We start from the raw sequence: 141611 nt of genomic DNA, 5'->3' as shown, positions 1-141611 counted from the left end.
CTTAGACCCTCCCCTTTCGTCATGTTGTCCTGTGGGAGAGGTGTGTATTATTTATTTTGTATCTAAATACATCCAGTTTATTTATAGATTTATTAAGTTAATTTCTGTTATGTACTTTTGTTTATGTAGGGCTTGGAGCGGGCAGCCGGTAACACGGCTATTTCTATTTGTTATTCTTGTCAGAATAAACCCTTTTAAAGGTGAACCACGGCCTGATCATTTAAAACCAGCACAACGCAGATCGGATCCGGTTACACATCAAAAATTCGGAACAAACTTCCAGAAAACTGTAAAACAGCAGAAACCCTGACTTCTTTTAAATCTCAACTAAAAACTCACCTGTTTAGAACTTTATTTGAAATGTAATATGTAACAATGTACTTTTTTTTCCTGTTGTGGGCAACGGGGCCCGGCGAATACCCGTGGTTAAACGGACAGCGGAGTTCGGCGAAAACAGGCGCTTAGATTCCGTGACAAAAAAATAAAAATACCACTTGACATTTTATTCTATGCTGCATGACTTTGTGTTTTGTGTTTATGATGTAAAGAACTATGAAATGCCTTGTAGCTGAAATGTGCTATACAAATAAAATTTGATTTGATTTTGATTTGGTTGGTTGTTTTTTTGGTCGGATGACAGAAAAAAGAAGGAAAACTTCTCATTTCAAAAACGAATGGGAGGAGGAGTTCTTTTTTACAACTGTGTGTGAAGGGAACCTGTGTGTGTCTTATTTGCGGGGCGACTGTGGCGAAGCGGCACAATGTGGAGACACTTCACTACATGTCATAAAAGCTACAATGCTAACTACCCACCGGAAGCGCATTGCGGACAGAAAAACCCCGGGAGCTCAAGGCAGCTTTGGGGAGGCAACAGTCGTTGTTTTTTTCAAAAGACCAACAAAAAAGTCCCAAAAAACAACGGAAGCCTCGTTTAGAGCTACACATTTTCTGATAAAGAAGAAGAAGGCATTTTCAGACGGAGAAGTTGTCAAAGAAGCAGTGATTATTATTGCTAACACTGTTCTCAAGGATGAGAGAAATGGAGCCGATCTGATCTCCACTCTCTCTGACGTACAACTGGGGCCTCTACGATGCACGAGTGTCAGTTATGTCTGGTAACTTGGCTGATCAGCTGGATCAGGATCTGGCGAGGTGCAGGTGGTTTAGCATCCAGTGCGACGAGTCCGTGGACAGCAGCAGTACAGCGCAGCTATTGATTTTCGTCCGGATGGTCTTTGGAGATTTTTCCACCAGAGAGGAACTCCTGACGTTAATCCCCTTAAAGACAACCACAAGGGGAGCTGACATTGTTAAAACGGTGAAGGAGTTTTTCATACACAGAAAGGTGCCGATGGAAAAGCTGGTAGCGTTGACTACAGACGGGGGAACTGCTATGATCGGCCGACATACAGGTTTCATCGCTCACTGTCAAGGTGACCCAGACTTTCCCACATTTCTGCATCATCACTGTCATTCACCAGCAGCCATTATGTGCAAAAGTGATCGGCTTTGAGCGTGTGATGAGCCCCATTGTAAAAATGATAAATAGCATCCGATCCAAAGCAAAACAGCACCGAATTTTCAAGTTGCTATTGGAGGAGATGTCAGCTGAATATGGTGACTTGCTGCTACACACCGACATCAGATGGCTCAGCAGGGGGCGAGTTTTAATTGGTTTTTTGTCACTTTTGGATGAAATCAAAGAGTTCATGCAGTCCCGAGGTGAAGATGTCTCACTGCTGGAGGACACAGCGTGGAGACTTGAACTGGCATTTTTGACGGACATCACTGGGAAACTGAATCACTTGAACTACGAGCTGCAAGGCAAAGACAAGACTGTCATTGATATGATAAGTGCTTTAAATTCATTTAAAGGCAACATTTTCACATGTCATTTACAGAGAAAAAACGTGGTGCACTTTCCCTCTGTGCAGTCTGTGCTGAAAGACAACACTTCTGCATCTAAGACATTTGAAATAGTTGCAGAAAAGTTCTGTGAAGTCATAAACAGACTTGGGCAGGAGTTTGAGAATAGGTTTTATGCACTGGAAAAAGTGTGGCCTTGCTTAAAGTAAAAAATTTGATGTCCATTTGTTGCATCTAAAATATTTGACTTCACAGAATGTAAATAAAGTCAACATGGCTATTTAATTTTGATTCAAACCATATTATTGTACTTGAGGTAATATTAATTCTTCACCTTTATCCAAGTTAAATTATTTACATTTCAGTTTTGGAACCAAAGTAAAATATTTACATTGAACCAATCAAATATATATACATTGCACCAAAGTAATATTCAGGCATTAGCACGAGTTAATTCATTTTCACCATGAAAGTCTTTTTTTTTAATATTTTATAAATTTGGTTTAAAAAACTATTGCATCACTCACATCACACTTAAAACACTGCAGCAACATTTTTTCAGTCATTTATTCCTCACAAGTAAAAAAGGAGAAAAAAAGTGGCATGTTCAGACAAACACATATAAACATGTCATTGTTGCTCATGCAATAATAAAGGCTTACCAAGCTAAATTAAATGGATGGAAAGCATCCACTGTTGTACTGTTCAAACACATGAAGGAATGTTGCATCTCTAAACATCATCAAAGAAGTAAAGTTCCAACAAAAGCAGTCCATGAAAGTGACACCGTGAGCCTGTATAGCAAAGTGCTGCTGAGGTGGTCTACCTCTTAAATAGAAGCCAGTGGCAACTACATGCACACATTAAGCACACACAAATATACACCACTGTGCAGTTTTGAGTTCACCACTGAGTTTGCGAATCTTGGAAGTCATCTTGTTGGAACCAAGCTCCATCAGGATCTTCTGAAGGGCCTCAAAGGTGAACCTGAAACCCTGTGGATACTCCATGATAAGAGCATAGCAAAGTCCAAAGAGCATTACAACTCCGGCTGCAACAGAAGGCAACTCATGGAGGACTTCCACACCATCAATGACAATCCCAACGTCTTGGGGCTGCTGTAGAAGGCTTGAATTCTCTCTGAAGACGAAGTCTGCCATGATGGTCCTCTCCAGCTCCTGCTTGGCTTGATCTTTCTGGGAGACCTGAGGCAAAATATAGGAAATATGCAACTGAACAACTGCAGTCTGGCACACCTCATTAATCACTATACTGTATAATGGCATAGGTGGTCTCCTGTGATGAATAAAGTTGAATCATCATTGTGACAGAAAATATCTGGACATACCATGTATTCCTTTATAAGGTCCTCAACACGTTCTCCCAGGTAGATGATGAGAGCTTTGAGGATACACTCCCTTCTGAAATCTGCATCAGCACCCTTTAGGGACAATCAAAATGGTTATTTTGCGATTAATGTACTCATAGGTGGCACATGTTTTTCTTTTTTTAAATGGTTGGTATGAACACACTAGACGAACTAATTGCTAACATGGCTTAATATGCTGAGCTAGTCAAGTTCACGGTGTAGCCGAGCTAACCGTGGTGGAAGCGATTGATTGGTAACGAATTATGCCTACCTTGATTAATTCCAGCTACAACCGAACAATGTACACATAGTGATATTTCTCGTGAAATACGTGTAAGTTCAGAAATGACACCACATTTAACCCGACGAAAAAAGAAAGCGTTTACTGGGATACCCATATTTAGGCGGGACCTTCAGCTTGCTAACCAGGTGACATTAACTCAGTCTTTTGCATTAATACAACTGTAGGCTTGTTAAGACATCAGCTTAGGTTAGTACTTACCGCAGGTTTATTCTTCGATTAAATGCTAGGACGTTAATCATTCTTTCTTCCCCTTGCCGAAACGGACGATGCTCTCCAAGCACTTCTCCACAACTTCTTCTCACGTGACTCAGATTCACATTATTACATCATTTCCTGTCAGTATGTTTGAGAGGAATCAAAATATTTGCTTTCTTTCCTTCAGAAGTGTGATTCATTCAGTCTGAATCAAAATTGACACCTCAGAATGCAAAAAAAAGACTTTCACCATCAAGTCAATTATTTTACAATGTATTCAATGGTAGTTATTAGCTTGAATGAACAGCTCCGTGCATCACTTTTTACAGTGTGGGCTTGATCAGCTTGAGACGTGTGTGTCATTTATTTCCAATCCTTTCATGAATGTGAACACAACTTGCTTTGCTGAGCAACTTAGTGCAATGTTCAGCTTGGATGCTGGACAGGTGGAGACTGAAATCATAACATTGCAAAATGAGCTCCTCCTCAAAGCCCACAGGTCTGCACCAAACTTTTGGTGCCTTGTTGACACAGAGAAGTACAGCGGTGTTCGCACAGCAGCTTTGAAGGCTGCCAGCCGGTTTGGTTCAACCTTTCTCTGTGAATCAGCATTTTCTGATATGAACTTCATGAAGAACCAACACAGAACACGCCTCACTGATGCACATCTGGAAGACTCACAGCTGCAGAGTCAAGTTACCCACCAGAATACAGTGCACTGGTGAACAGCATGCAATGTCAGCCTTCTCACTAACAAGGACCAGATGTCAGTGGCCACAGTCAGTTGCAGAGCCATGGCAAATATAAATTAAAACATTTAACAATTTTGTTCAATTTAAACATGTGTTCATGATATGTCAGTTAATGTCTATAATTTTGTTAAAATGCAGCAGATTCAGTAATTGGTCCAAAATGTGACAAGATTTATTTAAAAGTATGTGATGTTTCTAAATATTTGATTGTCCTTTAACATGACGTGATTTATAACTTTTTGAAACAGTGCAGCATGGTGCATGGCTTGTTAAAAGGATTTGTTTTTGGCTTATGAAAATGGGACATTTTTCTATAAACATAGTGAAGTGTTAGAATGACCCTTAGCGGCAGGCTTTAAAAGAGGAGTCTTGAGGCAGAGAGATGCAGTGCAGACCAACCAGGTGTTTAATCACCAACATTGAAACAAACAATCCTGCATACAAAGGGGAAAATGCATTCCCACAGCAGCCACACCCACATGTGGGCAACCTGTCAGCTTTTATAGTCCCTGGCTGCACCAATTCACAGCCCCCAAAAGCAGGATAAAACAAAATACATATACACAAACAAGACAACATCTTCACATAATATTAAACACTTCATTTCATAGCAATCATTTCATTTCTAAAAATACTCTTATAAATATCAATCCAATTAATAAATTCTAAAAGTCACAGTGCTTTGCTCCCCCTCTATATTTGGTCTCTCCCAGAACCCTTATAAGGAAAGAACTGAGATAAGCCAATCTAAGTAAACAATTCAATACATTTAAAATGTTTTCACACACATAATGAACCTTCATTACATTTCCTCCCCACTCTCCATAAGCTCACAGTAGCTCAATTTGCTGCTCTAATGCATGCTAACACTTGTTTTAAATGGGACATGTGGTCTTTCCAGGTTTGACTGAACACAACCACATCATCCAAGTAAGCTGCTGAAAAACTAGACACATCCCTCAAAACATGATCCATAAGTCTTTGAAAGGTGGCAGGCGCTCCCTGCAGGCCAAATGGCATCACTTTAAAATGATACATACCAAATGGTGTTCTAAATGCAGTCAGCTTGCAGGCTTCTGGTGCCAGTGCCACCTGCCAGTATCCTTTACTTAAGTCCAGAGTAGTAATGTATCTGGCTCCTGCAACTCGTGTCTACAAGCAGAGAGGAAATGTAACAACATATCTTCAGGTAAATGGGGAAAAGAAGCCAAAATATGGATAACTGATGATGTTTGGTTAAATATATGCAATTCTGTGATTCACACCTCAAGTTCCAGCCTGGAAGGAATTTCCTGGAAATTCATGATGAGTTTTTGTTGCACCTGATATTAAAAGCAAACATTGTAACGACGCTGAAAAGGCAAAATGCTGGAGGAACTGTGGGAATGTGTCTGCAGGACATTTTCATGTTCCTGGGAATGTATTAAGATCGCCCCCTACTGGTCAGAAGTCATGAAAGAAATCCATATTAAAATGGGCTTAAATTGACGCTGTGGTTTCCTGTGGTTTTCCTGGTAATTTACCCAGGAACTGAAGACGTCTGATAGAAATCACCTGTTGATGCTATTAGCAGCTGCAAAGAAAGCTGTAACTCGCAGGTGGCTTGATGTGGAACCACCATCATGTTCGGACTGGAAGGACATAATTGAGGAAATTCACAGAATGGAGAGACTGACCTTTTCATTAAGACTTGCCACTTATAAATACAACAGATGCTGGAAGAAATGGATCATTCATCGGAGCCTGACACCAACTGTATAGTTAAAGTAATGACCTTTTCTTTTTTGTTTGGTATCAACTGCTTCTCGTCACATTAGTGGCTCTGTAACTTTAGTTAGAGGGAGTCAAACTGTTCACTGTATGTCTGTGTTCTTGGAAAACTATTAAAACGATAAAAATATCCTGGATAATGACGCCTCAATGTACTTCTGAGTTTAACATGAATACATTAGATTGATGAATTATTTTAAGGAATCCAAGATTTGAATCGCAGCTGTTGAATCTGAATACAGAATCAATTTTATTCAGTATTGATCAGCAAGGAAACTGATATTGATCATTAATATCCAGAAGTACAGTGAGGTTTTTATTATTGATAAAGAACTAAAAGCTTTACTGTGAATGTGTTTATGAATTAGTTCATTCAAAAATATATATATATTATTTTTGCCAGGAGAATTTCACTCAACACCAAAACTACCATCATCACCAGTATTGTTGTTTTTCTGAAACTGCAGATGCACAGAAAATCCTCCAGAGGGCGCCACATATCTGCCTCCACACTGGAATTCCAACAGGAAGTCTTGGAAAAAATGAACAGGAAACAGTTGAGAGAAAAACTGATTGAGTAAACACCCTGAGGAAGAACTCTGACACCTGCCTTTGTCTCCGACTGAAATCAAACTGAACAAGGAGAACAGAGAGAGAACTGAGCAACTAGACACTGGAACACAGACTGCTGCAGGAGGAACAACAAGCAGATCAAAGTGAAAGTAAGTTCAAAAAGTTTCTACAGGAGAGAAACTGACTTCCTGGTTTGACGTTCTGTCTGCTGTGGTTTCAGCTTCACTCTGAGACAAAATGGCTTCCAGATCAGACGATGATCTCTGCTGTCCGGTCTGTCTGGAGATATTTAAGGATCCGGTTCTTCTGTCATGCAGCCACAGCTTCTGCAAGGAGTGTCTGCAGAAATACTGGAGAAGAAACCAGGAAGAGAGTGTCCAGTTTGTAAAAGGAGATCTTCTAAAGAGATTTTACCTTTTAATCTGGCTCTGAAGAATCTGATTGAGACTTTCTTACAGCAGAGAGAGCAGAGAGCTTCAGAGGATCTCTGCAGTCTGCACTCTGAGAAACTCAAACTCTTCTGTCTGGACCATCAGCAGCCAGTGTGTGTCATCTGCAGAGATTCAGATTTTACACATTAGCCACAGATTTAAACCCATCAATGAAGCTGCTCAGCAACACAAGAAGAAGCTTCAGGAAACTCTGGAGCCTTTAAAGAAGAAGCTGGAGCTCAGGAAGAAAGTTCAGGAGGAGTTTGATCAGACAGCAGAACACCTGAAGGTCCAGGCCCGACACACAGAGAGGCAGATTAGGGAGCAGTTTAAGCAGCTTCATCAGTTTCTAGCAGAGGAAGAGGAGGCCAGGCTGGCTGCACTGAGGGAGGAAGAGGAGCAGAAGAGAGGATGATGAAGGAGAAGATGGAGGCTCTGAGCAGAGAGATAGCACTCTTTCAGACACAGTCAGAGCCACAGAGGAGGAGCTGAGAGCTGAAGACGTCTCATTCCTGCACAACTACAAGGCTGCAGTGGAAAGAGTCCAGCGCTGCCCCCTGCTGGAGGATCCACAGCTGCCCTCAGGAGCTCTGATAGACCAGGCCAAACATCTGGGCAACCTGGCCTTCAACATCTGGAGCAACATGCAGACCATGGTGACCTACACTCCTCTGGTTCTGGACCCAACACGGCTGGTAAAGCACTCCATCTGTCTGAAGATCTGACCAGTTTGACTGCAGGAGAGAAACAGCAGCTTCCTGACAATCCAGAGAGATTTGATGATTATTACTGTTCTGTTCTGAGTTCTGATGGTTTTACCTCAGGGAACCACAGCTGGGATGTTGATGTTGGAGACAGTTCATCCTGGAGACTCGGTGTGTTGGAAGAGTCTGTTCAGAGGAAGGGAATCATTTGGTCTGGATTGTTGGTTATAATGTTCAATGAAGGTGAATATTCAGCATATTCTCCATCAGCTCCTCCCACTTGTCTCTCAGTCCAGAAGAATCTCCAGAGGATCAGAGTGAATCTGGACTGGGACAGAGGAAAGCTGTCCTTCTCTGATCTGGATACTAACACACACATACACACCATCACACACACCTTCACTCACAAGATGTTTCCATATTTCTTCACTGATAAAACCTTAAAGATGGAACCGATGAAGATCTCAGTGATCAAGCAGCAGCTCTGATGATCCAAATCAAAACTTATTGATCAGATTGAAACTGTGAGTTTTAAAGAGGAAACTGGAGATGATCTGATCATCTGGAGACTCTTCATCTCTGACTTTCTAACTATTGATTCCATGACAGCAGAAATTAATGTCAACATGTTTAATTAATGCGTCTATTTTTAGCTGCTCAGTGATAAAACTGAACTACTGAATGAATCTGAAATGACCTTTTCACTTCCTGCTAAGTGTTTATTAGTGTTGCTTTGACTATTCCCCTGATCAATGCTGTGTTTATACTTTCTATCATCACTTTTATGATCCAGTAAATACCAGAAAATCCTGTGATAATAATCCAAGTCCATGTTGTCCATGGTTAATCCCAGCAGATTTTAATCTGGTCTAGAGACTTTCTGTTCAGTTCCAAACACTTTGGTTCATCAAGCTTCATAATCCAGATTATCATCCAGTTTGTTACCATAAGGTTTCAGAACAATGATAACTCTACATGTTTTGTGAAGCAGCAAAACTGAATCTTGTTGCAGAGGGCAGCGTTAATCTTTCATTTCTGTTCTTTAGTCTGACTTTAGTTTTTTTTTTGGAAACAAAACAGAGGAAGAAGTTTTGTACTTTTCATCTCTGTATAATTTGTTTTCCATTTTTAGGGAGAGATGTATGAAATGACTGCAGAACTGTAATAAATGTTATTTCCATTCATTTCTTCTCTGAGGTTTTTATTGTCAATCTTTCTGTAGATCCATGAAAACCCTGCAGATAATTTCTTACTATCTGTTGCATCAGTGATTTCTTCTATTAATTCAGTTTCAGATGGTGATGTTGATCGATTTGCTCTGAATCCATTGAAAAATTATTTCTGGTTCATTTTTTTATTTTTGCATTATTTTTGCACTTTGTGTTTGAGACATCAAAGTGATTTAATTAGCTGCTACTTTTATCCAGTGGCGGAGCTCGACTTTTTTCCAAGGGGAGCCAAAGGGTGAGCAAGGCTTTATCAGACGGGTCCATATAAATGATGAACGAAGGAAACACATATTTCTCTCACTCAAATTTAAAATGGTTTATTTAACAAAGATTTGCCATGACCAAACAGACGTTAAAACGGCTCTATGGAAACAGTGAACATGTAAATGTAAACTCAGAGCCCAGAATATGACCAAAAACAAATTCTCAACATAAATACATAAAACTGGCTCCAGATAGTAAACTGCAAGACAATACCACCAGAGCTGACCAGCATTACCCTGGTGGTATTTATAAAGTTTGAGAACACTGCTATGGTCAAATCAGCTTTGAATGGGAACAACATACTGCAACTCAAAGCCAGGATTCACTCAAGAGAGCATAATTCTCTGATTTTGGTGGGAAAAAGCTAAATGTTTTACAAAGTCATCCATGCTGAGGGTATGTTCCTTCCTTGACTCAACACTGAGAATGCCAAGATGACTTAACCTGTCATCAGCCACAGTTGTTCTGAGTGGATTTTGATCAGCTCCACTGTCTTCCTCCCCAGTCTGACTCTGAATCTGTATCAGCCTCATCTCTCTCTGGAGCTTCATTGTGAAATGCATAAACAGACACAATAAAAATGCAAAAAGCATCATGCTAACCTTTAGAATTAGGCTTATTGGATTTTACTACTTAATAACTCTCTGTCACAGCCTCTAACCTGCTGGTGATGTTTGGGCCTGGAGTCTCCTGGCTGGATTCTCCAGGTTGGTCACTGCTGCAGGGTTCTGTCTGGTCCTGGTCACTGCTGCAGGGTTCTGTCTGGTCCTGGTCTGGCCCAGGTCTGGTCCTGGTCTGGCCCTGGTCTGGCCCTGGTCTGCTCCTGGTCTGGTCTGACCCTGGTCTGGTCCTGGTCTGGCCCGGGTCTGGCCCTGCTCTGGTCTGATCCTGGTCTAGTCCTGGTCCTGGTCTGGTCCTGGTCTGCTCCTGGTCTGGTCCTGGTCCTGGTCTGGCCCTGGTCTGCTCCTGGTCCTGGTCTGACCCTGGTCTGGTCCTGGTCTGGCCCGGGTCTGGCCCTGCTCTGGTCTGATCCTGGTCTAGTCCTGGTCCTGGTCTGGTCCTGGTCTGGTCCTGGTCTGGCCCTGGTCTGGTACTGGTCTGGTCCTGGTCTGGTCCTGGTCTGGCCCTGGTTCTGGTCCAGTCCTGGTCTGGCCCTGATCTGGTCCTGGTCCTGGTCTGGCCCTGGTCTGCTCCTGGTCTGGCCCTGGTCTGGTCCTGGTCTGGCCCTGGTCCTGGTCTGGTCCTGGTCCTGGTCTGGCCCTGGTCTGCTCCTGGTCTGGCCCTGGTCTGGCCCTGGTCTAGTCCTGGTCTTCTCCTGGTCTGGTCCTGGTCCTGGTCTGGTCCTGGTCTGCTCCTGGTCTGGTCTGGTCCTGGTCTGGTCCTGGTCTGACCCTGGTCTGGTCCTGGTCTGGTCCTGGTCCTGGTCCTGGTCTGGCCCTGGTCTGCTCCTGGTCTGGCCCTGGTCTGGTCCTGGTCTGGTCCTGGTCCTGGTCTGGCTCTGATCTGCTCTGGTCCTGGTCATGTCCTGGTCTGGCTCTGGTCTGGTCGTGGTCCTGGTCTGGTCCTGGTCCTGGTCTGGCCCTGGTCTGCTCCTGGTCTGGCCCTGGTCTGGTCCTGGTATGGCCCTGGTCTGGCCCGGGTCTGGCCATGGTCTGGCCTGGTCCTGGTCTGGTCCTGGTCTGGCCCTGGTCTGGTCCTGGTCCTGGTCTGGTCCTGGTCTGGTCCTGGTCCTGGTCTGGCCCTGGTCTGGTCCTGGTCTGTCCCAGGTCTGGCCCTGGTCTGGTCCTGGTCCTGGTCTGCTCCTGGTCTGGTCCTGGTCTGGCCCTGGTCTGGTCCTGGTCCTGGTCTGGCCCTGGTCTGGTCCTGGTCTTGGTCTGGCCCGGGTCTGGCCCTGCTCGGTCTGGTCCTTGTCTGGTCCTGGTCTGGTCCTGGTCTGGCCCTGGTCTAGCCCGAGTCTGGCCCTGGTCTGTTCCTGGTCTGGTCCTGGTCCTGGTCTGGCCCTGGTCCTGGTCTGGTCCTGGTCTGGCCCTGGTCTGGTACTGGTCTGGTCCTGGTCTGGCCCTGGTCCTGGTCTGATCCTGGTCTGGCCTGGTCTGGTCCTGGTCCAGGTCTGGTCCTGGTCATGTCCTGGTCTGGCCCAGGTCTGGCCCTGCTCTGGTCTGATCCTGGTCTGGTCCTGGTCTGGCCCAGGTCTGGCCCTGGTCCTGGTCTGGTCCTGGCCCTGGTCCTGGTCTGGCCCTGGCCCTGGCCCTGGCCCTGGTCCTGGTCTGGTCTGGTCTGGTCCTGGTCCTGGTCGTGGTCCTGGTCTGGCCCTGGTCCTGGTCTGGTCCTGGTCTGGCCCAGGTCTGGCCCTGCTCTGGCCCTGGTCCTGGTCTGGTCCTGGCCCTGGTCCTGGTCTGGCCCTGGTCCTGGTCTGGTCCTGGTCCTGGTCCCTGGTCTGGCCCTGTTCCTGGTCTGGCCCTGGTCTGGCCCTGGTCCTGGTCTGGTCCTGGTCTGGCCCAGGTCTGGCCCTGGTCCTGGTCGTGGTCTGGCCCAGGTCTGGCCCTGCTCTGGCCCTGGTCCTGGTCTGGCCCTGGTCTGGCCCTGGTCCTGGTCATGGTCCTGGTCTGGCCCGGTCTGGCCCTGCTCTGGTCTGATCCTGGTCTGGTCCTTGTCTGGCCCAGGTCTGGCCCTGCTCTGGCCCTGGTTCTTGTCTGGTCCTGGCCCTGGTCCTGGTCTGGCCCTGGCCCTGGCCCTGGTCCTGGTCTGGTCCTGGCCCTGGTCCTGGTCTGGTCCTGGTCTGGTCCTGGTCTGGCCCAGGTCTGGCCCTGCTCTGGCCCTGGTCCTGGTCTGGTCCTGGTCTGGCCCAGGACTGGCCCTGCTCTGGCCCTGGTCCTGATCTGGTCCTGGTCTGGTTCTGGTCCTGGTCTGGTTCTGGTCCTGGTCTGGCCTTGGTCCTGGTCTGGTCCTGGTCTGGCCCGGGTCCTGGTCTGGTCCTGGTCTGGTCCTGCTCTGGTCTGGTCCTGGTCGTGGTCCTGGTCTGGCCTGGTCGTGGTCCGGTCCTGGTCTGGTCCTGGTCTGGCCCTGGTCTGGTCCTGGTCTGGCCCTGGTCCTGGTCTGGCCCTGGTCCTGGTCTGGTCCTGGTCTGGCCCTGGTCCTGGTCGTGGTCCTGGTCTGCTCCTGGTCCTGGTCTGGTCCTGGTCTGGCCCTGGTCTGGCCCTGGTCCTGGTCTTGCCCTGGTCCTGGTCTGGTCCTGGTCTGGTCTGGTCCTGGTCTGGTCCTCGTCCTGGTCTGGTCCTGGTCCTGGTCTGGTCCTGGTCTGGCCCAGGACTGGCCCTGCTCTGGCCCTGGTCCTGATCTGGTCCTGGTCTGGTTCTGGTCCTGGTCTGGTTCTGGTCCTGGTCTGGCCTTGGTCCTGGTCTGGTCCTGGTCTGGCCCGGGTCCTGGTCTGGTCCTGGTCTGGTCCTGCTCTGGTCTGGTCCTGGTCGTGGTCCTGGTCTGGCCCTGGTCGTGGTCCGGTCCTGGTCTGGTCCTGGTCTGGCCCTGGTCTGGTCCTGGTCTGGCCCTGGTCCTGGTCTGGCCCTGGTCCTGGTCATGGTCCTGTCTGGCCCTGGTCCTGGTCGTGGTCCTGGTCTGCTCCTGGTCCTGGTCTGGTCCTGGTCTGGCCCTGGTCCTGGTCTGGTCCTGGTCTGGTCTGGTCCTGGTCTGGTCCTGGTCCTGGTCTGGTCCTGGTCTGGTCCTGGTCCTGGTCTGGCCCTGGTCTGGTCTGGTCCTGGTCTGGTCTGGTCCTGGTCTGGTCCTGGTCCTGGTCTGGTCCTGGTCTGGTCCTGGTCCTGGTCTGGTCCTGGTCTGGTCCTGGCCCTGGTCTGGTCCTGGTCTGGCCCTGCTCTGGTCTGATCCTGGTCTGGCCCAGGTCTGGCCCTGCTCTGGCCCTGGTCCTGGTCCTGTCTGGCCCAGGTCTGGCCCTGCTCTGGCCCTGGTCTGGTCCTAGGTCTGGCCCTGCTCTGGTCTGGTCCTGGTCTGGCCCTGGTCTGGTCCTGGTCCTGATCCTCGTCTGGCCCTGGTCTGGTCCTGGTCTGTCCCAGGTCTGGCCCTGCTCTGGTCTGGTCCTGTCTGGCCTGGTCCTGGTCTGGTCCTGGTCCTGATCCTGGTCTGGCCCTGGTCCTGGTCTGGTCCTGGTCTGGCCTGATCCTGGTCTGGCCCTGGTCTGGTCCTGGTCCTGGTCTGGTCCTGGTCTGGTCCTGGTCCTGGTCTGGTCCTGGTTTTTGCCTCTTTAAGAAGAACTGGGAGATTTTCCCTTTTCTCTTCATTTGGGCTCTACACAAAATAAGATCCTGGTATTTAGACTCCATGACTGTTTGGCAGAGACACTATTTTAACTATTATTTAAACTAGTTTTAGTTTTCTGTAGCTAACTAAAATAATACTAAATTAAAAATAGAGTAATTAAATTAATAAATATAACTAGTTAGGTTTCATATGACATAGCCTACTTACATTTCAGTCATTATAAAACTTAATGGTTTTTCACATATTCTTTCCACACATTTCAAGCAAGAGCTGGGAGAAATAAAACATTAGAGGGCAGCATGTCACTAAAACATGTTAAAAGAATCTGTCTAAAACACGATCTACCAGCACTAGCATGGCTAATATAAACGAGGCACTATGCAGCGGTGCACAACCATTTTGTTTCTTTTAGAAATGTAGGACAAGTGCCGCCTCTCATTAGGAAGGTAACAGCGGTTACTGCTGAGCGGTAAAATGAAATACCTGCAAAACTCCTGGACGGTGTAACTCTAAAGCCGTTGATGTGTTTTGGATCAAGCAGGACCAACATGTCAGTTTAACCAATGAACAGCGTCGGGCATCGGGCTGCCTTCAGGGACAGTCGGAATTTACAGTTTTCCTGGCAAATCTTTGCCGATCTCATAAGTATTATATTTTAAAATGACCATTTCCAGTGGGGTGGCAGTGGGGGTGGCCAGGGCTCTGTTGGGGGTGGTAAGTGCCACCCCGGCCACCCCTCTGGCTCCGCCACTGCTCGGACGTCATCCTGCCTCCTCTTCTTTCCTTGCTTAACCTTCCTCTGGTGTTAGCTTTCTGCTGCCATCTGTGGTCTTAGCGGGTCATTTTGGACCCGTATATATATTCATCAAGAAAAGGGCAAAAACAAGTCTTTTTTTCCACACAATAGAACTTTGGGTTGAACATCAGTGGAAGGAGTTGCACCCATCTCTCCCAACATCCCTGATGGGAGAAAGCTTGTCAGATTTTGCTCTGGTGTCTCGATTGTCAAATCTGAGGACTCTTGAGATCATCTGAAAGGTCCGAATAGACATTGTTGCCCAGAAAATGTTTCTGCCCGTTGATGCATCCCAGAGACTTTTTTCCCCTCAAGGTTTGTCATAGCAATTCTGACTTTTTAGTGACAATGGCAAAAAAAGATCAAAGGACGTCTTCATGTCACTTACTGTTGTCACAGCAAACCTCGTGACCCCAGGGGTCATTTTGATGATGTTTGCAGCAGCTGTCCTTCAACGCACATCAGGAGGAACTGTGCTCCAACGGATGTTGCCACGTTTGGATTGGAATGATTCAGCAGGAGCAGCTTCAGCACCAGCGACCTCCTCTTCAGACTCATCAGTTGTGTCCGTGTTGAACAGGGAAAATGATTGTTTTCTTTTGGTTTATCATTGCTTTTTTTTTTTTTTTTTTTTTTTTGCTTTTTTTGTTTGCTTTGCATGTATATTGTTTTGGGTTGTTGCATTTCTTTTCCTTTTCCCTTTTGACAATCCAAACACCCTGGACTGAAGGTGGTTGTCTCGGGAGGCGGGGCGCACTAATTGCCACCCAGACAGGTGTCAGCAGAGGCTGATTAGAGCCAAAATAAAGGAGCTTGGCTGGGAAGAAGAGAGAGAACGAGGTCGAGGTCGGAGGAGACGGTTGGAGGAAGAAGGCGGAAAAACAAATTACAAATTGAAATTGTAAAAGGCAGATGAGCATAAACTGGTATGTGAATGGTTCGGTTGGTAATGGAGTTAGGAGATGAGGAAGATATGGATTTTGATGGGTGGACGCCAGTGGGGAGAGGAAGAGGGAGAGAACATGGAAGAAACAAAATAGATGAAAGAAAAGAAATTGGTGAAAGTCAAGGAAGTAAACGAGAACTGGAAGAAAGTAGCTCAGAGGAAGAAAGGATAGTTAGGAGGAAAGTTGTGCAGGAGGAATTTAAAATAATATTAAAACTTAAAAATGAGGAAGGACAAGATAACATTAGCCCCATTGTGGTGTCAAGAGAAATAAAAAAGAAAATTGGAGATGTTGAGAGATGGGAATCTGTTGGTGGTTTGTAAAAACGAAGAACAAAAGAACAAGGCTCTAAACGTGGAAAATATTTGTAAAAAGAATGTGTTGGAGAAAAGAATCATTGGAGAAAATAAAAAAACTAGAGGAGTGATTATGGGATCCCTCTAGATGAAGATCTTGATAAATCAAGAAAAGTGTAGTTGGTGCAAAAGTGAATAACTTAAAGAGATTGTCCAAAACAATAAACGGGGAGAGAGTGGGGAGTCTGTCAATACTCATGGAATTCGAAGAGAAAGAATTACCACTAAACATCAAAATAGGTTATCTCAGTTTTCAGGTCAGGCCTTATATCCCTCCACCGCTTCGTTGCTTTAAATGTCAAAGATATGGACACATAGCAGCAGTTTGCAAAGGAAAGCAGAGATGTCCAAAATGTGGAGAAGATCACAAATTAGAAGAATGTAAAGAAGAAGTACAAGAAAAATGTTGTAACTGTGGAGGGAATCATAGAGTTACATATGGAGGATGTGAAGTCAGGAAGAAAGCAAAAGAAGCCACACAGATTAAAATGACTAAAAATATAAGCTATGCAGAGGCAGTTAAAAATGTGAAAGAACAGAAAATAAGAGAGATTGAAAAAACGAGGCAAATTCCACTGCAAAGTGAGATACAGTCAGAGGAAAAGGTTGTGATATCAGTAGAAAAACTAATATTATTTATGGCATATGTTATCAACTGTACTGACCAAGCCAAGAATAAAACGGAGAAGATTAAAATTATAGTGAGAGGAGCTGAAAAGTTTCTGGGGTTTAAAGAGGGATCATGGGAGAACATAAAGAAAAAATTGGAGGTAGACGGGAAGCCAGGAACATCTGGTGGAAATAATTCATGTTAATATTACAATGGAATGCAAGAAGTTTGATTGGACAGGAACTTAAAGGATATATTGATAGTCTTGAGGAAAAACCAGAAATGATTTGTATTCAGGAAACATGGCTAAAAGCAACGTTAGATTTTGTGATTAACGGATATGGTAGTGTAAGAAGAGATAGACAGGAGGGAGGAGAAGGTGGATGTGGAATATTTGTAAAAAAAGGGAAACAATATCAGGTTTTAGGGAAAGGGAAAAAACTTGAATATATAATAATTGAAATTTGGGAACAAGGTGGTAAAGTTAAAATAATAAATTTTTATAATCCATGTAAATTATTATCAATTGAAATAATGGATGAATTAACTGAATATTTGGAAGGAAAAGTAATTTGGTGTGGGGATTTTAATGCTAATAGTACATTATGGGGTAAATGTAACGATAGAAATGGGAAAATAATAGAAGAATTAATAGAAAGTAAAAATCTTGTATGTATAATGATGGAACTAGACTTAATGTAAGAACAGGAATGGAATCAGTTATTGATTTAACAATAGTTTCAAATGATTTAGCGAGTATTTGTGAATGGATCATTGATAAAAATACAACAGTAGGTAGCGATCATTATCCCATTACAATAAAAGTAGGATTAAATATAAATAATAAAAATATAAAGGTCAATAAAAAATGGGATTTTAATAAAGCAGATTGGATTAAATTCAGATTTTTAAGTCAAATAAAATTAGAAAAAGTGGATATGGAAATGAATATAGATTAAATAATTTAAAAATTTGTGAGATAATCTTGGAAGCAGCAGATAAATCTATGAAGAAAATAGGGTGTAAAAATTAAAGAAAATAGCACCATGGTGGACAAATGTAAAGCAATAAAAGTAAGAAACAAAGCATTTAAGGTATTAAGAGGTAATTTAAAATATGAGAATTTAATTGATTATAAAGAAAGCAAGCAATAGTAAGGAGAATAATTAAGAATGCAAAAAGAGAATATTGGAAAAAATGTTGTAGCACAATAGGGAAGGAAACAAAAATAGAAAAAATTTGGAGAATGATTAGAAGAATGAATGGCATTAAAAGAGAATTTGAATATCCTATATTAAAAGTAGATAATATAAATATAATTAAAGATGAAGATAAAGCAAAAATATTGGCAAGAACATTCAGTAAAATCCACAGTTCAGATAATTTAGTGAGGAGGGAAGAAAAGGAAGAGAAAATACAAAACTCAAATATAAAGATGTGTTGCAGAATGAAGAAGAAGCAAATAACTTGTTAAATGTTGAATTTACAAAAGCTGAATTGAACTCTTCATTTACAAAACTTAAAAATACAGGTAAAGATAAAATATGGTATAGAATGATAAGTCAGCTCAGTGAAAAATCTAAAGAGATAATATTGAAATTATATAATAAAATTTGGGAGGAGGGGAAATTACCAATGGAATGGAAAGAATCAATTATAGTACCAATAGCTAAACCAGGGAAAGATCAATCCAGAAAATTATAGACCAATAGCTTTAACATCAAACTTATGTAAAATAATGGAAAAAATGATTAACAATAGACTAGTATATTATTTAAATAGTAAGGGGTATATAGTAAATTATCAAAGTGGATTTCGAAAAGGGAGGAGAACTAATGATCCAACAATATGTCTAGAGCAAGAAATTAGAAACAAGTAAATAAAGAAAATGTGGTGGCAATATTTTTTGATATAGAAAAAGCGTATGATATGATGTGGGTAGAGGGATTATTAATTAAATTATATAGGTTGGGCATTAAAGGAAAAATATATCAATGGATTAAAGACTTTTTACTAAGTAGGAAAATTCAAGTTAGAATCGGTGAAGTAACATCAGGAGTATATAGAGTAGAAAATGGAACACCACAGGGGAGTATAATAAGTCCCTTATTGTTCTCTATTATGATAAATGATATTTTTAAAGGTATTGATAAAGAAATGGGATGTTCACTCTTTGCGGATGATGGAGCGGTTTGGAAAAGAGGGAAAAATTTAGGTTTTATTGTTAAAAAATTACAAGATGTTATTAATGAGCTAGAGAGATGGGCATGGCAATGGGGATTTAAGTTTTCAGTTGAAAAAACAAAAGTAATGGTATTTACTAGGAAAAAAATAAACAGGGAAGTAAAATTAAAATTATATAGTCAAGAATTAGAGCAAGTAAAGTGTAACAATTTTTAGGAGTATGGTTTGATGATAAACTAAAATGGAATGTACATATTCAGAAAGTTGTCGATAAAAGTAAGAAAATCTTAAATATTTTGAGATGCTTGGCTGGCAGTGACTGGGGAGCAGATAGGCAATCTTTGAGACAGTTTTATACAGGTATGATAAGAGCTAACATAGATTTTGGTTGTATTGTTTACGGTTCAGCAGCGAAAGTACATTTGGTTAAATTAGATGTAATACAACATCAAGCATTAAGATTATGTTCTGGAGCATTTAAAACCACAGCAAGAGCAGCAATGGAAGTAGAGATGGGAGAAATGCCGTTAGATTTAAGAAGATTAAGGTTGGAATTAAATTATTGGTTAAATTTGCAAAGCAATAATATTGATCATCCGGCTAGGGAAATTTTAAAACCATGTTGGGAAAAAGAAACAAAAGAAATGGGAGTCTTGGATGGACAATTGAAAACAAAATAAAAGAATTTAACATGAGTAGTCTGGAAATTAGTCATAAAACCAACATCAGTAAAACCACCATGGATTCTACCAGAAGCAACAGTAGATATGACAATAATGGATAAGAAACAGGATAAATCTGTCATCATTGATAGTAGTTCAGTGCAGGTACTTTTAAACAATTACTATCAGTATATTCAAATCTATACAGATGCATCAAAAATAACTGGAAAAGTAGGTATAGCGTTTGTAGTACCAGAATTCAATATAAGAATAGGAAAACGAATTACAGACGGATTATCAGTGAACACAGGAGAAATGATGGCAATATTAATATCTTTACAATGGGTAGAAGAGATAAAACCATTACAAACAATAATCTGTTCAGATTCAAGATCTGCATTATTAAGTATTAAAAACAAGCAATCGGATAGTAGAATGGACATTTTATTAGAAATATTTCACACATTATATAGAATAAAAAATATGGGGGTGATAGTTAATTTTGTTTGGGTTCCAGCACATATTGGAATAGAAGGAAATGAGAGGGCAGATAAATTAGCAAAAGGGGCAATTCAAAATCCAATTAGCATTAAAGTTAAAACAAGTAAAGCTGAAGGAAAGAGTATAGTTAAGGAAAAACTGAGGGAAAAGTGGCAGGAAAGGTGGGATGAAGAAATAACAGGAAGATGGTTTATAAGATTCAGAAGATGGTAGGAGAAAGAAGAAAGGGAAGAAGAAATAGAAAAGAGGAAAGAGTGATAACAAGGATAAGATTTGGGCATACAGGACTTAACTACTCACTTTTTAGAATTCAAAAGCATGAAACTGGTAAATGTGAGTATTGTGGAGAATGGGAAACAGTAGAACATGTTATTCTAGAATGTGATAAATATGAAAGAGAGAGGAGATATATGAAAAAAGAGTTTGAAAGTATTAAGGAAAAATTTAATTTAATAGATATTTTGAGGAAGAGTTTTGAGAGCAAACATATACAAATAGTTATTGGATTTTTAAAGAAAACTAAGATATTCAGTAGAATTTGATAGAGTAGACATAAGAGTTAATGTATGGATGATAGTGATGAGTAGAATATAAATATGGATGTAAGTATGTATGTGTAGGTATAAATATACATATGTTTTTTCTTTTTTTTTTTGTGTAGGTGTATGTATGAATATATATAGGTATATATATACAGAGAGAGCGTTAGACCAACACGAGCCACACTCCATACCAGTAAGTGGCGGTAATGCTACTCTAAGTTTGTTGCCAACCGCCAATAAACACAACAAGAAGAAGAAGAAGAGAGAGAACTGGTTCTGCAGCCACGGGAACTGACACGCTGTGGGGAGCAGACGGAGCCGCTCATCCGGCACAAGCGATCGAGAGTTGGACAGACGGCCCAGTACAGAGGATCAGGGCAGAGGGTAACCTCTGCCCGCGCCTGTAAGTAAAGTTCCTTTCTGGTCGAGCTGATCCTGCAGAGTGCTGGCAAAAAGCACGTCTTCCGACGGAGTTCTGGTGCGGGGATGCTGGCGCTTTCCTGTTCTTTCCTTCTAGTTGGACCGAAACGTAAGGGGGCGTGGCACGCCGAGGAGTGGAGCGGTGGTGGAGCGCTGTGCGGCCGGCTGTAGTGCGCGCTACACATAGATCACCGCCACGAACAAGAAAATAAGCGGAGCCCAACCTGGGGCCTTCAACGGGTGACTTTTTTTATGGAACATTGGATTTTATAAAGAACAGTTTTTATTGTGCCACTACTTGTGACTCTTTTGATTAAAATACCTTTCACCTGACCGCAACGCTGTTTGGGTTTTTCGAGTTGTTTGCTCCCCCTTGTGTTGAAGACGGACTGTGGGCCAATTTGGCCTAACATCCGTTTCTTCCAATTGGTACTCCACATCATCTTCTCCTCAGAGGCCTGCTCATCTCCATCGCTAAAATCCTGTGTGTCCTCTGCCTCATTTGCAGCAAAGATGTGATCCAAAGCTTCATTTACAGTGAATCTTCTCCTCATTGTTGCATCCTGTGAATTGGAGATGTGTTCTCTGCAAGTCACCACCTCTACACTCAAATGGCTTGACATGCCTGGACACGTCTCCCTTTGTTTGTTCTCCAAAAGGCAAAGAGAAAAGCCCCTAAATGAAGCTCAAGTGGTTGGAGGAAGAGGCTGTTGGTTCATTGTGTGTTTATGATTTCATTTTTGGCATTTTGTCTTGTTTTATAATCAAATTTTAACCGGGTCTAAAATGACCCGAACACCACAAAAGTCTTTTTTTTTCACCAGAGCACTTTATAATTTAGTTAAAAAAAAACAAAAAAAAAAAAGATTTTATTTTGTTTAAATGGTAGTCCCTTACAAAGTGAAAAAGTTTCAAGGCAAAAAACAAATGTATGAAGTATTTTTATGCATGTCAAAACTCAAAACGGGTCCATATGGACCCTAACACCATAGGAAGGTCAAGACATTCGGCACTTACTCAAGGTATAAATCACATTTACAGAAAACACAAGTTCTCTCATTTAACTATCAACCGTCACCAAGAATTCAGAAAATGTCCCGGTTCAAGTGGCTCAATAAATCTATAAATATCTGGGAGTTAAAGTCCCTGTAGAGTTATGCAACCTGTTTGAATGCAACATCCACTGACAACAGAGATGAAGGCGGATCTACAGCCTTGGTCTTTGTTACCCATTAACTTACATCATGGAATAGATATAAAGATGAACCTTTGACCAAAGATCCTTTATCTTTTTCAGGCTCTGCCTATAAAGATACCTGACAAACAATTCCTCCAATGGGACAGAATAATCTCACATTTGATCTAAACAAAACCGAGAGTAAAACTCCAAACTTTACAACTATGAAGAGGAATTGGTGGATGGGCTTTTCCCATCTAGAGGATTATTATAGAGCAGCGCAGATGGGAGTGTTGGTTGGTTGGTTGGTTGGTTCTCACTAGAACCAGGAAGATAGAGACATAACAGCAGTTTTAAAGTCCCTCCACTGGCTCCCTGTAGCTCAAAGAATAGATTTTAAAATACTGTTGTTAGTTTATAAATCACTGAACGGTTTAGCACCACAATACATCAAAGATCTGCTGTTGTTGTATCAACCTTCCAGACTCTCAGGTTCTGGTTCTGGTTCTGCTTTGCATCCCCAGAACCAGAACCAAGAGAGGAGAAGCAGCTTTCAGCATCTATGCACCTGTAACCTGGTTGAATTTATATGTTGTTATAATTACTCAAAATGTTTTTCTTTGGTTATTTGTATGGGTTCCCCCAGCGTATTCACTCGGACCAAGGCACAAATTTTGAGTGAACTGCTTGCTGAGCTTTTGGAGTTGAGTGGTGTCAGCAAATCACACACCTCACCCTACCACCCAATGGGTAACAGGACTGCAGAGAGATTCAATCGCACCCTGGGCAACATGTTGAGATCTCTTCCTCCACGTTCGAAGCATAAATGGCCTCAGATGATCCAGTCTCTGACTTTTGTTTACAACTGCACAGTCCATAAGACCACTGGCTTTGCACCGTTCTATCTGATGTTTGGGAGGATTCCTAGGCTGCCTGTTGACCTCGTTTTTCGAAATGTTCTTCATGATGACACTATTTGTGACTACCACACTTATGTCAAATCACTGGTTGAAGATCTGCGCTCTGCCATGCTAATAGCTGAGAAGAGCACCAGTAAAGAGCAGAGACATCAACGTGACCAGTACAACAAGAGAGCCAAGGGTCACCCTCTGTCAGTTTGGAGATCAGGTCTTGGTGGCAAACAAGGGCCAGAGGGAAGCGGAAGCTTTCTGATAAATGGGAGCCTGTGATCTACACGGTGGTTGCATCTAAACCTGCTCTCCATATCTACCATATTAGGGACCGTCACGGCAATGAGCGTGTGGTGCATCGCAACCTCCTTCTTGATGTGACCTTTTTACCTGTGGGGATGACATTGGATGGAAATGTGAACCACCATACTGACAGTGTGGTTAGAGTCCCCCCAGTCCCTGATTTATACGGAACAGAATGTTCCAGTGAGGCGCCTGATGCTGGTCCTGCTGAGCCTTCCCTACCTGAATCTCTACCCTGCAGTGATGCGGATGACCGTACTGCTTCTTGGGTTCAGGATGTGTACTTGGCTCCATCAGGTGGGAATAGTGACCTGCCTCATGACCCTGAGAACTCCTCTATGGAAACTGGAGTACTAGCAACCGCTGGTTCCTTACCTCATCATCCTGATGATGCTGGTCCTGTTCATCCTCCAGACAGTGTGGAAGGGGATGTTGTTCGCCGCCTGACTTCACGCTTTGGGAGGGTTATTAAACCAGTTTGTCGACTGATAGAGTCCATGGCTGTTATTGAGGCGCTTTATGATAAGAGTAATGTTCAAAATGTTATTGATGTGTGATTTCCAAATTTTTGCTGAATGATTCCTGGCTAGGATTGTTCTTTTCTGGGTTGTATAAGCTTCAGTACCATCTATATGTTTACTCTGTATCGGGGGGGTGTAAAAGGCACCTCTTGTTGTCCATAGGATATTGTGAGATTTCGCTAGGCGTCAAGCAATCTCTAGTATCCTGACCCTACTGTAGGGTAGCTGTTTTGCTGATGTGTTACATTGTTGAAAAAAAGTATTTTGTCCTGGTATTAAGTTTTTTTTCCACTGCTTCCTTCATTTTGTGTAATTCTAGGGGGGTGAGTAACCTGGTTGAATTTATATGTTGTTATAATTACTCAAAATGTTTTTCTTTGGTTATTTGTATGGGTTCCTACCTGACTGAAAATCTCTGTTATTGTTTTAACTGTGTTACTTTAAGAACGGAAGCCCCTCCCCTTTTGTTTCTTCCTCTGTGGTATTGCCTTTAAAATGTTTGCGTCCCTTAGACCCTCCCCTTTCGTCATGTTGTCCTGTGGGAGAGGTGTGTATTATTTATTTTGTATCTAAATACATCCAGTTTATTTATAGATTTATAAGTTAATTTCTGTTATGTACTTTTGTTTATGTAGGGCTTGGAGCGGGCAGCCTGTAACACGGCTATTTCCTATTTGTTATTCTTGTCAGAATAAACCCTTTTAAAGGTGAACCACGGCCTGATCATTTAAAACCAGCACAACGCAGATCGGATCCGGTTACACACCAAAAATTTGGAACAAACTTCCAGAAAACTGTAAAACAGCAGAAACCCTGACTTCTTTTAAATCTCAACTAAAAACTCACCTGTTTAGAACTTTATTTGAAATGTAATATGTAAATGTACTTTTTTTTCCTGTTGTGGGCAACGGGGCCCGGCGAATACCCGTGGTTAAACGGACAGCGGAGTTCGGCGAAAACAGGCGCTTAGATTCCGTGACAAAAAAAAAAGAAATACCACTTGACATTTTATTCTATGCTGCATGACTTGTGTTTTGTGTTTATGATGTAAAGAACTATGAAATGCCTTGTAGCTGAAATGTGCTATACAAATAAATTTGATTTGATTTTGATTTGGTTGGTTGTTTTTTTGGTCGGATGGCAGAAAAAAGAAGGAAAACTTCTCATTTTAAAAACGAATGGGAGGAGGAGTTCTTTTTTACAACTGTGTGTGAAGGGAACCTGTGTGTGTCTTATTTGCGGGGCGACTGTGGCGAAGCGGCACAATGTGGAGACACTTCACTACATGTCATAAAAGCTACAATGCTAACTACCCACCGGAAGCGCATTGCGGACAGAAAAAAACCCCGGAGCTCAAGGCAGCTTTGGGGAGGCAACAGTCTTTGTTTTTTTCAAAAGACCAACAAAAAAGTCCCAAAAAACAACGGAAGCCTCGTTTAGAGCTACACATTTTCTGATAAAGAAGAAGAAGGCATTTTCAGACGGAGAAGTTGTCAAAGAAGCAGTGATTATTATTGCTAACTCTGTTCTCAAGGATGAGAGAAATGGAGCCGATCTGATCTCCACTCTCTCTGACGTACAACTGGGGCCTCTACGATGCTAGACGAGTGTCAGTTATGTCTGGTAACTTGGCTGATCAGCTGGATCAGGATCTGGCGAGGTGCAGGTGGTTTAGCATCCAGTGCGACGAGTCCGTGGACAGCAGCAGTACAGCGCAGCTATTGATTCTCGTCCGGATGGTCTTTGGAGATTTTTCCACCAGAGAGGAACTCCTGACGTTACTCCCCTTAAAGACAACCACAAGGGGAGCTGACATTGTTAAACGGTGAAGGAGTTTTCATACACAGAAAGGTGCCGATGGAAAAGCTGGTAGCGTTGACTACAGACGGGGGAACTGCTATGATCGGCCGACATACAGGTTTCATCGCTCACTGTCAAGGTGACCCAGACTTTCCCACATTTCTGCATCATCACTGTCATTCACCAGCAGCCATTATGTGCAAAAGTGATCGGCTTTGAGCGTGTGATGAGCCCCATTGTAAAAATGATAAATAGCATCCGATCCAAAGCAAAACAGCACCGAATTTTCAAGTTGCTATTGGAGGAGATGTCAGCTGAATATGGTGACTTGCTGCTACACACCGACATCAGATGGCTCAGCAGGGGGCGAGTTTTAATTGGTTTTTTTGTCACTTTTGGATGAAATCAAAGAGTTCATGCAGTCCCGAGGTGAAGATGTCTCACTGCTGGAGGACACAGCGTGGAGACTTGACCTGGCATTTTTGACGGACATTACTGGGAAACTGAATCACTTGAACTACGAGCTGCAAGGCAAAGACAAGACTGTCATTGATATGATAAGTGCTTTAAATTCATTTAAAGCCAACATTTTCACATGTCATTTACAGAGAAAAAACGTGGTGCACTTTCCCTCTGTGCAGTCTGTGCTGAAAGACAACACTTCTGCATCTAAGACATTTGAAATAGTTGCAGAAAAGTTCTGTGAAGTCATAAACAGACTTGGGCAGGAGTTTGAGAATAGGTTTTCTGCACTGGAAAAAGTGTGGCCTTGCTTAAAGTAAAAAATTTGATGTCCATTTGTTGCATCTAAAATATTTGACTTCACAGAATGTAAATAAAGTCAACATGGCTATTTAATATTGATTCAAACCATATTATTGTACTTGAGGCAATATTAATTCTTCACCTTTATCCAAGTTAAATTATTTACATTTCAGTTTTGGAACCAAAGTAAAATATTTACATTGAACCAATCAAATATATATACATTGCACCAAAGTAATATTCAGGCATTAGCACCAGTTAATTCATTTTCACCATGAAAGTCTTTTTTTTTTTTATTTTATAAATTTGGTTTAAAAAACTATTGCATCACTCACATCACACTTAAAATACTGCAGCAACATTTTTTCAATCATTTATTCCTCACAAGTAAAAAAGGAGAAAAAAAGTGGCATGTTCAGACAAACAAATATAAACATGTCATTGTTGCTCAGAGCAATGAAATAAAGACAATATGGCTTACCAAGCTAAATTAAATGGATGGAAAGCATCCACTGTTGTACTGTTCAAACACATGAAGGAATGTTGCATCTCTAAACATCATCAAAGAAGTAAAGTTCCAACAAAAGCAGTCCATGAAAGTGACATCGTGAGCCTGTATAACAAAGTGCTGCTGAGGTGGTCTACCTCTTAAATAGAAGCCAGTGGCAACTACATGCACACATTAAGCACACACAAATATACACCACTGTGCAGTTTTGAGTTCACCACTGAGTTTGTGAATCTTGGAAGTCATCTTGTTGGAACCAAGCTCCATCAGGATCTTCTGAAGGGCCTCAAAGGTGAACCTGAAACCCTGTGGATACTCCATGATAAGAGCATAGCAAAGTCCAAAGAGCATTACAACTCCGGCTGCAACAGAAGGCAACTCATTGAGGACTTCCACACCATCAATGACAATCCCAACGTCTTGGGGCTGCTGTAGAAGGCTTGAATTCTCTCTGAAGACGAAGTCTGCCATGATGGTCCTCTCCAGCTCCTGCTTGGCTTGATCTTTCTGGGAGACCTGAGGCAAAATATAGGAAATATGCAACTGAACAACTGCAGTCTGGCACACCTCATTAATCACTATATACTGTATAATGGCATAGGTGGTCTCCTGTGATGAATAAAGTTGAATCATCATTGTGACAGAAAATACCTGGACATACCATGTATTCCTTTATAAGGTCCTCAACACGTTCTCCCAGGTAGATGATGAGAGCTTGAGGATACACTCCCTTCTGAAATCTGCATCAGCACCCTTTAGGGACAATCAAAATGGTTATTATGCGATTAATGTACTCATAGGTGGCACATGTTTTTCTTTTTTAAATGGTTGGTATAAACACACTAGACGAACTAATTGCTAACAAGGCTTAATATGCTGAGCTAGTCAAGTTCACGGTGCAGCCGAGCGAACCGTGGTGGAAGCGATTGATTGGTAACGAGTTATGCTTACCTTGATTAATTCCAGCTACAACCGAACAATGTACACATAGTGATATTTCTCGTGAAATACGTGTAAGTTCAGAAATGACACCACATTTAACCCGGCAAAAAAAGAAAGCGTTTACTGGGATACCCATATTCAGGCGGGACCTTCAGCTTGCTAACCAGGTGACATTAACTCAGTCTTTTGCATTAATACAACTGTAGGCTTGTTAAGACATCAGCTTAGATTAGTACTTACCGCAGGTTTATTCTTCGATTAAATGCTAGGACGTTAATCATTCTTTCTTCCCCCTGCCGAAACGGACGATGCTCTCCAAGCACTTCTCCACAACTTCTTCTCACGTGACTCAGATTCACATTATTACATCATTTCCTGTCAGTATGTTTTGAGAGGAATCAAAATATTTGCTTTCTTTCCTTCAGAAGTGTGATTAATTCAGTCTGAATCAAAATTGACACCTCAGAATACAAAAAAATTGACTTTCACTATCAAGTCAATTATTTTACAATGTATTCAATGGTAGTTATTAGCTTGAATGAACAGCTCCGTGCATCACTTTTTACAGTGTGGGCTTGATCAGCTTGAGACGTGTGTGTCATTTATTTCCAATCCTTTCATGAATGTGAACACAACTTGCTTTGCTGAGCAACTTAGTGCAATGTTCAGCTTGGATGGACAGGTGGAGATTAAAATCATAACACTGCAAAATGAGCTCCTCCTCAAAGCCCACAGGTCTGCACCAAACTTTTGGTGCCTTGTTGACACAGAGAAGTACAGCGGTGTTCGCACAGCAGCTTTGAAGGCTGCCAGCCGGTTTGGTTCAACCTTTCTCTGTGAATCAGCATTTTCTGATATGAACTTCATGAAGAACCAAACACAGAACACGCCTCACTGATGCACATCTGGAAGACTCACAGCTGCAGAGTCAAGTTACCCACCAGAATACAGTGCACTGGTGAACAGCATGCAATGTCAGCCTTCTCACTAACAAGGACCAGATGTCAGTGGCCACAGTCAGTTGCAGAGCCATGGCAAATATAAATTAAAACATTTAACAATTTTGTTCAATTTAAACATGTGTTCATGATATGTCAGTTAATGTCTATAATTCTGTTAAAAATGCAGCAGATTCAGTAATTGGTCCAAATGTGACAAGATTTATTTAAAAGTATGTGATGTTTTCTAAATATTGGTTGTCCTTTAACATGACGTGATTTATAACTTTCTGAAACAGTGCAGCAGGTGCATGGTTTGTTAAAAGGATTTGTTTTTGGCTTATGAAAATGGGACATTTTTCTATAAAACATAGTGAAGTGTTAGAATGACCCTTAGCGGCAGGCTTTAAAATAGGAGTCTTGAGGCAGAGAGATGCAGTGCAGACCAACCAGGTGTTTAATCACCAACATTGAAACAAACAATCCTGCATACAAAGGGGAAAATGCATTCCCACAGCAGCCACACCCACATGTGGGCAACCTGTCAGCTTTTATAGTCCCTGGCTGCACCAATTCACAGCCCCCAAAAAGCAGGATAAAACAAAATACATATACACAAACAAGACAATACATCTTCACATAATATTAAACACTTCATTTCATAGCAATCATTTCATTTCTAAAAATACTCTTATAAATATCAATCCAATTAATAAATTCTAAAAGTCACAGTGCTTTGCTCCCCTCTATATTTGGTCTCTCCCAGAATCCTTATAAGGAAAGAACTGAGATAAGCCAATCTAAGTAAACAATTCAATACATTTAAAATGTTTTCACACACATAATGAAGACCTTCATTACATTTCCTCCCCACTCTCCATAAGTCACAGTAGCTCAATTTGCTGCTCTAATGCATGCTAACACTTGTTTTAAATGGGACATGTGGTCTTTCCAGGTTTGACTGAACACAACCACATCATCCAAGTAAGCTGCTGAAAAACTAGACACATCCCTCAAAACATGATCCATAAGTCTTTGAAAGGTGGCAGGCGCTCCTGCAGGCCAAATGGCATCACTTTAAAATGATACATACCAAATGGTGTTTCTGAATGCAGTCAGCTTGCGAGCTTCTGGTGCCAGTGCCACCTGCCAGTATCCTTACTTAAGTCCAGAGTAGTAATGTATCTGGCTCCTGCAACTCATGTCTACAAGCAGAGAGGAAATGTAACAACATATCTTCAGGTTAAATGGGAAAAAGAAGCCAAAATATGGATAACTGATGATGTTTGGTTAAATATATGCAATTCTGTGATTCACACCTCAAGTTCCAGCCTGGAAGGAATTTTCCTGGAAATTCATGATGAGTTTTTGTTGCACCTGATATTAAAAGCAAACATTGTAACGACGCTGAAAAGGCAAAATGCTGGAGGAACTGTGGGAATGTGTCTGCAGGACATTTTCATGTTTCTGGGAATGTATTAAGATCGCCCCCTACTGGTCAGAAGTCATGAAAGAAATCCATATTAAAATGGGCTTAAATTGACGCTGTGGGTTTCCTGTGGTTTTCCTGGTAATTTACCCAGGAACTGAAGACGTCTGATAGAAATCACCTGTTGATGCTATTAGCAGCTGCAAAGAAAGCTGTAACTCGCAGGTGGCTTGATGTGGAACCACCATCATGTTCGGACTGGAAGGACATAATTGAGGAAATTCACAGAATGGAGAGACTGACCTTTTCATTAAGACTTGCCACTTATAAATACAACAGATGCTGGAAGAAATGGATCATTCATCGGAGCCTGACACCAACTGTATAGTTAAAGTAATGACCTTTTCTTTTTTGTTTGGTATCAACTGCTTCTCGTCACATTAGTGGCTCTGTAACTTTAGTTAGAGGGAGTCAAACTGTTCACTGTATGTCTGTGTTCTTGGAAAACTATTAAAACGATAAAATATCCTGGATAATGACGCCTCAATGTACTTTCTGAGTTTAACATGAATACATTAGATTGATGAATTATTTTAAGGGATCCAAGATTTGAATCGCAGATGTTGAATCTGAATACAGCATCAATTTTATTCAGTATTGATCAGCAAGGAAATTGATATTGATCATTAATATCCAGAAGTACAGTGAGGTTTTTATTATTGATAAAGAACTAATGGCTTTACTGTGAATGTGTTTATTAATTCTGCAAACTGGTGGCTTTTGATGCAGATCCAGACTGATGTGCTTCTTAGAAAGGAAGGGAGCCATTTACTGTAGATGTCGATATTCTACCTGAACATCATGATGATTATTTTTGGATTTGGTTTTTAGCATCTTGAAGTAAAAATTATCTACTCAAATTTACCAGAAACACTATTTTGTCTCAATATATTAAAAGAAAAATAAAATCTAGAGAGAGTTTATCTACATACAGCAGTTAGCAAACACCTGGTGGAGCTTTGTATCCGCTGAGCTCATTATAGGAGCTAATTCTCATTTCAACGCTGGTAAAAATGTTGCTAAAGGGTTAATAGAGGAGCCATGTTGGGGTGATTTCCTGAAGGTGGAGTTGGAAAGAGCAGCAGGTTCATAAAGAGGGAAAAAAGGCACAATTTAAAGAACAAAATTACAAAAGCAAATTTATTTTTATTCATATCTAATGTAAAAAGCTTTTTAAAAACTAGCGATATGATTGAAAATGGCACCAAGAGACTGGAAATCTCATAACACAAATGTTATTGAATCAATCTATGGCAACAAAACAGAAATCGCCTGATCCAAACTATTAGAAGCCACTATATCAGTATGAAATAACTGAATCAACAGTTTGACTCTTTTTCTCAGATGTTCAACTAGCAACCAGTCAGTGGGCTTTAATGGAGAGTAATGTCTGTGTTGCTGTTTGCCAGCGTTGGTGGAGGAGAATCATCAGGTATCAATAGAGGATATTTCTTCTACTGCTGTGGATTTATTTTTATTTATTTTATTTATTATTATTATTATCTGATATATTTTATTTTGGTTTTCATTCACAGTATTTGGATTTAAAGTTTGAAATTAAAAAAGTCACAGAATGGATCAAATTTGTGTCAAAACATTTCTGAATAAAAAAAACTTTTTTTTTTTTCTTTTTGCCAGGAGAATTTCACTCAACACCAAAAACTACCATCATCACCAGTATTGTTGTTTTTGTGAAACTGCAGATGTACAGAAAATCCTCCAGAGGGCGCCACATCTCTGCCTCCAGACTGGAATTAAAACAGGAAGTCTTGAAAAAACTGAGCAGGAAACAGTTGAGAGAAAAACTGATTGAGTAAACACCCTGAGGATGAACTCTGACACCTGCCTTCGTCTCCGACTGAAATCAAACTGAACAAGGAGAACAGAGAGAGAACTGAGCAACTAGACACTGGAACACAGACTGCTGCAGGAGGAACAAAGCAGATCAAAGTGAAAGTAAGTTCAGAAAGTTTCTACAGGAGAGAAACTGACTTCCTGGTTTGACGTTCTGTCTGCTGTGGTTTCAGCTTCACTCTGAGACAAAATGGCTTCCAGATCAGACGATGATCTCTGCTGTCCGGTCTGTCTGGAGATATTTAAGGATCCGGTTATTCTGTCATGCAGCCACAGCTTCTGTAAGGAGTGTCTGCAGAAATACTGGGAGAGAAACCAGGAAGAGAGTGTCCAGTTTGTAAGACAATATCATTCATCAAAGATCCACCCTGTAATCTGGCACTAAAGAATCTGTGTGAGACTTTCTTACAGCGGAGAGAGAAGAGAGCTTCAGAGGATCTCTGCAGTCTGCACTCTGAGAAACTCAAACTCTTCTGTCTGGACCATCAGCAGCCAGTGTGTGTCGTCTGCAGAGATTCAGTAAAACACACCAATCACAGATTCAGACCCATCAATGAAGCTTCTCAGCAACACAAGAAGAAGCTTCAGGAAACTCTGGAGCCTTTAAAGAAGAAGCTGGAGCTCAGGAAGAAAGTTCAGGAGGAGTTTGATCAGACAGCAGAACACCTGAAGGTCCAGGCCCGACACACAGAGAGGCAGATTAGGGAGCAGTTTAAGCAGCTTCATCAGTTTCTAGCAGAGGAAGAGGAGGCCAGGCTGGCTGCACTGAGGGAGCAAGAGGTGCACAAGCGAGGGATGATGAAGGAGAAGATGGAGGCTCTGAACAGAGAGATAGCAGCTCTTTCGGACACAGTCAGAGCCACAGAGGAGGAGCTGAGAGCTGAAGACGTCTCATTCCTGCACAACTACCAGGCTGCAGTGGAAAGAGTCCAGCGCTGCCCCCTCCTGGAGGATCCACAGCTGCCCTCAGGAGCTCTGATAGACCAGGCCAAACATCTGGGCAACCTGGCCTTCAACATCTGGAGCAACATGCAGACCATGGTGACCTACACTCCTCTGGTTCTGGACCCAAACACGGCTTGGTCAGAACTCCATCTGTCTGAAGATCTGAACAGTTTGACTGTAGGAGAGGAACAGCAGCTTCCTGATAATCCAGAGAGATTTGTTAGTTTCTGTTCTGTTCTGAGTTCTGATGGTTTTAACTCAGGGAACCACAGCTGGGATGTTAATGTTGGAGACAGTTTATTTTGGGAACTTGGTGTGTTAGAAGAATCTGTTCAGAGGAAGGGAAGCATAGAGTCTGGATTGTTGGTTATATGGCTCTGTATAGGTAAATATTCAGCACGTTCTCCACCAGCTCCTTCCACTCGTCTCTCAGTCCAGAAGAATCTCCAGAGGATCAGAGTGAATCTGGACTGGGACAGAGGAAAGCTGTCCTTCTCTGATCTGGATACTAACACACACATACACACCTTCACACACACCTTCACTCACAAGATGTTTCCATTCTTTGCCACAAATAAAACCTTAAAGATTGAACCGATGAAGATCTCAGTGATCAAGCAGCAGCTCTGATGATCCAAATCAAAACTTATTGATCAGATTGAAACTGTGAGTTTTAAAGAGGAAACTGGAGATGATCTGATCATCTGGAGACTCTTCATCTCTGACTTTCCAACTATTGATTCCATGACAGCAGAAATTAATGTCAACATGTTTAATTAATGCGTCTATTTTTAGCTGCTGAGTGATAAAAAACTGAACTACTGAATGAATCTGAAATGACCTTTTCACTTCCTGCTAAGTGTTTATTAGTGTTGCTTTGACTATTCCCCTGATCAATGCTGTGTTTATACTTTCTATCATCACTTTTATGATCCAGTAAATACCAGAAAATCCTGTGATAATAATCCAAGTCCATGTTGTCCATGGTTAATCCCAGCAGATTTTAATCTGGTCTAGAGACTTTCTGTTCAGTTCAGTTCCAAACACTTTGGTTCATCAGAGCTTCATAATCCAGAGATTATCATCCAGTTTGTTACCATAAAGGTTTCAGAACAATGATAAACTCTACATGATGTTTGTGAAGCAGCAGAAACTGAATCTTGTTGCAGGAGGGCAGCGTTAATCTGTCATTTCTGATTCTTTAGTCTGACTTTAGTTTTTGTTTGGAAACAAAACAGAGGAAGAAGTTTTGTACTTTTCATCTCTGTATAATTTGTTTTCCATTTTTAGGGAGATGATGTATGAAATGATTGCAGAACTGTAATAAATGTTATTTCCATTCATTTTTCTGAACTCCATAACGTTCTGATATTTTAATTAAGAAATCTTGATTTATTGTCAAAATCTTTCTGTAGATCTATGAAACCCCTGCAGATAATTTCTTACTATCTGTTGCATCAGTTATTTCTTCTAAGTCAGTTTCAGTTGGTGATGTTGATCGATTTGCTCTTAATCCATTGAAAAATTATTCCTGGTTCCTTCTTTATTATTTTTTTATTTTTTGCATTATTGTTGCACCTTTGTGTTTCAGACATCAAAGTGATTTAATTAGCTTCTACTTTTATCGTCTGCTTCATTTCAAGCCTCCAGAAATCTGATTGTTGTTACCACACATCTCCACCAGGTGGAGCTGTTTCACATCTTATCAGGTCTCTGATGTTTAACTGTTATATTTTATGCTTATAAGTAGTTCTGGTTTTTAAAAAGCAACAGTGGTTACAGTTTCATGTATAAAACAAGTTCAAGTATTTTCTTAATGCAAGTTTTTAAAAAGTGTTAAAATTTTTTTTTTTTAATTTGGCTTTTAAAAAACTGTAGCCAGGATTAAATTACCACAATTTGACTAAATTTGTTATAGCAAAACTTAAGTGGAATTGATTTTGTTACACAAGGTCCAGTTTTCAAAATATTTCCATGTAACATTTATTAAATTGGATTTAAAGTTATGTTTTAATGTTTGACTCACAAGAGGCACAGGAGTTTGTATTTGTATTTAATTACTTTTTAAAGTAATTAAAAGAGTCAACTTCACACATAATTTTTAAATGTTTTATATATATTATTGATGAAAGTGTAAGAGTCAAAAATGTTTAACTTTTGGAAATTTTGAGATTCAAAGTCTAAAATTTGCAACTTGTAAACTAATATAATTTTGTTGTCTAAAAAATAGATTTTTGGTGGATAGTAACTGTTCTTCTTTATACAATGTCCTTCTCACACTATTGTATATAACTATTAATAATATGCATTACTTTTATAATAATATTCAGCCAATACATTAAGTCAATGTGTTTTTTTGTCAACTTAAAAGCATTTTTGACGTTACAAGTAAAGGCTGATAGAATCAATGAACCTGATTCAGTCTGAGTTGCTCCGTCACACTGAGCCGATGGAGGCTGGAAGAGACGCCGCGACATTCAGAGAGAAGAAAATGGAGAATTAACTGCTGAACAGATATGAAGCTGCTTCAGACCCAGATGATCCGGAAACTACATCTCAATTCAGCCCAATTACCTTCGTCTCCTGGAAGGTGCATAACCACTTTGATTTTTTTATTTATTTTTTTACAGGGATTTTCTTAGTCTGTTGAAATAAGATAAGTGAAACCAGAAAAGTAATACAAAGGGAAAAGTAAATCCTTTGAGTGAGACAGAAAAAGGGATGACATGAAACATCGGGACATTATCCCTGAATATTGAGACTTAGTCTCTGTCCTCAGTTTTAAATTTTATCTCCAATATTTAATGTTGACATATTATTTAATACTATTGACTGTTTAATGTATCTGGGATGTTTAACGGTGTCTCTGACATTTAATGCAAATGTTTCTGGAGATGATTGACATCAGGCCCGACGTTAAACATCCTAGACACGATAATCAGTCAATGTTTATTGCAGCATTAAATATCCTGGATGATACTTTAATGTCTTTCTGAGTTTAAAATTAATACGTCAGATTGATGACTTATTTTGAGGTATCCAAGATTTGAATCGCAGCTGTTGAATTTTAAGAGTCAATTTTATTCAGTATTGATCAGTAAGGAAATTGATCTTGAACATTACTATCCAGGAGTACAGTGAGGTTTTTATTATTGATGAAGAACTAATAGCTTTACTGTGAATGTGTTTATTAATTATACAACCTGGTGGCTTTTGATGCAGATCCAGACTGATGTGCTTCTTTGGTGTTAGAAAGGAAGGGAGCCATTTACTGTAGATGGTGATATACTACCTGCACACTCGTCTCACCCCCTGTTTTCAGTCCTTATCATTGTATAAAACTTACATGTTGTCTCTGCCTAGCAGAGCTTTGGGAGCCTTGCATCCAGACTGGCTTGATTATTGATTGTCTTCAAAGCTCTATGAATTCTGCACAATTCATGAATAAACCTGATTAAGTGATTCTACCAGAACAATTATTGGAAATGGTTTTTTCCATGACAATTTGGTGCCGTGACCCGGATCCTCTCTCACTGGACATGCGAGGACGTCAAGAAACAGCGTTTTAGTACCGACCTGGACTGAACTCCAGCCTCAAACCTAGAGTTGGATTTAAGATAGAAGATATAGATGTTTTTTTAGTCTCCCATAGGAGAAATTTATCTTTTAAGCAGGGGCAGATCTGCAATAAAACAATAAGAAACCCATCCAAAGGATCGTGACCATGAATAAATACATCATAACATTAAAAAAACCCTAAAAGCAAAGTGACCTATCAGCAGTACATCATCGCCCCATTTCCATTCACATTCAATACATCCTCTAAATACTCTTGGTCATCTTCTGCTCCTCTTGTTACTCTGTCCAGACCCCATTAGTCTGCCATTTATCAGGTTAAAGGAGAGTGTACAAATGAATGTTTCAAAAGGTTGTATTTGCACGGGGGATCCCTAAACATTCTCCTAGAGTTCATCAGAACATATTCTGATGCGAATAAATGTGACCCATCAGACAAGATATTGTGAGCTTGTCTGATGGTAGCCTGCTCAAGCAGGTGTTGTTGAGACAATAGATCCAGAGAGTTGATAATCTTACTTGCCACTTCACCAGACTTTGAATGTGAGTTTTTAATTTAACAGTAAGATTTCCAAAACAACCAGTAATGCTATATCTAAGAACAGACTCGACAAAATAAAAGATCCACATTATCATTTTAGAAATGCCACACAGTCGAAGTTGTCTAAGAAAATGGAGATGCTGCTGAACCTTTGCACATACCTTTGTCACTTGTGTTGGTTCTGGCTCTGGGGATGCAGAACAGACCAGAATCAACAAAATGTTAGCAGTGGAGTGCAAAAATAGTTTGGTGAAAAAATGGCTCTCTTATGGTTTATATTTCTTTTAATTCATGCATCACAAAATATATTAATTTCTGTATATTTTTAGGTGCCAGATACATTCCAAGATTGGTCAAAAGCTTGGGTTTAGGAATCCAACAAATTTTTATAAAATATTCAATTTTATAGCACAAAGTTATCATATTGCCAAATCATCCCCAGTGTAATGAGCGAACACATGAATTAGAAGGACATTGTAATAATTAGCAGGACATTCCAGCAGACAACCAATCAGAATCAGACCTTGCGTGAATATTCATGAGGTCTTGCTATTACACAAACCTGCCAAAGGGGGCACTGTGGTGATACACAGTTTATACACAAAATGAGGTTTATGTGAATTAAATGTTCATATTGTTTTTTTTTTTATTTTTGGGCTTAATGGACCAATAGAAATCTTTCTACGTTTTTAGAATGTAGTCAAAATTAGCTGGACATGGCTCAAGTCCTGTTAATTCAAAATGTCCTTCTATTGTGGTGTGTATTCTGACGAACTGTCCTTCTAAACCACATTTACCAACGCACACACACACACTCCTGTTTACATGCAACACACACACACTGGCACTGCAACGACGACTGCTTACTACTGACCCTGTTCACATTTAGAAATTCTTTAATGAGAAATGAATGACTTCAATAGACTTTTGTGGTCCTGTTATCTCTGTACTGTACAGCAGGAGTGACATTAATGATCCCTTAGGGGTCCGTGAGCCACAGATTGAGAAACCGTGAGGCGATATTGTAATAACTGTAGTTCTGCAATAAACTAATAAAATTAAGCCATTAAACTATAATGAGTAAAATGTTAGAGAACACTTTAAGCAAAACTAGGTTTTGGAAAAAAAGGTTTGAAATACAGAAATAATTAAAAGCTGAACTGTTGTAAACACAGACAGAAAATATAATATTATCAATGAGAATTGCAAAGAGGTTCTATATAAAATACCAGTTTCCCTGACTCTAAACACTTTTGAAGATTTTTTTCCTTCCTTCCTTAAAAATATTTTTAATTTTCTTGGTGTGTGTTAAGAATTAAATCCTTGATACTGCAGTGTTTATTATATTTTGGTGCACCAATAATATTTGGTTGCATTTAAATTGAACAGAGGAAAATTTCTATAAATACAGCTGTGATAAATTTAAATTTAGAGATTAAAAGACCTATTGTTGTCCTGGAGCTATTAGTTATAACAAACTATTTTGAATTGATGAATTCATGAAGCTCCTCAGTGAAACATGATAAATTAGTTGCTGTAATTCTAAATTATATTGAGATTTTTTGTATGTGTACACATAACTTAAAACTTAAAACTGAATCCTGTTCAATAGAGTTGAATCAAACTTTGTTTGTTGCTAAAGAATATTCTAACTATTTGAAGCTTCAGTAAATTTGGTCATTTCAATTTAAGACAATTTACACAAAATGACGACTGTAAATGTTTGGATACATTTTCACCGACACTAAACAATGTTGGCAATGTTTGTTTGTATGTTTTGTGTTTCTAAACATTGTTTACTAGACTATAAAAATGTGTAACTGATTGAGAAATTCAAGTTCTTAAAGGAGTTTTTGGCCTGGGATGATTTAAGGTCTTGAGGTTTTTTTGAAATGGTGATTTGAATGAGGATGTGAATGAGTCTCCTGTTTTCCCTGTTTCTACCAAAGATGATTAAACATTTTGTTTCATCTGGTTATATGTTACAGTTTTTTTTTTCTGTTTTCATTGTTATGAATTGTTGTTACGTGGGTTTTAGATTGAGTTATGCGATTAAATATTAGTTTCTCTTAAGCTTGACTCTTTTGACACTGATTTTTTTATATTTATTCTTTTAGTTGTTTTTACCTGTTTTAATTTTTTTCCTCCTTAAGTGGCTTTTGAATAATTTTTTTCTATTATTTCTTGGGATCCTCAATCATTCAAACACACTTTTCCTGAACAGCACCTATAGAGGACGGCCTCCCTGGCAGGAGGGGTTGCAAGATAAGTTTTCCTTCCTCACAAAGTGACATTGTTATGGGATAGACAAGGTTACTGCTGGTTGGTTTTTCATATCTTGCATATATGTTCATTTTATGTCTTTTAACTGTGAAGGGGAAGGTTGATTAATAATAAATATCTACATATTTATTTACCAGAAGATGGGATTGTCATGGGATTGTGTGTCATCTGCTGAAAAAAATGTCAAGAATTTATCAAATTTGATTCGAAACATTTCTGATTAAAAACTTTTTTTATTATTATTTTGCCAGGAGAATTTCACTCAACACCAAAAACTACCATCATCACCAGTATTGTTTTTTAACTGCAGATGTACAGATGATCCTCTAGAGGGCGCCACATCTCTGCCTCCAGAATGGAATTTTATCATTTTAAATTTATCATTTAAAATGATAAATATTTAAAATATAAATATTTAATATTTAAAATATCATTTTAAATATTTTAAATCATTTTAATATGAAATTATTTCTTAAACAGCTTTCAAATTGTGGCCCCATTAATTCAAAATCAGTGTGAAATTGTTCTACTGTATAGATGAAGCACATTCATCTTTATTACATTTGACCTCTATTTTATTTTTTAACTAAATAATTTTAAAAATGTTCATAAAATGTATTACCTCAGAGGATCATCACATTTGTTACCTGTAATGTTAAATTACATAAATTCAAAGCCAGGATCTGTTTCATTACATTTTCACTTCTGACCTGAAATATGTTAAATACAACAAATATTAAAGTGTGATCTATTTCATAACCTTTATTATTTACTCTGAACTGTTTAAATACACATTAAGTGTTTAAAGATGGCCTCTTTCATCTGGTTTGATTGTTTACATTAAATGTTTATTGCAACTGTTGGGAAAATAGCATTAAAATGATATAATGTTTGTATTTCTTTAAAAATGACAATAAAAACTTGTAACAAACAAACATCTCTTGTTTGTGGAAAAATACTTTGGTCTTTTCTGGTTTATAATCATTTTGTTCTACATATCCACCTAATAAACTACTGAGCTAAATTATTAAACAGTGCAGCATCAGTCATACTTTCACAGAAAATTAGCTGTATATCTTTCAATGCATGTAATTGTTTACTTTAATCATATAAAATGTTTATTTAAACATAGAATCTTTCATTACATTTATGTTTATTACCTGAAACATTTTCGACATCAAGTTTTTACCCAGAATGTGATTCATTTCATCTCCTGTTTACATGCAACTTGAAGAGCTTGAATCAAACGTTTCATGAATGTTTACCACGTTAAATCATGAAATGAGAGAAAACAGACACTTCCACATATTTCAGCACAAATGTTTCCTGTTCCTCTTCAGAGTGTGCAGCCTTGCTGAGCTCCTCTCCTAGGGTTTCCTCCTCTGCCTCTCCAACTCGCTCCTCTTCTATTGCCTCCGCTGCTGTTTTATTTACCTCTTCTGGGGCAAATAATGACTGTAACTTGTTGATCCTTCGTGGTTTTGCTGCATCGCCTCTTTAAGTGACGCGTGTGGGTCTGATGTTGTGGCGTTGACCTGGCAGTGACCCAGATTCAGCACCATTCTGGATTGAGCTCATCCATTTCATACGTCAGTTTGCCTTGAAGAGGACATATCAGGACATAAATCCGTATTAATACTGTGCATTTGATAACACTAGTTAAATAGTTTACTACACAATAATGCAATAACCTTGTTGTCCACTGACAAAACTCACTATGCTACATAAAATATCAGCCCGACCTAAACAAGGCTGACCCACTTAAATGACCTCAACATAAGAACATGAGTAACCCGGATAAAATCAGAGCAAAACATGATGACACAAAACCAACAAAGCAAATTTAGACACTCAGCATGTCTGGAGCAAACTAGTTGATAACTTGGGATGTTGGAGATGGTGATATCAGGACGTCTCACCGCTGATACCAGGACACTCGTGTTTCCAGGCAGGAAAACAGTGAAACCAAAGTCTGTTTTCCATCTTTTTACCGTTTCAGTCGTGTGATCAGACATTACATCCAATAACGCAGCAAGTTCCAACCATCGCTCAATAATTTGAACTAACCTGGATTCAAAAATGTAAAATGTCTGTGAGAGTCGTTTAATCGGTTATGCATGTGGCCCCACAAGATGGCGCTCACATCCCTGAGTCTCGATCAGTGACGTCACGTTCCAGAGCTCTGATAACAGTTTGACTCTCCTTCACTTAAAACTTCAACTAGCAACCAGTCAGTCGGCTTTAATAGAGAGTAATGTCTGTGTCGCTGTTTGCCAGCTTTGGTGGAGGAGAATCATCAGGTATCAATAGTGGGAATTTCTTCTACTGTAGGAGATTTTATTGTTATTTACCTTATTATGATTTATTTTGGTTTTCATTTACAGTATTTGGATATAAAGTTTCAGTTTGAAAAAAAGTCACAGAATTGATCAAATTTGTGTCGAAACATTCTGATTAAAAAACATTTTTGCCAGAATTTCACTCAACACCAAAACTACCATCATCAATGAAGGGAAAACACATTCTTACATCAGCAGCCAGTGTGAAACTGCAGATGTACAGAAAATCCTCCAGAGGGCGCCACATCTCTGCCTCCAGACTGGAATTCCAACAGGAAGTCTTGGAAAAAATGAGCAGTAAACAGTTGAGAGAAAAAACTGATTGAGTAAACACCCTGAGGATGAACTCTGACACCTGCCTTCGTCTCCGACTGAAATCAAACTGAACAAGGAGAACAGAGAGAGAACTGAGCAACTAGACACTGGAACACAGACTGCTGCAGGAGGAACAACAAGAAGATCAAAGTCAAAGTAAGTTCAGAAGTTTCTACAGGAGAGAAACTGACTTCCTGGTTTGACGTTCTGTCTGCTGTGGTTTCAGGTTCACTCTGAGACAAAATGGCTTCCAGATCAGACGATGATCTCTGCTGTCCGGTCTGTCTGGAGATATTTAAGGATCCAGTTATTCTGTCATGCAGCCACAGCTTCTGTAAGGAGTGTCTGCAGAAATACTGGAGAGAGAAACCAGCAAGAGAGTGTCCAGTTTGTAAAAGGAGATTTTCTAAAGAACGTCCACCTTTAAATCTGGCTCTGAAGAATCTGTGTGAGACTTTCTTACAGCAGAGAGAGCAGAGAGCTTCAGAGGATCTCTGCAGTCTGCACTCTGAGAAACTCAAACTCTTCTGTCTGGACCATCAGCAGCCAGTTTGTCTCGTCTGCAGAGATTCAGATTTACACATTAGCCACAGATTTAAACCCATTGATGAAGCTGCTCAGCAACACAAGAAGAAGCTTCAGGAAACTCTGGAGCCTTTAAAGAAGAAGCTGGAGCTCAGGAAGAAAGTTCAGGAGGAGTTTGATCAGACAGCAGAACACCTGAAGGTCCAGGCCCGACACAGAGAGGCAGATTAGGGAGCAGTTTAAGCAGCTTCATCAGTTTCTAGCAGAGGAAGAGGAGGCCAGGCTGGCTGCACTGAGGGAGGAAGAGGAGCAGAAGAGAGGGATGATGAAGGAGAAGATGGAGGCTCTGAGCAGAGAGATAGCAGCTCTTTCAGACACAGTCAGAGCCACAGAGGAGGAGCTGAGAGCTGAAGACGTCTCATTCCTGCACAACTACAAGGCTGCAGTGGAAAGAGTCCAGCTGCCCCCCTGCTGGAGGATCCACAGCTGCCCTCAGGAGCTCTGATAGACCAGGCCAAACATCTGGGCAACCTGGCCTTCAACATCTGGAGCAACATGGAGACCGTGGTGACCTACACTCCTCTGGTTCTGGACCCAAACACGGCTGGGTCAGGACTCCATCTGTCTGAAGATCTGACCAGTTTGACTAGAGGAGAGGATCAGCAGCTTCCTGATAATCCAGAGAGATTTGATAATTACTGGTCTGTTCTGAGTTCTGATGGTTTTAACTCAGGGAACCACAGCTGGGATGTTGATGTTGGAGACAGTTCATACTGGGGACTCGGTGTGTTAGAAGAATCTGTTCAGAGGAAGGGAATCATAAAGTCTGGATGGTTGTATATATGTTTCTATTATGGTGAATATTCAGCATGTTCTCCACCAGCTCCTCTCACTCGTCTCTCAGTCCAGAAGAATCTCCAGAGGATCAGAGTGAATCTGGACTGGGACAGAGGAAAGCTGTCCTTCTCTGATCTGGATACTAACACACACATACACACCTTCACACACACCTTCACTCACAAGATGTTTCCATATTTCCGCACTATTAAAACCTTAAAGATGGAACCGATGAAGATCTCAGTGATCAAGCAGCAGCTCTGATGATCCAAATCAAAACTTATTGATCAGATTGAAACTGTGAGTTTTAAAGAGGAAACTGGAGATGATCTGATCATCTGGAGACTCTTCATCTCTGACTTTCCAACTATTGATTCCATGACAGCAGAAATTAATGTCTAAATGTTTAATTAATGCGTCTATTTTTAGCTGCTGAGTGATAAAACTGAACTACTGAATGAATCTGAAATGACCTTTTCACTTCCTGCTAAGTGTTTATTAGTGTTGCTTTGACTATTCCCCTGATCAATGCTGTGTTTATACTTTCTATCATCACTTTTATGATGCAGTAAATACCAGAAAATCCTGTGATAATAATCCAAGTCCATGTTGTCCATGGTTAATCCCAGCAGATTTCAATCTGGTCTAGAGACTTTCTGTTCAGTTCAGTTCCAAACACTTTGGTTCATCAGAGCTTCATAATCCAGATTATCATCCAGTTTGTTACCATAAAGGTTTCAGAACAATGATAAACTCTACATGATGTTTGTGAAGCAGCAGAAACTGAATCTTGTTGCAGGAGGGCAGCGTTAATCTTTCATTTCTGATTCTTTAGTTTTTGTTTGGAAACAAAACAGAGGAAGAAGTTTTGTACTTTTCATCTCTGTATAATTTGTTTTCCATTTTTAGGGAGATGATGTATGAAATGACTGCAGAACTGTAATAAATGTTATTTCCATTCATTTCTTCTCAGGTTTTATTGTGGTTTACATTTACAGAACTTCCTTAGAGTCTCAGTTTGGATCCACAGTTTGAAAGTCAGAATGTGATGGAATCCATCAACTGAGCATCAAATCATTTCTTATTCATTCACTGTTGTGTCAAATAGCAGAACCTCCTCCAAACTCCACTTTGGTTCTTCTGGTCCAAGTTCTGACCCTTGAGGTTCCCCACATACAATCTGCAGACAATCAGATTCAATTTCTTCCATTTACACAAATAGTTTCTGCTCTTTAAATAACTCCTCATCCAGTTCAAAACTACTCCATGAACTCCATAATGTTCTGTTATTTTAATAAAGAAATCTTGATTTATTGTCAAAATCATTCTGTAGATCTATGAAACCCCTACAGATAATTTCTTACTATCTGTTGCTTCAGTAATTTCTTCTATTAAGTCAGTTTCAGCTGGTGATGTTGATCGATTTGCTCTGAATCCATTGAAAAATTATTCCTGGTTCCTTTTTTTATTTATTTTTTGCATTATTGTTGTGCCTTTGTGCTTCAGACTTCAAAGTGATTTAATTAGCTGCTACTTTTATCTTCTGCTTTATATCAAGCTTCCAGAAATCTGATTGTTGTTACCACACATCTCCACCAGGTGGAGCTGTTTCACATCTTATCAGGTCTGTGATGTTTAACTGTTATATTTTATGCTTATAAGTAGTTCTGGGTTTTAAAAAGTAACAGTGGTTACAGTTTTATGTATAAAACAAGTTTAAGCATTTTTTAATGCAAGTTTTTAAAAAGTGTGAAAAATGTTTAAAAAAAACATTTGTGGATTTTAAAAAATTGTAGCCAGGATTAAATTAGCATAGTTTGACTAAATTTATTATAGCAAAACTTAAGTGGAATTGATTTTCATCTGTGGACAACATTGACATCGACTGAGGGACGATCTGGACGACCCAAAGATCCAAGACCAGAACCAGTTGGACTGACAGAGAGCAGAAGGAGAGAGACGGGGAGGATTTCACTGCAGCAACGCGGACAGCAGGAGGGAGAGAAAAGACGTTCAAGATAAGTGACACACACACACACACACACACACACACACACTGCCACTGCATGAAGACTGCTGGTATATTAGCCCCGTTCATATTTATAAATTCTTTAGCGAGAAAAGAATGGAACTTTATGGAAGTTTATTCCAGATTTTGTGTGCATTGAAGCTAAATTCTGCTTAAAAATGCTTGGTTTTGGCTCTGGGGATGCAGAACAGACCAGAATCAACAAAATGTTAGCACTGGAGTGCAAAAATTGTTTGGTGAAAAAATGGCTCTCTTATGGTTTATATTTCTTTTAATCCATGCACATATTCCACACATTTAATATTTATTATATTTCACATTAACAATATTTGATCAAAATATATATCAATTTTTGTATATTTTTAGGTGCCACATACATTCCAAGGTTGGTCATAAGCTTGGGTTTAGGAGTCCAACTAACTTTTATAAAATATTCAGTTTTATAGCACAAAGTAATCATATTGCCAAATCATCCTCAGTGTAATGAGCAAACACATGAATTAGAAGGACATCTTAATAATTAGCAGGACATTCCAGCAGACAACCAATCAGAGTCAAACTTTGCGTGAATATTCCTGAGGTCTTGCTATTACATAAACCTGCCAAAGGGGGCACTGTGGTGATACACAATTTATACACAAAATCAGGTTTATGTGAATTAAACGTTCATCTTTTTTTTGTTTTTGTTTTCTTTTTTTTTTTGCATTTTTGGCCTTAAAGGACCAATAGAAACCTTCCTACGTTTTTACATTTAGTCAAAATTAGCAGGACACGGCTCAAGTCCTGTTAATTCAAAATGTCCTTCTAGTGTGGTTTATATTCTGACCAAATGTCCGTCTAAACCATATTTACCAACACTCGCACACACACACACACACACACACACACACACACACACACACACACACACACACACACACACACACACACACACACACACACTGCAACGACGACTGCTTTCTACTGACCCTGTTCATATTTAGAAATTCTTTAGTGAGAAATAAATTAGTTCAATAGAGTTTTGTGCTCCCGTTATCTCTGTCCTGTGCATCAAGACTGACACTAATGATCCTTTAGGGGTCCGTGAGCCACAGATTGAGAAACCGTGAAGGGAAATTGTAAAAACTGTTGTTCTGCAATAAACTAATAAAATTATGCCATTGAACTATAATGAGTAAAATGTTAGAGAACATTTTAAGAAAAACTACGGTTTTGAAATAAAAGTTTTAATATACATAAATAATTAAAAGCTGAACTGTTGTAAACACAGACAGTAAATACAATGTTATCAATGAGAATTACAAAGAGGTTCTATATAAAATACCAGTTTCCCTTGACTCTAAACACTTTTAAAGATTTTTTTCCTTCCTGATTCAGAAAAAGTTTCCTTTATGGTTCTTTAATTGTGAAAAAAGGAAATATGATATTTCATTGGTTTTGCTGATATGTGCCAGTAAATCTTAGAGGGTGAGATCTGATGTGCGATTAGGGATTGATCTGATCTAAACAAGGTGTAAAAGTTGCATCACATTCTGATTGGACTCACACAACTGTGCAATTTGGCTTGTCTGCTCTGAACTATGTGTATGAATGGAAGCTTCCAGGATTCGACTCTTTCACAACTTCTTGCAGAAGTGAAAAGTTTAATCTGTCCTTTCTCCAATGTTCAACAGCATTGACAAATGAAGCTGCATTGCAAATGTTTCCTTGGGAGCTGATTGTGATGATGAGAAGCGATGGTTCTGTGCCCCTCAGAAAATGTCAACATCTGCTTTGTTTTGGAAAATACACACAGCGGGTTGGGCTGTCTCTCTCTCAGCTGAGCAGAGGCAGTTTCTTCTTTTAGGTTCCTGACTTTTACCCACACTTTTCTTTGGCAAAGGAATGTGTTGGGACATTTCTTCATGCATGTAAAAATGAAACTGATTGGATCATTTCACCTGCTGACCAAAATGTAATGTTTTCTGAACTAATATCGGCATTCAAAGGAAAAGTTGTGTCGTTATGTAGTGCACTTTAAGAAAACCCGTGGAACTGGTTCTTACCACAGGCCTAAATGTTGAAGCATGTTTTTATCTCAAACAGATCTGTCTCCATTAATAATAGCGCCATCACGAAACAAATATGATGCAGGTCTAATTACATAAATAATTAAACTAATTAAATATTTTTGCTTTTGGATTTGAAGGACAATTATGGATGTTTACCTGTTTGTGTCAAGGATTTTATGACCCATTATTTTTAATGCTCTGACTGACCCTGATTTAGTGCTGTTAGTTTATGGCTCTGCATCATCTGATCCTCTTACTGTCTTTATTATGTTACTTATTGCCATCTCTGTGACTCAATGACCTTTTGAACTATTCTATGATGGATTTCATTGAACTTCCCTGCTAAGTGGAAGAAATGTTTGCTTTTTATTATTGGCATGTTTAGCAAATGTATGGAAGCTCTCAGGGACAGGTCCTCCCTTCCACTTCTGTCTGTGATGATGCGATGTTTTCCTGCTGTCCAAACCTGTCGAATTTGCTTCCTCGAGTTTCTCAGACAGTGAAACTCGTGTTTCCACGTCCTGCCGAGACGCCGCTCCATACCATCAACCCATTGATTGGATCGTGGTGACAGACTTCCACATTCGACCTCCACACGCTGGCGGGGATCATTTCCAGTGCTGCTCATCACATCAGAGAGGGCGACCTGGATTCCTGCCGACCACTATAAGAGTGTCAAGACAAGGCCCATCCTGGGGTCCAGCAATCAACAGAACATCAGACCGAGGAGGACGACGAGCAACTTGCTGGATGAGGACGACTTACTTTACTGCTGCTGGTGTTAAGTGCTAGTGACCTCTGACACCGCAGACAGCCACGGTTCATTTCCTGGGTCTCTAAAATACCTTTATTATAATTGATGTTAAGCGCTAGTGACCTCTGACATCAGAGAGCCACGGTTCATTTCCTGGGTCTCTGAAATACCTTCATTATAATTGATGTTAAGCGCTAGTGACCTCTGACACCCACTGTTCAGGAAGTTGAAAGAGACGACACAAGGTAATACGGAAGAGACGAACATAACAAACATTGGTTGCTTTTGTACGTCAAAAGTCTCCCCAACCAAAGAACTATTGCTGTCCACTGGCGAGTGGGCAAAGTGGGGAGTCAAGATTAAAATAAATATTAAAAGAGTTCCTGAGAGGACAAAAGGAAAGACAAGAGAATTCATCATGGCAGCGATCACGCCTTCATCTTGTTCCAATTACCGTATTTTCACGACCATGATTATAGGGCACAGGTTTTATATACAATCCACGGTCACACTTCCCCCTTTAACGTTCTCATGGTGTTCTCTACTACATCCGCTTTACAACAGCAACACAAACGCGCCGCACATTTTGAAGAAAGTCTAAGACTTCTATGTGCGCCTTATAGTGGTGAAAATACGGCACAGACATTTGCTATTTTTAATTTGTTGTGGTTTGTGTCACTCAGGTGGTGGGGTTTCTTTCTCTGGCTTTCAGTTAACAGTTGGAAACAACTAGTTAAACTTGTCACACCGGCGCTTATTGTATTGGGGAAACTATTAATCTTGTCTTGTTGTTTGATTCCACTACTTAAAAGGTTGGTAGAAAGTTTCATTAATGTTCATCTCTTGAACTAAACTTTCCTCACACAGAAACCTGATCATTTCCATGACTCTTCCTCCCTGATGATGATGATGATGATGATGTTGATGACTTGGATTTTTTGTCCTCCAGTGATGTTGAAGATAATGTGTCATGTTTTTTGTTTTAATTAGTGTTAATCATTGATATTTTCAGGTCAGAATCCTAGCTTAGCTTTCCTATACTGCTTTGCCAATCGCAGAAATAAAAACATTTTGTTTCATCTGGTTATATGTTACAGTTTTTTTTTTCTGTTTTCATTGTTATGAATTATTGTGACGTGGGTTTTAGACTGAGTGATGTTGCAGTATAACTCAATCTAAAACCCACGTTTTAGATTAAATATTAGTTTCTCTTAAGCTTGACTCTTTTGAAACTGATTTTTTTATATTTATTCTTTTGGTTGTTTTTACCTGTTTTAATTTTTTCCTCCTTAAATGACTTTTGAATAACTTTTTTCTATTATTTCTTGGGATCTTCAATCATTCAAACACACTTTTCCTGAACAGCACATATAGAGGAGCGCCTCCCTGGCAGGAGGGGTTGCAAGATAAGTTTTCCTTCCTCACAAAGTGACATTGTTATGGGATAGACAAGGTTACTGCTGGTTGGTTTTTCATATCTTGCATATATGTTCATTTTATGTCTTGACTGTCAAGAGGAAGGTTGATTAATAATAAATATCTACATATTTATTTACCAGAAGATGGGATTGTCATGGGATTGTGTGTCATCTGCTGAAAAAAATGTCAAGAATTGATCAAATTTGATTTGAAACATTTCTGATTAAAAAACTTTTCTTTCTTTTTTGCCAGGAGAATTTCACTCAACACCAAAATACCATCATCACCAGTATTGTTGTTTTTAAACTGCAGATGTACAGATGATCCTCTAGAGGGCGCCACATCTCTGCCTCCAGACTGGAATTTTATCATTTCAAATTTATCATTTAAAATGATAAATATTTAAAATATAAATGTTTAATATTTTAAATATCATTTTAAATATTTTAAATCATTTTAATATGAAATTATTTCTTAAACAGCTTCCACATTGTGGCCCCATTAATTCAAAATCAGTGTGAAATTGTTCTACTGTACAGATGAAGCACATTCATCTTTATTACATTTGACCCCTATTTTATTTTTTAACTCAAAATTTTTAAAAAATGTTTATAAAATGTATTACCTCAGAGGATCATCACATTTGTTACCTGTAATGTTAAATTACATAAATTCAAAGCCAGGATCTGTTTCATTTCATTTTCACTTCTGACCTGAAATATGTTAAATACAACAAATTAAAGTGTGATATTTCATAACCTTTATTATTTACTCTGAACTGTTTAAATACACATTAAGTGTTTAAAGATGGGCTCTTTCATCTGGTTTGATTGTTTACATTAAATGTTTATTGCAACTGTTGGGAAAATAGCATTAAAATGATATAATGTTTGTATTTCTTTAAAAATAAAAACTTGTAACAAACAAACATCTCTTGTTTGTGGAAAAATACTTTGGTCTTTTCTGGTTTATAATCATTTTGTTCTACATATCCACCTAATAAACTACTGAGCTAAATTATTAAACAGTGCTGAAGCATCAATCACACTTTCACAGAAAATTAGCTGTATATGTTTCAATGTATATAATTGTTTACTTTAATCATATAAAATGTTTATTTAAACATAGAATCTTTCATTACATTTATGTTTATTACCTGAAACATTTTAGACGTCAAGTTTTACCCAGAATGTGATTCATTTCATCTCCTGTTTACATGCAACTTGAAGAGCTTGAATCAAACGTTTCATGAATGTTTACCACGTTAAATCATGAAATGAGAGAAAACAGACACTTCCACATATTTCAGCACAAATGTTTCCTGTTCCTCTTCAGAGTGTGCAGCCTTGCTGAGCTCCTCTCCTGGGGTTTCCTCCTGTGCCTCTCCAACTCGCTCCTCTTCTATTGCCTCCGCTGCTGTTTTATTTACCTCTTCTGGGGCAAATAATGACTGTAACTTGTTGATCCTCCGTGGTTTTGCTGTATCGCCTCTTTAATTGACGCGTGTGGGTCTGATGTTGTGGCGTTGACCTGGCAGTGACCCAGACTCAGCACTGGAACCCAGTCTGGATTGAGCTCATCCATTTCATACGTCGGTTTGCCTTGAAGAGGAGAAACCAGAACACACATCCCTATTAATACTGTACATTTGATAACACTAGTAAAATAGTTTACTACACAATAATGCAATAACCTTGTTGTCCACTGACAAAACTCGCACTATGCTACATAAAATATCAGCCCGACCTAAACAAGGCCGACCCACTTAAATGACCTCAACATGAGTGAACATGAGTAACCCGGATAAAATCAGAGCAAAACATGATGACACAAAACCAACAAAGCAAATTTAGACACTCAGCATGTCTGGAGCGAATTATTATTATTTTTTACATTTTTATTAGTTTTGTGTTTCACAAACATAGGAAATAGAACATTGTACACTGTGTTGTCTATCATCTTACATAAGTATATTATAAGGAAGAGAAACGAAAACAATTCCTCCCTCCCCAACCTCCCAAAAAAATACATAAATAAAAAAATAATAATAATTATAAATAAAAATAAAATAAAAAATAATTTTATATTTTTTAAGGATGAGATTGATGTTTGCCAAATTAAGTGTTGGAGGCAAGTCTCCCCGCCCAAACGAGTGGATAAACATGTCAGTAAGTTGTCCTACCACCAGGTGGCGTCATTTCTTATCAAATTCTGGGCAGAAGCCATCGGGTCCAGGATCTTTTCCGCCCTTAAGGGAGGCGATGGCTTCTCTGACTTCTTCCTGAGAGATTGGAGGCTTCTTGTTGTTCCTCTGTTAGGCGAGGGAGAGTCACTCCATTTAAGAATTTTGTCATTTTAACGTTGGATGAATCGCATTCAGACGAGAACAACCTTTGATAGAATTCCCTCATAATCCTATTAATGTCTGTCGTTTTGTGATGTCTGTCTCGATTATTGTCCTGTAATGATGAAATTGTGTTTGCTTCCCTTCTGCCTTTCGTTAGCCTTGCTAGTAGCCGGCCCGGTTTATTCCCTGATTGATTTAGTCTATGCTTAGCAAAGAAAATGGTTGATTCTGCTTGTTTTGGTAGGAATTGATTTAAAGCTGAGTGATCTGCTTCTAATTTTTTAGAAAGTGGTCTGGAAGGTGTATTTTTGAATTGCAACTCCAGCTGTTGTTGTTAGGATTCAAGTTGGTGTGAGTGCTCCTTCGAATAGACAATCTTCGTGGGAGCGTTCCGGCAGGCTGACGCACCTGAAGCGGATTTCTGAAATCGGCTGCAGGATTCTTAAGAAGCGGTGGAGCAGCCATTCATCGCTCGATGGTCCCACTTGTTGGTCAGAGTCAATCCCAAGGTTTGCCAAGCTTCACGTTGACTAAGGACTAAGTTAATCTTTATTGTTTTTTCTCAGATTTTGGATGCTCTGCCTGGATCCAGCTAAGTTACCACGCCCACCCGAACACTGACACCGATCGCCCCGGACTAAACGCTCTCGTCTGCCGCCTGAGCCCGCAACCTTCTCGGAGCCTTTGCACCAACGGATCCTACCTCCTCCTCGGCAATCCTCCATCAGATGATCTGTAAGCCCTTCCCTCCACTTCCCTGTCAAGATCCTCTCACTCCCGCTCCTACTAACCTCTCCCCTCTCCAAGCAGTACCTGAGCCGCCCAGCCGCTCCCGAAACCAGAGGACAACCTTGGCTCAACATATTCTATAATAACTGTAAATAAATCTTTGAACCAAAAACCTTCCGATGTCTAAACCTGCATGAGGGTAAAGAAACTCAAATCCAGCATGACAGTTGTACTGTTTTTTCTAAGCACAATTGTTCTTTAATGGTGGATTTTTTCAGAGCTGTGGTTTATGATATGACACTTCCCCTAATAAAAGCTTTAGCCGACTCCCAGAGCAACGAGGGGTCAACATCTGGAGTCTTATTAGTATCATAAATAGATTCCACTGATCTGTAATATAGTCAATAAAAGATGGATAGCTCAGTAAAGAGGGATTCATCCTCCAGTGACGAGAAGCAGGATCAGCATAAGGGGGGCTAATACATAGGATAACAGGAGAGTGATCGGAGATCGTACATGTGCTAATTGAACATTTTCTAACTCCATCCAATATCATTCTCGAAGATAAGAAGAAATCAATCCGAGAGAACGTCTGATGGGGTTGAGAAAAGAAAGTGTAATCTCTCTCTCTGGGGTTAGTGACTCTCCAGGTGTCATACAGTTCTAAGTCTTGGCAAAACTCTCGCAATCTCAGAGTTTTTCTTGAGGTTGTAGTGAATCTAGGAGGAGACTGGTCAACACATGGGTCATGAATGCAATTAAAATCCCCCCAGAACAACATATGGTGTATGTACCAATGCAATATTCGACAAACGCTTTGGGAAGAAAGCAGCCTCATATATATTTGGACCATAAATACAACCTATTAAAATGTGTTCTCCATAAAGATAACCTGAGATAAGAACATATCGACCATCACTGTCGCTCATAGTTTTCTCCAATGTAAAGGGAAGACTGCGATGGATAAGTATGGCAACTCCTCTACTCTTAGAGTTATGTGATGAGGAAAACACCTGGCCTACCCAATTCCTCCTCAGTTTAAGGTGCTCATTGTCAGTTAGGTGGGTTTCTGATAATAACGCTATTTTTGTGTTCTCCTTTTTCAAGAATGTTAGGATCTTTTGTCTTTTTATTTAGTTGATAACTTGGGATGTTGGAGATGGTGATATCAGGACGTCTCACCGCTGATACCGGGACACTCGTGTTTCCAGGCAGGAAAACAGTGAAACCAAAGTCTGTTTTCCATCTTTTTACCGTTTCAGTCGTGTGATCAGACATTACATCCAATAACGCAGCAAGTTCCAACCATCGCTCAATAATTTGAACTAACCTGGATTCAAAAATGTAAAATGTCTGTGAGAGTGGTTTAATCGGTTATGCATGTGGCCCCACAAGATGGCGCTCACATCCCTGAGTCTCGATCAGTGACGTCACGTTCCAGAGCTCTAATAACAGTTTGACTCTCCTTCACTTAAAACTTCAACTAGCAACCAGTCAGTCGGCTTTAATAGAGAGTAATGTCTGTGTCGCTGTTTGCCAGCTTTGGTGGAGGAGAATCATCAGGTATCAATAGTGGGAATTTCTTCTACTGTAGGAGATTTTATTGTTATTCACCTTATTATGATTTATTTTATTGTTGTTTTCATTTACAGTATTTGGATTTAAAGTTTCAGTTTGGAAAAAAAATGTCACAGAATTGATCAAATTTTGTCGAAACATTTCTGATTAAAAAACTTTTTGCCAGGATTTCACTCAACACCAAAAACTACCATCATCAATGAAGGGAAAACACATTCTTACATCAGCAGCCAGTGTGAAACTGCAGATGTACAGAAAATCCTCTAGAGGGCGCCACATCTCTGCCTCCAGACTGGAATTCAAACAGGAAGTCTTGGAAAAAATGAGCAGGAAACAGTTGAGAGAAAAACTGATTGAGTAAACACCCTGAGGATGAACTCTGACACCTGCCTTCGTCTCCGACTGAAATCAAACTGAACAAGGAGAACAGAGAGAGAACTGAGCAACTAGACACTGGAACACACACTGCTGCAGGAGGAACAACAAGCAGATCAAAGTGAAAGTAAGTTCAGAAAGTTTCTACAGGAGAGAAACTGACTTCCTGGTTTGACGTTCTGTCTGCTGTGGTTTCAGCTTCACTCTGAGACAAAATGGCTTCCAGATCAGACAATGATCTCTGCTGTCCGGTCTGTCTGGAGATATTTAAGGATCCGGTTCTTCTGTCATGCAGCCACAGCTTCTGTAAGGAGTGTCTGCAGAAATACTGGAGAAGAGGAACTGGTCGCTCATGTCCAGTTTGTCGGAAAAGATCAGCATCAGATGCTCCACCCTGTAATCTGGCTCTGAAGAATCTGTGTGAGACTTTCTTACAGCAGAGAGAGCAGAGAGCTTCAGAGGATCTCTGCAGTCTGCACTCTGCGAAAGTCAAACTCTTCTGTCTGAACCATCAGCAGCCAGTGTGTCTCGTCTGCAGAGATTCAGAAAAACACACCAAGCACAGATTCAGACCCATTGATGAAGCTGCTCAGCAACACAAGAAGAAGCTTCAGGAAACTCTGGAGCCTTTAAAGAAGAAGCTGGAGCTCAGGAAGAAAGTTCAGGAGGAGTTTGATCAGACAGCAGAACACCTGAAGGTCCAGGCCCGACACACAGAGGCAGATTAGGGAGCAGTTTAAGCAGCTTCATCAGTTTCTAGCAGAGGAAGAGGAGGCCAGGCTGGCTGCACTGAGGGAGGAAGAGGAGCAGAGAGGGATGATGAAGGAGAAGATGGAGGCTCTGAGCAGAGAGATAGCAGCTCTTCAGACACAGTCAGAGCCACAGAGGAGGAGCTGAGAGCTGAAGACGTCTCATTCCTGCACAACTACAAGGCTGCAGTGGAAAGAGTCCAGCGCTGCCCCCTGCTGGAGGATCCACAGCTGCCCTCAGGAGCTCTGATAGACCAGGCCAAACATCTGGGCAACCTGGCCTTCAACATCTGGAGCAACATGGAGACCATGGTGACCTACACTCCTCTGGTTCTGGACCCAAACACGGCTGGTAAAGAACTCCATCTGTCTGAAGATCTGACCAGTTTGACTGCAGGAGGGAAACAGCAGCTTCCTGATAATCCAGAGAGATTTAATTATTACTGGTCTGTTCTGAGTTCTGATGTTTTAACTCAGGGAACCACAGCTGGGATGTTGATGTTGGAGACAGTAAATACTGGAGACTTGGAGTGTTAGAAGAATCTGTTCAGAGGAAGGGAATCATAGAGTCTGGATTGTTCTTAATAGAGTTCTATGAAGGTGAATATTCAGCATTTTCTCCATCAGCTCCTTCCACTCGTCTCTCAGTCCAGAAGAATCTCCAGAGGATCAGAGTGAATCTGGACTGGGACAGAGGAAAGCTGTCCTTCTCTGATCTGGATACTAACACACATACACACCTTCACACACACCTTCACTCACAAGATGTTTCCATATTTCCACACTAATGAAACCTTAAAGATGGAACCGATGAAGATCTCAGTGATCAAGCAGCAGCTCTGATGATCCAAATCAAAACTTATTGATCAGATTGAAACTGTGAGTTTTAAAGAGGAAACTGGAGATGATCTGATCATCTGGAGACTCTTCATCTCTGACTTTCCAACTATTGATTCCATGACAGCAGAAATTAATGTCAACATGTTTAATTAATGCGTCTATTTTTAGCTGCTGAGTGATAAAACTGAACTACTGAATGAATCTGAAATGACCTTTTCACTTCCTGCTAAGTGTTTATTAGTGTTGCTTTGACTATTCCCCTGATCAATGCTGTGTTTATACTTTCTATCATCACTTTTATGATGCAGTAAATACCAGAAAATCCTGTGATAATAATCCAAGTCCATGTTGTCCATGGTTAATCCCAGCAGATTTTAATCTGGTCTAGAGACTTTCTGTTCAGTTCAGTTCCAAACACTTTGGTTCATCAGAGCTTCATAATCCAGATTATCATCCAGTTTGTTACCATAAAGGTTTCAGATAAACTGTACATGATGTTTGTGAAGCAGCAGAAACTGAATCTTGTTGCAGTGTTGGAGCTATTCTCTGTTATTTTTAGTTAAAGTTTAGAGTGTAGATTATTTAGTGTATTTTGTTTGTTTTTCTAGTTGATTTATAATCAGAGTGTTCATTTTGTTTTCTAAATAATTCACTTAAGTAGTTAATTGATTTCAGTTTGGGAAGTGGGTGTGTTTCACAGTATAAATATGTAGGGTTTAGATAAGTCTTGAGTTACTTTGGTGGTCATATGGTTTTTTACCTGTCTGTCATCAGTCAGTTTTATCAATGAGAACAGGTGCAGGAGTTAGGGCAGGTTTATCTGTTGCTTCAGTGATTTCTTCTATGAAGTCAGTTTCAGCTGGTGATGTTGATCGATTTGCTATGAATCCATTGAAAAATTATTCCTGGTTCCTTCTTTATTATTTTTTTATTTTTTGCATTATTGTTGCACCTTTGTGTTTCAGACATCAAAGTGATTTAATTAGCTGCTACTTTTATCTTCTGCTTCATATCAGAAATCTGATTGTTGTTACCACACATCTCCACCAGGTGGAGCTGTTTCACATCTTATCAGGTCTCTGATGTTTAACTGTTATATTTTATGCTTATAAGTAGTTCTGTGTTGTTGTTTTTGTTGTTTTTTTTTTTGTTGTTTTTTTTTTTGTTTGTTTTTTTGTTTTTTTTTTAAATGGGGATTTCTAAAAAAAGAAATAAAAAAAAACATTTGTGGATTTAAAAAACTGTAGCCAGGATTAAATTATCAAGATCCAGTTTTCAAAATATTTCCATGTCACATTTATTAAACTGGAATTAAAGTTCTGTTTTAATGTTTGACTCACAAAAGGCGCAGGAGTTTGTATTTGTATTAAAGTACTTTTTTAAAAAGTCATTGAAAGATTCAACTTCACACATAATTTTAAAATGTTTTTTCTATATATATGTTTTGTGGGTTTAAAAATGTAAAAAATGTTTAACTTTTGGAAATTTTAAGTTTCAAATGTCTAAAGTTTGCAACTTGTAAACTAAGAAACATCATTTTGTTTTCTAGAAAAATAGATATTTGGTGGAAAGTAACTGTTCTTCTGTATACAATGTCCTTCACACACTATTGTATATAACTATTAATAATATGCGATACTTTTATAATAATATTCAGGCAATACATTAAGCCAATGTGATTTTTTTTTTTTTTTTTTTTTTTTTTTGTCAGCTTAAAAGCATTTTTTGACTTTACAAAACATTAAAAAAATAACTTTAGGATTGGTTTTATAAAGTCAGTTACATCTTCAGCATCAATCAGGCCAACCAGGAAGTGTCCCACCGCAGCAGCCAATCAGAATCCAGTTCTTGTTGCCGGGCAGAGCAGATGATCAGAGCTGAACTCTGATTGGCTGTTCTGTCTTCCTTTCAGTGCTTCCTGACCAGATGATGTCCCTGCGTCCATATGGTGGACCTTTGTGACTCCTGTCAACTTCTAAAGCTGCGATCCCTCCCCCCTCCCCCTCCTGTTGCTGAATGGGGAGTGAACGCCATGCTGTCCTGCCTAAGCGTGCCTTTTGTTGCGCCTCCTCCGCTCACTCTGGGCTCCAGACTTTGTTTTGGGTGAAAGGATCCGTCTCAAATGTCCTGGTCAGCCTGCAGCAGCAGCAGCTGCTCCAGGACGGCGCCATTATTCCCCACAAAGGAGAGGCGACGCGCCCCTCCCACACTGCTTTCTGCTCTTTGTGTCCATTCATGAGGCTGCCTGCAGCTTTTTCTGAGACTTTTATTTTTGGAGAGTTGCACAAACAAAGAATATCATAAAACTGCCTCAAAGCAGCTCTCCTGTTTGGAGTTATGGTGCAATTTATTCTCTGAAGAATTAGAAAAAAGTTAGGATTGGGGTGTTGGGGCCACTGAGGAAATAAACATGAAATTACGAGAATAAACTATTAAGAGAAAATAGTCGTATAACGTAACATAACTTCTGTTTTAGCATATCTTCCTCCATTGTAGCTTTTGTTGCAATTAAAATTTAAGCACAATAAATAAAACTTTTCCATCAATATTAAGGAATTTACTTAAAACAATTTATTTTCTTATTTCAACTTAATTCAAGATATTTGCACTAGAAACTGGACTAAAAGGTCTGTTTTTGCAGTGTACTATAAACTTCAAAGATACAAGTAAAAGTCCTAAAATTTGACTTCTGCTTTGAAAAAATGACATTTTTGCATGAATTGCTGGAGCAGTGAAAGTGCCAGTTGTTCCACTCTGACCCTCCCGGCTGAGTGCAGTCGGGTTTGTTAATGTAATTAGTGACCAGGTTCATTATGAGAGCCGGGAATCAGCAGCTGCTGGCGGAGGAGCCGGTTTGTGTCGACACACGTCTGGAATGAGAGCAGGAGACATTAGCATAGCTAGCAGACAGTAAATATCTGAAAGGCTGTTTTTCTGCACTGTAATTCATCTGAAACAGACGTGCAAAAGCATTCACATTCAAACTGTTACACAGGATGCATAGAGGTTTTTGTGTAAGTAAATCCATTCTACGGTAGCCCAGAAGTGTCAACAAAAAGCCACAACTGGAGGTATGCTAAAATAGTTCTGATGCTAAAACGGAAGCTATGCTAAGTTAACTTGCTAGCATAACTTCCATTGCTATGTTTGCTGTTGTGATGTTGCACAGAATTTCAGAAACATGCAATAGAAAACTTGTTTGGGCTGCAACACAGATGCATTTTGGTGTTTTTTTTTCTAAAATTGCTAATGATTTATGACATAAACAAAATGTTTGTGGATGAAGCATGATAAACATACGAATGCAAAGGAGAGTAAAGGTCAGATCCTGTCCAGTTTGAGTTTCTGTTTGGTGTTTTTTAGATGTTTCGGTCCAGCAGAGACTCCCGTAGCCCATCGTTTCCATCTGCTGCTGGTTCTTTGTGTTGAGCAGCAGCAGCTAAAGGCTAAAGGTCAAAGGCCATTACAGGTTGATCAGAGTTCAGGAGGAGCAGCTTTGTCTCGAGGTTAAACAGGAATCTGTAGCTGAACGCTAAGCGCTCCCTCCCAGATGTCAAGCTCCTGTTACACAATCAGATTAGAAAAGAGGAACTGTCCCTTTAAGTGTGCAGCTTAGTGAGGTGATGTAACGCTGACTTCATGTTTCTGCTGACTTGCTGTTAGCCAGGATTAGGCTCTGAATGCATGAACGGCAGCCGGCTGGTGCCCGGCACACGGCCGCCTCCACGCTTTTCACCGCGTCACGAAACTGGTCGATTTAAAGGACTCATTTAAAGGACTGTTTCCCCTTTTAAAATGAACAGATTCTCATTTATTTGCAACGTAGTTCTGATTAGTGCATTGGTGTCTTACAGCCGTAGTAGATCTGAAGCATGATGGGTAAAAAAACTAGAATCAACTAGAAAAAACAAAATGATAAAGAAAAAACACTTAAAATGTGAAACTAAAGCAGCAGGAAAAAGTTTATAACCACAAAAACAGATTAAAATAATTCAATTTAACTTAGTTGTAAAAAAAGAAGAGCCGGTGAGCAAATCAAAGTTTTATTGAATCACACAAAACAACAATAGAGAATAAACAACTTTAACACATTTTTGAGTAAAACTGAAGTTGCATTCTCCATTTTTCATGTCGTTTTGAATTCATGAGTTTTAGATCAAAAGTTTCATTTTCTTCAGAATTTTATTCACCAAATTTCTTTACTTCAAATGAATTTTAAACCATTTTGTGAACCTTTTTAAAGACAATATTTTAGAGAAACATTGTTTCTATCACAGTTTAAACATGAAACTTTTACAGAATTAAAAATATTCCGAACTGGATCAAAATAAGGCAGAATAACAAGTAATTGTCTCTAATTTGCAATCACCTAATATTTAATTTTTTCCTGGTTGAATTGTTTAAAATTAACATTTTATAATTTACATCAGAATTGCAGGAACTTTTTCGTACAAATTTTATTCAATGACTGTTTAAATGTTTTCATCAATAATTTAATTTAGTCATTTTCTAAAGTGAAACCTTTAGATTAGACTTCTCAAGATTAATTTTTGTCATCGTTAAACTTCTAAAGTGAAACCTTTAGAGAATTAAGACAATTCTGGAAAGTGGGAAACATTTGCGCCGACTGCAACTGCTGCCATGTTGCTCAGCCGAAGACGAACATCTGAAAAGTCTCTTTCCAAGATGGCCGCTTCTTCCTCTGCACCGCTTCTTCTCCTGCTGCGCGTGCTTCTCCGTGGCGACGTTCCGCTCCGCGGGAACCGCGGGTCGCAGAACTCGCCTCTTCTCCTCCCTCTCCAAACCTCATCCGCACAAAGAATGAGGGTCGACGGTGAGCCGCCCCCCGCCGCGTGCCCGGCCTCGTTCGCAGAAAGAACCAGGCTCATCTTGGCACGGGGGCCCAGGTGGGCCCGGGGGGCTGCGGCGCCCGGGCCTGCCGGCTCCTCAGGAGCGCCCGGGAATAGAACCGGAACCGTCCCGGTCGGGACGAGGATCTCCAGGTGTGAAGGGATCAGGCGGAGAGCCGGGTCAGCGCTCGGGGAGGCTGATCTCAGGAACCCAGTCGTTCAGCCGCCGGCTCTCCTCGCAGAACAGCTGCAGCTTCTCCAGAGCCGGGTCCTCCCAAGACCCGTCGGCCGGGTTCTGTTGGAGCCACAGGAGGAGCGTTAGCAGGGAAACTGAGCTGAGCAGGGCCGGAGCCACGACTCTCACAACGGGGCCAGAAATCAAGCAACAAATGGACTATAATGCCATGAGGATCATAATTTTACATGTTTGGAAAACAAACGTAAACAATCAAACATGGATAGAAATTTAAAAAAATATATTTTGGACTAATAATTTTTCTAAGTTGAAGACAAAAGGTAAGTTTATTAAAATGTCTCCAACCCAGTCTCTTTTTTCAGTGTAAAAATGAAACATATTCTGTAGTTGCAGCTCATTTTCTCCTGTGTTATTATGAGTCAGAGCATTGCAGCCCCCCGGAGCCCACCCCGTCGTTCCGCCCCTGCTCGTACCGTGATGAGGACGCAGTGCGCGTCTTCCTGCTTGTCTCCCACGATGGCGGCCAGACGCTGCGTGTCGCTGACTCTGACGATGCTGATGTCGTTGTCGAAGCAGAAGGACTGGATGAGGGTGAAGTGGATCTGCAGGGCCACGTCCCACTGGAACTGCTCGTCCGTGGCCAGGACGCAGAACGACACGCTGTCCGGGTCTCTGTGGACGCAAAACGCTCTTCCTGTTAGCAGCTGCTGAGACAAACTCACACATGAAAGCATGAAAAAGCAAAACGTTTTCTCACTCTGTCATGATCTTTGCACTTTCATAGACGCCAACAGTGAGGCGGTGTTCGCTCTGAGCGCAGACCAGAACTTCCTGCAAGGACTTTCCAGGAGACTTCATGGTTTGTTGAGCTCAGAACGTGAAGAGGAAATAATTTGTGCTTCCTAAAAGAGTCTGTGGGCTTTTATACGGCGGAGCCGGCACGCGTTCATCGCCTGATTGGTTCCCTTCAGGACAAAAGCAACAAGCTGCTGCGACCCCTCCCCGCCCTGAGGGACGCCTGCCTTTAGAAAACTCAGAAAATCACTTGCCTCGTGTCCAAAAGGGTTTAGATAAAAACGAAGTTATTCATGCAGCTGAAGCTCCGACATGATCAATCTAACAAGAAAAAAAACTTTCTCCAGCTTTTATGGAAACAAACTGAATATCTCTGGATCTAAAGAACAATCCAGTCAGTTATTACAGCCTGAACCTGCAGACACACATAGAGACGATTGTAAAGTCAGTCTTCTATCACCTGATTGTTGGAATACAAAACAAAATATTTAGTTTTCTCACTTCTTTTTAAATAACTTTTCATTCTTTTGTTTCTGACATTTAACAAAAAAGAGTGAAAAATGGTGAAAACTCTTCTTTTTATCAAAGTTGAGTTTGAAGCCATAACTTTTCTTAACTTTGACAAATATATATACTATATATATATATAAACTAGCGATCAGGCCTGAAACTTGTGCTGAACTCTGACCTGAACCTTCAGAGTCACATAAAGACATTTACAAAGTCGGCCTTCTATCTCCAGACTGATGTCTCGGTGAGATCCAGAGAAACTCGTCTGAGAGTTCATCTCCAGTCAATCCGTGTCTAACATCAATCCGGCTGCACCGGATCCAGAATGCAGCAGCTGCTGGCCTGACTAAAACCAGGAAGCTGGAGCCCAGAGACGACCCGAAACTGGTTCTGTTCAGTAATTTATAAACTAACTGCATATTAAAGATCTGCTGTTGGATCCAGACCTCCCAGATCTTCTGGTTCTGGTATAAAAGGAACCAGAACCGAACACGGAGAAGCAGCATTCAGCTTCTATGCACCACAAATCTGGAACAAACTAAATCTGGACTAAACCTGATATTGATCTGATATTGATACATAAGAACTGAATCAATGATCTGATGTGAAACATTTCTATTATATTTAGTGTTTATGATGTGAATCTATTTGAAATGTTTGACACAAATGAACTGATTTATTGTGGGTGTATCTCTATGATCAGCGCCCCCTGCTGGTGGAGGCGTTTTCAGCTTCAAATAAAGTGATGACAGTTTCCACGGTAACATCTCCGTGGGTCTTTCCACAGCGTGTTTTCTCCCTGTGAGGATCAGGAAGTGCCACGCGCCGCTGCTCAGTCCGGGCGCGTGGCATCTGTGGGCGGCTGGTCACGTGCTCTGACCTGCCTTTATCAGCGCCGTGGAGGGTCACCATCTGTCCACGAGTGGGGGGGCGGCGGACAAAGCAGCACCTGCTGGTCCAACAACCCGCAGCCGCAGCAAAAGCTGCGGCGCCGCAACTCCAGCAGATCAGAGGCGCAAACGGAACAAAAGCTGCGGTTGGATGTGCACGCGCCTCCAGAACCGATCAGCATATCACAAAGTTTATTCATATTTAGCAATAAAAACCTTTTCAGGAGAAAGTGAAGCAGTTTGGCTGAATATGGGCGCCACACTTGGGGCGCCAAGCAAAGGCGGAAAATAACATTTTATATCTTTTAGTTTCACAAAAATGCGAATAAACATGTTTATGCATGTTTGCATGTTGAGTTTTATGCCACTAAAGTGGCGACAATAATTAATTTTTGTTATATCTGTTGTACCTGCAGCAGATCTGACATGTTTCACCTCAGACTGAAGCGGATCCAGGCGGTTCGGTTCGTTTGGACTTTCAACTTCATCAGACAACAGGCTGCAGAATTTGCAGGATCGCAGACAAAGCGGGCCGAACCGCCGCAGGCTCTGCGGGTCAAACCGCGACCCCCTCCGCTCATAGCGACAGTTCTCCATCTGCCGCAGAACAATGGCGCTGAATCCATCAGCGCCAACCTGTGCGCCCCTCCGCAGCTATTCATGCGGCAGCAGGCGAGATGCGGGTTTCACTGAATGGATGCAAATTAGAAGAGGGGCAGAATTTGCGCTATTGGTGCCCAAACTGGCGTGAAAGTGAAATCAGGATAAAGTGCATCTTGAAATTCAGTTTATTGAGAAAATGGATCTTTACTCTGAAATCCTGAAGGATCCAGTTTCACTTGATTTTTTTTTTACTGAAGTTTGATTTAAAGTTTGGATCCTTAAAGCAAATTAAAACAAAACCTGATGATGTGGATTAACAGCTGATGAGCCACGCGCAGTTTGCTCAGTTCTGGCACGCGCTGCGCATTTCCATTTGTATGGAGGCGATAAGAGGAGGAGGGGGGTAATGGGGGTAATGAGGGGTAGGGGGGGGGGTAATAAAAGTTGGGGCTTCTGTGGAAACAATGCTGCTGGTTTTACGGTCCACAGATGGTCCGGTCCACCTGCGCCGCGGCGTGGGGGCGGGGCTTCCCACTTCCGGCTGCATCTGAGCAACAAACGCGTGAAACCAGGAGATGCTGCAACTGCAACCAGCAAAACAGCAACAGCTTAAAAGTGACAGAAAATGTTTTATTTTTGTGAATTTTATAAATGCATCACAAGATTTCTGCAAACACTAACACTTTAATCTGCTCACATTCTGCACAAACTTCATATTTTCCTTGTGTTTGACGTCATCGATGCAAAGATTTGGTTGGTTTTTCGGACAGCAGTTTTCACATGAATTGGTTTTATTTGTGGTTTTTTTCAGTGCATGAAGTGGGAAAGTGAAGCTGCTTTAAAACTTGAAACCTAAATATTTTCCTTTTGTTCCGCGCAGGAGGGGAGCGCGTGACCCCATCAATCTGCCACGAGCCAAAGTGTGACAAAAGCATTAGCACATCAATGCGCCTTTCAGCCGCAGCCAATCAGCTCGCGCCGCTTTCTCTGCGCCACGAGCTGCGGGTCTATAAGAGCCGCTGCGTGGAGCCGCTGCGCTCCAAACGCTCTTCCTCCTCCCGGAATATCCTCATCCTCACCGCCTGCAACATGACCTTTGAAGAGGTTCTGATCCAGAAGCCCGCAGAGCGCGCTCAGTGCGCAGGCGCAGCTGGAGGAAGTTCTGGTCTCGGCTAAAGAGAACCAGTGTCTCACCGTGGGAGTTTATGAAAGCGCAAAAGTCATGAACCTGTAAGTCTGGAGACCCGCTGAGGCTCGGTTCGGTTCGGTTCCCGACCCGGTCTGACCCGGTTTTTTCTTTGCGTCCACAGAGACCCGGACAGCGTGTCGTTCTGCGTCCTGGCCACGGACGAGCAGTTCCAGTGGGACGTGGCCCTGCAGATCCACTTCACCCTCATCCAGTCCTTCTGCTTCGACAACGACATCAGCATCGTCAGAGTCAGCGACACGCAGCGTCTGGCCGCCATCGTGGGAGACAAGCAGGAAGACGCGCACTGCGTCCTCATCACGGTACGAGCAGGGGCGGAACGACGGGGTGGGCTCCGGGGGGCTGCAATGCTCTGACTCATAATAAAACAGGAGAAAATGAGCTGCAACTACAGAATATGTTTCATTTTTACACTGAAAAAAGAGACTGGGTTGGAGACATTTTAATAAACTTACCTTTTGTCTTCAACTTAGAAAAATTATTAGTCCAAAATATATTTTTTAAATTTCTATCCATGTTTGATTGTTTACATTTGTTTTCCAAACATGTAAAATTATGATCCTCATGGCATTATAGTCCATTTGTTGCTTGATTTCTGGCCCCGTTGTGAGAGTCGTGGCTCTGGCCCTGCTCAGCTCAGTTTCCCTGCTAACGCTCCTCCTGTGGCTCCAACAGAACCCGGCCGACGGGTCTTGGGAGGACCCGGCTCTGGAGAAGCTGCAGCTGTTCTGCGAGGAGAGCCGGCGGCTGAACGACTGGGTTCCTGAGATCAGCCTCCCCGAGCGCTGACCCGGCTCTCCGCCTGATCCCTTCACACCTGGAGATCCTCGTCCCGACCGGGACGGTTCCGGTTCTATTCCCGGGCGCTCCTGAGGAGCCGGCAGGCCCGGGCGCCGCCGCCCCCTGTGGCCCCCCGCGGGTCCCCGTGCCAAGATGAGCCTGGTTCTTTCTGCGAACGAGGCCGGGCACGCGGCGGGGGGCGGCTCACCGTCGACCCTCATTCTTTGTGCGGATGAGGTTTGGAGAGGGAGGAGAAGAGGCGAGTTCTGCGACCCGCGGTTCCCGCGGAGCGGAACGTCGCCACGGAGAAGCACGCGCAGCAGGAGAAGAAGCGGTGCTGAGGAAGAAGCGGCCATCTTGGAAAGAGACTTTTCAGATGTTCGTCTTCGGCTGAGCAACATGGCAGCAGTTGCAGTCGGCGCAAATGTTTCCCACTTTCCAGAATTGTCTTAATTCTCTAAAGGTTTCACTTTAGAAGTTTAACGATGACAAAAATTAATTGAGAAGTCTAATCTAAAGGTTTCACTTTAGAAAATGACAAATTAAATTATTGATGAAAACATTAATAAAAAAATAATGAATTCTGATGTAAATGAAAATATAATTTGAAACAATTTAACCAGGATAAAATGAGATTGTAGCTGTTTTTGATTAGTTTAATGTTTTTAGTTAATTTCATTCTGAAGACTAGAAAAGAAATATTTGGAACAAAATGTTTTTATACCTGCAATTCTGATGTAAATTAATTAATCTGAAGTTATTTAAGCTGCATTTTTGCTTATTTTGACTTAAAATGCAAAGCTTATAAATTTTTTTTTTTGCGTAGTTAAACCTTTAAAGCTTCTGATTTCACTTATTGGACAATTAGCTTGACTACACTGTAAAAATACCTGACATGTTTTAAACTTGTTAGAAATGATAGTTCTGTCAGTGAAAATACTGAATAAAATCCTTGAAGCTGAATTTCTGGTTTTCATTTTCGCTGCTGGATGAATGAAGCTTCGTTCTTCACGGATCAGCGCCTTCATCTGCATCTCTATGCGGCTCCACACAATAGCCGCTCCGCACAGAGGGCCCTTTGTCTGGGCCGCAGATGTCTCCGGGCCGCGCCGCGCCATCTGCCGCTCGGGGTCGGCGGGGTCAGGTGGGCGGACCCAGAGGGGAGAAAGCCACACCAGGAGGGAGGGTCGGCCAGCTGCTGGCGTTTACCAAACTTTCACCAACTGTGTGACAGTAAACAGCTCAGACGCTTGGGGCCCTCAGGGGCCCCTGCTCCCACCAGTCAGGCTGGAAAAACACAGAATGAAGCTTCAAGTTTTGCTGGATATTCCTCATTTTCATGACGCCACATTATAAAAGAAAATTCCCAAGTTTGATAAGTTGATTTGGAAATTATCAACCTGTTTTTTTTTTCTAGAAATAAACTTTTGCATCATATCAAAAGGTCCATAGGAGGGAAAAAAATCCTCTCAGTTTGGAAACATTTGCAAGATACTCAGGAGTTTTATAGGAAATAAAAAGTTAAGGTTTCACAAATTTCCAAACGTTTATTTCTTGAAACCAATTGAAATGTTTGAAACTTAGAAATGTTCAGATAGATCTCAGAAATTGACTTTTTTTTTTTTTTACACAACCTCACAGCTGGTCAGCATTTTAGCCGAACTGCTACTTTCTGATGGTACGATTAGACAACAGATTAAATGCGGAGCAGCAATAGCAAAGGAGGCAGATTAGCAAAGCGCGCTAACAACTGACGATGTCCTTCAAGCTGTTTTTATGGGAACGTCAGGAAATTCAAGCAAAACAAAAAAAACACCTTTCACCTCAGTCATTTTATTTCTCGTTTTTCAGGCACTTTCATATGAATAACAGAAAAGTTTCCAGCGCTGAACTCGGAGTGTAAAACGTGAGTCTGTGAAGTTGAAGCTGCTAAAGGGGAGATGATGAAAGTTTCCTTCGTCCATTTGGGTCTCAAATAAAAACAAACCAGAACAATAAAACACTCAGCCGTTTTTTGGCAATTCTTTTCTTGGCGTCTAGAAAGACATGATTGGTCCAGGCAATGGGCTGTGCAGGAGGCTCCACTTCTGCTTTTCAAAGCTGTGCTGTTGTGCATCTGTTTGCAGACATATCCAGGTAAACGTTGAGGTGGGGCTGAGTCTGGATTTAAAGACTAAACTCTGGTTTTTCAGAATGATGTGATTGGGCCACAGGCCGACCCGTCGCGGTCCGTTATGACAGCACACAGAACTTGGAGGTGTGCCTGAGGCCCCTGTAGGCCCGCAGCCCCTCCCTCTTGGGGTCCCTCACCATGCCGCGGACCACAGGCGGCGAGTCGCAGCCCCACCTCTTCTGCGTGCGGTGCAGCAGGATGCGGTAGACGCCGGTGACGGGGCTGCGGCTGTCCGTCAGCTGGTGGTTTCTCAGGTGTTCGGCGGTGAAGCCCAGTTCCTCCAGGGCGCTGCGCACCTCCTCCTCCACCTCCTCGTCCTCCGGGTTCCCGCGCTCCGACTCCAGCAGGCTCTGCAGCGGGCCGGGCGGCTCCGGCGGCGCCAGCGCCCAGGGGAACTCCACGGGCAGCAGCCAATCGCAGCCCAGCATCTGGTCGACGGCGTAGCGCTCGGCGGCGACCGGCTTCAGGATGCCCCTGATGAGCCGCTGGCAGGGGCCCGGCACCCAGGGCGGGACGGCGTAGCTGGCCTCCATGATGCAGCGCCGCAGCTTGCCCATGGTGTCGGCCCGGAACGGCATGCTGCCGGTGACCATGAAGAACAGCAGGACCCCCATGGCCCAGACGTCCACCGGCGGGCCCAGGTAGCTGTCGTCCCGGAACAGCTCCGGGGCGGCGTACGGCGGCGAGCCGCAGAACGTGTCCAGCGCGCTGCCGCGGCTCGCCACGCGCGTGCTGAAGCCGAAGTCGGCCACTTTGACGCAGCCGGCGGAGGTGAACAGAACGTTCTCGGCTTTCAGGTCGCGGTGGATGATGTTCAAGTTGTGCTGGAGGGGAAAAGACCGACGGGTCAGAACTGGTTGGACGATAAAATCTCCAGAATAAACAATAATCACTGCTTTTATGTTTTGCTCTGAAGATTCGGCCACCATGTATTTGACGGCAGAGAGGATCTGGGCGAAGGTGATCTTGCTGGCGTTGTCGCTCAGCTTCCCCTCGGTGCAGATCCGGTTGTGCAGATCCCCTCCTCCGGCGTACTCCAGCACCAGGAAGAGGCGGCTGGGCGTCTCCACCACCTCGTACAGCCGGATCACGTTGGGGTGCTGCAGGCTCTCCATGCTGCTGATCTCCCTGGACAGCAGCCGCTGGGCCTGGGCGTCCAGCCGCGTCCGGTCCAGGATCTTCAGAGCCACTTTGTCTGTGAGCAGAAATGTAAACTTTCAAGATGGCCGCCATGGTTGTCATTAAAAATTACTTTTCTGCTCTAAAATTGATAAATAGATGAATGTGTTTCGTAAGCTACATGTTTTCAACAATAAAATCAGAAATTTTTTCTTCATCTTGTTTTGTTTACTGGTGGACATTTTTCAAAATGGCTGCCATGGTTTTAATGCACAACATGGTTTTAATGCACAACACAGTAGCTATCGCCAGTGGTGAACACAGCTAACCGGAGAGGTAGCTTCACTAACTAACTGTTTAACCCTATACTCTGAGCTAGCTAGCTAATGCTAACCACATACAAAATCTTTGTGAAAGCTAACGCTAAACAGCTGCGCACATAAAAGTTAGCAGAAGCTAATTCTAACCATTAAGTCGACTGTCACATGATGTTTAAACTTATTCCCAAAGTTGAAAATTATTAATATGCAGCAAAATCAGAAAAACTGATTATGAAGAAAGAAACAAACTGACAAAATTCATCTAAAATATTCAATCTGGGAACATTTCAAGGGAAGAATTGGTTAGAAATGGCAGCCATCTTGAAGTTCAAGAGGCTAACGTACAATATGAAGATGCTAATAGCTAATGTATCCAAGCTCTGCAGTGATGAGTGGGATCACCAGGTGAGGTTCTGATGGTACCTTTGGTCAGGGCGTGGAACGCCAGCTTGACCCTGGAGAACGTCCCGTAGCCGATCTCCCCTCTGACCTTGTAGAAGCCCACCCTGCGGCCGATGATCAGCTCCTTGACGGTCTTCTCGTCTTTGCACATGGCCGCCGTTAGCTTCTGCAGCGGCGTGAGGCGCAGCGAGTCGTCGGGCCGCTCGTCCTCATGGCCGCCGTCAGAGCTGTCCGTCAGGCTGTACAGGCTGTGGCTCAGCCTGGTGCGGGTCAGCTGGTACTGGCTTCCAGGCATCGCTGCCAAACACACACACAGGAGGAGTCAACGACCCCAGAGCCGTGCAAAAGTCTTAAACCACACATTTATTTTACTTCAAAACAGCCTGAAAGTTTTATTAAAACATAAAATGACTTGTGTTTTCCTGTCAATCAGATCTTAATTGACTAAAAAATGATTTGAACATCCCATCCACCAATGGTGATGAGCTCATCACCAATGAGCTCAGCTTTTTGGTCCTTAGTTGCCGATTGTTGCTAAAATGCATCAAACCCAAAATTAGAAATAACTTTTGGAATATTGATGTTGTTTATTTTAATATAGAATATGTGGAAGAAAGCAATAAAATATATATTTTATTGCACCATCTAGTTCTCATTTACTGATTTTAATCAGAACTCTATGTAATTCACTCTCCGACCACTAGGTGGCATCAACGCACTTCTAATATAATCCCAGAGGAAAATGTATCAACCACTAAAGAGAGTATTTACACACCATCTTGGATGTATTCATAACAGAATGGGTATGATGCCAATTAGCATCACCAGTCCATAAAGGAACAGTTTGTAGCGTCTTTATTTCTGGATTCAGATCCATTAATAATCTCACACTGGCTTCTATTAGGACAAGTTTCTGCAACCAGATTAAAAATAAAGATCTCACCAGCTGTCCAAAACGCCCGTCTTCTTCAGAACATGGCCGCGGACGTAGTCCTCTCCCAACAGTCCGTTCCAGACGGACCCAGAGAACCAGAACCTGCCGACATGCTGAGGTCAGAGCATCGCCGCCTCCACCTGCTTCCTCTGCAACAGAGAGCTGCAGACTGTTGACTCAACACGCGGCAGACAGGTGAGGAGGAGGAGGCTGAGACGACCCACAGGCCACGCCTCCTCACCGCTCCAGAACAGGACGGCGGCCAAGATGGTGTCCATGATCGCTAATCCTGTTTGAGCTCAACTCTGACCCGCCACATTTGAACCGAAACACACAAAAGCTTCTGGTTCTGCCTGAGTTTCATGTTTTTAAATCATCATAAGGTGGGATATTCATCCAGTCGGAGGTCAGGCGTGTGGCAGGAAACGGTTTCACTCCCTGGAAGCTCGGGAAGATGAACCGTTATGCAACGGCATTAGCCGATGTTCTGGTGGAGATTAGACCAGAGTCCAGTTTGGAGCGCGGCTGCAGAGCAGAGATAAACAGATTAGAAGATCAGAACCTCAATCCAGGTGAGAACACCTGAGCAGCAACGTGGCTCATCGTTCAGCTGGTCAGATTGAAAAATGGACACATTCTGCATATTTACATTCAAATGCTGAAAGAAAAGATACAATTACAGATTAATTGCTACGCAGCAAAAGGTGATAAATAATTTCTTTCTTTTTTTAATCAAATTTGAACCAGGTGAAGCCAAACAGCCACTGCAGGAGTTTTAATTAAAACATTTTTACACACAACTTCTTCTGTAAAAATTGTTTTTTTATCTTAAATGCATAATGTGTAATTTGTGTATTTTTAAGAGTTTTGACTGAATTATTGTGTTGAATTTGCTGGTTTCCAGTAAATTATTCTTTTCAGAGCCTGATTCTCTAATTTATTAAACGATTAATCATTAACTAGTTGATTAAGATGATATTTCTCCTGATTGACACCATCAGCTCTGCTGATCCACCTCATTTGCTTTTGCAGCTCCTCTTTAAATCTCTACCACGGTTGGGCAGTGTTGGAGTCGGGGGTCATAGTTCAGATATTATTAGTAAAAACAATACATGGTTGCCACTGTAACATGTCTAAACAACCAGCTCACATTAGACCCAAACTAATTTCTGCTCCAGTAGTTTTCATATCGCTAAATACTGAGGAAGTTTTTCCTGCTGCAGGTGGGTGCACTTAGTGTTCCCAGATATAAAGGGTATTAATCAGGAAGCCTTTCTCAGCTTTCCAACATGAAACCAAAACCAAACTCTGACATATTGAAGCTGAGTTAATGAATTTACAGAAAGCAGTCAACTGATTTATTTCTCTGAATGGAAACAGGTTCAAGCTGCAGGAACAGATTAGCGTTTCATTCACTGCTGCAGCCTGATGGGATTAGAGCCTGAGACGCCGGGCAGCGTGGGCCTCAACGTGCTTCCAGATGGAGGAAAAGGCCAAGAAAATGCAGCAACGGCAACCAGAACACGAATTTAAACTTTCTGAATACAAATTTAAACTTTCTGAACACAACGAGTCAAACTAGAACTTCCTCCTCTTCACATAGCTGCTGCTGGCGCCGCCGCTAACGGCGCGCTGGCTCTCCTCCAGCTGCTTGATTCTCTGACGTAGAGCCGCAATCTCTTTATTCTTCTCCTCCTGGAAAAACTGCAGCTTCTGATCAAACACGCACACACACACACACACACACACACACACACACACACACACACACACACACACACTGCTAAGATCTGGGTCGATCCATCAGAACCGGTTTATTTCTGCACCTGAGGTTCTGGCTCACCCGCTTGAAGACGCTCTGGGGAAGAAGGTTGGATCCCTGAAGCTGCTGCTGCTGCTGGCTCCTCTGAGCTGAACTTTGAACCCGAGCTAACTTCGCACCAAACTGTTGGAAAACACGAGCAGTTTGAGCTCAAAACTGTTTCAGCTCCTCCATGAATCGATCAGTTCAGTTTAACAATCTACTTCAAACTGGCACTGAAACGGTTAAATCAACTAAATCAATTAATCACCATTATTGGATTAACCAGGATTCAATAAACTGAGCTCACGTTTGCTGGAGGAACAGCTCACAAAGAGCTGCAATTAAGACAAAACTCTACAAAAAAAATAAACTTTCTGCATTTAAAATATTTTTAATTCTTTGTCTGCAACCTGAGGAGTTATGAGAGGAAAATATTTAGTTTTATCTTCACCTGGTTCAACGATGGTTTAAACAAAATCTCCTCTAAAGCATCTTTTGCTGTCATTATTATTACTATTTCCCAGTTTTCCTCAGCATAATATAAATAAACAAAAGAATACGATAAAATAAAAAAAACAATAACAGGGCGGTGTAAATGTTTCATGTATGCGACTAAAATTATAATTTATAGAAAGTCACAAATTCAGTTCATCATTTAACTCAGATCTTTTCAAATTATTAATTTGAAAATAAAATGTTTATTTTCTGATTTACAGAGATTCAGTTATTTATTATAATGCATTTATAACAGAATAAAAAAAACTTGAGTGATTAAATGAAAAATCTGCAAAATACGCCTATTTTTTTATCCAATTAATTGATTAATTGATTAGTGAATCATGTTTCTAAACACGAGCCTCCTGCAGTCCCTGTGGGTGTCAGCAGGGGGCGCAACGAACCATAAACCTGACCATAAACTCTGAATATGAGGAACTATAAACAATTACATTTGTTTCAGTTCAGAGAAAATAAATACTCTTTAAATTAAATGATAATCAGCAGCTGTACCACAGGAACCGTTAAAGCGATGGTTTGTAGAAGCATCATTTCTTTTCCTGACCTCCATCTGGATCTTGAGCAGCTCGCTCTGCCGCTCCCTCTCTTGCTCCTTCATCCTCATCTTCATCTCCTCCAGCTCCAGATGTTTCTCCTCCAGCTGCCGCCGAACATCAGCGTCTTTAGCTTCCACTGGAAACAAACCAGACAGAAACCTGAAAACTGACAGCAAGAACAAACTGACGGGTTTCTGCATGGCAGACGAAACACAAACAACAAAAACTAAAATAAACTGCAATAAAAAACAGAATAAAACCTATAAACAGTGAAAGTTAATGAGTAAGTCTTCAGCCTTACTCTGCCTCTTCGCCTGTTTCTGCGCCTCCTCTACCTCTCTGCTGCTCTGCTGTCGGACGGCCTCTAGCGCCCTCTGGTGTCCGTCCTCATCTGCTGCCATCTGGCGGAGCAGCTGCTGGACGTCGGAGCGGCCGGCCTGCAGGGCAGCACAACAAACCACACAAACTGAGATTAACGTATCATTTACATGGAAAAGCTGCATTAGTTAAAATGAGGATCATTTATATTCAGGCTTTTATTTAAATCAGATGCTGAACACCAGAGAATCCGTCTGTTTCTGTTTTCACCTGGGCTGTTCTTTCATTCTCTTCCTTCAGATTCTCCACCTCCTTCCTCAGCTTCTCGTTTTCCACTGAAACGTCAAGAAAAACTCAATTAAATGACAAAAAGTTTGTCCCCTGAAACTTTAAAAAGACTCACATTCACAGATTATTTAATAAAAATAAAATCCCATCAGACACACTCAGATATTTCCTTTCATATTTCAGGCTTTTAATTATATTTTTTCAATGAAGATAAAAATAATCAACTTTAAGGATGTTTAAAAAATGTTTGTTTTTCGTGGATTTCCACTGATCCACACATGGAAACTTAAACTGTTTCATTTGAATTATATCAGGTCATTCAAACTGGTAGTTACAGAAAGCTTGAACTTTGACCTTTTTCTCAGTTTGGTGCTAAAGATGTTTCATCTTTAACAAGATCGACTCTTTTTTTGAAAAGCTAAAATTAAGGAAGTTATTTGGAGTTTTGCAATTTTAATCAAATGTTGACAGAAAGACGGCTGATGATGGAAAAACTCCCACTAATATTAGTTAAATGTTTCTTATGAAGCTTCTTGTATAAGACAGAAGTGCAGCAAATGTCAAACACGGTGGTGGCAGCATTATGTCGAGGGCTTTTTTTGTATTAACTTTACTACTGCACAAACTGGAAGTGTTGAAATAAATCATTAAATCACGTCCAGGAGACTGAACATCTTTTCTTGAAGCGTCTGTTGGGTTTTCTGGTGTTGTAACTCTGCCCACCAGCAGGTGGCGCCGTTACCTCTGAGGTCACATTGCTCCTGCAGCGTCTGATGCAGCCGGTCCACCGACACCAGGAGGCTCTGCTTCTCTGCAAGCAGCATTAGAGGTCAACCTGCTGCAAACATTTACCTCACAGAATCACTTCAGTAAGAAAATTCCACCTGACAATTATTTTTAAGATAATAAAAACAGCAAACTGATATAATGGAGTAAAAAAAGGAAAATAAAAAGCTAAAATACAGTATAAATATGCTATTACTACCAAAGTAAGATTTTAAAAAATCATGAGAATGAGTTGATGTTATTACTCAAGAAGAGTTGTAATAATATGAGAATAAAGTTTAAATAATGAGAATAAAGTCCTAGTATTTTCAGAAAAATGTGGACTATTAGCAGAATGAAGTCCTACATGAAAAATGGCAAATTATTAAAATGGGGATTGTTGAGCAATTTGTGCAGTTACACTGATATTAGTTTTACAAATTAGATAATATTTTAACACATCAGCATCAAATTATTATAGAAGGACCTTTAAATGATTCTGCAAAATGATTTTTTTTAATTAACAGTCTAAACAAGCTGATCATGGCATATTCTAATTTGATCAGTACTCTCATTACTGATCATATTAATGAGAGTAAAGCCATTTTATGACATATTCATTATTATTATTATCGTCATAAAATTATGACATGGTTCTCATAATTTAAAGAAAACCTCTAATTCAGCCCTAATATGGAAACAGTGAACTGTTATGACTGCAAAGCGCCACTAGAGGGAGACAAAATCACCACTTCGACCACAAACAAACAAATAAGTAAACTAAAATACTCACCATCTATTAGGCTCCGCTCCTTATTTATGTAAAAATTCACCAGCCTGTTGGAGTCCTCCAACCTGAGCTCCAGAAGGTTTTTTGCACCATTCAGCTCTGTAATTTTCTGTCAGAGACAATAAAGAGGAAATGCTGCGTTCAATTTCAAACAAACGATCCTGGAAAACAGATTCAGTTTCAGTTCAAAAGTTGCAGTTTGTAATGCTTCTTGTAATTTGATCAGACAAATGCTAAATTGATCATTTATATTCATGTATAACTCAAATTGGATTATCTTTTTAAAAAAACTAACATTAAGAAAAGTCCAATATGGATTCAACTATTTTACACTGAACAGAAAAACTGAGTAAACTTTTACTCAACTTGCTAAGTTATACTATGATTAGTAAGATGCAGTTTTTATTTGTATTTTCATACATATCACAGCCAAAGTAGATAGAAATAAATAAAAGGAGTTGTTTTCTGCAACAAAAAAAATTTGTTTGAAAAATCAAAAATTTGTCAAAAAATTAAAAATTTGTTTTAATCTCAGAATTTTTTTAAGGGGGAGAGAAATTTCAGTTTTAAAAGTCACACATTTGCTAGAAAAATCTGAATATTTCCGAGAAAACCTTTTCCACAAGAATGTCAGTACAAGTTTAATAAATTCTAAACCGAACTGGACCGCAGACCCAGTTCGCCCAGTCCGAGTAAATATAGTGTCGAATATTATGGTGGCTTTAAAGTGTAACTAAAACGATACATTTTCAAATTAAAGCATGACAAGGCACAATATCAAACCTAAAACTGAAAAAGTGGTTTTATTCAACGTTAAAAGCGAGGAAAAGCTATTTTTGAGTCCAACGTCATCACTCGGTTAGCTAGTTCGGACTAACCAAGCAAAGCTAAGCTAAGCTAACATCACGTACCTGTTCCAATCGACCGAATTCCGCATAAATCCCTCCAGTTTCACACAGTTTAACTTTGTCATCCCGTTGGTCTAAAAAGAAACCAAAACAAACGTTTAAATTGTGGTTTTGGTTTTATGGTTTCTGTCTGTATTTGTCACCGACCCTAAGCTAGCTAGCTAACAGCTGACGGAACGAGCTGCCGCCATTTTGAAAACGGCGAGAACTTCAGTAGTAGAGAGTCAATATTACCAGGCCATATTTATAAATAAAAAAATATATTATTGACCTCCTCTATCACCAGGTTCCTTTATTGACAGTCCAAGAAAAGTATAAAGAAGTCAGTTTTAGTTTTAATTGTTTAAAGTCTAAAATATTCCTGACCATGTTCAGTGTTACCATGTAAACCAAACTGTGATCATTTGTTCTAAGATCATATTACATTATTACCACTAAAATTAATACAAATACATTTAAATTATAAAACTGTTTTTAAATTGCTCATATTGAATCTTAATTTAAAAATTACTCTTTGAGGAGTTTTAACCCTGACCTCAAAATCCAAAATGGCCACCTTGCTGAAGCCAGTATCAGATTAAGACAAGAAGACAGCAACTTCAGTTGTTGAAATGTTGTTTAATGTGTAACTTTATAAAATTGCATATGATTTTTACATTTATTATGACCCATATTATTGGAGGAAAAGAATCTATTTACCTTTATAGATGCTGACAAAGAGACGGATCCACAAATGTCTGGAAAGTTTTCCAGTGACTATCCAAGCATTCACTTCAGGAAAAAAAACAGCATGCAAGGAAAATTACAATTAAATTCATTTTATCAGTCCACTTCCTTGAACATGTGCTAAATGTTTCCTCCAGTTTTCCAGTAATTGCTCATCATTCAGGTAACTTCTTACAGAAAACTAAACAGACTTAATACATGTAGCTGAATTATTGTTAAAAGAAATACAACCTTCTATTTCTGACATTAAATGAAACTAACTTTATATTTTTAAAGGGCCAGTTGTGAAAGAATGTGCTAACAAAACTAACAAACTGTTAAAATATGAAGTATCTTTTCACTCAATGAGAACGTCTTAAAGTTAAATATAAAATATATTTTCACCTTGACTTAATTTGGCTGAATACTGAGAAACTTGCTGATTTGACTGATAAAATAATAGTTAAGGACACTTGAATATAAAAGGGCCACATTAAAACTTCTGACGGGCCGGATTTGGCCCCTGAGCCTCGAGTTTGACACCTGGAAGAATTCTCAAACCACAAACGACTTAAAACAGGAAGTTTAGTTAATGTCAGACAGCGCGAAGAAAAAATACAAGTGCACTTTTACAAAAGATGTAAACATTTGGTTTACAACTCTGAAGTCATTTATGAATACAAATTACTCAAATACAAAGGCAAAAAATACACCAAAAATTAAAAACTTTAAAAAGTATTTCACAGTTTTAAATGACAAGAGAAAATTTAATGAAAATAAAAGGATAACAATTTACAGTCCAGCTGATGTTGTAATCCAGAAAAGCAGATTTATTTACCTCTTCTGTGGACTTCATATATGAAACAACATCAATATTATCAAAATATGTGACAGTGAAACATGATAAAAATATTAAACACATAAAAAAGTAAATGCATGACCCTTTTGTTTATCATTTCACAGATTATGAAAAAAAAAAAAAAAAGACAGTTGAATAAGTGAGGATGAGCTCGACGAGATTAAGAATCTGGGTGATTAATACTGGAAAAAGACTGAATTATGACAAGAGAGTCGAGTTATTTCTATTATTACAGAGCACCTGGATTTTCAGAACTTGATACAATATTGACCTTTTTTGACTGGATTCTTTCACAATCTAGATTATTTATGAGATTCCAAACCTGCTTTTTAAGACAGTGAAGCTTCACAGCGATGAATATAGAGGGTGTGCTAACGTTATTCCACCAGAACAGACGAATCTCATCATTTCAGGCTCACTTCATTTGTTCTAAATCATCTATTAATGAGGCAAAAATGGCATTTTTCAGTGGTGGGCATGCTAATGCTAAACTGCTAACCCGCTAATAGCAAAGCTAATTTTGTCAGTTAGCACTTTTGTAAATTTGAAAACATTTAGCGCACTCAGCTTCCATTAAATACATTTTCCTCAATCAAGTCTAAAGAGCTAATTTGGCTGTTTAAAAACCGAAACGTCTAACTACTTCACCGCTTGAACTATTTAGATGATTATATTCATGCTCTTATTTTGAAAGGGGTAAAAACTTAACATTTGAAGTTAGCGTCTTAGCACTTTAGCATTAGCACCACTTAGCTTAAAAAAGCTAAGTGTTGCAGCAGTTTACTGTTAGTTATTCTAAAAAACTAAATTTACTGTTGGCTTCTGCTAAATGAGATAGCGCTTTAGCATTAGCAGAACTAATGTTTGTGATTAGCGCTTTAAAGTTAATCATACCTTTCTAACTACCTTGTTAGCTAGCTAACAATTGCCCACCACTGGTAGTTGTTCCCTTTGATTTCCCATCTGCAGAATTGATTTCCGGATCTTCCCTGTAGCATCTTCGTTAGTTTTAGCTAACGCGCTGACATGAACTGATAGGTGCAGCTTAGCAGAGATATTTAGCAGTGCTGGTTTACGGTGTAGCAGTGTCACTGGATCCAGGTTTCTCCGAACGCCTCTGGCTCCTGCTGTCGCCTCCTAGCTATTTTAAGCTAGCTGAAACCGAGCCAGGGTCACCTCCAGGAATTGACCTCCCTTAGATTAACAAGTTCTGGGTGATTCGATCCCCGGCTGATTTACGGTGTGACACTACCCAGCAGGTCGGGGGTCAGGTAGCCGTCGGGCGTAGCTGGGATTTTGGGGCCCATCGGGTTGGGGGCCGGCGTTGATGTCAGCAGGAGGCTGTTCTGAATGTCCACACCTTCCACCACAGTGTAGACAGGAGCAGCGGGCAGCTGGGCCACGCACTCAGGAAGCTCTGCTAACCGCTTCGTTTCAGGGCTGCAGTCTCTCTGATCTGCGTTCACCAAGACGCCATCTTGTTTCTTACCCTTCTCCTCCTCCATGCTTGTCTCTTTAATGGTGGTTTTCTCCAGCAGAACGCTCCCAGACAACCCGACCTCGCCGACCTGCGTATACGCCGCCGCCTCCCTGCCCTCCGCAGCTACAAACGCAGAGCTTTGCTCCACGGCGGGTGCCTCCTGATGGACGGGCAACGTGCCGGCCTCGTTCAGCAGATCAGGTTCGCAGCAGCTGGAGCGGCCCGAGTCGTCGTCCCTGAAGCCAGTGGAGTGCGGAGACGACAGGGAGTGGTCCATCAGGCAGGCCGTGTCCACGTCCTGCAGCTTGTCGTTGGTCTCCTCAATGTCCAGGTCGATGAACTCCACCCAGGGGTCGTTGTTGTAGAGCTCTGGCCTGAGGTCCGGCGGGCCGGTGAGGATGGATGTGAGCTCTCGCAGTTTCCCTTTCTGGAACAAACACGGTTCAGACGCCCATGACTTCAAACAAAACCCAAAATAGACGTTTATATTTAAATTTCAACCTTGAATAGAAAGTAAAAAATTCCCATTTTAAATGTTTTTATGATTCCATTTGGGTCTTCCTGGCTTCTAAAAATCCAAAATGCTTAAAATAAACACTGAGATGTTTGTAGGTTCTGGGAAATGAGCTGTTTCAAAAACTTCCAGAATATAACGTCACAATATCAGGAAGCACTGCCCATCACCTAGCAACCCCATCACCTAGCAACCCCATCACCTAGCAACCACAGCAAAGTTCCGCCCATCACCTAGCAACCACAGCAGAGTTCCGCCCATCACCTAGCAACCCAACAATGGGTTATACAAAATATATTCATACATTTTTTTAACATAATCCTTCTTGAGTAACAAGATTTTTTTCCTGTCATTATAACATGATGAAATGTGGAAGTCATGTGGAAACTTGCCTTCAGTAGATTTGGGTCGATTCCTTGTATTTTCGGTCCAGGAACAGGAGGCAAGAGGATAAACATCAACCTGGAGCAGAAAACACCAGAAATCATTTCTTCTTCATTCTCTTGGTTCAAACTCAAATATTCTAATTCCGACAATCAGCTACTAACTTTTCCTGCTGTGAAACGATGACCAGCAGCAGGACGGCCACTAAAAACAACGATCCAAAGATGAGCAAAGCCATAACTGGGAATCTGGAAACTGAGGGACAAACAGTGTTAAATGAATGAATTGAAAAGGTTTTAGCACAGCTTCGTAAGCGTTTACCTTTAGATGGGATGTGGATGAACACAGAGTCGCTGAAGTCTCCATACTCCTTCCCTGCCAGCATTTTGCAGCGAACTCTGACCTCATACTTGACGTTGGTTTCAAGGCCGAACAGAGAGCGGTGCGTCGTTTTCACCGGGCGGTCTGAGGAGCACAAGGGGTTAAAAACTCAAGAGCAACGATTTAGTCGCTTCAGTTACTACGCCTACAAACCGGAAATCAAATCTGAGCTTCCAGAGTCACATAAAGACAGTTACAAAGTCAGCCTTCTGTCAGCTGAGGAACAATAATTGGATTTCACAACAAAATCTTTAGTTTTCTCTGTTTATTCATTTGTTGTTTTTATTAACAGCAGTTTGAATTATCAGCTTAACTTTGAGACAAACAGATTTGACTGATTGTTGGGTAACTGGCCTCTGCACACTAACGCAGTCGCCATGGCCACCCACCTGTTCCCAGCACTCGGCGCCGGCCTGGCGGTACTGGGCATCGTACTGCAGCGCTATCCATCCCGTCTCCACGTCGGCCGTCGCCGGAGGCCTCCAGCTCAGCATGGCGTCGAAGTGCGACCCGGTTAGGCTGACGTTCAACAGAGTCCAGTTGAGGCCGAACGGAGGGTCCGGTTGCACTGCAGAGCAGAAACACAGGGAAACTCAAACACGTTTCTCTGATTGATCCTAATTAATCAATACAGTGTAGATCAGTTTGCTATCCTAGTGCTGCGCTGTCAATCATAAGTTGGGTTTTTGAGGATTTCAGATATGAAATATTTCAGGTTTTCCACTTTATTAAATAACAGAAAAAAATGTAAAAAAATTTCATAGATTAGATAAAAAAATAAATATAAAGAGTGAAAACGGTCTTTAAAAGTTCAAATGAATGGATGGATGAACAGATTAATGAATGATTGAAGGAATGGGCCGGCGCAGTCTAAAGTCCGTCCCTAGCGGATGTGACCTTCATGTTTTAGATGTTTCCTGAATGAACTGCAACAGTTCTCTGGAGAACTGAAACAAACCCAGAAACACTTTCCAGAATTAAAACCAGTTGGACGTCATGTCTTCTGCAGAAGAATCTGCGTTCTGTCCCGCTAACAGGAGGAAGGTTTCTCCCCAGTGGAGTCCAGAAACCAATCTGGACCTTCCTACGTTTCTCTGCATCGCTGAACTCACAGATGTCTTCCAGGGAGAAGGAGATCTCGTCGTACAGGACGGCCCGGTCCCTGGAGCGCAGCTGGACCGTGTAGGACGTCCAGACTGTGGTGTGGTTCTCGTTGAAGAAGCACTCGTCTGGTCTCTCCGCGCTGTACTGGGGACATTCGCTCCAGTTTTTCTCTGAGGAGCCGAGAAGCCTGAAAGGGAAGGCAGAATTGTTTCATAAGAATTGTTGAGTTTTTCTTTATAAAATTGGAACTGCTCTGTCATTGTCAATCAACTTACATACTGTTGGAAGCTAATACTAAACATTATATACAGCGGAAGCTAATCGTAAAGCGCTAACATTACTTCTTCTGTAAAAAAAAGTCTAGATTTTTAGGTCTCCATTTAATTTCAAAATAAGAGCATGATAAACCAAAACTTCAGCAGTGATATCAAACTATATTAAACTGAAAGTTTACAAAACAGCCAAGTAAATTAGCGCTTTAGAATTAATATGAAAAAATTAATTAAGGGGAAGCTAAATGTGCGAAACGTTAGATAAAGCGCTAACTAACAATTAGCTCTGCTATTAGCGCAATAGCATCCCCACCACTGGATTTTTGTCTATAATTGATCTTCTGGTTTCAGTTGAAGTCACTTTACCATTATTCCAGCTGAAATAAATAATTATAAGCTAAACATTAACTTGTGTCTGTTTGGCTGATTTAAAGCAGCATCACTTTGACCCGCTGGTGGACTTTGCCTGATCAAAAGAGATAACTCTGCTCCGAATTTATCACAGTCAACCCTGAGTTAATAAATCTGAAGCACGTTTCCATGTTTTTAAAAAACCTTCCTGCATCTTTAAAGTGGAGGAAAATACAGGTTTATGGATTAGTGAAGACAATGTTTTCCTTACACTCTGTTGAAGAAGAAGAGACGTAAATCTTTTGGTTCTGAGAGGTTCTGGAAGGACCCGGCGCTCCACCTGCACAGGAAAGTCTCCATGTTGTGCGAGACGCAGCCGGTGAAATGCGGCCGCACTGAAGAGGAAAAGAAAATATGATTTACACATTTTATTAAAAACAATAGGAACTTCTTTTTCCTCTTTTTATTCCTGCATTTGAAGCAGTTTGAGCTGCGAAACAAAAAGGCCTTGGATATTTTTCATAACTCACTGATTGTTTCAGATCTGACATACTGTGTGGAAGCGTGGGCTAAACGTTATAAACATCAATAAATTCTTTTTTTTACTACAGGAGAGAGCAAAGAGTCATAAGATTTGATCAGTTAAACTTATTGAACCTCACGGAGTATATATGTTAAAATATATGCATAGAGCACAAACACAACCAAACAATATTAAAAACAAAACTGGAAAGATAAAAAAAATAGTTCTGACTTTAATCTTCAAAATTCTGAGAAACAAAAATCTGAATTCTGACAAAAATCTCAGTTCTTAGGAATAATTTGATAAAGTCAGGCTTATGAGAAAAATTATTAAATATCAGAATTATATTTCTATTATAAGCTCATACTTCTTTCATTCACTGTTTTGGTTTTTACATGAACTCCTGATACTTATGACTGAGTGAGTATAATAGATATAATAGATAAAATGGCGGTGAGCACTGAGCCGGCGGCGTTTTCCTGGAAATCCTGTTCCGTCTCACTGCAGGAGGAGTTTGCTCCTCCGCTGTCGTGGAATAATCTGTTTGTTCTTGCCGTACCGAGAAACGCGCTCACACAGAAACAGGCTCGGGTTTTACTGCCGCCACAAATTGAGAGCATGTGTGCCTGGAGCAGCTCTCTGTGGAGCAGCTACAGGCTGCAGGCCCAGCAAACGCCACATCTGGCAGAAAATGCAGAAATCACAACTTCCTGCTGTCTGTTCCGCAAAAGTAAATCATTCATATTCACTAAATGCACTTTGTTCATATAATACTGAAAAATTCAGCTGTTTTGTGTCTTTGCAGCTTCAGAATCCAAGCAAAAAAGATTTTAGAATAACGAGCAAAGAGCTTTGTTTGCATCAAAGTTGTGTATCTGCTGGTTGAAGCAGCCGAACAAAATAATTCAGTAAAAAAAAAAAAAATTCTTTTAAAATTCAAAATTATTCAGTTACTATAGGTGGTGAAAAATGCTAGCTTTGTATATCATTTTGTATAATTTTTACTGTCAACTGCTGTCAATCAATCACATGTACTTGCTGCTAAATTGCTGCTGGTGGAGAAACAATTACAGAAAAACTCTTTATCTGCTATCATCAGTGGCTATGCTAATTTATAACAAGTGCAGCAGAGAGCAGAGAAAGGAGGGTGATTGACAGCGCTAAGTCCCTCCTCCTGCCTCTGATTGGTTGATTCTAGTTAACACTAGGTGAAAACAGAGGAGTTACATTTTTACAGATTATACTGTCACAATATAGTGGCAGCTTCAACAAATATGTAACAAATATTTTCATAAAAGTTACACACTACAGATTTAAGGTCACATTTTGCTTTGTTTCATTTTAATGTTACATGTTTTGCTGACAAGGTAAGAAAATCAAGAATTTGCTAGTTTTTTTTTTCTCTCTTTTGACTCTATGATTTTGGACAAAAAGTTTGGACGCCCCAGCTTGAACCGCAGCATTCCTCACTCTGCTGGTGAAAACAGAGAAAATCACCTGCAGGCCATCAGCAGCTCAATGGCTCACAAGTCCAGACTGGCTGAGCGCCGTTTCCCTGTGACAATAATGATGATGATGATGATGGTGGCGATGCATGCTGTACTTTTGGCCCACTTCAGAGAACAAGAGTCAGGGGTTAAAAATAACCTGTTTACCAGATAACCGGCTCCTCCTCCTGTTCAGGGCCGAGCTTCGTCAGGATTAGGAGAAAAATGTGACACCCAGCTATGTGGTCAGAAAAACTCAGTGGGGGAGGAGAGAAGATGTGGGTTAGACCGGGCCGACCCACTAACCTGCGACTGCAGGTTCCACCAACTGAAACTTAACACCTTGACATCCAAGATGAATGAAATATAATAACTTTATCTCCACAAATATGCATAAATGGCGTCCAGCAAACTGCTTATAAATTTACACTTACTCAAGCTAGCTCACTAACTAGCTAGCTAGTATGTTAGCAGCTAGTTAGTGGTATTATCAGTTATGATGGGTTACTGCAGATAGAAAAGTGTCTACCAAAATGAATTAATAAAAAGAAAAACATTTTTAGCTCTATAAGTTGAAAATCTGGAGTGTGGGTTTTCTTTTCAGCAAACAACCCGAGGCTCCTATACTTTGCTAGTTTTTTGGATGGAGGGTGATTTGTTGGATGGACGAACAGACAGATAAACAAGCGAATAAATGGATGAAGAAAATTACCAAAGTCGAAAATGTTTTACTTCTGAAAGTCTGAAATATCCAAGTCTAGCAAACTTGAGCTTAATATTATTCAGGGATGTGTTACCAGCTAGTTAGCGGTAGCCTGAACCGTCTCCAAACAGAATGAAGACGAATGAGTCTCAAACTTTTGGCTGGCAGAAAACCCCCGCGAGAAAAAAAACAAACAAAAAAAAAAACATAGATTACTTTAAATAGACCTGTAAAAACTGAGTTTCAGAAATTGACTAAACATTCTAAAGGCTAACTTACTTTTTTCCATTAAGACTTATTTTTTATATCAGGAACAAGCTAGCGGTAGCCTCAACCGGCCGGAGTCACATAACATAAAGAGCGCGACTGACAATTTAAACTGACAGAAAATTCCCACAAAAAACAAATATAGAATAAATACGATTATAAATATTATTATCGAAACATAATTTAAGAAAATGTATTAACATATTAAAGGCCAACTTAATGTTATTTCTTCATTAATAACTCTTTTGTATGTTAGCAACATGTTAGCGGTAGCCTCAGCCGTCTGGAGTCAGGACGTCAAGATGTGTTGAGTGTGTCTGAAAATTTCGCCTGAAAGAAAATCCCCGCGAGAAAAAAAAAATATATATATATTATAGTCTTTTCAAAACAGAATTTAAGAAATTGTCTTAATTTAAGGGGTGTTTCTTTTATCTATTTATTTGTTTAATGAGACTTATAAAGAAGTGGTCGGACATTTCAGGATGCGCCGCGGACACCCGACTCTCCCCCGCCTTTCAGGACCGTCAACTTGAGCGTGTCTGTGTTTGCTCAGCGGCTATCAGGCACAGTTCACCCAGCTGAGGGTAAACACCACGGAGCGGCACGTCCCCTGCTCCTCACGCTGGGATTACCTCCCGGATGGGAACGTCACCTCAGGCCGTGTTCCCGTCACACACAAAAAGCCGATGGCGGAGCCGTCACCAGATCTGCAGTAAACATGTTTACGCCTTGATTTATTCCCTTAAAGCTGTCAGCGATCTATTTCAGGGCGCAGCATAACATCCTGCATGCTTTCCATAAATCCAGATGAGCTTCCTGTCCACTGAGGCGCAGGAAACATTCTGCTGTTGGACAAAGTCATTCATTAATTATCAGGCGGGACGCGGCGTACTGGCCGGCCGCTCCGTGTTAATTAAGGCCCGTGGGAAGCCGCCATTATGCTTTCCACGGGGCCAACAGGTCATTCAGTCAGTGCGCTCCTGCAGGGTTGGACGGGTTGTTTGCTGTCAAAATTGGGTCTGGTTCTGGTCAGAATACCAACATTGTTTTAAATCAGTGGGGCCCAAAGTGGAGGGCCACATGCTGCGTGTTTTAGTTTAATACACCTGGATCAAATGATGGCTCATTAGAGGAGAACATGGACTTGCTGAAATAGTTATTACCACCATGGAGAGGCGCGGGGTACTGTTTTAAATCGTCACTAGTTTATAAATGCAGTCGATGACCTAAAGCATAAATTACATTTTTTATATCCGAGTATTAGAGTCACTCAAAGAAAATAACAAAACATGGAATCATAAGAAAAAAAGTGGAAATAATACAAGATTAAAGGCATAAAATTAAAATAGTAAAATATTATTATTGGAATGAAGCCACGTGATAATAGAGTTTAAATAATACAAGAATAAAGTCATAAAATTACCAAAATAAATTATTCTGTTATAATGTTACTTTTTATTTATTATTATTATGTTTCTAATACTCCAACGTAAATATAAATCCAGGGCTGTTGATGTGAGTTTCCTTAAAGGCTGAGATTTGTTGGGTTTGGTCTGGAAACTGTCGGTCCGATCTGGCAACCCTGCGTCGCCCTCCAGGGAGAAAACCTGGACCTGATGAGCTGCAGAATCTGCTTCCTGCGCCGGATCGACTCAGCAGAACAAACCTCATAAATATCTGGAAATCCTTGTTTTTCCTGGCAGCCTGGACCCCTCTGTCCTTTTCCCCTCCATTTCAAATCAATCCTGCTGATGTTTGTCCCCCAAACGGAGTTAAATCGAAGCCGTTCTAATGAGGTGAAAGTGTCAGGCAGGAAGCCATGAGGGACGCCAACAAAACGGGACTGAGGAAAGGAAAACAGCAGGAGCAGACGGGCCTACAAGTCCAAACAAAGCCTGAATCTGACCGCCGTGCTGGGAAAACTCGGTCGGAGCAGAACCTCTGAGGGCTTTGACATGGCTGGAAAAGTGGAGCTATTTTAGTCGACTCATTACTTAAAAATGTCCTGCAGTGAACTCTGCAGCATGGAAAACTGGAGTCTGCTCCAAAAAACCTCACTTTCCTATTTTTATTCATTTCTTTTCTGTTTTTAATCTCATTTTGTGGCTTTTATGTGTCTGAGCTTTTAGTTTATTTTCATGTTTTTGGCTTTGAAGGCAAGAAAAAAGCTCAAATTAAAAACATTTCTTCCAATATATATGTTTTGAAAATACACAAAATACATTTTATTAACCCTTTAACTCTCAGCCCTAAATCACTATAAGAGTTGAAAATGTTTCTAAATGAATCAGCTGCTGCTGTTGAACTGTTTTGCATCCAGGCAGAAGCCTGGTCTCTTTCTGAACATCACAAGATAAATTTTCTATTTTTGGACAACATCTGATACACAAACTTCAAATGACAGTAACTGCTCAGACATGCAGTCGTCAATGCGTTGCGGATGGATCAGTTATTAGTGGTTATAGATCACCTGCTGACCAGTCAGTGGTGATGGGGGACGTTTTGCTGTCGGCTTTAAGCTTCAATGTTTTTGTCTCTGATCGCTGTTTAAACAGGTTAATCTGGTTTTATGCTGATTTTGGACACAAATATCTGTTATCCACTGATGTTCTGGATTTTTGATGATATTGAGGAAAATAAAAACGTTTTAACTGCAGCTTGGATTTAAGTTTTGATCAGCATCAATAATGATTCCCTATTGATCAGCGACTTTGTTTGAGTCGCTAATCATTTGGTAAACAAAACATTACTGATATCAATAAATATTATATCTGGGGTTAGCGTACTAGCGTAATATTTAGACTTTGATGAATGTGTGAATACTGAACGTTTTAATTGGTCCAACATGCCTGAATCAGCCGTTCATCAAACATGTCTGACTTTTTGCTTCTCCAACCAACAATCTGCTGGATCTCGATTTGCTGTCGTAGAAAAGTCATTTCAGTTTCAACCAAAAGTAACAAACCATAAAAACCGAACCCAGCGGGACAGCGCTACGCCGTTACGCAACCAAACCCGCTTCCAGATGTCCAACCCGGCGCTGAACACTCACTGCAGACCTCAGCTGAAATGTGAGTCATGTGTGAAGCGTCTTTCTGCTGGACCCAAACCGGACCCTTCACACTAAACAGCTTCCCATTGTTTTCCCTCTCTGCAGAATTCCTGGTAAGCCACTTCACCAGAAACCCGCCGGCTCTCTGCGGAGGTTGTGCAACACGCATTGTGCTGCGAGGCTGCACAGTTCTGACTGACCTCAACAGACGATTTGTCCCGAAAACCCATGGAATAATCAGAAACCGTTGGGACCCGGAACACGGGAGCCGTACCTGCATCAGGCTCCGACTGGAGGCCGAAGACGTGGAGGAAGAGGAGCAGCAGCGCGAGCGCTACAGACGTCATGTTGAGCTGCGATGGAAACATTAACACAAAATTAGTCGGTTCCACCCAGAAAAGCCGCAGAGATCCAACCCTGAAGAACCACCAGGCTCCCGCCCAGAGTTCTGCACATAAATAACGTTTAATCAATCCCTGATGTGTTCGGGGATTTCAGGATTTATTGGCAACATTCTGTCTCCAACACAACAAACAACAGAGTTTAGCATTTTGGTGGATTAACAAGCGACTCAGTGAAGCTTCAATAGACCTTAGATTAAAACACCACAGACCGTCAGGTACGGTGGTGGCAGCGTCATGCTGGGGGACAGCAACCAAAATTTGAGATGATATGAAATAGGTCAAAACTATTCAACCGTTTCTGATGTTTTTCCATTTGATTGTTTTTACAATTCACTTATAATTAAATTAGTTTTTTTTCTCTAATGTCAAAATAAAAACTGACTTCTGCAGAATAATCCAAATGAAATTAAAATGTTTTATATAGAACAAGTGAGTCTTTTGTCATTTTTTAGAAATTATTTTAAACATAGACGTTAAAGTTGTTTGTTTTTTTTGTCAAATTATTTTGCCCCCCCAAAGAAATACTTTTGCATTTTATCCTCTTTGACAGAAAAGCTTCCAGTTGATTTTTTTGGAAGGTGAATGAATCGATTCTCTCATTTGCTTTATATTTTCTGTATTTAGCAACATTCTATAAATTAATTAAAAGCAGAAAAGTTTGTTTTTGAGTGTAAATCATATCTAATAAGAAATTAGTGAGAATGTAAAATTTCTGCTTATTAAAAAAGACGAATAGTTGTCTGTGTAGTTCGGGCCGCACACAAACAGTCTGGGGGCCACAGTTGGCCCCTGCGCCGCACTATGAACACCCCTGGCTCAGTGTAAATATTTATTTTTCTGGCAGCTTCCATTCTTACAGTCAAAAATATTGTAATGAAACAGTTTGTTGATAGTAGTCGGCTTTAAACACAAGAGGTTTCACTTTTATTTCCAGAAGTTTGGTCACGGAGGATTGAAAGTCAACCAGGAGCGACGGGAACGCCGAGCCGCTCCCATTGGCTCCCTGCCCGGCAGCTAATTGGTTTCTCAGAAATAACGACATCTAATCTTTGAGTAAAGACGACTAACAGGCGGGTTTAGTCACCAGCTTCAGTCCTAGAAAGAGACATTTATCTGTCTTTCCAGGAAGACGCAGCTGAGTTATGGCTGGGATCAGAACGGCCTAGTCCAAACAACAGTTCAGGGTCACGCCACTCCCCAAAAGTTGCAAAATCCATCAGCGCTCATTTCTGAGTTTTTTTTTTTCCTTTTCTGGAACATTTCTGAATGATTTGCTTTTCAAACCGAGGTTCTGATTTCGCCTCAAAGTCAGGAATTAATCTCTTAAATCCTCTTTAATGATCACATGGAGCCTTTAATGAAGCTTCACGTTCAGCATGGTTCAGTCATGCTGCACTTGCATTGGCGTATTTCAACTGTTTTATCCCCAGGGAGAAATTATTAAATATCACTTCAGTTAGAACCAAACAAACCATAAAGTCGATCTGTGAAGCAAAACTCACATTTTGCACATTGTTGTCATTTTGTTTTGTGTCTTGAAAACGAGCGGTTTCAAAAACCTCTTGAATTAACATCCCAACCCAAATTGAGCTCCAGCTCATTTATACAGCTGGTTTTACTGCTGCATACGCTGAACAACGGCTGCTGGAAAAGACAAGTGTTCTGCTGTTGACTTGCCATCCAGAAACCACTTGCTGCATTCTTTCTGGTTGTGCAGGAGGCTCTCTTAATGCTTTTCAAAGATGTTCAGTTGTGCATCTAGCCATTTTCATGTAGGTGTAAATGTTGAGTTCATGGCAGATTATTTAGATTTCAGCTGACTCGACGGCCTAAATGAGCTAAAATCTCATCTAAGAATGATTTTGTGCAAAAACTGTACCGACATGTTTTGTATAGACCACATATCCAAACCTGTTCAAGAAAGCAAGATAAGTCACATTTAATTCTCATTATCTGACATTAGATCAACTTTTTCAGGACATTAAGCAGCAAACAATTCCACTAATCTGATCTGCTAATAGCGACGCAAATTTTTTGTTTTGCTAGCTTTGAAAACGTGCTTCCATCTGTGAAACAATGTGATGGTTTCTCATCGCCACGCCACACATTCCTTGATTGAAATGATTATTTCTAACTGTTATCTATTCATTTTGCAACTTATTTAATAAAATGCCAGTTTTCTTGGGAAAAACATGACATTTTGGGTGTTGGTCTGCAGTTTCTTGGGATTTTCTGCCCCTCCTGTTCTGAGTATTAATCGGCTCAGTAGCTATTTGGAAAGGCATACCTCGTCTTCATGCCTGGAGGTCCATTTCCAGTTTGTTCATTACGTCAACCAGTTGGAAGCTCCATTTTATCAATGTTCAGAGCAAAGTGCTGGCATATCCATGTTCTCTCTTATCTCCCAGACCGCGACCATGTAAGGAGTTCAGGGTCTTATTGCCTCCTTTCTTATTGTCTCCTTTCACAGAAACGCTGCGTTTTCAGCTACAAGGTGCAAACTGTGCTGGGGGAAAACAGCAACATGATCCCAGTGGAGCCTTCATTGCAAATGCTGACAGCATCGCGGAGTCGCGAGAAACATGTTTGTTTTTGCACGATATCCAGAGCTCTGTCTGTGAAATGTTTCATTTTGTGCTACTTCTTAAAATCTAGATGTGTTTTCTGGTTAAATAAGGTCAAGTAACCAAAATAATTCACTAAAACAAAGATAGATTTGCCTTAATGTTGTTAAATTAAAACAATAATCCAGATTTTCCACTTATTAAGGTGGATGCATTTACCTGTATGTTTAATTTTCATCCTCATATTTGATTTAAGGTTTTTAAAGAATGAAATAAATGTGAGTTTGTGCTTCCATCTCTTGCTTTAAGTTAATTTATGTTTGTTAAACGTTTATTTTCCCCTGTAGTTAACCAGGCAAAGCACATATATAACATAATATGCTGTAAATATTAGGAATAAAATCACTGATGCTTGACAGAATGTCACTTTCTAGTAAGATGTGAATTCAAAAGGAAAACTGTGGAAATGTGGAAGGAATAAAACAGAAAATAACAACCAATCAGTGCATTTAGCAGTTAAATCTGCCCACTTGTTTACAGTTTTAATGTCCAACTTTTTCCCTGTTTTCAGCCTGATTTCTAGGAAATGTGGAAATAAATCAGCATGAAGCTGCAGCATAAAGCGCGTTGAGAAACTTAAAGGTTGTTTTGAGGGGCGCAGAGGAAGATCCTGCTGCTTACCTTGCGCACCAGCCTGCAGGTCTGACCCCAGAAAAGCGCCCCGTTCCGCGGCTCCGCTGCTCCGCGCCCGGTCCCGGAGCTCCCGCGGGTTCCTCGGGACACAAACCGACACAACGGCGACACAAACACGGACTTCAACTCCCGAGTCGATGCGTTGAGAGCAGCAGGAGGAGGAGGTTCAGACAGCAGCTGCGCTCCCGCTGAGCGACGGAGACAGAGTGTCGATCTGCGGCGCTGCAGCCGCGATAAATACAGAGTGGCGCCATCTGCTGGTGGAGTCTGGGGACAGCAGGGGAAACAAGGACAAGAGGACTACATTGCTGCCAAAAACTCAGAAATTTAGAGACTAATCTCATACATTTTCTGACAAAAAAAGAATAAATAAAGCTAGAAAATGTATGATTTTGAAAAGTAAAAAACAAAATTGCTAAAAAAAAATAAAAAAAAGACTGCTGGAAAAGACAAGTGATGACTTACCATCAAGTCATCTCAAAGGTATTTTTTTAACTCATGGGAAAAAATAATTCTAGCAAATTTTCGAATTTTCAAATTCTAAATTTCTGAGTTGTCAGAAATGAACCTACAGAGGCCCTGCTATCTATTTTTCACACATTTCAAAACACCAAAACAAAATAGTCGAAACCGAAGAAACATTTTGAAGTTAAATGTAAAATCTTCATTTTGAATCAGAGAAAAACGTGAAAAAGTTTAATTCACTTTAATTGTTTTTTTTTATTCGAGTATCAGATTTTTTTTTTTAATTTTCAGTTATTTTCTTTAAGTTTCATGTTACTATTTTTTATGAATGGAAGTTTATTACCACCATGAATGAAAATAAGTTTTATTTACAATAAAATCCCAAGAATGAAAGTCTTAATTATAAAAATAAGTCATTGTTTTCAGTTTTAAAGTCATTTTTACAAACCGAAGTACATTTTGAGTTTTACAGTCATAATAATGAGAATAAATGTAATAAAGTAAAACCATTTTTGACCGTTTCCACGATGATGATTCCCTGTTATTCTCTAGATCAGGAGATGCTGTGTTTGTTTCTGAGACCTTAACCTACTTCATGCTGTCAGTCAGTATCTGTCCAAGTCATTTCTTCATACTGCTGTCTGGAAGCATTCAGACCTGGTTGGTGACATTGAATAACAAAATATAACTAATCCCAGAAAATTCATTATCAATCCCACCTTTAATTACTTTTTCACATACAACCAAGTTGATTTGAAAAGATCTGAGCCTTAATAAATACTATTTTAATTAGAAAACACTGAAAAACCTTTTGGATGTGAAAAATTCAGCCTTGTGTTTCCTTCAAGCTGAGGAAGTTCTTAGTCCAACCACCAGGTGGCGAGCTCAGTAAGATTGTTTATTACAGTTTATTCATTTTAAAACAACCAATAAAACTAATCGCCTCTTCTCTCAGTCGATTCCTTCATGTATTTTACGATCAGAGCAAACAGAATAAATAAACTGCAGTACTGGACATAAATTTGTCCCAAATAAAACCTCCTGCAGATTAAATAAATCCAGATTATGAGTCATTTGAGAAGCAATGAAAAATGCAGGTCAGTTTGGTCCTGGTTGTTCAGGCCAAACGTTTCTTCACTCAGGAAACTCCTGAACTCAGGGGAGTGTTGAGAAATGCAGCTCCAGTAAATAACCCTGATCGTTACAGAGCTGGAGCAGAAAGGAGAAACTCTGAGCAGAACAGCATGAAGGTAAAACCAGAAAATCCACCATTTAAAATACGATCCAACACTAAGAAATCACATTTCAACCCAAACGAACCTTCTGTTTACAGCTGTTTCTACGTTAGCGCTGTCTCTGACTCTGCTGCCACCAGTTTGGTAAGAGTGACGCGTTTTACTATTGTTTTAATAACTGCTGTATATTTTAGAGCTGTATTTTTATTAATTATCATTTCTTCAGTTGTCAGCAGAGAGTAAACTGCAGATGGGGTCCATATGGAGGCTGGTCTGAGTGCGACGGCTGCTCCCGTACAAAGGTAACCAAACCACACTTTGAGCCATGAAGGTTTTACTGATTTACAGAGGGGAGAAATACATTTATTCATTCTATAGGGTTTGCGTAAATAAAGTAGAAAATAGTGTTAGTTTAATTTCTTTTATATTATGTTGTTCTGCACAGTTTTAATTTTATTTTATCCACTATATTTATCTCACCTTCCCAGTTATTTATTGTCCTTTAGCTCATTACATCCTCTTTTAACTTAGTTTATATTTTAGATTTCCAAATCCTATTTTTTAACATTTTATTGAAATTTAACCTATTTATTTTATCCCAAGTTATTTTTGCTTTCCCCATCTCATCTTATTTTAGCTAACTTTGGTGTATTTTTACTTTACCTTAGCTTACCAGGTGTTAGCATGTCTGATTTTAATAGCCAATTTTATTGAATCTTGATTTCATTCCCTTTAGTTTAGCAAAGGTTTTACTAATGTTCAATACAGAAACTATGAGAATTATATTTATTTTAGCTTAATTGATCTTATCTTTGATATTACATAGATGGCAAATGTTTTATTTTACATCTCTGTGTTGACCCAGATCATTAATCTCATTGGTTGTGTAATCTTTTGATCATATTTGACCAGGAACAGCAACACCGCTGACTTTTGGCACCGTTTTCAGGCCGTACTCTAAAGCCAAACAGGGCAGAGTTCGAATGAAGCAACATTTCTTTTCTCTACAGTCTGTCAATATTTCAGGGAGTTTGATATTTATTTCTCCAGTCAAGTGCAAGCAAGTTCAATTCATGCGAGATGGAGTTAAACTCTTTATTATTATCATTATTATTATCATTATTATTATTATTATTATCATTATTATTATTGTCAACTGGAACATGTAAACATTCAAATAGTTTTATATTTACATTTGGTTCTCAACTGTTTCTAAAAACAGAGTTTAAAAGCAGAACATCTCGACGTTTTTTTGTAATTATTTTTTTTCAAAACTTTCCGAATGTAACGTCACAAAACAGCAGGTTGCCTAGCAACCCCAGCCCGTCACCTAGCAACCCCCTGGAGCTCCACCCGTCACCTAGCAACCGAACTGACAGACTACAGTCGCATCATCCAAGAATAAAAATAAAGTAATGAACATGTTTCAGTCAACAGGGGCGACCACACTTTCATCACACGGGAAAAAATAATCAATTCAAAAGTAAGAGAGAGAAAAAGATTAAAGAAAAATACTCAACAATAAACTAAGTTACAATACTTTCATTAAATGAGTAAAATAGTCTTTGATTGGAAAGAGGAGTGTCAATTATTATGACTTTCATTATCAATAAAAGAAGAAGTCCTCTTTGTGAATTTTTAAATGTATCCACTGAAATTGATGCAAGTTTTGTTAATTGAGCAATAAAAATAAGATTTATTGAAAACTATGTAACAATGTTTTCATTAAAAGTCAATGTGGGTCCGTCAAAGCTTGGATAGATGCTGTCAGTCTGAGTATTGAATACTTTGTGATATACACACATTTTTTCCTGTCATAATTTTTAAAAAGTCTAATTAAACTGGTATAATCTTAAATTAACGAATTCAGTCCAAACTTTAAACTTTAAGGTTTTCAGAAACCTCTTCAAGTAGTAAAATACGTCCCCTTTAGTTTATCAATTCTCTGTATTTAACATCTTTCCTCTGTTTTCCAGGTGCGGACGCGTCGTGTGGAGGTGTTCGCTCAGTTTGGAGGGGCGCCATGTTCAGGAGGAGCCGCAGAAACGCAGACATGCGTCCCACAGAAGACGTGTCCCCTGGAAACAGGGTGTGGCAGCAGGTTCCGCTGCGCCTCTGGTACGCCAAGATCCAAAGTCAATAACCTAACGTATCGACCAAAGTTATTATAATAACTAAAACTAACAAAATAACAAAAACTGTAACTGAAAAAACATTTTTGTTAACAGGATTAAATTAAAACCGTAAGTAATCAAAACTAAACAATATTGAGGTGATAAAAAGTGGAAAAAACTAAGAATTAGCAAAAAACAAAAAAAGAAACAATGAAATAAGCCTAGAGAATAATGTGCAGTTGGTGTTCTGATGCAGGCCAGTGTATCAGCCAATCTCTGGTTTGCAACGGAGACCAGGACTGTGAGGACGGTCTGGACGAGCGAAGCTGCCAAGACAACAGCCAATACTCATGTGATCTTATGAAAACGCCACCGAACGCCGACCTCACAGGCAAAGGGTGGGAACCTCGATGTTTCTGAATAATGTGGCCACAGGTTAGGTCACTGAAAGCATTTCTTTCTCAGATTCGACGTTCTGACGGGGAAGCTGAAAGCCGGTGTGATCAACACGTTGAGTTTCGGAGGACAGTGCCGGAAGGTTTTCAGCGGGAGCCACAAAGTGATGTACAGGCTCTGCCACAGAACATCCTCAGGTTCAACTTTGAGGTGAGTAACTGAAAAAACTGGTGGGAGTTGAACAGCTTGATCTGGTCCAAACTGGAAACAGCACAGCCAACAGGTTACATCCAATCTGTGTGCCGAGAAAATCCAGTTGGTTTGGGGAGATGAGAATATGTAATCGAACCAAAAGGGTCAACTCTGTCTCGGTTTGGTTGAAGTGAACTCCGGTGAGGTCCGTATGTGAATATGAACGGCGAACCGAAAATGTAACAAATGTTGGAGTTTTGGTTCCTAATCAATCTTCGTCTGCTGAACTATCAAAACATCGTTAATGGAGTTGAGAATATCCGTTTGTGTTGCAGGTCCATGTAGACAACGAGGAAAGTGACGAGTCCTATGAGAGCGCCTGGTCCTACGCTCAGCACATCCAGTCCAACGCCTGGGTCGGACATGACCGTCGGACGTTCCACAAAGAAGTCACAGACAATAAGGTGACTGATGGCCATACCTGATGCATGGTGAACCCTTGAATCTTTGGGTTTGTGTGTCCTACAGAATCCCTTCCCGATGTTTCCTGGTGTGTTTCAGGCTTACCGACTTCTAATCCTGAAGAACAGAGTGGAGTTGGCCCAGTTTCAGAACTCTGCCCCAGTATCTGACTCTCTCTGCAGATTTCTGGAAGGCCTTGTCTTCGCTGCCCCTGACCTACGACTACTCCGCCTACCGCCAACTGCTACAGACCTACGGCACACACTACATGTCTGAGGGGTCACTTGGTGGCGAATACCAAGGCTTGTTGGAGTTTGACTTTCAGGCCCACACATCCCACAGTAAGGATGTAATGAGTGAATATTGCTACAGGATAACAAATCTAAAAGGAGAACATGGACAATGCCAGGGCGTTTTAACCCACTGTTCAAAACTCAAACACTCCAAAGGGATTAAGGTCACCAATCAGTGGTACAGTCCAATAAATCACAACAATGATTTGACTGTGGCTTAATCATAGACCATAATATATTTGAAAAGGCTATCACTAAAGACAGACTTTCAAACCAACCATCAATGTATTGTCTCGTTCCAGGAGACAAAAGTCCAATCAACATATTTTTATTCAAGTATTCAAGGATACTACCAAATACCAAAGTATTTTTGGCAAAATACTTTGATATCTTAAGTATTTTACCAAACTTTGGTAAAATACTTTGATAGGACACTAAATATACTTTGGTATTTTACCCAAATACTTTGACATATGGTATTAGCCTTTTTACCGAATAATGAAATAGTTCAGTAAAAAGCCTACGAATGTACGGTTACTGATCAAACGTCTCATTTAATATTTGAAATTTGCATAATCAGATGGACAAAAATAGAAAGTTATGTTTTGATATTCTAGTAACCAAAATGAAAATAACTAATAAATAACTACAAAATTAGACAAAAGAAATATTTTTGCAAATCAGTTTATTTCAGTATAAAATTTATTAAATGTTAACAAAAACTGCAGGTGTGCGTCTATGATGAATTTTTTTGGTTAGAAAAAGTTTGTTCTTCTTTCATTGCAGTTACTCACAGTGGGTAAAATATCCCACTCAACAAAGAGTATTGATGAAATGTACATCATATTTCTGTCCTTTTTTTTAAAGGTGTGACAGACATTGAATATCAAAGATGTTGGAGAAAAGTGAAGCGCTTCCTGTTCTTCAAGAAAACCAAAATCACCTGCGAAACATTGCAGAAACATCTGGAATCCAAAGCTGGTGAGTTAAAGTCACACAAACCCAAATATTTCATCCACAGTTCTGTCTGAGCTGAATTATTCCCACTATCTGCAGGAAGCCATTCAAACAAGATGCCCATTAAGGTGAACGTGATTGGGGGAGATCCGCAGTTCATAGGCGCTCTATCTGTTCTGGATCTACAGAAACCCGAAGCCAACGGAGAAATCTACAGTAACTGGGCCTCATCTGTCAAAGATTTCCCTAATGTCATAAACCAGAAGGTAAAAAGACACAAGCCCACATGTATTAAAAATATTAAATATGGAGTACTGTAGCGCAAGGATTATTCAATAATCTGCCAGGAAATAGTATTAGTACAGTTTTAGACCACATTCAGGAAATGTTGTTTTGCTGAACCATCCTTCACTGTTTATCACCCCAAAGGAAATGTATAAATATTTTGTTTGATACGGTGGCCCAGAAGAGTCAACAAAACCCAAAAGCACCAATAAAATAACAAAAAGCCACGACGTAGCAACAAAAAGTCAGATGCTATGCTAACACACAATTTATGCTAGGACATTTGTCTTAACTTTCGTTTCAGCATAAAAGCTTTATGAATCACAACAGATTTAAACAAATACATTTTAGTATTCATCGGCTCTTAAAGAGCTTTATTGTTGATAACCAGAAAACATAGTTAAGAAATGAACAAAAATAACAACATTGTTCAGGCTAGCAAGTTTAATTAGCATGTGCTAATCCTAGCTCGCTAGCGCTAACTTAGGATGTTACCAGCCCACCAACAAAATGATCCGATTTCTCCCCTAAATAATAGCAACCGGTATTAATTCCCATTGATTAATATACACAGTGAGCTAATCTCTTGCAGCTTCGCCCTCTGTATGAGCTGGTGAAGGAGGTGGACTGCGCCGGGCTGAAAAAGCTTCACCTGAGGCGGGCGATGGAGGAGTTCCTGTCCGAGGAGCATCCCTGCCGCTGCAGGCCGTGCCAGAATAACGGCCAGCCGCTGCTGACCGGCACCGAGTGCCGCTGCGTCTGCAGACCCGGAACATCAGGCCCGGCCTGCGAGAAGGGAGCCGCGACCGGGGAACAGCCCGGTAAACAACAGGCAGCGGCGCGGCCAATGAGGAGCCCGGGAGGCGGGGTTTCGGCTAACCTCGACATCTGATTGGTCGCTCCAAGCACAGCGGCCAATCAGATTATCGTTTATCAAAATTAGGTCATAAGGAGAATAAGTTTCTGCCAAAAAAACAAAAAATTTTTTAATCATTGTCAGAAATTTTCTAGAGAAAAACCAAAGAAGTTTTTGAGCTGCCAAAGTCAATAAAATTCTAGAAAAAGATACATTTTTATATTGATCTGGAAAAAAAATCTAGAGAAAACAAGCTTGTAGCTTAGGTCAAAACATTTTCTGTAAAAATTGGGAAATTTCTGTGTTCAAAAAGTTATAAATATGCTACAAAAACTGGGAAAGTTTTAGATTAGTCAGAGAAAATTAAAAAATAAAAATGACAAAGGAAATTTCTGAGCACCAAAATGGAAAAAAAAAAAAAAAGCTCATGTTTTTATGCTCAAATGTAAAGTTTAACAAAAGTTCCAGTGGAGAACAGGAAATGAACGTGATCACTGGGTCTGTTTCCCAGGAGTGATCCATGGCAGCTGGAGCTGCTGGTCCTCCTGGGGATCCTGCTCTAGAGGTCAAAGGTCAAGAACCAGAAGCTGCAACAACCCTGCCCCTAGAGGAAGGGGCCGGAACTGCATCGGGGAGCAAAGCGAACAAAAACCCTGTGAAGAGCCAGATATACAATATTTACAGTATGTTTTCTGGTTATGATTAAACTTTAATAGCTTTGAATTGTGCTACCAGTCATTATTGGATTTTCATTCCTTTTTGCCCTCAGGACGATGGAGCCTCAATGCTTTGGGCTTTCTATAACGCCACCGAAAATGTGTGGACCTCCTCCAGTCCTGAAGAACGGATTCGTTGAGGTGAATTTTTAACCTGAAGTCCTGTTTTGATCTTATGATTATTACAAGAGTAAAGTCAAAGTCACATGACTTTATTCTTGTATTATTTAGATTTTATTTTCATAATTACATTTTAATTGTTTTTTTTCATAGCATGGCTTTAATACTCTGTTGTAAATTCTTATTTGATAAGACAAAGATTTTATTTTTGTACCATAGAAAAAAAAACTATTGGACTTACAAAATTAATGAATATAAAGAGAAATTGTAGATATTTTTTTTAATATTTTTGGTCATTTCAGGGCATGAACAACAAATCTGACCAGACAATTAGATTGATTTAAATTGATGTGAAATATGGTCATCAGGATGATAAATTGTGATATCAAGCTTTTTAAAATCAACCATGACTAATTAGAAGAGTAAGGGGCTGAGTAAGGGGCCTTGAGGAACACCACTGTCAACAGGGAATAGTTGCAACACTTTTCTGGTAACATGAAGGTCTTATTAAAAATCATTTGTTCATACTCTGATAGTTTCTGAATTCTTCTTGTTTAAATAGGATCTTAAGGACTTTTACCCAGTGGGAACCAGAGTGCAGTATTCCTGCATTGAGGATTTTTATCTGGTTGGAAACGCTGCAGCCACATGTGGTGAAAACCAACAATGGAGCTCAGGAGCAATGGTTTGTAAAAGTAAGTATTAAACTAAAGAAAACTTTAAACGCCATAAAGTTTATTAGTGAAGCTTTCATTGTCAAGTAGATGAAAATGAGGAAATTTTTTAGAAATGTTCAGGATTTGTTCCATGCTTATTGTGAATATTTTAGTTATTACAGTTTCAACACTTATTACATATTTATTTTTTCATGTTTAGTTTCATAAATCAGTGATTCTTGAGAAGATGGACACAACAGGTCATATGGATAAAGCACAAATTTTAATAAAATACACACAAATTATCAGTAATCTGACCATGTGTTTTCCTGGTGTTTGCTGAATATTTTTTATTTTAAACACTGTAGAAGGTGGATGGTGTAAAATCGCTTGTCCTGGAGCAGAACTCAATACATTGTAGTAATTTAAATCAATTAAAGGAATACTAAGATAATATATTATGGCTACATTTCCAACATATTATTTGTCATATTTGAATACATAAGCTTGAGAAGTAATAAAATTTTTTGGGAAAAATTTAAACCCATTTCGTCCCACTTCTCAGGAATCACTAAAATGTGATGTAAAAGTAGAAATAAATAAATTTCTTCCAGGTTCCACGTGTGGGTTTCCTGAAATCAGCGGTCTAGTTGAAGTCACGCCCAATAAAAATGTCTACCAGATCGGAGACACCGTGTCCCTGTCGTGTCCCGCGGGGTTAGAGCTGGTTGGTCAGGGGTCAGAGGTCAGGTGCAGCTCCAGTCTGCAGTGGTCGCCGTCTCCTGATGATGTTCAGTGTCAAACAGGTGAATCTTCAGAAGCAGTTTAGCTTTAAAACAGATGAATTTAAAGCTGGTTTATTTGGACACAAAGTGATTCAAATTCTAAAGGTTTTGTCTATTATGGGCCAAATGAAAATTTTATAGATAAATAGTAACATATGAGAGTTTTTGGCAGAAATTTAAACCTTCTTTTAATATAATAAATATAGCTATAAGCTGTGTGTTGCACTTAGTGTTGGTCTATCATATAAATGAGAATAAATCCCATTAGATTCAGTCACTTCTCATTAAATTTGCCTTCCTGTTCCTCCGCAGTCCTCACCTCTCCGGCGCCACCTGCTGGTCTGAACTGTAAACCCTGGGAGAAGATCAGGAAAACCGGCTGTGTCTGTAAAATGCCATCTGAGTGCCAGTTAGTCTCATCCTCCAGAACAAAAACCAAACCCAAACCCAGTCAGCCGTTTGGTTCTGACATGTTCTCGCTTCAGGTCGTCGGTGGAGTTCTGCTCCCGGGTCGGGCCCAGGAGTCTCTGGTTGGGCGTCTGCCAGCTGGGGGCGCTGCGCTGTGTGGGGCGCAGCTTTACGCTGGCGGCCGATAAGGACTGCAGCAAACCGGAAGAGGAAACGTTCACTTCCTGCAGCGACTGCAAACCAGGGACGACGTGCCGAGGTGAAACTGAACGTCCTGATCAATAAAAACACCTCAAGAGTTTTTCTTTATTATTTTCCATCCAAATGTGTTGACTATGATTTCCTTTTCAATCGTAGAATCCCAGCGGAAATGCACATGTCTGAGTCCGTCAGCGTGCCCTGCAGGCTCCGCCCCCCTGTGCGCCTCTTCCGGTGATGATGGCGGCGCTGCGAACATGACGGAGTGCGAGGCGGGATCCAGGAGATGCGCGGGCGAAACGATCCGTCTGATCAGTCTGGAGCCATGTCCGCCGTAAACAGACACTTTTCTTCATTTAAGTCTGTAAATATCTTATCGTGGTAGCAGCTGAATGTAAATAGAACAGAAGGTTCCAAATAAATTGATAAATGTCTTTGTTTTTGTACAACTGTCCAAACGGTGTTGGATGGCTGGATTGTTTTTGTTATAAAATGAATAAAGCTTTTGTCATCAACAATTCCCTTGATTTATTTTATATTCATTCATCCAGTTTATTACCGTTAACAGCAACAGAATGGTTTCTATGGTCCATTTAAACTATGCTAGCTCATGCCAGAGCTAGCTTAGCAAGGCTAGCATGAAATAGCTAGATAAACTTGACTGGAAACCAATCAGAAAAATGAACAATGCAAATAACATTTCAATTAGTCATTTCAACTTATATTTTACAATTATGGTTCAAAGATTATGGAAACCTGTTGATGTGATAAAGAACAACATAGAAGCTCAGCAGGAAGTCACAATTTTGATATAAACCTCACAAACATCGCTAAAGGAGACAAAATGTAAACAAATATGGAGTAGTGATAAAGTTTTTGCGGGTGTAGGATTTTTTTTTTTTGGCTTTGGCTAAAAACCAGGAGTCATTTCTCCAGCTAGCGCTAGGCTAACGTGGTTGTTTTGTTTGTATTTACCCAGAATTTCCTGCGGTGTCGTCCACTTCCTGCTGTCTGCTTGGCTTTCATATTAGGGATTTGAACTTTACCCAGACCTCAGTTTGCAGGTAAACCAGAGTTCGACTAGCATTCACACCTGCACAAAGGAACCAGAGTTTCTAGAAACTGGTGTGAATCCACTTTGTCAAAAAACCAAATGTCCACATTGTGTTAAATATAAAGTTTTATTGCATTACAAAGTAAAATAGAACTTTAAATGCCAGCCAGGATAACATCCATCCACTGACTGGATCCATAACATACAGACAATTGGACCATTCATGGTTAGCATTAGCTAGCTTCAAAAAGCTGCTATTCCATTTCTAATCACCATTGTAGCTGCAGGGAGGTTCACTCCATCATCTGCTCTGACAAACGCCCTCGTTCAGAATGTCATGCTCCCTGCCGCTGCAGGTGATAGCCGCCAAAGTGCAAAGACTCATGCTTCGGGTCATCTGCATCGGCTTCAGCTTCACGCAGAACATCTGGTCTGAGGTTCTGGGGCAGTCCAGAGCAGCTTTGCACTGGCACTTCTTAGAGGCTGGAACCCATAAATAAGCATCAGACATGATGTTTGCTCACTTCCCAGACTTCCCAGACTTCCCAGTACACGAGTCGCCACACGAACTCACCGGAGCAGGTCTCCCAGTCGTAGCAGGTGTCCATGTCGCACGGGACGTGCAACGAACTCCTGGGCGACATCTTGGCCCTGAACCTGGCCCACTCCAGTTTGGTTGGCTCGACCGAGTCGCACACGCGTCACTGATGAAGAAGAGTGGGTCGCCGTGGCAACGGCCGGCGTGGAAGGAGCAGAGCGACATCGACACGGCGACATCCAGGTTTACGTTCAGGACGCAGAGACTCGCCGACTGTGAACTGAAGAAACTTCATTCTCCTTCCAGCAAGGCTGTTTATCAACTTATGAATACTTAGCAGATTTATCCAGTGGTGGACACACTTACGCTAACATGCTAACATGCTTCAGGATTAGCCTAGCTACATTTTTAGTCAGCAGTGTCCAACACTGAATTTAACTGAAAACGGTAAAACAATGAGCCCAAGAGGCCTTAAAATGATGAGAACGCAGCAGGTTAAGATGTGAAAATGCCCTACAGACAGCTTTCCCGTTCAATGCAGACACAGCCAGATCTCTGTCGCTTCTGTCCTGGACCACACTGACCATCAGGAACAAATGGCTCCTCTAAGCACACAACAAGAGAAATTCATTTCACGAATGGCTTTACAGCCAGCAAACAAGACGTCTTTATTACAGAAGTTTGTCAAATTTCAAGAGGCTCTTCAGAGTTTCCAACCCACCATCTGTGCAGCGGAGGTCTGCAGGCAGCGGAGGCTCCCAGGTCAGTTTGCTGCTGCACCTGTAGAGGCCTCTTGGCATCGGCATCAGGCCCGACTCCTTGCAGTTGAATCCAATCAATTCGCCCACCCTGAACGTGGCTTTGGAGGGAAACAGCTCCATGTTGTCTGGGAACTCTGGAGCAACGCAGAGCCTCCCTAAAGACAAGAAGGTTTCAGGAACTTCCTGTGGAGAAACATCTCAAAGACTTCCAATGGATTTGATCATTTATGATCTTTGGATCGTTACTGCTAAATAATGTCTGGATTTAGCAGTAAAAGTTTGTGACGGTCTGATTTCTCTACATTGACTTTTTCCCTAACATTGTGGTATAAAAACACAAACTTACTGATGCATCTTCCACTTGGTTGACTCCAGGTTCCATCTGGTTGACAGTTAATGAACTGGAAACCTTCCAGTTCAAATCCAGTGAAGCACTGGAACTCCTCATCCTCACCAAAGCTGTAATACTGCTTAGATTTCTACAAGAACAAAGCCAAAAAAAGTTTTAAACTCAGAAATTTCCTAACTTTTTTCTAGTACATTTAGAAGATTAACCTCAAATTTTCAGATTTATTTATTTTTCTGCCTAGAATGGCTTTAACATGTAAAAGCCTATTGGCTTTTACAACATGTTAAATTGCCCATTGAAGTTGCTTCTACCCTGAGGAAGCTGTGGTTTGGTCTCTGCGGCCTCAAACATCCCTGCACCCCTGGCGGCAGCTCATCCCTCCATCCCACTGTGAACTCATCATCGTTGTCACATGACTCTTTTCTGCACAGGAAACCCAAACAACAAGCAACTCTATAAAACCCAAACATGCTGGTTGAAATGGCTCATTTCACTTGAGTCCTACTTTTCAAACAGAGACAGAGGACACGGTTCCTCTTGTTTGTTTGGACCGCTGCAGGATTGGCCGCCTCCGAGGGGAGCAGGGTTGTCACACTTCCTGGTTCGGTGTCTCCTCATGGAGGCGCTGCAGCTGCTCCACGGCCCCCAGCAGCTCCAGTAACCATCCACTGCCTCTGTGGAAAACAAGCAATGCTCCAGTAGAAACAAGACCACATTTTTGTTCCTTTTTAGCATTTCAAGCTAACAGGCCTATCGAACAGTAGCCAATATTTAGAATAACAATGAAACACACAGGATCTAACTGAATGAGCTTGGTACTCAAAATGTTGGGTACCTGAAGTGTAGTCAGGCGCCCGTATCTCACAGTTGGTACCGAAAGTTCCTGTCTGGCAAACACACTTGCACTGGGTCCCAGACAGAACTGGCTTGGCGTTGTTGGGACACGGGGCGCACTTACAGGTATCAAACTCCTCCAGGTACTGCAGCAGAGCCTTCCTCAGGTGTCGCCTCTTGGTGACAGCACAGGGAATTCCCCGAACTAGATCTATGATTGGACGCAACTGAACAAACACACGCATGGAGTCTTTAATATCGTTACTGAGCGAAGGCAGAGGGATGTCAGTTTGGTGAATTGGGTGGAAACGTTTGTGAAAATGTTAAGCTAGCAGATACAGAGATGACCAGCTATGAGTGATTTGTTGCAAAGCTAAAAGTAAATAGACCATATCAATGTGGATGCAAGAGCTGGAGTACCCAGTGAAAATAGGCAAACTACCTTCAGAATGACTTTTTTGGGAATTGGGCTACCAACCTCGAGTACAACAAACCCTTTGTTGGCTATTATCTTCTCTACTAAGCAGATGACAGCTCAGTGTTCATCACTGAACCCATAAGCATCAATGATGACTGGGATGTTTCTATGCTGACCTTGTAGTCCACCAACACCGGGCTGTCAATCACAGACTTGGCCCAGTTCTTGTAGGATGTCTTGTCCGGAGCAGCACCTTGCCTTTCCCAGGCCAGAGCTCCAGCTTCCCTGGCTCTACCACCTTTCACCAGGGAGAAGGATTTCTCAGAGGCCTGGATGAAAGAGCCTGGACAAGAGAAAAGAGGAGAAAATGAACAAAGACACAAACCAAAGCATAGAAATAAGAGAAAGTCTTCCTCTGCTACACTTCAGAAGTGACCTTGGTATTTCTCAGTCATGCGGTTGTTGGTGCATCTCTGTACGCTGCTGGATTCAGAGTAGAGGATTACAGTCCAGGAGACATCTCGGTTCAGGCAACCATTGACGGTCTCTTCTGTTTCACCTGCCACACAAACGGTACAGATGAAAGCTGAGTTTGAATCCACTTAATTCTGTTGGTTCATTGGAAAGATGTTATCCAGCGAGGTCACATGAGGCAGTGTCTGTCTCTTCTTGTTAAAGGATACAGGAACTTTGATGACTAATATGAAATCTTAAGCCAAGGCTTTTAAGAACGCCTTGGGTACAACATCCATCCATTGGTTTCCAAAGCAACAGATTGGGCAGTAGGGCCCAAACGTCCCAGTCCTCAGTCACTCGGGTCATCTCCTCCGGGGGAATCCCAATGTGTTGGACGAAAAGTGAAACACTCGATTTACTGATCTGTGTACACGGTGATTCTCATCCAAGACTTTCAGACAAAGACTCGGACCATTAGAATGAGATCCTGGCTATAGATATGGGGAATGAGCTTCCATCTTTGTGACAGGGCAGTTGATGGGGTGAGGAATCTGATTGTGATGTCTCTGGGACGTGTCCCTCTAAGAGGAGACCCGGGACAGACCCACAGGGGCTACAGGAAGGGCTTGGAGTCCATCAGAATGAGCGGGACGGTTTCTGCTGGGCAGAGAGATGTCTGACCTTCTCTCTTGGAGAGGATGATGATGGTGAGGTTCTATTGGTACCGTCAGCCATGGCCTTTATTGGCAGATGATTGTGAAGATATTTCCCTTGTGGCCTGAAAAACGCCCCTTCCAGAGTGAGCTAGAAGTATTTCCTAGGTTTTCCTGAGCAGCCATTTTGACCTCTGTTAACAAATCTCTAGAAGACAAAGGGAGGAGATCAACCTTTGTCTTCTGGATCTAGATAATAACCCGGGTGGACACAAGGTGAACTTATCCGATCATTTCCACGTTGGAGACGTTCCTCTGGTTTATGCTGTGGTTCTACTCTAAATGCTGGGTGTGATGTTTAACCTGAGCTTTTCATCTCCTCCCGGCTGTACTGGTAGAGCACATCATAGTGGCCTCCCAGTTTTCCAGCGCTGTAGTAGTGCGTGCCAAAGTGCTTGAAGATTTCCCTGTAGAGGGCGTAGTTGTAATCGAGTGGCAGAGCGTGAAGGACTTGGAATGGCAGCGAAAGCACAAGATCCTGTGGATCCTTCACTGCAAAGTTTGAAATCGGTAGAAGTTGCTGCACTCGGAAAAACTTGGAGTCCTAGAAAATGGTGGGATAGAGGCTGATTTTAGTGCTTTATAAAACATTGAGTGAGACATTTTGCTCTTGTGTTAGCAGTGGGTCGTGTAGATCTACCATTTAAATCACCTTTTTCTTTGAAGCCTCAAATGCTTCCTTACTCGCGGTCAGACTGGAGCTGGAAGAACTGTGCCCATAAAAGAACAAAAAGTGAAAGTTGTCTTGATCTCTCGTGTTTTGTTCACTCTGACCCGATGTCTTTATCACAACCGGCTCAGAAACCACCGGCTGCGGGTCGGTGCTGAAGTCTTCCAACACCCCAACCTAAACATCCACAACTCAGTTAGGAAATAATTAAAAAGAGAAGCAATGGAGAAGAACATTTCCATAAAGCATCACTTGTTTGGTTTGGCAGATGATCAATGGCTACCTTAATGTCAAAGGTCTTAAAGTTGTATGGCACGCGATGGTAGAGTAAAGTGCTTGGCGGCCGCCTGACGATGCAGCTTCCTCCCATAAACATGTTGTCCAGAACTCCTCCCCTCGGCTCCGCCGCCAGAAAATCAAAACTAGACGCAAAGCCAGAACCAGAAGGAGGAAATACTTTGCTAAATATCAGAAACTATTTTAATTTTCCACTGCTTTGGGCATGTCATCGCTCTGTAAAGTAGCACAGAAGACACTTGGAGGACTGAAACTCCAAAATAACCAAGAGAATTAGAGCTTTAAAGTTTAGCTGAAGAGATTTATCCAGGGAAAGCTCAGTGCACTAAACGACTTTAAGGTTAGCAAAATGCTAAAGCGCTAAATGAAACATTAGTTTTGCTATTAGTGCGTTAGTAGAGCCCACTACTGATAATGAAAGCACACCTCTATAAATGCCCTCAGGGGCAGTTTGGGGTGAGAATCAGACAGTTTACCCGTTTCCAGCCAGATCAACCCCCGGGGCGGGATCCTTCTTAAGAGGACAGACGACTGTGAAGGCTCTGCAGTCCCTCTCATCTGAGTTATCTCCACAGTCGTTCTGTCTGTTGCATGTCAGCGTTGAGTTGATGCAGCGCCCTGCAGCATAAAAGGTTATTAATTATTTCTCACAGCTGAAGTTCAGGAGCTTCATAATTCCAGGTGAAGTCACCATTGTCACACTTGAAGTCGCCTCCGCAGTCCACAGGCGGTAAGAGACACTCTGTGGAGGGGAAGCAGGTCCTTTCCTCTGTCAGCTCCACACTGCATTCAGACCCACCGAACTGGGAAGGTCTCACCACAGACCGGGTCCGAAACTGAAGCAGAGCACAGCAGAAACCTGAGCTGGGTTTAATAAATTATTTTCAAATACTGTAGCTTGTCATGTAAATGTAAAGGGAACAGTGTGTCGGTGCAGCAGTGTGTCGGTGCAGCAGTGCTTTGGTGTGACGTTTCCTGCCTGCTTCCTGGCGCAGGGCGAACAGTCGGACCATTGGCTGAACTCGGACAGGACGCAGCTGATCGGACAGGCCTGCTGGTTGCAACCTCTGGTGTCACTGCTGGCACACATCTGCTGGCAGCTGTTCTTCCAGTAATACTCATCGTACTGAACGTTCCTGAAGATCAGGGATGGAAAGGCTCAGCTCTGGGTTTGCTTTCGCAACAACCTTGTGACGTTCAACTCCTGTTTTTTTCTTACCTGCTTCTGGTCTGAGTGCCGTAGTTGCAGGTTCTGGTGCAGGCGGACCAGGGGGTCCAGGGGTACCGGTCACAGTGACAGGCCAGGCTGCCGGACATGAAGCCGAGGAGCAGCAGCAGCGGCAGTGGCAGCATCATGCTGCGGGATGGATACAACCTGAAAATTGTCTCCACCCAGAAGGAAAATAAGTACGTAACAATTTCAGTTTTTGAGGTTTTTTCAAAAATTTACTATTTACTATTTAGTAAAATGACCCAGTATGACTCATTTAGTTTCTAGAGGAGAAACTAAAATAACTAATCCAAAATTTTCAACTTTTTTGACAAAATTCTGACTTTTTTCTGAAAATTCAGATTTTGTTTTTCAGAATTTATTTATTTTTGTTGCAGAAGTCGGATTGTGTTTCAGTGGCTCTGATTCTCTTTTTGAGAAATTGCTTTAAATGCATCTGTAGATTTCCTGTAAATTTATTGCATTTTCCTCCTGAATTAAATATCTAGACATTTTTTTGCAGCAGGTTTTGCTCCAGCCTGAATAAAATTTTTAAAAAAGAGATGAAACCATACCTCACCAGAAGAACTGCTGTCGTCTGCAGGAGGGATTTCAATCAGGTTCCTGCAGAAATTTGAATCGGTTGGTAATAAAAGCAGAACTGCAGGCTGATCTGAGGCTGAGCTTCCTGTCTGCGTGGTTATAAACCCCAGCGATCCTCTGGGATCCACTTGTTTATGAGTTCATGTTGACCAATCGGTGTCTGAAAACAAATCAGGTTCCTGGTTCTGGTTGTTCCGGGAAGCGAAGCAGCTCAGGAATTTCCAGGCTGCTCGATGCAAACCAGATGTTCACTGCGGGGAATGTTTCTGCTCATTTATGACTTTCTTAAGTTTTCCAAACATTTTCACAATCAGCAGCTTTGCACAATCGATGCTTTGTTTTGGTATGAAGAAAATCTGAGCCCAGTTCATTTCAGCAAAACAAAACCAGGTGATGGAAGGAAAACAGGCCAGATTTTTATTCAAACTGAACACAACATGAAACTAAAATACTGTTTGTGTAGCAACCAATAACAAGAAACATCTAAAGTTTCTTGATATGTTGGTTTATGTAAACCAAAGCGACATTGCTTTAAAAACTAATATGCACAGGAGTTTTTCCTTCACATAAACTCACAAATCCATCACTGATTGTTGTTTTAATTCTGCCAAACCAATAGGGGGCAGTGAAGCACAGAGCTACAACCTGTCAGCCAATCAGATTGCTTCAAAACAACCACCACTTCCTGTTAGGAATCAAACATGGCGCCAGAAATTTCATTTGTAGGTTGAACTAATTTTAAATATACTTTAAAATATAAAGTTATACTTTACTTATTCAGAACTGCTCTGAGGAAACATTTATATTGGTTTACAACTTAAAATATTTCTGAATTTAATTCGTGATTTTAGTATTTAGCAAGTGCTAATGCTACTTTCTGATGACTATGATCCATTGAACTGATAGAAAAACAACAAAATGATCTAAATTCTTGTATATAAAACTTTATTTTGTTATAAAATGTCCTAAGCTGTACATCAAGTTCAGCATTTTCCTTCTACTCTGCAGGAGACATCAACACAGAGGCCTAATCTGAGTCACACACATGCCAAAACAAGACGGCCTAGTTAAAACATCAGCACAGCGACACAGAAAACAAAACACAATCGTTTACAGGTCACGTTACATTCAGTTGCAAAATCAGGAGATTATTTCTGTTTTCATTTTAAAAGTGGTGCTTTATCAAAGTAATGCGAAAACGGAACAATAAAAGCATTCTTCTGTATGGAGCTACATTGGGGCCATAAAGTTTGTTCAAACGAAAAAAATTAAACTATTAGACAAAGATTTGAAACTGAAAAATAAGTCTTAGAACTAAAAAAGTTCAAAAATACATTTCAGGCTCGAGGTTTATTTTCTAGTTTCAGAAATCTTTTCAATTTCATAGATTTTTTTTCAATTTGAAACTTTTTTTGCGGTTCCCCCAAAAAACAAATGTTTTTTCTTTTGGGAAAAAACTATAAAATACTTTTTGATTTTTTCTTTTAAATATTTTTGTAAATTAAAAAAACAACTAAATTTATGGCTAAATTGGTGCCATATTGTTGAACACACTTAATGTCCCATTCATTTTTTTGTTTAAGGAAAAACGACTGAAGGAAATAAAATCACCAATTTGAAAATTAAACAGAAGAAGAAAACATCAGTGCCATAAATCGGAGCGCTTCGGTTCGCTAGTCATCTGTTTGCAATACGACTTCAACTAGACTCAGAACAAATATGGCGAGAGATTTGGCAGAAACAGTTGATGTCATCAGGCCAGAGCTCCGCCCACATGGTGAGGAACGCGCCGCCAGTTTAAACATCCAACTTGCTAAAACCCGACCAGATATTAGAGATCTGACAACGGACAAGGAGCGCTGGAGATCTTTAAGTCCTTTGAACACTACAACTGCAAACTGCTGTTTTTATTAGGATTTTATGTGACTGACCTGAACAGCAGAGGTCAGACATGATGAAGAGGAAGGAAAATGAAAAGCGAAGAAGAACGAACCCATCAAGACGTGGAGGCCAGATCTTTTCACACCAGATCGAACCGTAAACTCAGTTCGATTTGGGAGCAAAACTGCAACATTTGTTGCATTTTCAGCTGCTGCTGTTATCTCCAAGCCGTTTCTGCAACCTGTTCCCCTCCTCACCTGTGGGGGCGCTGCACTAAAAACCACTGAAGGAAAACACTGAGTGCAACTCCCATCTCCGTGAAATCTAAATTAAAAATGGATCAGCGTCAGATTTTAGCAGTTGGAGGATTTCTCGGGTCATCCTTCCCGCTAGCACTACCTAGCATATTTGTTTTGGTTGCATTTACCCAGAATGCCCTGCACTGCAGTCCACTTCCTGCTTTTGGAGCGGTCTCCAGTCCAGTTGGCATTCACATATGCATTAATGCACCAGATTTCTAGTGAAACGGACTGGAGTTTATCAAATTACAAAGCTAACTGTACAGATGTTATTTCCTTCCTTTTCACGGCTATAAAATCCTGATCTTCTCCACGGTGGTTTAGGGTGAGCGATGTGATTCCACCTCCAAGGCACCGTTAGCGTCAGATACTTCTTAACACTTTTATGACATTTCATGCATGTTTCAGTTTCTGCACCGGCTGGTTCAGGCAGAAAAAAAGCAGATTTTCCCGTCACACAGGTAAAGTTTATCACCGACGACATCGAAGCGATAAAAATATGCTTTAAAAACGCAGATGATTAAGATTCAGAAGCAGCTTTTCTTCTTTTCCTCTCTTCTCTCTGTACATGAACGCGGCGCAACATGGAGGACTTGCTTTGTCACGTCACACAGATCAGAAGACGAATGAGACTTGGAGACGATGTGGAGCCGTGAGAGAAGCACAGCGAAGCAGCTGCATAGCCTGGACATTTACACGCTTCAGGGTCCGAAACCCGACAAATCTGACGTCTCAAAGACCCGCTTCTAATAAAACACCAAGTTTAAACATTCTGGAGCTCTTGAGGAAACCCAAGATTACAATTTTAGTTTGAAGAAATGAAGTGAGTGAGAGCTGGAGTAAAGGTTGCTGTGGACCGTCAGCCCGACACCACGCAGCAGAGTCCGGGGAAGCGCCTCTTCCTCTGCCGGACCAGCGGTTGGGGAGTCAGGTTCAACAAGCTGCTGTCGTCTGGAACGGGTCAGAACATCCAGAATTCACATGATGAGCAGAACACTTCATCTGAGCTCATAGCTAAATGTTTCTGGTTTTAGGGTTGGGGTTCGGTTCGGTTTTTACAGCTTCAGGTCCGATTACTGTCAGGTCTGCAGAATCAGACAATCAGCTGAACTGAATCTGTCTGACAGGATGAAGTAGGCAGTGGAGGGCACTGCTAGCTGAAAGGGTAGCTGCGCTAGCCCTACAGTACAAACCCACAATGGTAGTTTCACTAAAGCTAAGGCAGTACAACAAATGGGAGCTAATATAAAGTGCTATAGCAACACGGTATTTAGCAGAAGCTAATGGCAAAGCGCTACATTAGCATAGTACTTAGTAAAAGCTAATGCTAAAGCACTACAGCAACATAACAAATGCTAATGCTAAAGTGTTACAACAACCTGGTATTTAATAAAAGCTAATGCTTGTCAAGTCAGGAGTTCTATAACTGGTTAGTTTAGGAGTTTTGTCTTTGGGACAGAAACATTTCCACCAAAATGTCGGCCTCATCAAGATCACTGAGTCCAGAAACTAAATATATTAAATCCATGATATCATAACTTGTTATTCCAAGCAGTATTTTCATTGATCCTACATTGGATGTACCTTGATTTTTCAGTGGCAGCGGCATCGTCTCCCTGAGTTTGCTGAGTAAGTTTCTCATCTCTTTCATGTCTCTGCCAACAGAAACACGTCGGGTTGAGTCACATGGCGGAACAGAAAACAGAAGAAGAACAGAGCAGCACCTCTCTATGTTGTCGATGTCCGTCCCCACCAGCCACGTCTCCTGAGGGTAATCGATGGGAGACGACGACCGTTCCTCCAGGATGGGAACGTCCGAGCTCTCGTCCATCCGGAAGTCGACTCTGGGCTCCGATTCGGTTCCTGCGGGGAGGAAAACCCACGAATAGAGTGACAACAACCCACACCTGCTCACTGCCTCCAGGAGGATTAGAGTTTCACTTAAATCTCCAGTTTTATTCAGACCAAACAAAGATTTCCTTGGAAAAAATATCTTATAATTCAATCAACTCTCTGCTGCCATCTGGTGGTCAGAGAAAGATCTCAACCATGTTTGATGAACATTTTAGTTGCTAATATTTTGCTTAATTCCAATGCTAATAATAGAGCTAATTTTTTCCTTTTAGCGCATTAGCATGTTTGCTCATTTTGAAAATGTTTAGCGCACTTAGCTTCACATAAATTCATATCCTGTTTAGGATGATGTACCGTTTTGAATAGAGTTGAGTAGTAACTACTTACATTGACTTAGTAACTTTTGAAAAATATATATATACTTTTAGGAGTATTTTTACTACGCTGTACTTTTTACTTCTACTAGAGTAATTTTATTGTGAAATATTTCTGCTCTTACTTGAGTAAAAAAATCTGAATGTTTGATTTTCACTGAATGAAAAACAAACATGTTTTAACCAAAAATCCAGTTCAAGTTTATAAGTTTTTTTATTAAAGGAAACTATTTTTTTTTTAAATTAGTCTTTAAAATGCCAAAATTTTCACATAACTTTATATTTAAACTAATGTTTATTATTAGTGTTTTCTAACTGAGTCTGGTTATGAAACCATGTAGAGGTGGAGATCAGTAATAAAACGGGTTTCTGTTGGCGTGTTGGTACCTCTCCTGTGCAGCTGCAGAACCCCCAGCAGGCACATGGACTTGAGCATCTCGGTGATGAACATCTCCAGGCAGCACTGCAGCTGGATGAAGAGCCGGCAGATTTCAGGATGGATCTGTCCGTCCTCCGGCCTGCAGCAGGAAAGATGGATGAGGAGATTCACAGACGGAGATCCATATTTAGACTCACTAATGCGTCCGGGGAAAAAGGGATGAAAAAACCCAAAAACTGTGGAACTGAAATTGTTACATACTCTATCAGTTTGTGGTATAATTTTCTAATCTAATACTTTAATGTTTTTCTTTTATTCAGTGATGATGCATAAAATATTCTGCTGCTTTGTTTTTAATAAGGTTTTATGGGCAAAGTTATTCTACCTTCACTGGAATTTAATTATTTATTTTTGTTCATCTTGTTTTATTCTGTATTTTTTCCTTATATTTTGACTTGTGCATGTAGAAGGAAAAACAAAATGACAGATAATAAATCATTTTCACTCTGATTCTCATTTAGTCTTGAAGATTATTTCAAAACAACATCTGATACTTTATCGCAATAATTACAGGAATAATGTATCGTCCAGGACAATGTGTTGCTGCAACGGTAACAAATCAGTAACATGCTGATCCATACTGATCCAAGCTGCTGCGGTTCGTGTTTACCCGGATCCAGAGATGACGGCCAGGTCCTGGTGCGCGGCCCGGGCCATGCAGCATCCTTTGGACCGGGTCTGGTGCATCTGAGCCCGCAGAGCCGGACAGTCCACCGAGATCTCCCCGACAGAGATGACCTGCTCCCGGTACAGAGCCACCAGCGTGTTGAACTCCTGCACCGTCTGCAACAGGACAGGAGGGCAGTCAGCACCGGTCCGGGTTGGATCCATGTCATGTGTCTCTACCCACCATCCTGCTGCCGTCCACCGCCGCCTCCGCGCTCTCCCGCCGCTCCGGATCCGCCTGCGGCCTTGCTGCTGGGGAAGATGCTCCCTGCGGATCTTGGGCGCTTTTTCCGCCCGTACGGTGCGGAACACATGCATGCACCCCCTGCGCCGGAGCCCGCCCAGACAGAGGCACCCCGAAATAAAAATACCCAGAGAAGATCCGGCAGAAGGAGTCGGCTCAGTCGGCTCGCTGGGCCTCCCTTCCCCGGCTGTAAGCGCTGGTTTCCCGGGGAAACAGGAGCTGGAGTCCGGCCGATGGGAGCCGCAGCAGCCGCGTCCGCATCCCAGCCGAGATGGAGTCACCTTCAGCCGCCTGTGAAGGCCGACAGGAGGGGGCGCTGCTGGGCTTCCGCCCTGCCTCACTGTGCAGGAGCAACAGCAAAACCAGTCGTCACCAGATTAACTGTTTGAGGACGAGAGGAAAAACCCACCGGGTTTAACCGCATCAAACTGGGTTCATTTAAATGATGACGGGTTTAGTTTCAGACTGCAGCCCGTCAATAATACAATAAGAGACAAAATGAGTTTGTCTTATTTTCACCAAGTAATTAATTCATTCTTCAGTTTCAAACTAAATATCTAATTAGCAAGCCAAATATTTAGTTACCAGTAATATATATTCAAACTAAATATTTCATTTAAAGTTGATTTTTTTAGTTAAATGTTTAGTCTAAACTCTTAACAGGTTAAACATTTAAATACATTTAAATATTCAGCTTTTTAGGTAGAAAGTAAATTAAGTTTTAAGCCACATATTTAGTTAGCAAGGTAAATATTTAGTCTACCAACTAAATTTAGACTTCAAACCAACTCAACCCTTTGAGCAGCCTGTTCCCCTCCTGGCCTGTGGGGGCGCTGCACCAAGAACCACTGAAGGAAACGACACTGAGGCAACTTCCTTCTTCATGAAACCTAAATAAAAATGGAGTAGTGTAAGATTTTTTCTCTTTGGTAAAACGACGCAGCGTTTCTCCTGCTAGCGCTAAGCTAACGTGTCTGTTGTGGTTGGATTTATTGTCTGAGTCATGGTCAGGAACAATGACTCAGCATAACAAAAGGCTCAGAAACCATCGACACCTTTAACGTCTCAGTCCTTGAAAAGTCAAGAAATTTATTTGGCAAGCAGTTGGAACCGTTTTGTTCAGCAGGTTTCTGAGGTTCTGCAGGATTTAAAGAGTCTCTGAAGTTCATCGGATTAAAACGAGACCATGTGCAGAAACTCATGAGAATAATGTGAAGAAGAAGCCGGCGAGGTAGAGGAGCAGCGCGAAGGACACGATGAAGAGGATGATGAGCGTGGCAAAGGGCAGCTGAGGAAGGCCCGGCACGCCCGGGTCAAAGGGTCGTGGAGTTAGACGCCAGCGTCGCCACGCGGCCTCCGCGCTTCGCCCATGACCTGGAGCACAACAGAGCAGAGGTCAGAGGTCACCACACATCCCAGAATACGAGAACTACAAAAACAGAGTTTTTATTCAAATGATTAATATTTTAGTTGCTCTAAATACTAACACTCAGTTTATGACTCTTTTCTATTCAGCTGTATCATTATAACCAGATACAGAAAATATTTTAAAACTAAAATGATGGTTTTACCTGCGCAGAAATAAACTAAACACACAAATAATCACTGTCTCATAATCATGTTATTGTAAGCAGTAAAGATAAATACTTTTAATGTGGGGCGTCTTCAGGGAAGACAGGTGTGAAGTGTAATGATGCACCTGAGCCACCAGGGGCAGCTAATCCTCATGTATTGAGTTTAAATGGAGGCCATTTTGTTTCACCTCACAGGCCTGGTGTTTGATGGCGTTAATATTTATGTTTTGGACAAATCAGAGTCAGAATGTTTGAAAATATCAGAATTTAGACATTTTGTGTTTTTCTTGTGTTGTTTGCAGATGATCTGATAAAATCTCCTCACTTGGCCAGAAGAAGAGATTCTGACTCCTGTGGCTTTAATTTTATATTTTCCCCACAAATTGATCCAACATGGGGCCCAGTCATTCAGAGCCAATTTATTGGAAAAATACACATTTTTATGGGAACAGAAAAAACTAAAATAAGTTACTGATTATTGACCCAGTCAAGGCTCAGTGGGTTTTTAAGCATCTGGACTCAAATAAAAATACAAAAAGATGCTAAATATAATTTTTACATGGTAGCTTCCCTTTAAAAGTGTAAAAGTGAAAATGTCCTGACAGCATACGAAGCGTGTTTGCTCCCGGGAGCTGGGCAGCGGCCAGCGAGCGCTCAGCGAGTTCTGGAAGTTCTGCCTGCGTGTGGCCCAGACCTTGGGGAACAGAGTCCTGGCCCGGTGGTCCAGCTCTGAGGGAGGAAGAGGAGCAGAGTCAGACACCGGAGCGGATTCGGACTCCGGAGCGGAGTCAGACGCCGGAGCGGATTGATCTCAGGTCGTGACCCGGGAGCAGGCCGACCTCTGTGGAAGCCGGTGTTGCAGATGAGGCGGCGGCAGAGCGGGCACGGCGTGTGGGCGGCGCGGTTCCGGGCCAGGCGCCGGAGACACGGCTCACAGAACACGTGAGCGCAGGGCAGGCAGCTGCGAGGCCGGAAGAACACGTCCAGACACACAGCGCAGGTCAGACCGTCCCGGTCCGCGTCCTCACAGGCCGGAGGACAGGCTGGGGACGACTGGGCCTGAGGTCAGAGGTCACACAGAGGAGGAGGGTAGAAACTGACTCCAAACTTTCTTTACTCATCAATTCTCTACATTCATCTCAGCAAATCAGATTAAAACGAACATTAAATTATAAACATTAATCAGAAGTTAAACAGTTTTTATTATTTCTGAATTAAAACAGATTTTTATTGGTCTGGTGAAATATTATAATCCAGTCTGTTCTTCCTCACCGGCTCGTCCTCCTCTTCCTCCTGCAGCTGACTCTGCAGCCATCTCTCTCTCCTCCTCTGCTTCCTCCTCCGACTCTTCAGTCGGTTCTGGTCCGTTTTGCTCAGTCTGGTCCGGGCCAAGGAGCTCAGAACCCCGGGGCCCTGAGCGGACGACACCTGGCCAGGAGAAAACCAGAACCGGATCAGAACCAGCAGCTCAACCAAAGTCTCCCCTGGTTTTGGTTCTGACCCGTTTAGTTTGTTCCTGGTTTCATTTTGTAAAGAAAATCGAGGAACCTGCGTCTCTGTGTTGCTTCCTGCTTATGAAACAACACAGAAAATCCACTGACACAGAAATTTCTGAGCTCCAAAAGTAAAAAAATCTCAGAAATTTACTAGAAAAAACTTGGACATTTCTGAGTTTTAAGAGTCGAACGTTTCAGAAATTTGGTGAACTGGTGAAACTTTCAGTAAAACACTTTGAATTGTAATTTCTGGAGTTGAATCCTGAGTTATTCTTCTGTTTATTTTCTTTATGCTGTTTTTAACTTTGCAGCTTCGTCTCCAGGTTTCAGTTTGGCAACAGATTCTACTGGAAAGTAAAACAATAATGGTTTTTCCGTCCTGCGTTGTGAATTTTCCAGATGTAAATAAAAACATTTGACGTTAAAACGTTTCCTGTCTGACTCCTGATCCAGTCAGAAAGGTAAACGTACCACTTCCTCCTGCTGCTCTGCTTCTCCCTCAGAGGTGAAACAAACTTCATCTGATTTCTGCGGCGCTGCAGATGGCGATCCTAACGATGCTAACGATGCTAATCCTGCTGGAGCGCCAGACTCCCAGGGGACGGCGTCGCTCCAAACCTCATGATCCGCTTCAGCCTTAAGTTCTGTTGTTCTCCGGACAGACGGGTCCAGCTGCGGCGCGTCCATGTCTCCGGCGGCACCGTGCTGTGGGGTCCCGCCGGCACAGACCGGGTCCGGAGCACAGACCGGGTCCGGAGCACAGACCGGCTCCTCCTGCTGGGCCTGCGCCGACCCGCGGCCCGGCCTGTGCGGCGGGACGATGAGGAGGCGGGGCTTCTGGTCCAGATCCACGCGGCTGCGGCTGAAGTGGACGGTGGCGTCGCGGCCGCAGGGGCAGCGGTACCGGTTCAGGAAGCTGAAGCCGCCCAGCCGAGCCCCACAGTGGAAGCAGTTCAGCTTCCCGGACGTCCAGATGGCCTGAGGACGAGACGGCAGGTTCTGGAAAACTCTAGAAACGGTTCTGATCACAGCTGGCCTGAAGCAACACAAAACTCATGTTTCTGCCTCAGGACCTGGACGACCGTCTGAACCACACGGGCAGGTTTGGGTCACTTCAGGCTGCAGTGACCCAAACCAAAGAGGAAAAGAACCAGAAATCACATTAAATTATGATAAAAACAAACAGGAAGAGGAGAAAACCGACCTGCTGAACCGAGGTCCAGATCCACTCTGGTAGATGATCAACATCCATGTGCCAAATGCAGCAGGTGGCCGGAGAGGAGTCTGCTGCCTGGAGACACAAACTGGACCTCAGAGAGACACAAACTTAGGACCAGTTTGTGACCTCAGAGAGACACAAACTGGAACAACTCAAATAAATTTACACTGGGATGAGGTGGTTTTATAAATGTATTTTGTAAAGCTGTACTGAAACATGAGTCACACGATCAACAGCCGGGTGTTACTACTGGAAGAAACCACAAAGAAGACAACAACAGGAAGTGGTTTTAAAAATTCAAAGGAGATGGATGGATAAAAATGATGGATGGATTCATTCTAAAAATCAAAACTTGTTTCCCAGAGTTCACAGGAAGTGGCCAAAATCCTCTTCCTGCAGTGACTCACCACACTAGCAATGCTACATTAAGAAATAATGTAGCATTGTTCCTTAATGCTACATAATGAAGTTCAGACTTTTAACCTCCAGTAATAAAAGTCTGACCTGGAGGAAAACACAGAGACGCTGAATGTCTGACGCTGAGTCCTCACAATGTTCGGTGTCCAAATCAAACCAGTTTGATTACATTTAAATAAAACTCATTACTGACCGTCACCAAACAGCTGGCGTCTCCGACGGCCCTGCGGCAGCGCCGACAGCGGAGCTTCTTTCCATTCATCTTCAACCCATCTGCTGGTCGGGAGGGACGAAAACACAAAGCAAACATGTCAAAGGTCAATGGATTACTAAAAACATCATCAAAATGATATTTTAGTCACTAATTCTGTTCAAAAAGTGACACATTTTCATTGGCTCTGCCTTATAGCGACACTTTTTTCTTCCACTAAACATTCCACTCACCTCCCAGAATGAGCTGTAGGGCGTTGCCATGGAGACGGATGTGTGGGGTTTGTTAACCACGTGACCGGATCCCAGAATCACCAACAGTCGGCCTTCCCATCACATGGATTTAGGACTGAAACTGATCATAAAAAGCATCAAGAGTCAGATAAAAATGGAGGAAAACTTCCAGAAAGCTTCCGAACTGTTGATATAAACCCACTTAGAGGGTTTTCAGCGAACTATCAGCTTCTTTAAATCTGGAAATATGAGAAATAATTTAATAATTTCAGACTTTATCACAGCTGGGCTGGTTGAAAAAACACCTTTCACCTGCCCAAAACCAACCACTGTGACAGAGTTTAATACGTGCAGTTCATCATTAACGCTTCTTTGTACTAATATCACAGCTTAGCTGTTATTGTCCCTCTAAATGTTTTGCTAATAGCCTGAAAACAAACCGTTTAAACAGTTAGCTTCCTGCTAACTCCGCTAAAGTTAACGTCATAAAGTTTCCCTGACGGATCTGAATCCGCAGACATAAAACTTTCAACGTGTGGGTGTTATGTTTTATAACCAGTTTGCACAGTTAGGCTTACCGCGGACAACTTTTAAATGTTTAAACGGCCGAGGCGACGAAGTGCTGAGGGTTTAAATCCGTTTGACAACAGGAGAAGAGAGGACGTACGGGACGGCCGGTGGGCCAAAAATGACGAGATCGCTCACCGTCCCAAAGCCAGTAAAGACGAAGCTTCCGCTTTTCTGTCATGATTAAAGGTACATTTAATCTAAAGAATGTTATAAAGCTTAAAAAAAACAAAAATAAAAACATTATAGCAGTGTCCCCCTGCTGGTTCATTTATGTAACTGCAGTTAAAAAATTGGTAGCATCGCAAAAATCAACTTGTTTTGACAAAAAAGTGTTGAAAATGTAATAATTTACTTATTCCGAGTCTGTCATTGTAATAAAATTCAGTTGAGATATTTTTTTATTTAGCTCAAAGGGAAACAAATAATATAATATAATCCAAGTATCTTTAGAATCGATTATTATCGTTATTAGTATCATAACGATAATAATAATTATATTTATTTTTAATATTGTTAATACTATTGTTATGATATAATATTATTAAAGTAATGATAATGATATTAATAATAATAGTAACAATAATGATTAATATTAAACATTAATAATATAAAACTATATTTTCATTTAAACTATGATGACATCGTCATGTTTCTCTGTTTTCTACTAATTTAGGTTTTATATTGTTTGAGGTTAAATCATTCAGAACTTTAGCTTAATATGACATATTAGATAATAATTTATTATGTAATGATAATATAAAATTGTAATGAAATATCAGTAATAATATTAATTATTATCATTATTATAATACTTCTTTTAATTTTGTAATTAATTTAGAAATCTTTTCACAGTGTATAAATCATCAATCCATTTTCAGACCTTGTGTGTTTTATGGTCACCATACCAACATTAGGTGGCGCTCTAAGCGCCTCGGGTCCGTTTGGTCACTTGGTTCTGAAAAACTGCAATAAAACAAAAACTGTGGGATAAAAACTAAACCAGAGATGAAACCTGGAAGTAAATCAAATGTCCAGTTTCCAGTTTAACAGCTGAAACATTAAGAGGAAGCGGAATGGACCAGAACCAGAACCGGGCCATGACGCGTTTTCCATCACAGGTATAAATACCTGCATCATTCTCCGTCAGCAGCCGCGACCCGCTCTGCGCTCCTCCCGCAGTCAGTCCGCTATGTGCGCTGATCGGCTGCGCACCGGGCTCCGCTAACCGCTCTGTCCGCACCGCGCCGCGCCGCGCCGCGCCGCGCCGCGCCAACATGGACGGCACCAACAACACCACAGCCTGGCTCGACTTCCCCAACTCCACCGAACCTGCTGCCGCCGCGGGCGCGGAGGTCAGGCTGAGCTCCCAGCTGCTCACCTCGGTCCTGCTCGGCGCGCTCATCCTGTGCGCAGCCTTCGGGAACGGCTGCGTGGTGGCGGCCATCGCGCTGGAGCGCTCCCTGCAGAACGTGGCCAACTACCTGATCGGCTCCCTGGCCGTCACCGACCTGATGGTGTCGGTGCTGGTGCTGCCCATGGCGGCGCTCTACCAGGTTCTGGACCGCTGGACGCTCGGCCCGGTGCCGTGCGACATCTTCATCTCCCTGGACATGGTGTGCTGCACCTCATCCATCCTGCACCTGTGCGCCATCGCTCTGGACCGCTACTGGGCCATCACCGAGCCCATCGACTACATGAAGAAGCGGACGCCGAGGCGAGCCGCGGTTCTGATCAGCGTCACCTGGATAGTCGGGTTCTCCATCTCGGTGCCGCCGATGCTGGTGATGCGCTCCCAGCCGAGCGGCGACGCGGAGGACCAACATAGCCAGATGGAGTGCAAGATCCGGCAGGACCCGTGGTACACGATATACTCCACGTTCGGCGCGTTTTACATCCCGCTGACGCTGATGCTGGTTCTGTACGGGCGGATTTTCAAAGCGGCGCGGTTCCGGATCAGGAGGACTGTGCGTAAAACCGAGAAGAAGAAAGTGTCCGACTCGTGCCTGGCGCTGTCGCCGGCGCTCTTCCACAAGAAGCCGCAGGGTGACGCGCAGCAGGGCAAGAGCTGGAAGCGCAGCGTGGAGCCGCGGCCGCCGCTTCCGCCGAGCGTCAACGGCGCGGTGAAGCACGCCGACGACGGCGAGTCTCTGGAGATCATCGAGGTGCACAGCAGCTCCAAGGGCCACCTGCCGCTGCCCAACACCCCGAGCTCCGCGCCGCTGTTCGAGAGCCGCCACGAAAAGGCGACGGAGGCCAAGCGGAAGATCGCGCTGGCGCGGGAGCGGAAGACGGTGAAGACGCTGGGCATCATCATGGGCACCTTCATCCTCTGCTGGCTGCCCTTCTTCATCGTGGCGCTGGTGATGCCGTTCTGCCGGGAGGCGTGCTACATGCCCGGCTGGCTGGAGGCCGTCATCAACTGGCTGGGATACTCCAACTCCCTGCTCAACCCCATCATCTACGCTTACTTCAACAAAGACTTCCAGAGCGCCTTCAAGAAAATCATCAAGTGTCATTTCTGCAAACCCTGAAGAATCAGAACCGAACCGGAACAGAAACTCGTGTCGATAATCATCGTTAAATATATCAGACTGTCTGTAGACTCAGCATAGATGAAGCTGTGATCGAGGCTCATGTTCGTGTTCATGTAAAGTCCAATAAAAAGTTACTTTTTTTATAAACTCTCAACTTTTAGGCTGATTTTTATGGGGCAATATTAGTGCCATAAGTCAGAGCACAGATTTTCACAGTAGAATTTCTAACCTTCAAACACTTAAATTCTCAGTTTGAAAGCAGGAACAAATATTAATAACATAAACATTTTTTCACTTGATAATTTACAAACTGGATGTTTTTCTTATAAAACACAAAAAATTCAAAGTTTCGGCTCAAATGATTTAAACTTACACTTCAGAATTTGCTTAATCAGAATTATAGTTTGCTTAGTTTATTGTTGAGCAGTGAAAAAATCTGCTAACTAAACTAGAAACAACCACACAACAACCTGCAGGAGGCGGGGCTTAGTGCTGTCAATCAAACCTGGCAGCAATTTGAAAAATATATAACATTCAATTAAAAATGATTGTTAGCTTTTCACATCTATGGTGTTCATAAAGTTTCTATGATGACAGTTTCCAGGCTAAGCTAGGTTAGCAATAGCGCTAACGCTAAAATGAGGCTGTTAAGCCTTACTTGCCACATTATTAGACTAGATTTAATATATTTCAGTAATAATTTCTCTATTAATAATGAAAGAGTTTCTTAAAGAGACAGAGGCCCATCAAATCACGAAGTAACATTTCTTTTAATTAACATCTGATACATATATACAGCATTTTTAAGATAAAGGCGACATAGTTACTTGATTATAAAATCTAGAGTTGGAGAGTAACTAGTTCAATTTACTTGAGTAATGTTTTTCTAAAAATAATTTTACTTTATTGTACTTTGAGTATTTTTATTATGAAGTATTTCTCCTCTTACTCAAGTAAAACTTCTGGATTTTCTGCCCACTGAATGAAAACAAACCAAAAATCCACCAGACTGAGAGAAACAGCCGCTAAAGTTTCATCAGTTTATTATTGAAAGAAACTGATTTGGAAAAATGTTATTTTTGTTATGAATAATTTTCATTTGATCTTTAAAAGACCAACATTTCCACATTTAGGTCCGTCTGATGATGTAATTTTGAATTATTAAATGATTGATAATTTGACTCAGTATTTCAGTAACTTTCTACCAAATCCTTCTTTACTCTCCAGTCATTTCTCGAACAGCTGCTTTTGCTCCTACCTGATATTTTGGAAACTCTGCCTCCTCTACATGTGAATCAGAGGAAACTGGTTACAATCTGTCACAGACAGACAGACTGCTGGTTCTTGACCGTCCCAGTTTCGTCTCTCCAGTGTGACTCTAACACTCAGACTGTGAGGCGTTAAAGGGACGGTCGGGCCGCCTGCTGCCGTTTACGAGCCACGGTAGAAAGGTCAAAGTGGACCAGGTTCTGCCCGGCCCGCCCGCCTCGTAACGCCGTCTTAAAAAAGCGGCTGGCGCATGAAGGATGGAGAGGCGGTCGCCATGGAGACGCACGAGCGACGCAAACTCCGGGGGCCGAGGAGCAATTACCTGATCAAAGGCCCGGTGAGGCGCATGGAGGTGAGAGAGCAGCTGGCGCACAACACGCAGGTGGACTTCCTCATTGTGTCCAACAAACCAGGCTTGTTTCTACTGTAGTCCAACAACTGGAAACTAATATAGACAACAGAATATTGATATTTTCATCCAGATCCAGAAAGAGATTCTTTATCAGTTCTGGATTATCAGAACCGCAGGAGCTGCACAGTCAGACGGGTTCACTAAAACATCAAGTTAGGACAAAATAAATCCCCCTTTTATTATTTCCTTGAGCTGATTGAAAATGGAGACACATTTTTATCCAAATTTCACATGTAAAAAAACAATAAAACCAGAAGAAAGAGTCATAAACTGCATTTAAGCTGTTAAATGATGGGAAATGTGGTCCAGTTTTATGGAAAATATAAATTCTCTCCAATGCATTCTGGATTATTTATGCCAACAAAAGGAGCAAATTTCAGCCGCATTTAGTAGAAAAAGACGGAACAATTTCTGAGATCCAACAGTAAAACATGTAGGAGGAAAAACCAGCAAATGTTGAGACTCAACTCAGAAATCTACTAGAAAAAACAGGAATATTTCAATTTTCAACTTTTGAAACTCAGAAAAATGTTCAAAATACAAAAATGTTCAACTTTACAAGATCAAAACATTTCCTTGTTTTTTCCCTAGAAAATACACAATATTAATCTCAACATTTATGAATTTTTCTCTCCAAACTTTGACCTTAAGGATCAAAAATGTCAACGTCTTTTCTTTAAAATCTCAACATTTGTTTTTTTTTGGCGTAACCAGACGGGGGCCTGGGTTAGCGACAGGTCTGTGATTTTCTCTGCAATCTCTGGTCTGTTGCCTCCAGCTCTGCTCAACACGTCGGGCCTTTGTGTATTAATCAGCGCTGCCAGTTATTCCAACGCTGCGTTTGTTTGAATCCTGAAACGTTTTGAACACACGATGAAAACAATAACAGCTGAAGCCTCAGATTCTCGTTTTTCTCCAGCAGAATCATCATCTGATGATTAAACTGATGATCAATTCCTGTTTTGTGTTGGTTTGTTTCCCGCAGCAGGAAAACAAAACGGCACCAGGCCCGTCCAGGTCGGTTTCGGGAGCTGCCTCAGAGACTGCAGCTGAGTGCACTTGGCTGTAAATCAGCCTGCAGAGCAGAACTGGGATTAAATTTGGTCCGTATGCTGCTGAAGTGGAGCCGTGTTTACCCTGCAGGCTGCTGGTGGCGCTCTGCTGTCAGAGGAATTACAATCACAGCCAAAACATGGAGCAAAACCTTTGGGTTGCTGTTCATCGACCTGTTTTAGTTACACCAAAATAAAATAAACAGAATATTTAGTCCTGGAAGTATCAGAAACATCAACTCATAATTCACATTTGCTTTTCTGTGCATCCATCCAGTCCCAGTCAGTCAGCAGGAAAAAGCATCTAAATATGAGCCAGATGTTGATTAAAGTGATAAATAACTGACTGTAAATGTAAGAATCAGTTTAATTGTTTGTATGTGAGCTCTGCGGCGGAGCGGACCGGACCGGAGCGGACCAGAGCGCCGCTGGGACTCGGCTGAACACGGATCATGGATTCCTGGTCATGGCCGAGTGTCTGTGTGAACACATGAGGCCCCTCCACTCACTAATGAACTCATTAATTCAGACCCTCGTTAACCAGAGACTTTAGTTTGTGTCCAACTGAAACTCAACTTCACTCATTTAAAAAATAAAAATAAAAATAAAATCACTACAACCTGTGGACTCATGTAATTCAGCAAATTGTTTCAGGACTCAAATTAATTTGGACGATGCGACTGAAAAACCGTGATTCATATCAGCCAATATAGAAAATTATTGATTAATGTTTAGTTTTAAATATCTGAAATAGTGATAATAATCTTTACTGTTTTTATCCAGTTTTCTCTTCACACAGTTTTATTTTAGTAATGAGGCTCAGAGGGGAAACTTTAAACTGCTGCTGCGCAAGTCAGCTTTTTGCTAGGTAATAATGTGTTAGTAATTGCTTCACTCTGTTGAGTTTATTTATTTATGGTGTAGTATAAGGTTTTAGCTCTGCTACACTGGTAGCCAAGTAACGACATTTCGTTGTCAAGATTCACCTTGTTTTTTTTGTACAATGACAATAAAGGAAGTCTAAGTCTAAGTCTTGAGTGGCTAACGTCTTTCCTCTGCCTACATCTCCCAGAATGCTTTGCGGTTCTGTATCGGACTTCAGCGAACATTCTACATGTTGCATCATTGATCAGTTTTATCCCGATATCTATTATTGATTTATCGTCTCACTGTAGTGAACTTTGTAAAATGTGGAATAGTTTAATTTAATGCACGGAAAAAGAGAAAATAACGTTTCATTTATTTCCTGCATTTCCTGCAGACTGTCTCTGTGTTGGTGGGACTGTTAGCGTCCTGACCTTTGACCCTGCCGCAGGTGTCTTTGTTTGGGCTCAGTCACTGTAAGAGGGACATCAAACAGACGATTGTTTGTGTTGTTTTGCTGTTTGATGCGATCTGCAGCTGTTCTTCATCCCCTCTGGATCTTTGTGTCTTTCTAACATTTCATTTTGCTGAAACTGCAGTCAATAAATTGGGCCTTAATGAGCCACTCAGAATTACATTTATTATCACTTAATGTTTTCTGAGCTCCTGCTGTCAGGAAAAAGATGTTGTTTTTTTTAAAAGTGTTTTTCCTTTTCACTGAAAACATGATGCTCATCGAGCTGCAAACTAAAATGTTCTGATAGTTTTACTAGCCTGGGTTTATTTTATTCTATATTTACCAAATTAGTCATATTTTTAATGAAAGAATTAGTTTTTTCGTCAATGTAGTTTAATTAATGCAAACATCAAAACAAAACAAGACTAAAAACTAAATAACTGAAGTTTCCATATGGCTTGTTAGTTACAGTTAAAAATAAACTATAGTTTGGATTATTTACTGGTTTGTTCACATTTTGCTGGTGGCTCAGAAACTGATTTGGATGTTCTGTCAACATGCAGACGCCTGATAGGTAAATGATTCCATTTAAATTGATTTAACATGTTTACACACAATATTTCTTCTGTTTTTGTCTCTTCACTGTTTCTGCTCCTCTGGTAGAAGTTGCAGTAAAATAATAACAATATTTAGTATGAAGCTTTTAAAACAAAACTGGTTTAAAGTGACTCAGCTAACGTCGCATCTTTAGGCATTTGGACGACTTTTAAAAATTTTTCAGAACTTTCTGTGTAAGAAAGAAAGACACGGATGGTTTTTGTAAACATTAAGATATGAATGTAAATTATTTTATGTGCATGGACTTGGTGAAACACGGCAGGTTTGTGCACACGCTCACAGTTCAAACACAGGACACAGAGATGTAGTTCATATTTTATATAATCTGCTTTGGGTTCAGCTTATGGCTGAAGGAACAATAACTGTGTGAAATCTTCATAGTTTTGCAGCTTTTGGTAAATATTGTTATGGTTTTCAATTATCTGCAGCAGAGAAACAAAGGAGGAAACCATAAAACATATTATGTGCACATTTATACATCATGTTGAAACTAAAATAACTACAACACTCAATTAAATAAACTTCTTGAAAATGCAAATTTGAAAGAATATCAGTAATTATGAAGCATAAAGCAGGAGTGGCTGAGAATGCTTAACAAAATAAAAGCATGAGCCTGAGTGCTGCTAATGCTAGCAGAGCTAATTAGTCATTTAGTGCTTTAGCACTGAAAACATTTAGCATACCAAGCGCTAATTTACTTGGCCGTTTTCTGAACTTTCAGTTGATTAAAATTTGACTTTTGAAATTTTGCTTGTTGATTGTTAATATTTCTTCAAGTACTTAGAGATTTATATTCATTTTCATGTGAATCATAATGTCAAAACTAAATTGCTGCTCCAGGGTCGTTGTGTTTAGCTTTAGCATTAGCTTCAGTGTTAGCGTCAACTTCTGACTGCTTGTGGTGTTTTTGTGTTTTTTCATCTGATTTATTTTGCAAAACAAAGTTTGATAGAAAAACTGAACAAACTGACGTCTTTATGCAGGAAACACATAAAGTTCCAGAAACTCTTGCAAAACCTAAAAGTTTACTCCTCGTGTGACCAGAGAGGAACATTTCCTGTTGACGACGGATCGGTCCGTGACATTTTCCACCTGCTGTTATCTTTCAGAGCAGATTCCAGTTTTCTGAGGATTTCACTGAATTATTCAACAGCCTGTCTTATTGAATATAAACAAATATTTTTCTGACATATTTTGCCATCTGTATATATATATTTATTTTTTAAATAAAAAATGCTCTTTTTCAATCACAGAAAAAGTGTTTGCCAGAAAAACAGGATAAATCTGAGGCTGAGTAGAACAAAATAATCTGTTCCGACTCCAAACATTTGAATTTCACAGGAATAACCGAAAAACAAAACAAAATGTTTTTATCAGGTATAAAATAAAAGGATCAGGTGATTCCAACCTAAAAATCCTCTAACATTGATACGCTGTATTATTATGATGCTAAGAATAGATGAAATCCCTCCAAATTAAACTTTTGAACATTTGTTGTTTCTATGCTAACGGAAATATTTCAGCATAATTTCCCCCCATGTGAACCAAGAAACATCAAAATAATTAAAGAAACGAAACGTTTTCATGTTTGAAGGATGGAAAATCCAATCAGGATCATTAAGAAAATGTTTCAGAGCCGTAAAACTGCAACTTGTTTCTGACTATGTAAAGTCTTCAGGCACTCTGGTGGAGACTTACAAAATAAAATATGAGAATAAAGTTGAATAAAAACACAATAAAGTGAAAACAATAAAAGTGAAGCTTTACGAGAATCAACATAAAAAACAGTTTTATTCTTGTGTTATTTTGACTTTATTGTTGTAATAATGAGATTTTATTGTTCTTCAAATATTAAGACATTTTATTTTTTTTATCATTATGGCTCCTGACACTTTGTTGTAAAATTGTTTTGTTTAAACAATATAAGTTACAGTCCAACAACAAAACTGATCGTTTTTTTGCAGAAACAATTTCCTGATGAACGACCTCTGACCCGAGGGTTCAGAGGGCCGAGTGTTCGAACAGGATGACGGTGGACCTGCTGGACAGGCTGGACAGCCTGGAGGGCCGGAAGGCTCCGATCCGAGAGTAAACGTCGCCGTCCGAGCAGGCGCCCCAGGACAGGTGGGGGCTGGGCGGCGTGGCGTGGATCAGAGGCAGCGACGGCGGCCGCAGGCCAGGCGGGGGCGCTGCAGGCGGGGTCGGCGGGAGGGGCAGGGAAGGCGGCGGGACGACGGGGGTGATGGTGGTGATGGTCTGGATGGGAGCCGGTTCTGGAGGGAGAGACCCGTTCTTGGTGGGGATCTCCTGGCAGGCGGTGGGCTGCGTCAGCCTGTAGGTGGCGCTGTGGTAGAAGCTGCTGTACTCCAGGGCGTGTCCCGCCTGGGCCAGCCTGAGTCTGGAACCAGAACCCGACCAGAGACAACATCTATCAATATCAATAGAAAATACCCTGAACTGCAAAGCATTCTGGGAGATGTAGGCAGAGCAAAGACTCAAGCTAAGCTAGGTGGCTGGTAACAACTAGCTAAACCACTTTTTGATAGCCTAGCAAGAACCTGCTTAGACCTTCACTTGTTCTTCAATAAGTGAGTGAATTTTACCAAAATAAAGTTGTACAAGAACAAAGTTCAAACAATAAGAGTCTCTCAGCTTCATTCTCGTATTTATTCTTGTAATTTTGTGACTTTTTGTGATTTTATTGTTTTCTCTGATTTTGGCCCCCAGACCAGGTGAGCTCCTACCTGTGCCTGAGCTGCAGCAGCCTGTAGAGCAGCAGCAGGATCACGGCTCCAGCCAGCGTCACCAGCAGCAGCGCCACCTTCAGGTCCGGACTCCAGCAGCTCCTCCCAGCCGAGCCGCAGCTCCTCGGCGGCTCCGGGGGCCGATCCGGGGGCCGCTCCGTCCCCCTGACCGGGCCGGCGGCGACCCGGCTGGGCGGAGGAGGAGCCTGGAGGCAGGAGCTGCTGGTGACCAGCTGGCTGAGGGGCATCGCTGCCAGGGGGGATCACAGACAGGAAGTGATGTCGTTTGACTTGAACTCCATCGATTCTCACCAATCTGAAGGAGGAAGAGTTCGGTTTAGTCTGAGGTCAAAAGGTCGTGTGATTTTTATTGTTAAACCATCAAAAACTATAATAAACAATAATTTGGTTTATTAGTCACTGATCTGTGGAGCAGCTAATTCTGGTTCAAGGTAACGAGAGGAAAAAAGAAACAAAGAGAAAACAAACAACTAGAAAACAAACAACCAGAAAACAAACAACCAGAAAACAAATAACCAGAAAACAAACAACAATGTTGCCGTGACGTGAGCAACGACTGAAGCAAACCTTTAACACCAGCAGTTTTCACAAAACTTTTATTTTGGCAGTCAAATTCCAGTTAACAGGAAGTGAATTTGCATATTAGCTAAACATTTAGCTCTGAGCTAACGATTAGTCTGAAGCTAAATATTTAGCTTGTTAACTAAATATTAGTTTAGTGGAAAGATCCAAAAAAAGCAGATAAATTTAGAAGGATTTCAAACTTCTAACATTTTTCATGACTAAAATGTAAATGAAAACATAAATTGACCCTGTAACTTCATGTCATACAAGTAATTTATATATAAGTAAAAAGAAAAGCACAAGGAAAATGATTCACAACAACTGAAATGAGGCCTGACAACATTTTCTGGTTTAAGTGTCTTAAAGTGAGTCAAAAGAAACATAAATATGAAGCTAAACTCCACATTTCCTCTCATATCTCAGCAGAAACTCACCTGAACCATAAGTGGCAGCAGTTTGGGGTAAATAAATCCAAGCCGACCCGCTGAGCGGCTCTGCAGCGACGGAGAGGAAACCGGCGGGAACAGAGGAAACGGGCCACTTCCTGAACACACAACGCCGCAAACCTGATTGGAGCGCGCTTCCTGCTGCCATGGTTACAGGAAACAGGCCAAGGAAAGTCTTTTTCTTCTGGACTCAGTTTGAAGAAAACCTGAAACTGAGCAGCACAATAAGGCAGCAAAGAGAAAAACTTCAGCTTTTTCTTCTGATATCTACATTGTTTTACACTGATATAAATTCCTTGTACTTGAGTTATTTTCTTATTTTAGTAAATTTTCTGGATTTTCTAACCACTGAATGAAAAACGACGTCTGAATTAAAGTGTTTGTTAAAGTTTCATAAGTTTTTTAACAAAAGAAACTGATCAGGAAAAATTTTTATTGTTATTTTTTGCTACTTATATAAATTATTGTAATTTTTGTCCTTAAAATACCAAAAATTCTACTTAGATTTATTTTAGTGACTAATATTTGAGTAAGTTTTTACCAAATACTTTTTTCCTCTTGAGTAATTTTCCTCCTGCTAATTGACTTGGCTTTTTGGAGTCCTAAACAAATAGAAAATATGTTTCTATTTTATTTGTTTATTGCAACACAAATGTCTCAACAGCGCCACCTAGCAACATTAAGAAGCTCTCAGCGTTGATCTGACTTTACTGTAAAGGAAGGAAGTTTGTTGAAAGTTGACCAACAGGAAACTCTCAGGCATCAACGCCAAGCAGGAAGTCGGCCATCTTGGATTGAAGTTTCAATTTTGAGCAAATTTTGTCCGTTTACAGACATCTTAAGTCTTTATCATTCATTTTATTTGTTTTCCTTTGTTTATTTCTTTTGGATATTTAAAATGTCTTCCAGTTCCAGTGCAAAGGTGAATATTTTACAAAAACTAAATTTTGTTTTTGGTGTCAAGAACGACAAAGCTACCTAAAAAATAAGTAACAAATAATTTTTGGAATTTAATATTGCTATTAAATTCCGGATCAGCATCGCCCGGCTCCACTAGAAACCCAGATTTTCAGGCTCTGATCTGCAGAAACACGGATCGTCTCCCAGGTTTGTACATAACAACATGTGGAGCAGCAGCTGTTTATCAGATGGAGGAGGGCGAGAAGGCCTGCCGCTATCTGATGGAGCCGCATTCACAGGGAACCGAAAGAGGCTCAAGTCCGGCTCCATTTATCTGTCTAATAAGCTCTGATGCCGGGCCAAACCCAGGAAGGAGAAACTCTGCCTCTGATATTACAGAGACCAGGAATATTAAAAGATCTGTTATCGGCTGCCGATTCTTCTTTTCCAGGAGGAAAAGAAGAATTTTAAAACTCAAAGAAAATCCTCTGATTTAATTACTTCATTAATATAAGACCATTAATGAGAGACACAGAAATAATTTAGATCAATTCTGTTTCACAGCTGAAAAAAAAAAAATGAAATAAAATCTTATTTGATTTCATCAGCTTCTTTTTAACAGTCATAAAACTGATTAAAGTCAATTAAAATTATATTATTAGCATCAAATGGCCTTGTTCCATTTTTAATCATATATAATTAATTTATTTTTTATTATTTTAATCTGATTCCAATTAGGAAAAATAAAGATGAAGGTAATTTTTCAAACTGGTTCAAAATAAATTGACTCAATTTTAATTAGACTGAGATTATAATAATTAAATTGTTTTAATCAGAATGAATGGATGAATGGATGAATACAACCCAAACGTGTTAGCCTAGCTCTAGCATTAGAAATAACTCGTTTTTTTTTTTTTTACCAGACATAACAGAAATTCTCCAAAACAATAAAATAATGACATCAAAAGTTAGAAACTCTCTTTAGTTATTTATTTCATTACCGACTATATTAGTAATCACATAAATAATTACTAATCATGTAAATTAACTGAACATACTTTGTGAAGTTTGGTCCATTTACTCGTGTTAGCTCACTGACACATTCTTCATGTCCATGCAGCGCCCCCACAGGCGAGGAGGGGAACTGTTTAATAAATGCTTTGGTTTAAATGTAGTGAAGAACCTCAGCAGCTGAAAAGCTGGTTTTCTGCTGGCGCTGTGAAGCTATAATGTGTAGCAGTGAAGATGGGAGCCATGCTGATGCAGGTTGCCATGTTGGTGGGGCGATAAAGCACTACATGATGATAATCACAGAGCTGGAGACCATCATTATGATAATGACGCCTCAGGATGGTTCAATGAAAGCCTGATGATATTATGGAGGGCAATCTGTAAATGTCTTTCAGTTGCTCCTGATCAAACTGATTTTTTTCATCTCATTTTGTGACTAAGAAGAGCTGAACGCTGCTGAGTGCTCTTTAGCCGGCCGCCGTTAACCCACACGGTTAAATCTCAGAGTGCCAATCAAACAAGCCGGAGCGAGTGGGAGTCATGAGGTTAAACATTCGCTACGTCTAATTTCAGTTTTAGGGAGCAAATAATAAAGTTTGCAAAACATACTTGCAAACTTTACTATTTGCTGATGCTTGAGAGGTAAAATATGGCATTAGGGCCAAACTGTCAACTCTTGTTTTGTTAGTTACAGTAAACACTCTGCACATAAAAAAGCTTTAATTGTTTAATTGTCCAGCAAAGTGTTGATATTAATGGTTCAACGCCTGCCGGTGGTCATTCTGCTGCCGGATCCGCTCAGTGGGGGGTCGGTGGCGGTCCTGGTGTGTCTGTGGCCTCGGGCCGCGCGCTGTCAGATCAGATTTCTATGGCAGACAGCACAAGGTCATCAGATGACAAGCCTGAGCCGGGGCTGCCCTGCAGTCCTTCAGCTGTCCACCTTCATTTCCAGTCAGCCGCCGCCGCGGCGCTCAGCTCTCACGCTCAGATCGACTCTCAGCTCCGTATCTCTGGGCTTAAAGCTCAACGCGGTGACGTTCGGGGAAATTAGACGTCTGGCTGTCTTGGTGATGCTGAATCACTGACATCATTTCCAGGAGGAAAGTTCAATGTTTCTGACCAAAACCATTTTTATTCAAGGTGAAGCACTGAAGCACTTTGGGTAAGAAAGAGAGTTTAAATAAATTAAAGCAAAACAAGAAGTCACTTTGGACAGGTTAGGGTAACTTTATGGCCTATTCCAAACATGATTCTTACATTTTTTGCATAAAATCACTGTTAGACAATGAGATTTTAGCTGTTTTTTTGCATTTTATCCTTTAAATCTAAATAACCTGCAACTCAACATTTATGCTTCCCTGTAAAAATGGCCGCAGACAGATTCTCTTTGAAAAGTAGAAGTGGTGCCTCCTGCTCAACCGACAAGAATGAAGCAAGTGGTTTCTGGATGTTAAGTCTACAACAAAACACTTATCTTTTCCAGCAGCCATTGTACAGCAGATACAGAGAGAGAACCAGCTCACCAAACATGCTGGAACTCAGCTCTGGTTGCTAGGTAACAGAGCAGTGGGACTTGTTTTTGAAACGACTAATTTTCCAGACACTAAAAAAAAAACATCATAAAACATTAAGCATAAATGTTTTCTATGTGTTTAGGAGCAGTAGAAACATAAATGTAACATTTAGGTTGTGTTTGGTTTAAGGTTTAAAATGTCAATTTATAATATTTCCCCTTAAAAGGTGAACAGATGCATTATTTTAACATTTAGTTTCTTGCTAATAAATAAAATATTCACCTTCTGTGTGACTGAAGAGAGAAAAACAATGTTGCTGCTTTTGGGGAAACAATTTAATGAAAAACAACAGTTTTAAAAAAAAAGCAGGAGAAAATGATGTATTGGATTTTTGTTTTTGTCAATCAACCAGTCAGCCGTTGGAGCGATTAAAGAGCTCAGTGAAAGACAGAAAAATGAATATCTGCAGATGAAAATCCATACATGCAACACCACTTGCCCGTTTGAAAGGAGCATCTGCGAAGGAAAATACCCGTCATTTTCCTCCTGGGCGGTCTGGCTCCTTTAAAGGTTCCCATTGTTCCCAAACAGACTCGTTCTGACGCTCTCCTCAGATCTATGAGAAAAAAGAAAGAAGGTGTGATCCGGATCCGGAGTGGACGTAAATGTCGGACTGGATTTGTCTTGGCCGGTGGGATGAGACGCAGGTCAAAAGGTTTCATTAGCGCCTCAACACGCGGCTAATCAACGCTTCACACTCATAAAGCGACGCTGTCAGACTAAAGGATTTCCATATTCATACCAGTGACGTCCAGGTCAGAGGTCAAAGGTTCAATTCTGAAAAAATATCTAATCCTTTTTCACACATATTAACTGATACGTTAGCTTCACTAATGCTAATCATAAACAGTTTAGCTAAAGCTAAAGCTCCACACTGAAATAATATTTAGCAGAAGCAAAATAAACTTTCTCTTCTGTTATAGGACTTTATTCAGCTGAAAGTTTAAATTATAGCTTTAGGATTTATAAATGCAACTTGGGAAAGCTAAATGTTTTCAAAGCTAGCAAAAATCCCAAGAGGAATTTTTGCTAGCTTTTGCTAGCTAAATCCCAGAGGACAATAATACAAACATCTTATTGTCTGTTATTGATATTAGCTTGATTATAACAGAAGAAATCTGAAAATAGCAACAACAACATGTTTAAAATCTATGATATAATGATAGTAAACTATAGTTTTACACTCTGATTCTTTAGAGCTATAAATCAGATCAGATTTCAGCCTGGAAACTGGGAAAGTTCATTTTCAGGGCTTTTTTAGCAGCGGTTAAATAACCGCCGCTGTATAATTTTACCAGCCAATTAACACGTCTTTCATCCCAAAGCTTTGAAGCAAACGTCGCTCAGCCGCAGGGAAGCCGGACCTTCATCAAGCCGCAGGGTGCAGCTCTCCTGTCGGCAAATCGGCCATTAAATGCACTTTCAGTCAGGCAGGTGACCGAAACACCTGTCAGCGCCTTGATCACTGTAAAACCTACATGAACTCCCACTGAATAAATGTTAATTAACCTGATGTTAACTTTTCTAATGCAAAATGTTTGGTGAAGTTACCAGCAGAGACACTGTGGAAGAAGATCTTATGATTATAGCGTTGAATTTTCACAAAAAGATGTTTAAACATTTTAAATGGTTTGTTTAGACTGCAGTCTCTCTTTTCTTTCTGAAACATTTACTTTTTATTTTAACAACTCGTGATGCAAATAAGTGGAAACAATCAGGAAGTTGAGATCCAAAATATTAATAATATCGATAGAGTCGGAATCAGAATCAGATCGATAACGTTGTGATGAGATTGATAGTTTAGTTTTAGATTCTGTCTTGAAATCTTAGCAGTTTCTCAACTCTACCTCAAAAAAGACAATATTTTAAATTGCTCTCTAACAACATTTTGACCTGATTTGAGGAAATTTTTACTAAAGAAAATGCAAAAAAATATTAACTGTTTTATAGACAGTTGTAGATTTTGTCCAAGTTGTTTCTGGATAGCAAATCACCAATAAAACATGTTTTCAAGTAGAAATTGAACAGCTGACCAAATGTGCTGGGTAAGGGGCTGGGCTTTGCTGGGTTACTGGTTGCTGTTTTATCTAAAACATAAAATCAATCATTTGAGTCGCAACATCATCCTGTGTTTTAAACATGTTAAGTAAATCTAGATTATGATCATATGGGAGCTTAAAAGCTTTTAATTCTCATTTAACTAACATGGAGGAATGGAGAGATTGGATATTTAGACACTGGAGGTGATGGAAACCATATTCCTGCTTTAAACCTCATCATGACGGACAAACTGCATGTTTATTCTGATCTCAGCTCATTTCTGCTCCTTGTTGTTTCTGATGTTTTCCTGGTGAAAATGGTCCAGAAGCGCCGGAGGCTTCAGTCCCAGACGCTCAGCATTCAGTTCAGCCTGCAGAGAATCAGCAGATGAAATCTGCCTCAGCTCCAACATCCTGGTTTTATCATCTTCCTGTTTAGTTACTTTACCTGATCACGTCGTCCTCCTTTCGTTTTTTGAACATTTTTGGATTTAAATGGTCCAGAAGCGCCGGCTTAAAGACGCTCAGCATCAAAAGAATCAAAAAATCAAGTCCAACATCACTTTTTTGTTTTTTACTTTTTTGTTTTTTTTTATTACTTTTGGGTTTTTACTGATTCTGAAAATCAAAAGTTTGTTGGTGTCTGGAAAATGAGCCATTCAAAAACTTCCGATTGTCTCGTCACATTCGACAGACTGCACCGTTACCTAGCAACCCCAGAGGAGTACCACCCGTTACTTAGCAACCTAAGCAGCACTCCAGTACATTTGTTCAGCTGTTTTTTTCTGTACAATGGCTGCTGGAAAAGACAAATGTTTTGTTGTTGACTTGCCAAACAAAAATCACTTGCTGCATTCTTGTTGGTCGTGCAGGAGGCTCCACTTCTGCTTTTCAAACTTTTTTTTTTTTTTTCTCTGAAGAGTTTTTGTGGCGCTAGTGGCTCGTACTTTTTACAGTAGGCAGACAGGAAAGAGGGCGGGGCAAGACATGCGGCAAAGGTCGCCGGGACCGGGAGTCGAACCCGCGACGTCCGCCCCAAACGTGGGCCGTGCTAATCCCCCGCGGCCGCTTTTCAAACTTGTACGGTTGTTTCGTTGTGCATCTGTTCATGTGACACAACTTACTCAGATTTATAAGGATTTAAAGTGACAAAATGCCCCAAAACAGATCCAGATGCAGAACTGAATTAAATCTCATCATACAAGAAAGATCTTGTGTAAAAAAAAAATGCAATGAACATGTTTTGATTAGGCCACAGACCTTGGATATCTTCCTTTCTAGCAAAACCCAAAACAAAAAGTCACTGTGCATTGTTCTCTCTGTAGGCCCATGAAGTCACCATAGCAACAAGTTATTTAAGCGTCAGTGTCTGAGAGGCTCAACAAATTTAAAAGAATCTCAGTCTGACAAAATGAACAAATATGGATCTGCTGTCGATCAGCTCTGTCCTCACTGCGGCTCGGACTACAGACAATATTTTCTTAATTTTCTCGTCAATTTGACCTTTTCTGACTCAGAAATCCTGTAACGGTGTCACGTTAGATCTCAGTCTAAATGTGTTAATTGCAGCCGCATGCTTCACGGTCTGGACTTAATGAAACCGGTCATGAAGATCGTCTCCACGCGCGCTCCAAGCAGGAAGCCACTGAGCTCAGCAGGCCAGGCCGACCAATCACAGCCCGGCGGCACAATTCACACCTGAGCGGCTGAAACTTCACCTCCTGCTTTTGTCCTCCACATTCTGGGAAAGTTGGACATTCATGGTTCAGTTTCTACCGTATTTAGTGGGAGTTTTCTGAGCGTCCTCAGTATAATCAATTAGAAATTAATCAAAAAAAGTAAAATAATTAGTTAAATCTGCAAATTTAAAGAAGCACAAAGCAATGAAGAATCATATTTTTAATTAACTTCATTCAGCTCCATCTTTTATCTGCTGTGTGATCGTAGCGTTAGCGCTACCACTGACGCTAACATTGATGTTGTTCCTTATCTCTGCTCTGCAGCCAATCAGCTTCAAGGAAAATGAATGGAACTCCTGGATTGGCTATTTTGCACACAGCAGCCAATAGAGTGTCTAGTATTTCAGATTCCTAAACTGAGTTTTCATTGGATTATTTTACGTATTGTCCTGTTGCTTTTAGCTCAGATTTAAAATCGTTAATTTTGTCCATAATTGATAGAAGAATCTCTGAATGTGTGAATAAACTGTTCCTGCTGATCAGTGCAGCTCCTAGAAAAGACGCTAACAGTGAAATATTGCTTCCATTGCTACAGACGTATCGGCGCTAATCCTCTGCATGTCTGTTTTTATCTCCATGGTGGATATTTGGCTGATTGTTGGATTCACAAGGTCAACAAACATCTGCAAACAGATTTACGAGTAAATATTTCTCATTACCATTAAACTAAGTCCGACTCTTTTCTCCTGAAGAAGTTTTTGTTTATGCTTCATTAAGAAGAAAGTTGCGCTCAGTGTCTTCTTGCGTGATTTCCTTCAGTAGTTCTTAAAGCAGCGCCCCCTCAGGCAGGGAGGGGAACAGCATCTTGAGTCAGTTTGTATCGTTTGAACCGCAGCAGCTGAAAATGTTAGAAATGTACCTGAACATCAGGTGGGAAAAAGCCTGAGCCCTGCTACTGAAGACATGCTACTAGTTAGCATCCAAGGCTGCAATCTGTGAACTGTTGAAGGCAGATGGACTTTAATTAGGCAGGTGAATATGAACAGTTAAAATATTTGAACGCAATAAAATTGAGGACATTTTGTTTTTATAATTTGCTTCTTCTGCTCTACTGCACCATCTTTCACACAATCTGGTAACAGGGTGGAATAAAAAAAATGAAAAATGGCTCCTGAGCAGCAACAATTAGGACAAAAAGAGAATATAAAAACGCTCCATAATTGACTTCTCCGGCGCTTTGCAGTCTGACTCAGCTTGCTCTTTCATTTCAGCTATATT

At 41.0% G+C, this 141611-nt stretch overlaps 10 protein-coding genes, 1 long non-coding RNA gene and 3 pseudogenes across 13 annotated transcripts; 6 read left to right on the top strand and 8 right to left on the bottom strand.

Annotated features, from left to right (window-relative positions):
- Positions 1 to 2680: 2680 nt before the first annotated feature.
- Positions 2681 to 3809, bottom strand: LOC129353040 (uncharacterized). Its single transcript, XR_008604969.1, has 3 exons — positions 3738 to 3809; positions 3215 to 3307; positions 2681 to 3071 (listed from the first exon to the last, which is right to left on the bottom strand). It is a non-coding gene; the product is annotated as an uncharacterized LOC129353040 (long non-coding RNA).
- Positions 3810 to 32036: 28227 nt separating this feature from the next.
- LOC129353027 (nuclear factor 7, ovary-like) lies at positions 32037 to 34754 on the top strand (annotated as a pseudogene).
- A 7206-nt stretch (positions 34755 to 41960) lies between these two features.
- Positions 41961 to 44275, top strand: LOC129353030 (nuclear factor 7, ovary-like; annotated as a pseudogene).
- A 10216-nt stretch (positions 44276 to 54491) lies between these two features.
- Positions 54492 to 61009, top strand: LOC129353075 (E3 ubiquitin-protein ligase TRIM17-like). The gene is made up of 3 exons (XM_055022275.1): positions 54492 to 54722; positions 54794 to 55301; positions 60871 to 61009. Exons 2-3 carry the CDS (start codon positions 54811 to 54813, stop codon positions 61007 to 61009), a joined length of 630 nt encoding a protein of 209 aa, XP_054878250.1. The 5' UTR covers positions 54492 to 54722; positions 54794 to 54810.
- Positions 61010 to 61114: 105 nt separating this feature from the next.
- On the bottom strand, positions 61115 to 62104 carry LOC129353038 (growth arrest and DNA damage-inducible protein GADD45 gamma-like). Its single transcript, XM_055022248.1, has 3 exons — positions 61988 to 62104; positions 61704 to 61902; positions 61115 to 61329 (listed from the first exon to the last, which is right to left on the bottom strand). Exons 1-3 carry the CDS (start codon positions 62086 to 62088, stop codon positions 61216 to 61218), a joined length of 414 nt encoding a protein of 137 aa, XP_054878223.1. The 5' UTR covers positions 62089 to 62104; the 3' UTR covers positions 61115 to 61215.
- A 2721-nt stretch (positions 62105 to 64825) lies between these two features.
- Positions 64826 to 66829, top strand: LOC129353037 (growth arrest and DNA damage-inducible protein GADD45 gamma-like; annotated as a pseudogene).
- An 806-nt stretch (positions 66830 to 67635) lies between these two features.
- On the bottom strand, positions 67636 to 71405 carry nim1kb (NIM1 serine/threonine protein kinase). The gene is made up of 4 exons (XM_055022245.1): positions 70973 to 71405; positions 70051 to 70326; positions 69115 to 69383; positions 67636 to 69012 (listed from the first exon to the last, which is right to left on the bottom strand). The coding sequence occupies exons 2-4, from the start codon at positions 70322 to 70324 to the stop codon at positions 68248 to 68250; spliced, it is 1308 nt and encodes a 435-aa protein (XP_054878220.1). The 5' UTR covers positions 70325 to 70326; positions 70973 to 71405; the 3' UTR covers positions 67636 to 68247.
- A 727-nt stretch (positions 71406 to 72132) lies between these two features.
- Positions 72133 to 77104, bottom strand: LOC129353035 (coiled-coil domain-containing protein 152-like). Its single transcript, XM_055022246.1, is given in 9 exon segments — positions 72133 to 72676; positions 72807 to 72908; positions 73828 to 73955; positions 74121 to 74256; positions 74408 to 74472; positions 75168 to 75236; positions 75984 to 76089; positions 76892 to 76914; positions 76917 to 77104. Coding segments are annotated over 9 exon segments (801 nt in total). The 5' UTR covers positions 76954 to 77104; the 3' UTR covers positions 72133 to 72541.
- Positions 77105 to 77486: 382 nt separating this feature from the next.
- On the bottom strand, positions 77487 to 92837 carry LOC129353039 (growth hormone receptor-like). The gene is made up of 9 exons (XM_055022249.1): positions 92620 to 92837; positions 89245 to 89323; positions 83210 to 83333; positions 82324 to 82502; positions 81597 to 81779; positions 81152 to 81295; positions 80995 to 81085; positions 80839 to 80908; positions 77487 to 80359 (listed from the first exon to the last, which is right to left on the bottom strand). Exons 2-9 carry the CDS (start codon positions 89315 to 89317, stop codon positions 79688 to 79690), a joined length of 1536 nt encoding a protein of 511 aa, XP_054878224.1. The 5' UTR covers positions 89318 to 89323; positions 92620 to 92837; the 3' UTR covers positions 77487 to 79687.
- Positions 92838 to 94180: 1343 nt separating this feature from the next.
- Positions 94181 to 103281, top strand: c7b (complement component 7b). Its single transcript, XM_055022274.1, is given in 20 exon segments — positions 94181 to 94193; positions 94430 to 94475; positions 94558 to 94633; positions 96308 to 96449; positions 96702 to 96843; positions 96911 to 97016; positions 97019 to 97051; positions 97369 to 97497; positions 97595 to 97647; positions 97649 to 97836; positions 98656 to 98769; positions 98845 to 99011; positions 99623 to 99851; positions 100398 to 100569; positions 100656 to 100743; positions 101285 to 101417; positions 101993 to 102184; positions 102476 to 102572; positions 102649 to 102830; positions 102929 to 103281. Coding segments are annotated over 20 exon segments (2481 nt in total). The 3' UTR covers positions 103108 to 103281.
- A 650-nt stretch (positions 103282 to 103931) lies between these two features.
- Positions 103932 to 116302, bottom strand: c6 (complement component 6). Its single transcript, XM_055022279.1, is given in 21 exon segments — positions 103932 to 104306; positions 104398 to 104523; positions 104526 to 104641; positions 104879 to 104966; positions 105083 to 105277; positions 105469 to 105601; positions 105783 to 105894; positions 105977 to 106145; positions 106307 to 106532; positions 106900 to 107066; positions 107160 to 107282; positions 108196 to 108436; positions 108545 to 108739; positions 108846 to 108984; positions 109336 to 109477; positions 109551 to 109695; positions 109839 to 109995; positions 110079 to 110216; positions 114577 to 114715; positions 115444 to 115598; positions 116130 to 116302. Coding segments are annotated over 21 exon segments (3165 nt in total). The 5' UTR covers positions 116207 to 116302; the 3' UTR covers positions 103932 to 104124.
- A 1183-nt stretch (positions 116303 to 117485) lies between these two features.
- Positions 117486 to 122275, bottom strand: rnf180b (ring finger protein 180b). 3 transcript variants are annotated; one of them, XM_055022224.1, is made up of 9 exons: positions 122158 to 122275; positions 121580 to 121700; positions 121329 to 121411; positions 120704 to 120790; positions 119971 to 120477; positions 119276 to 119431; positions 118843 to 119062; positions 118607 to 118732; positions 117486 to 117803 (listed from the first exon to the last, which is right to left on the bottom strand). In XM_055022224.1, exons 3-9 carry the CDS (start codon positions 121395 to 121397, stop codon positions 117628 to 117630), a joined length of 1341 nt encoding a protein of 446 aa, XP_054878199.1. In that variant the 5' UTR covers positions 121398 to 121411; positions 121580 to 121700; positions 122158 to 122275; the 3' UTR covers positions 117486 to 117627. The 3 variants fall into 3 exon arrangements, with proteins under 3 accessions (XP_054878199.1, XP_054878198.1, XP_054878200.1); XM_055022223.1 differs by having other exon boundaries at positions 121329 to 121408; XM_055022225.1 differs by having other exon boundaries at positions 117652 to 117803; positions 118614 to 118732; positions 121329 to 121408.
- Positions 122276 to 123340: 1065 nt separating this feature from the next.
- htr1ab (5-hydroxytryptamine (serotonin) receptor 1A b) lies at positions 123341 to 124796 on the top strand. The gene has a single exon (XM_055022289.1). The coding sequence runs from the start codon at positions 123424 to 123426 to the stop codon at positions 124678 to 124680; it is 1257 nt and encodes a 418-aa protein (XP_054878264.1). The 5' UTR covers positions 123341 to 123423; the 3' UTR covers positions 124681 to 124796.
- A 6362-nt stretch (positions 124797 to 131158) lies between these two features.
- LOC129353091 (cyclin-K) lies at positions 131159 to 133293 on the bottom strand. The gene is made up of 3 exons (XM_055022290.1): positions 133119 to 133293; positions 132100 to 132415; positions 131159 to 131753 (listed from the first exon to the last, which is right to left on the bottom strand). Exons 2-3 carry the CDS (start codon positions 132345 to 132347, stop codon positions 131357 to 131359), a joined length of 645 nt encoding a protein of 214 aa, XP_054878265.1. The 5' UTR covers positions 132348 to 132415; positions 133119 to 133293; the 3' UTR covers positions 131159 to 131356.
- Positions 133294 to 141611: the final 8318 nt, after the last annotated feature.

This window comes from Poeciliopsis prolifica, unplaced genomic scaffold (assembly GCF_027474105.1).
Source record: "Poeciliopsis prolifica strain line A6 unplaced genomic scaffold, Auburn_PproV2 SCAFFOLD083, whole genome shotgun sequence".
NCBI lineage: Eukaryota > Metazoa > Chordata > Actinopteri > Cyprinodontiformes > Poeciliidae > Poeciliopsis > Poeciliopsis prolifica.
This window is presented reverse-complemented; position numbering and strand designations above follow the sequence as displayed.

Bases quoted from the DNA above. Each gene is read 5' to 3' on its own strand.
- LOC129353075 (XM_055022275.1), top strand. From the start codon at position 54,811: ATGGCTTCCAGATCAGACAATGATCTCTGCTGTCCGGTCTGTCTGGAG. The intron at 55,302-60,870 runs CCGACACACAGA...TCTCTTTCCAAG, and splicing joins GAACACCTGAAGGTCCAGGC to ATGGCCGCTTCTTCCTCTGC.
- LOC129353038 (XM_055022248.1), bottom strand. From the start codon at position 62,088: ATGAAGTCTCCTGGAAAGTCCTTGCAGGAAGTTCTGGTCTGCGCTCAG. The intron at 61,903-61,987 runs GTGAGAAAACGT...TTGCGTCCACAG, and splicing joins AGTGCAAAGATCATGACAGA to AGACCCGGACAGCGTGTCGT. The intron at 61,330-61,703 runs GTACGAGCAGGG...TGGCTCCAACAG, and splicing joins CGCACTGCGTCCTCATCACG to AACCCGGCCGACGGGTCTTG.
- nim1kb (XM_055022245.1), bottom strand. From the start codon at position 70,324: ATGCCTGGAAGCCAGTACCAGCTGACCCGCACCAGGCTGAGCCACAGC. The intron at 69,384-70,050 runs GTACCATCAGAA...TTCTGCTCACAG, and splicing joins GTTCCACGCCCTGACCAAAG to ACAAAGTGGCTCTGAAGATC. The intron at 69,013-69,114 runs GTGGCCGAATCT...TTTCCCCTCCAG, and splicing joins TCTCTGCCGTCAAATACATG to CACAACTTGAACATCATCCA.
- LOC129353039 (XM_055022249.1), bottom strand. From the start codon at position 89,317: ATGACGTCTGTAGCGCTCGCGCTGCTGCTCCTCTTCCTCCACGTCTTC. The intron at 83,334-89,244 runs GTACGGCTCCCG...TTTCCTCTTCAG, and splicing joins CCAGTCGGAGCCTGATGCAG to TGCGGCCGCATTTCACCGGC. The intron at 81,780-82,323 runs GTGAGTTCAGCG...TCTGCTCTGCAG, and splicing joins CTTCTCCCTGGAAGACATCT to TGCAACCGGACCCTCCGTTC.
- rnf180b (XM_055022224.1), bottom strand. From the start codon at position 121,397: ATGAATGGAAAGAAGCTCCGCTGTCGGCGCTGCCGCAGGGCCGTCGGA. The intron at 118,733-118,842 runs GTCGGCCTGCTC...TTCCTCCCTCAG, and splicing joins CAACACCGGCTTCCACAGAG to AGCTGGACCACCGGGCCAGG. The intron at 117,804-118,606 runs GTCAGGACATTT...GTTGTGCTCCAG, and splicing joins GCAAACACGCTTCGTATGCT to GTCATGGGCGAAGCGCGGAG.
- htr1ab (XM_055022289.1), top strand. From the start codon at position 123,424: ATGGACGGCACCAACAACACCACAGCCTGGCTCGACTTCCCCAACTCC.
- LOC129353091 (XM_055022290.1), bottom strand. From the start codon at position 132,347: ATGCCCCTCAGCCAGCTGGTCACCAGCAGCTCCTGCCTCCAGGCTCCT. The intron at 131,754-132,099 runs GTAGGAGCTCAC...TTCTGGTTCCAG, and splicing joins CTGCTGCAGCTCAGGCACAG to ACTCAGGCTGGCCCAGGCGG.